Consider the following 128839-nt stretch of genomic DNA (forward strand, 5'->3'; position numbering starts at 1 on the left):
TATTTGAACAGACATCATTTAGGAACCATAAGTCAAATTCGACACACTCTGAAAAAGAAGCTCTTGATGAACTGTGTAGGAATAAAGACATTGTCATCAAACCTGCTGATAAAGGTGGTGGTTTGGTGATTATGCCTCGAGCACTCTACAATAATTAGTCTCTTCGTCAACTCAATACTAATTATTACCGAGTTTTGCCATCTGATCCTACAACTCGGTTTCAAGGTGAGGTCGAGAAATTTGTTCAGGAAGCACATGCTCATCAGTTAATTTCTGATAAAGAGAAGCAATATCTGCTGAATCGTTCTCCGACTAGACCTGTCTTTTACATCTTACCTAAGGTACATAAGAGTTTGGTCAATCCACCGGGACGACCTATAGTAGCAGGAAACAATAGTCTTACTGAACCTCTTTCAAATTTTGTTAATTCTGTTTTGAGACCTTTAGTCACTTCCCTTCCAAAATGTTTGTTGTGATGCTATATTAGCAACCATGGATGTGACCTTGTTGTATACTAACATCCCACACCATGGGGGGGCACTATGGCTCCTGACTATGCCAATTTATATTTGGGTTTTCTAGAGGACCAATGTGTTTTCAACATTAACCCTTTCTTGGACAACATTATTTTGTTTAAGAGATACATTGATGATTGCTTTGTCATTTATAAAGGTTCTGCAAGTGATTTTGAAACATTTGTTTTGTACATGAATTGTCTTAGGCCCTCCATTAAATTTACATATCATGTGGGGTTCACTGATGTCTATTTCCTGGAAACTTCTATATCAATTGTGGATAATAAAATAGTCTCTTCTCTTTATAGAAAAGATACAGCTAAGAACAGTCTCCTTCATGCTAACAGTGCTCATCCAATGCCCCTAAAACGAGGTTTACCTTACAGCCAATTTTTGAGACTTCACCGCATTTGTTCTGGGAGAGAAGACATTGAGTCTAAAGCCCAGAGCTTGTACATGGACTTTAAATCACGAGGCTATCCCAACCAGTGGCTTGATACTGCACTTGAGTAGGTTTCCATCCTACAAAAACAGGAGGAGAAATTTGACTATGAAAAAAGAAATTAATAAGAATTTTTCATGCATTTTTAAATCAATATGAGTAATGATATCAAAACCATTATCAAGAATCATTGGCACATTATTCAAAGTGATCCCCAGTTATTAAATGCATTTAGTGAACAACCACTTTTTGTCTCTTCCAGGAGCTCTAATTTGAGGGACAAGCTTGTCCATGCTGACACCCACATCTCCTCTCCAACTACTCTTGTCGATGCCCAGGGTAATTTTCCATGTCACAATTGCTCTTCTTGTACGAAGTATGTCAAATGTAAATCATTTACACATCCTCGTACACTAAAAACGTATAAGATTAAACCGATTACCTGTAAGAGTACATATGTTGTTTACATTATCATTTGTCCATGTCCACAAAACTACACATGCATTACACACAAGAATGATTGAACACACAAGTGCCATTAGGAGACAGGATGATACATCTTCAATTGTTCGTAATTTAAGTCTGCTAACCACTCTCTGTCTGACATGAAGTTCCTGGGCATCGAGAGGATTCTACCTCACAGAAAAGGTGGAGATAGAGATAGAAAATTATTGCAAAGGGAGTCTTTTTGGATCTTTGAACTTAAATCTTCATTTCCTGAGGGTATGAATGAAGAACTTGAATTTTCTTGTTTTTTGTAAAACATTATTCATTCTTTTTGTGTGTCTGTAATGCTGTATTATCATTGTAAGTTGTTCATTTGAAATGTGTATATTTACTTGTTTGTAATTCTACTTGAGACAATTGAGATTTTGAGATAACTGCATTCAGCTGATTGTCCTTAAATGCTGACTTGCTTAAAAAGGGTGAATGTTGTTTGCTAAATGAGCACTGAAGATAGCAATGCGCTGAAACGTTTGCTGGTGTCCATTCTGTTTTTAACCCACGTGCACTTTGCACCTTTTTGCACGATGCAATTTGAAAATTAAAATAAATTTTGTAGACTTCCAGTCTTGAGTGGATCAGTGTGCGGCTAGCCACTCCTCTTGTTCAAACACTAAAGCTTTGAATCATTTAAGCTTTTAATAATAATAATACAAAAAAAAAAGAATTCTAAATTAAGCTTGACTGTGAAATAACTGTTGAAGGTTAAAAGAGACAAATATTAAAAAATATATATTATTGTACACTTGATGTCTTTGTTTAAGATGCACCAGATAACATTACCGCAAATAATCCAGAGGTTTAAAGTTCCCTACTGATTACAAATTATAGATGAAAATGCAATGACCACAAGGTGCAGTTTATTTTGTGGGAAGTCATGGCTTAGTGGTTAGAGAGATTGACTCCTAACCCTAAGGTTTTGGGTTAAACGCAGAGCATGAATTCTGAGTATAGGTCACCATACTTGGCTCTATGTCACTTTATTTATTTTTTTCCACGTTCATTTTAAAGTGTTGCAGTTAGATTGCAAGTTGAAAGCAGTTGATTTTTTCATGTACTCTGCTCTATATATTCATTTTGCATTTGTAACGGTTGTAAAGGAATGTGAGAAATTTCTAGGGGAAAGGAAGTGATTGAAGTTGTAAGGACTTTGCAAACATTTCCAATCATTGAAGCCATAGTAAAAATTTACAGAAGTACATGTCATATGTTTCATTTATTCTGCAGCCAGAAATATCTGATAACTGGTGTCTATTTTTATATAAGAGCTCACTTCTGCAGACTTTCCTCAAAACAAATATAAATAAAATAATAATATTTTTTGATTGCTTTTATTGACATGCATAGATATAAGACATGTACAGAAAAAGAAAAAATAAAGAAAACCAAGAGCAATAATTCTTCAGCAAATTATACTTTACAAACAAATCAAACAGCTCTTACCAGTGCTTATTAAAATGATTTTAATTAATTTCTAAACAATACAAAAATGTGAAATGAGAATCCTACATTTTCTAATAAAATGTTTTGTTCAAATAATATTTTTTGGAAAGCATATAGTCATATTTTTTTTATCTTAAAACGAGAGTGAGAAAGATCATTCACTTTATCAAATATATCTTCTCAAAATAGGTAATGATTAATAGTTTCTTCAAACTGAGGACAAAAGGACTTTTCATACTTTTGCTGCGCCCACAGCCGGTGCCGGAAGTAAAAATTCAATACAATTTCTGCATTGACAGTTGGGGTATAAGCCATAAAAACGTAACCATACATGGTAGACTTTAAACCAGCTACGGCTGTATTAAGCAATAGTGTATGCTCATATAAACGCCAAAGGTTCATGGGGCACTAACCTTGTTTTGAGATAAATGCCTTTTATTCGCGATGTGTTGGCTAAATACTTCATTACCCACAATCCTAAACAATCCCACAATCCCACAGTGATGCATCTGATTGGTGGAGCTTGTGTAACCATCTGGTTAAACCCATAGACAGTAAAAGAAAAAAAAAGTAAAAGAAAACAAAAACATGTGTTGCGTTTTTTTCATGGTAGATTTATCAGTGCAATCATGATCTCCTTGGCTGCCATGAGAGTTTTGCAGGGAGGTTGGTAACTTTAGTTAGCAGTATCGTCCACTTTAGCTAGGCTACTGTAGCCTTCATATGGTATTAGTCATATCAAGCATTTTATAATGCCACTGTCAAAACAATATTTAGCCTAAGCATACCTTTTTGTGCATTTACTGAACATTTGTGTAATGTCAACGACATGTTTTGACGACTGAGCGGTGATTGCACTCAGGTACAAAGCACTGCACCATGTTGCTGACGTTATCGTTAACCACTTTCACAGACGCACACAATATAAAATACACGATGATAAATATAAGAAATCAATACACAATACCTACATAAAACACTATTTATTTACATGATTAATACTGAAAGAACTGCTATTACTGCACATTCACCATATAAAATAAAATTCACTGGAGGAAAAAGTTAGCGCGATCAGATTTGGAAGTCGATCAAAACTCGTTTGCGGTTGTGGCTTCAGTCGAATTCAGTGAAGCGCGGTGGTTTATGGGATGCGTAGTTCCTGTGCTCGAAATGAAAATATGTACACAGTAGGTGTTTCTCAATGTCAAGGAAGGATCCTCGGGAGCCAGTATTTCGAGGATGCTATGTCATCGACATCCGTCGAAGGACTGTTCCAATGTCGAAGATCCTCGGAATTTCAACCAAGGACAGAGTCCTTCATTCGAAAAATATGCCATACACCAGAAAGGATGCATATGTGTATCCTTCGCGCTCTCAAATCACCCACAATCCTATGCGCGCAGCTTTGCTACAGTATCTTGTTCAAAAATTCTAAAATGTCTAACGTTAGCAGAGTCGGAACGTTAACGGTTTTTATTTACGTTACCAAAAAAAATTTTGGCTCCCTGCAGCAGCACAGAGACCTGGACCATTTACCTCCATGCACACATATGGACATTGGGAATAATATCGCTTTTGGTTTAAGTTACTACACAATGCAGGAGTTTAAAAGCCACAAGTCTTTGGAAAGTTAAGAGGCTTTCTGCTGTGGCTGGGTCCATCTACAGCAGGTGATGAAAACAGTGTTGTACTGACCAAAGTAAGTTTATTCACATGCGTTTTAGTGTATTGTAATTACATTGCATTTAGAATGCACTTATTGACCAAAATTTCAAAGTAATTAACTGCAGCTGTTTCGTAAACACTAGATTGTAATGAGATGTTACGAGCTTCCTGTAAGGTCCCCTTTCTTTCGCCTTATGTTTTTGCATTGCTTTACTTCCTTTTCTTTCGCGTATTCGTAGATCCGTCTCAATCTGTTCTGCCGACAAAATAAAGGCGCAAAAATGTTTAGTCGCGCCTCTGAGAAGTTCTGAAGGCATTGCCCCTGGCAACCGATATTGTATCCTGCCATCAGGACCGACCGGCTCAGACCCCTCCCAAATCAACCCAAATCGGCACGTGACTCCTCACTCTCAATAGCTCTTGAGCATACCGCCACCTCTCCGTGCGCCCAGAACGTGCTTTTAGCGTACCGTACGCTCATTTGGACATCTGTTTTAATAGAGGTTTTAATCGTTTGCCTACGCTGCCGCTTTTCAGTGCGCCCTTCACAATATAAGCTTCCCATTTCGTCCCACCAAAAGCAGAGACTATATTTACCCATACACCTTTGAATTTTACAAGTGAAAAGCGCATGCGTCGCATTTGCCACCATTTGCAATCGGCTCGGTATTACATTCAAGAACAGTGGACAACATTTAATATGCTCTCCTGGCTTTAGACTTTGAGTACTAAAACATCACGGTCAGACTCAGTAGACTCGCTGGCTGACACTTCACCAAGTCTGAATGATATCGCTGCAGGTCAGACGCAAGCTAATGAAGTAATGCGGTAGCTCTTTCAGGTAGGGTGACCAGGGCTGCGTTCAGCCCCGACAAAACGTTGCACAACGTTTTTTAAACCGAAACGGTGATGCGTTGAACACACTGTTCTGAAGACGCAAGAGTTGCAACTATGGCAGCTGAGAAGGCCATTATTTGTGAAGAATGTTCGGAGCCATCTATTTAGCCTCACATACTGACTTTATTTGTAGTTCATACGGTTTTAATATCCTGTATTTTCTTTCTCATTTTTAGGAAAAGCACTTAATTACTATTGTTTATTTCTATACCAAATGTCATACACTTGCAATGAAGCTAAAAATATAAACAACTACATCATTATGTTTATATCCTATATTTTTACAATAAAACTTATAATATCCTCAGTTGTTGCGTATACCGAGCTGCAACGAACACATTTGTACATTATTTTCCTTGAAGCCATTGTGCGAGTTCAATTTAAAGGGGGGTTGAAATGCTATTTCATGCATACTGAGTTTTTTTACACTGTTAAAGAGTTGGATTCCCATGCTAAACATGGGACATACTCCTTCCGGTTTGTCACAAGTTTCGGAAAGTTTTTTTCGAGTATGGGTCTGTGTGACGTTAAATGGAGTGGAATTTCCTCATATGGGTCCTAAGGACACTTCTCCCGGAAGAGCGCGCGCCAGCCCGTAGAGCAGAGCAGAGACATTCACTGACCAGAGCAAGAAAGCTAAATGTCACAAAAGAAGTGTGTTCTTGGTTGCCAGGGCAAGACTACCCTGCACAGATTACCAAAAAAAAAAAAAAAAAAAAAAAAGACGACAAAGTGGAACTTAATCATTTTCCAAAACCGCTAAGCAAATATATACAGTTTCAATACATACCACATAGAGACGTCCTGCTGTAGTCGTTGCTGCTGCTGCTCTTGTTCAATTTCAGCCTCGGGATCTGATTCTGGATCATAAATATACGGCTGAATCTGACTGTTAGCCATGGTTTGTTTTGGATGATGTTTTTTTCCCCTCACGGTAATGTCACAGCTTCCAGACGCTCTCAACGCAAAAGCCTATTTGAGCTCGTGATTCTTTAGCTACGCCCACACAATGCCCTCCAGCCGCTCGTGTTTTTCCGAAAAAAAAAAATGGTACAGACTATCTTTCTCTTATGAATATAATAAAACTAAAGACTTTTTGGAGATATGAAGGATGCAGTACTACTCTATAGGTACTCAAGATTAACAGGAGATTGAGTGAAAATGAGCATTTCACCCCCCCTTTAATACCGCATGCTTTATATACATGTTTCTGCTGATTGGACTGCAGTTCTGACACACCCACCAAACAAGAGAAAACGCATCTCAAACCCTGTTGCACACCGGTGCACGCCGTTTTCAGGAAACATGACGTTCAACCCGGAAACCGTAGCAAAACGTTGCGCACCTTTTTGAACTTGAACATGCCCCAGACGTCCTGAAAAATTCGGGACAGTCCCGAAATCTAAACGGTTTTCCCGAATCTGGCCCTAGTTGTCCCGAAAATTATACTAAAGCAAAACCTCGAGTAGTTATTGTCTGATAAACATTGAAAACATCTCGGTTACGTATGTAACCATGGTTCCCTGAACAGGGAATGAGATGCTGCGGATGACGTTACCACTATGGGAACACCTTCGGTGTGACGAATGTCTGAAGCCATATACCATCCCGCCATTCCTATTGGCCAAATAGCGCATGGCACCACCTCTACGCATGCGCAAGCATCATATACCTGGGTGCCGCGTGCCATTTCGCTCAGATTTCATGACTGAAGAAGAAGAATGCTATCAAGGTATGGCACGGCCAGGACCCCAGCATCTCGTTCCCTATTCAGGGAACCATGGTTACATACGTAACCGAGATGTTCCCTTTCATAGGTCACTTCGATGCTGCGGTGACGTCACCACTATGGGAATGATATACCATAACGCCTGACATACCTGATAACTGGGATCAGAGGAAGCATCTGCTCAAGCGGAGAGAACCCGGGAGCCAGGAGCCATCCTCACATCCAGACTGTAAGACCTGATAAAAGTGTTCGGTGAGGACCATCCTGCCGCAGCACAGATATCATCCATAGAAGATCCACTGAGAAAAGCTTGAGAAGAAGCCACAGCTCTCGTGGAATGAGCTTTAACTCCTAAGGGCGGAGCGAGTCTGCGCGCCTCATAGGCTAAAGATATTGCCTCCACCAGCCAATGGGACATGCGCTGTTTTGTAACCGCATGGCCTTTAATCTTATGTCCAAAACAGACAAACAGCTGGTCAGACTCACGCCATGGGGCTGTACGATCCACATAAGCCTTTAAAGCTCTCACAGGGCAAAGACTTAGATCTCCTGACCATGCCTAAGCAGGGGGTAAAGCCTCCAGGACCACTTGCTGAAAGCGAAAGGGATTAGACGCGACCTTAGGAACATAATTAGGCCTCGGTCGCAACAGCACCTTCACAGAGCCCAGTGCAAATTCCATGCACGAGGGTGAGACAGAGAGAGCCTATAAATCCCCAACTCTCTTGAGGGAGGGTAAAGCCATAAGAAGAAGTGTCTTCAGAGTAACGATTTTATCTGGTACAGTTTCCAAGGGCTCAAATGGATGCCCTGATAAACCCTGCAACACAATGGATAAATCCCATGAAAGGTACTTGCACGGGGCGGAAAGGCCTCCGCCGTCGCGCACCCTGTATGAAACGAGAAAACAGTGGATGACGGCCCACTGAGGCACCGTCAATATATTTGTGGTAAGCTGAAATGGCTGCCACATAAACCTTTAGAGTGGCTGGTGTCACTCCATCAAAAAAAAAGGGTCCTGAAGGAATTCCAGCACTGAAGCCACTGGGCAGTAAACTGGATCCAAATTACGATTTTCACACCAGGTTGTAAACAGTCTCCACTTGAAAGCATATAAGCGTCTCGTAGAAGCTGCTCTAGAATTCAGCATATTCTCAGTGGTTTCAACCAAAAGACCGGGACATACTAACGCACTCCGCTCAGAGGCCACACCCACAGTTTCCATAGATCTGGCCTCGGGTGCCAAATCCGTCCCTGTGCTTGTGATAATAAATCCTGTCTGAGGGTAATCTCCCATGGAGAGCCCGCTAGCAGACTGATCAGGTCCGCAAACCACGGCTGCGAGTGCCGCCGCGGAGTCACCAGCAGCAGCTGTTCCACTCTGTCCAGCCGTATTCTGGATAATACCGCTGGGATCAAACGAATCGGGAGAAAAGCATAAAAGAAAAGATTGAACATCGGGCTCTGCCGCTAACGAAAAAGTGGCGGCTGTGCGAGCAGTCATAAATGGGTCGTCTGTGCAGGACCCTTGAATCGCCCCTCGAATTCTGAAAGCAGGATTGCACAGAGTGTCTGAGGGAACGTTTGGCATTACAGCTCGATCCAATGCTGCTCAAGGTTCTGTTTGCGGCGAGACAGCCAATGTTTGAGCATGGGGACTGCAATGAGAGTGTCGGATGCGCGAAAGTGGTCCAACAGTGCTCTCTAGTGGAGGGCACAGTCCCTGGCAAGCAGCGAGAACATCAGGAGCTGCTATTCAGGAGCTGCTATACTGCTCGAGCAGTATGTTTGGTAGCACATAGCGCCAAATCCGTTGCTCTTTGCAATTCCTTCACTGCCTCAGGTGTGATACCCTCCCCTTCGTCTAGTTCCTTCAATAGCTCCGCTTGGTAGGCCTGAAGGACTGCCATAGAGTGGAGCAAAGCAGCCGCCTGGTCAGCGGCCATGTAGGATTTCCCCACTAGGCTAGACGTGACTCGACACGCCTTAGAAGGAAGAAGGGGGCGAGACCTCCATGGTGCGGGAGGTGTTCGGCGAGAGTCTCTTCCACCAGAGGCGTCGCTGTATAGCCATGGTTCACCATATTGGAAACGGTGGCGAAATCCGCAGCCGCAGCATTCGTAATCCATGCCGAAAATGGCTGTTTCCAGGACCTCGAAACCTCCTGGTGGAGGTCCGGGAAAAAAGGTAAAGGCCTTCAGGGCTGTGCAGGTGTCCGACTGGTTAGAAAACGGTCGTACAGCTTAGAGGAAGGTTGGGCCTCGGCCTTCTCAACCTCCCAGTCCAGCCCCAATTTACCCACCAGGCGAGAAACCACGACCAACAGCTCACTGTAGGAGGGGGAAACAAGCCTCTCCTGTCCACTAGGAGGGAGAGGGCTAATGTCGGCCGCGAAGTCCTCAGACCCCGAGGCCGCGGTGGATAAAACGTCGTCATCATAGCGTCCACAACCGAAGGAAATGGTGCCACATGCCTCCGGTGAGGGCTGTAAATCCTCATTAGAAAAGACGACAGGCTCAATAAAACATTTACTCTGCAACAGGGTAGGGGAGAGCGAGCGATGTGGAGAATATTCCAGCGCTGCGCTGTCCACGAAATCCATGTCGCACGTGTCACCCCAAGCTATCGCCTCGGCAGTCGCAGAGGTGACATGGCGGGGGTTAGACACAGGGGCGACATCGGAAAATACTTCACCCTCGAGCGCAGTACTCTGAGCCGCAGGCCATCACAATGGGGACAGAAAGAAAGGCCGCTAAGCGCCGGATATGCGTGATGTAAACCAAGACATACTACGCACCTGTCATGAGTGTCTCCCTTCGTGATGTACCTGGTTACATGGCTCCTTGCACTTCCGAAAACTCATCGCATCCGCGAAGAGGAGTTAAACACTGCTCGAAGAAAACCTCTGGAGAACGCGAGATGAATCTTAGGGCACAGATGATTAGCTTCCCTGAAGGAATGAAATGTGAGCAATATGATGCGTGTGCATGCGTAGAGGTGGTGCCATGCGCTATTTGGCCAATAGGATTGGCGGGATGGTATAGGGCTTCAAACATTCGTCACACCGAAGGTGTTCCCATAGTGGTGACGTCACCGCAGCATCGAAGTGACCTATGAAAGGGAACTGTCTGCGGAGGTTGAGTCGTCCTGCAACCAGCCCTTGCCGGCTGCTCATTGGCTGCAGCATCTTTTTTTTAAGTTCTGAAAAAATACCGTAGGCGGCTACCCAGATAGCAAATGACATGTGGCCCAGTTCTGGCCCACATCTCCCATATTCTTCTGGCCCACATACCGCGCGGAATGACGGCAATGACTCAACCTGAGTCTGGCTGACATATGTCAGCCACAACTGAACCAGATCTGGGCCACATCTCAGAAATGTTGTGGGTGACATCTGGGCCAGATCTGGCCCAGTTTTGTCTGACAGAAGTCAGCCAAAACTGTACCAGATCCATGCCCCATCTCACAAATGGCATGGGTGACACCTGGCCCAGATGTCAACCACGCCATTTCTGAGATGTGGCCCAGATCCGTTGTGGCTGACTTCTGGGTTAGATATGGACCATATTTACCCTTTCTAGACACAAAAGAATATGTAATTCATCCAGAATAAAGAAAACACTCATGTAGTCTAAACTGCTTTATTAAAATATAAAAATTAGACAAATAAATATACATACATGAATACAACTGCATGTATAGATATAAAACAAATACATTTACATTGTTACAAAATAAAAAATACAGATAAATATTTATAAATATAGTTAAATACACATTAACATTACATTTACATTTAGCAGACACTTTTATCCAAAGCAACTTACAAATGAGGACAATGGAAGCAATCGAAATCAACAAAAGAGCAATGATACAGGTGCTGGTCATATAATTAGAATATCATCAAAAAGTTGATTTATTTCACTAATTCCATTCAAAAAGTGAAACTTGTATATTATATTTATTCATTACACACAGACTGATATATTTCAAATGTTTATTTCTTTTAATTTTTACGTTTTTAACTGACAGCTAAGGAAAATCCCAAATTCAGACGCAGCAGAGAGGAGTGAGTATGAGAAACATTCAGATACACAGGCTGATTCAGTCTTCTGAATTGGGAGTAGCGAACATGCATTATAAACTTTCAAATTAGAATCTGTTGGGGAGATAAAATGTGCAAGATAACGTATATGTACTAATAAAAACATCAAACAAAAAGCATCAAACAAAAAATAAATGTATCTTTTACTCTCCAGTACTGAAAGCAGAACTGATAAGGGAGGCCTTGATACTGTGACACAGCTCTTTCAAATTAACATTACCTTTTTTGCAGTGGCGGTAGTTTGTATGTCCATCTATAGTTGCCATCATCTAAGGTCTTTTGAGTACTGGTATCATCTGAAGTCCTCACAAGTCCTGCAAGTCCTGTGCTGTGCAGTTTCTAATAACCCTGGGATGGACATTTGCAGAAACAGGAAGGCAAAGGGAGAAAGATTAGCATAGCTGCTGTTCATATCATTTCAGGCAATGTGCACTTTTTACTATTTCATCAATGGAGTACATTGAGTACTATTTTTAATCTAGCAGGTTTAATCTGAAATAATTTTTCTAGATCCCTTAATAAACATTATTTGTTGTCTGTTTTTGGGGAACAGACACAGTCTCTATAGAATGGACTGCATATGCCAGAGTAACATTTAATACTTTTTAATAAAATTTAACTGGGAGGAACATCATAACAGTAATTTACACAACCATTCAAGAGTTTGAGGTCTGTAAGATATCTTATGCCTTTATAAAAAATCTCTTATGCTCACCACGGCTCCATTTATTGAATCAAATTACAGTAAAATAGTAACACTGTGACAATTACAATTCAAAACAACTCTTTTCTATGTGAATATTATGTTAAAATGTCATTTATTCCTTTGATCAAAGCTGAATTTTCAGCATCATTACTCCAGTCTTCAGGGTCACATCTTCAGAAATCATTCTAATATGATGATTTACTGCTCAAGAAACATTTCTGATTATGATCAATGTTAAAATACAGACGTGCTGAAATTCGTTGTTACATAGACTCCAAACATTTGAATGTTAGTGTTACATGCATCAAATTGTTCAAAATCATCTGTTTCAAATAAATGCAGGTCTTTTGAACTTTGTATTCATCTGTGAATCCTGAAAATTAATGGTTTCCACAAAAAAATTGAAGCAGCACAACTGTTTCAACGCTGATAATAAGTTTGAGCAGCAAATCAGCATTTCTGAGGGATCCACGTGACACTGAAGACTGTAGGAATGATGCTGAAAATACAGCTGCACATCATAGGAATAAATTAGTTTATAATGTATTCACATAGAAAACAGCTATTTTAAATTATAATAATATTTCACAATATTACTCTTTTTACATATTTTAATCAAATAATTACTACAGAGGTGAGCAGAAGATAATTATTACAAATTGTTAGCTAGCTTTTGAATACTAGTGTACAGTATATTTGAGGTTTGACTTACTGTACTAGTCTTGTGGTCAATAGCATCTAGGAGATGTTGTCTTACAGTAGGTTCACTCCGACTCTGCTGGATGCAGCAGGCCATCAGCACTGAAGAATCTAGGAACAAACAAGCAATTTGACACAGAGCCAACGATATCTAGTCTGCAGTTCCAGGTTTATTAGATGGAAACAAGCTGGAGCAGTTGAAATGCAAAAAATAAATAAATAAAATAACAGATTCATTGCAATATATGTTGTGAAAAAAATGTATAGGTTACTTAACCTTTTCAGCGCTTCCTAGATCTCTGTCAGCAGCTCCCTTCAGAAATATTGAAATCTTGGACACTCCCTTCTGTTGTAGAAGGATTATTTTGTCACTCTTGAAATCGCAGAACAGTTTTATGTTTACCATAAAAGATCAAAACAACTTTAGTTTTCTGCCAATTTTCGCGCTCCTTGATAACGTGACGTCATCGATAAACAGTAAAGTGTAAATGTTAAGGTTAAATAAATTAAGCAATTTCCAATCATCCATTGAAAGATTACCAACAAAACAGTCAAAAGCTATCATCTACAGATGAAGATTTGATTAAAAGCCCAAACTTTCATAATATTTGTGTGATTTTATGGACTTAACTCACCTGAAAACAGTGTAATCAGCGAGAAACGGGGTGTTTCCTCGTGATATTTGCAGTGTTGCGCTCCGTTTCCATGGCATCTCCATCCGGTCCGTGCGCACGCCCATGAAAGCACGTCACGAATTAAAAGTCACACGCTTACGTCACATAAATAAACATATGAATAAACCTATGCCCCTTAATTTTTTTCTGTAAGAGGGGGCGCGCCATTTGTTGATTTAATGTGTCTGGCTTTCGTTGTCATTCCACCTATATTTGCTGTACAAACAGCAAATATACAGGTTTGCGCTTTACTGTTGCAAACTGCTGTGTCTTACCATGTTATTTTTAATGGATTGCCTTAATTATGAACGTACTGGTTTGTAGTGCAAACAGTTTTACCGTTTACTGCACTTTGTTCTTCTTGTTAATTCATTTTGTAGTTCTATAGCCCAGTGCAAAATGCCAGGCCTGCACATAATAGTGGGACAAAGTGGCACTTTTATAGTTGAAGATTTTGTATTGTTGCTTTTACGACCACTCATATATGTAAGTGTGTGAGTATATATATATGTGTGTGTGTGTGTGTGTGTGTGTGTATAAGGTGCATCTTGAAGAGATGTGAATATCATGAAAAAAGTTCATTTTTTGTAACTTTTTTATTAAAAATTAAAAATTTTATATATTCTAAAGATTCATTTTTTTTTGATGATGATGATTAGAGCTTAATTTAATGAATGTAATTATTGCATTTAAAAGTATAAAAAAGGATCAATCTTTTTATATGTCTTAGGCCGCACAGCAACATTATCTGAAAACAAAGCTTCCCCTCCAGCCTCTGCAGCCGATGGTTGAGTGTTGGACTCAGGCACAAATGTTGCAGCGTCGTAGCTTAACTGTGTTCTTTTCCCTCTTTTCAAATAGGAGTTCATCCCGTCTGATTTCACAGAAATGTTAGACGCACAAGATCCTTCTGAAGCCTTGAACACACTTACTTTAGCCATAGATATAGATGCTAGATGCTGCCAGCTCCATGTCCAGGTCCAGCTCCTCCTCCTTTCTCCTCAACAGTTCCTGCTGCTCCTCCAGGGCATTCTTCTGAAGTAGCAGCCTTTGACGAGCCTATTCTACTGCCTTTTCCACTATTTTAGATATACGTGCCTCATCATTGGAAACAGATCCTAAACATGGTGAGACCACGCGTTCCTCTAATATGTCTGGTGCCTCCAGCAACCATTCATTTGTCTCCTCTACAAAGGCAATTTTATGTTCTTCCACACTGCCAAACCAAGCATTTTGTTTTTCTTGTTCTTCAGGTGGGAGCATAGGGACCACAACACCATGAAGATGACTTGCTTCTTTAAACAAGCTCGATATATTTTCAAGACATAACCGTATTTTCTCAGCATTATCAGCACTTTGCTTTAGGTCTTTAATTTCTCTTATTGCACCTTTAGTCTCTCTTATTTTTACTTGGCGTTCTTCTTGGAGCTTTTCCAATTTATATTCAAAGGCCCTAGGTGTAAGTGTTATTTGTCTTTTATCAATTGACCTGGTATCATTCAACTCCATTTTTTCATTTACAAACAATCCAATAATCACAAATATATCCGCTAGTGACACTAAACACAGCGCCCCTTTTATAACTTGTGTTTCCACGTGAACAAAGTACAATGCATTGTCTTTGATTCCCCCTAACTTCCACTGAGGCTAAGCTTAACTCAACCCTAGTCTTCTGTGCATACTAGCTGTGGGTATTTATGTACCTCAATACCAATAGTCTAGAACCAGACAAACCGTCTTAGAACCAGAACTACGGCGGCACTCCCAAGCACAATGCTTCAATACAAAACACTACCAAAAGCCCCAAAACAAACAAACCAGTACAATCACCTTATGCGAAAGTACCGCTGAGCCTAGCAGGGAATACAATCTGTCATTGACAAACAATGCGCCACGTTTATAAACGTGTACTTTTTAATAAAAGCGACTGTGATGACCAAATAAGCATCGTAACAGCAGATTTGTGAATGAATGGGCTTTACGCGAGTACAATGTGAATTCACGTCTATCGTTTACCAGCTACAACTTTGAAAGCGATCTCAAACATCCAATGTTATCCCAACAAAACGTTTCCGCGCTTCAACAGCCATTTCTGTCGACAAATAATGCGGCGTATAAAATTTAAAACTAATCCAAAGCCGCAGCAGGCTAAGACATGTGGGTTTACACTGAAGACGCGTCACGCGAACCATTGCACATGATGGGACGTCTTTATTGTTCCATGTCACAAGCTTAGCAAGAACCAACACTTACTTGAATTGATGCATTTCATAAGCCGTGCAAATATAGCTCAGACAGTGCAGAAACAGAAGATGATAACGGCGACGGTCGACAGAAAGTTTCTCCACACGCTCACCCTGCAGCCATCATCCAAACACCAGCCCCACACAGGTGAGCACACATGCATTAATACAGACACCACACCCCCGGTGACACCCACGGTAACCAATGACGTCACTATGCACGTGCACATACACAACAGTATAGAAAGAAAAGGAGGAAATATCATGAAATACTAATCAAACTCAGATGTATGGCTCCTACACCCCCCTTTAAAGCACTAAATAAATAAAGACTTGACTTGACTTCTGGTCAGGCGGCTGCCACGCTCCATGGTGACAGTTTAGCGCCAGCTTTGGCTCAACCTCACCAGTATTAAAGAAAAAGAATATATATTTTCTTATAGATGCAGCCCGATCTCTTAAAAAAAAACTTGTTCTACAGGCTCCTAACAGAAGTTCCTGATATTTCTGCTGTTGGTCAGGGACTATGCCCTCCAATAGAGAGCGCTGTTGGACTGCTAATGTGCATCCAACCCTCTCACTGCAGACCCCAGGCTCTAACATTGACTGTCTCACCACTAATGTGCTTCAAGCAGCATTGGACCGAGCTACACTTCAGCCTTCAATGTTCGAGGGAAAGCCCAAGGGTCTGAAAAAAATGGCCCATTTGATGACAGCCCACTTAGCTGCCACTTTCTCTTTAGCATCGGGGCTCGATGTGCATCCTGTTTGAATAAATCCTGCTGTAAACAGAATTATATACAACGAAACACGGCGACCTTAACACATGCATGTCGTGTGCTTATGGATGACGCATACTTTCTGTTCTCTGAAATTCTAACGCATGAGAAGACAACACAGTTGCAGGCGAAGGTCTTGAGACCATTAAAGCTTTTTCGGGCCGTGTGGAAAGCTTACTCTACACTGTTAAAAATTTATTGTAATTTTACAGGAAATTCCTGGCAACTAATTGCCGTGAATTTACAGCAAGTAATATACAGGTAATATATTGTTTTTTTTATACAATAGAGTCCTGTATTTTTACAGCAGTGCTACTGTGATTAAAGTAGCATTATTACAGTAAAATGCTGTAATTTATTTAAATTTACTGTATATTTACTGCAACTCAGTTGCCAGGAATTTCCTGTAATTTTACAGGAGACAATTACAATATTGTAATTTCTAAATATAATAAAATACTGCAATTTTCCATCTTCCAAAATTAAAACCAAAACAATGGCAACTTTTTATTATTTTTTATTATTAACACACTATGCAACATCACATATTACAAATGTATTTTATCTTTTTTTTTCATACAAACAAAATTACAGTTTCACTGAAGAATCTAGCTCACTTCCAGACAGTCTATCATCAGGGGGAACATGGTAATAAATAACAAAAGGTCCCAACCAGTCTTGAACTGGGGAAGCTGTGGGGATGTGGGTGGGCATCAATACTAGCCCATCAACTCAAAACCCAGGAGTCTTCTTAATAGGGTGCAGACAGGTGCGTTGATCCTCCGTCTCTTCTCTGCTTTGCTGACATCTTGGAATTGATTCCACAAAAAGCTCTGAAAACAGAGAGAGTAAAAACAAGTTTTCATATCAGGTAATGATAAATACTGTGTAAAAAAAAAAAACATAAAAAGTAAACTTGCTTGTAGAAAAAAAATGACGTTGATGTATTTATTTAACATCAACACATTTAACAACATAACATTTAGAATTACATTGGCTTTTACATTGTTTTTCTTAAATATATAATGTCCACTGTATGCACTGTAAATTGAATGTCGCTTTGGACAAAAGTGTCTGCAAAATGGGTCATATGACGTTGCTAAAAAGAACATTATTTTGTGTATTTGGTGTAATGAAATGTTTAAGCGGTTTAAGGTTAAAAAAACACATTATTGTTTCTCCTCTACAGGTACTCCTCTCCTCGCCTTCTGAAACGTGTTGATTTTTACAAAGTTCATCGTTCTGAAAAGCAAAGTGTGCTCTGATTGACCAGCTATCCAATCTATCTATCATGTGACTGAAATGTTATGCCACTTAACATACTGTGCCCTGTCCGGCCGAAGCAACGAGACAAACATTTAATTATAATGTTTATTTCATTATAATGTCAAACCCATTATAAATGTGATATAAACATGATTTCTAGTCGTGTTCTCTTTTGGAAGGCCAAACAAAGTAGTTTCCCTTTTTAAAGAAACAGCGCTTAAGGAGCTGTCTGTTCTGCTCTCTTTAGCTCTCGATCGACCTGGATGTTTTAGGCAATATTAAAATCCTGGCGGGGACGTGTCCCGTATGAACGGCGCATATGGCCACCCTATACAGATCTTCTTCATTCACCAAGAGCTTGTAACACTCCAAAGAGAAAGGAAAAAGTAAAATCACATCTAATGACTTTAACCCCCAAAATTGACTTAATGAAAATTGTAATGTTAAACTGCTGTCTGTCAGACTTCTCTGTGTTTACATAAATGTCTTGCAGGGCAATACCAACTCTATGTTAGACACTTAATAGCAATAGCTTTGTCTCCATCCAGCTTTTTAATGCACATTTTAACATTTTGAAAACAAACAAAAAAATCCTGAATGGAAACGGTTCAAATTCACAAAATATTCTAATGTGAATAAAACTTTTTATGTGGATTGACTTGCTAATAAATGCAACATAAATGCACATTTGTTGCAACTCTATCGGCTGTTTTAAGTTGCCCCTTAAGTTTTGATCCCACAGCGTTTCATGACTACTCTCCTGTCCATTTCTAATTTACATAACAGAGCTGATGGAAATGCTCTCCAGTTATAGGGTTTCTTTGCCAAATTTCTACGAATGCGCTTAAAAGGTGCAAAGGAATTGGATGGAAACCTGTCTTTTGACATCAATGCATAGAGTATATCATAGAGTCTATTTTCTTTATAAGTGTGCAAACAGTTTAAACATACCTTTAGTGTTTGAGGCCTCTTTAGGATACTGTTAGTTAAACATGTAGACAGTGAAGGTCGCTGCACTCCATTCAGAAGGTTGTTGTGGGGCCCCATCACAGTTGTCCCTTCCAAAGACATCATCCATTTGTCTGCACTTAGTGCCTCTCCTGAAATGCATACACAATATGATAACTAAAAGAGCACTAGAACCCTTCACTACACACGCATGAGTGGCAGTATTGGCAGGATGGGCAAAAGTACCAATTTTATCAGGTGGGAGACAAAGTTATGGTATGGTTTTTCCTAATTTAGACTAGGCATTTTAAGTATTTTTGAATTACAGCCTTTCCTTTCTTCTTTGACATATAACCATATGACAATTATTAACAGGGCTTAAAGCAAGCAAACGTATGTTCCATCTAGCAGCCAGTGTGCAGCTGATCCTGCGGACGGTCTACAGCTGTTCCCGCTCAGTCTTTTCCTTCTGCCTTGACCGTTCATGACCGTGGTACAGTTATGACGCGTTTGCACCGACCCCCCCTCATTTCAATAAGACGTAATATGATATCAAACACCACTGCCTCCTTTCGTTCTCATTTTAATTCGTTAAACATATTAATAGCCGCAGAAATAAAGTTCAGGGAAATGTGTAACGTTAGGCCTTCATTATATAAACCAAAATATTATACCAAACAGTAGCCTATTGTCTCCTATTTTCATTTTAACATATTAAAAGTTTAACTGAATAAAGACCAAAGATTACCTGTTCGGTTCACCCAAAACGAATTATATTTTATGCTTACCACTAAAGAGACATCACAGCCAGCGGCAAATGTCAGATGTCTACCCGAGTTGAGAGTGCTCCCGACGGATTAATGATCCCTGAGCTCCCGCTGATCGCGTGGAGTTGACCGTCTCCGACATCAGCGAAACACATTTTTTAATAGACGCAGTCTTTATAAATAAACCGCATATTTGAGTTTTAAACAACTACATTCTCGCCTGAAATAGTTAAAACACTAACGTTATACCTTTCATGACACGATGTCAGTAATATTTTAAAAATTATCAAAATAAATGGTGGTTGAAACTACAATGCTGCATTGCCACTCCCGAAAGTTCAGTAACGTTACCTTTGAACAAGTACCTCGCGAGCAGGGACTTTCTGAGGGGCATTTTTTTTACCCAGAACTTTATTTAGATCATGGTAGCTGCGGTGGAAGCACACCGAGTTCCAGCTCAAAGTCCATAGTTTCTGGGTAAAGTTCTTGCGATGTAAATCTGGATCGAGTATGAAGACGCGATTTTAACTAACTTCACCCTATTCCACTGAATTATACCAAATGAAACAATCAGCACTCACTCAGATCACCAGTATTAATATATAAAGACTTATAAAACAAATGTTATGTTACATACCCGAGACATGTTCTTTCTTCCAAAAAGTACCGTCCGTTGGCCGCGTAATTTCAAAATTCAAACAGCAGCGATCCCACAATGCTATGCGGTTGCTGTAAAAAAATGCTTCTACAGTGTAGTTACAATAATTTTACAGGACTGTCCGTTAATTTCCCATAATGCACTTGCATTTACAACAAAAACATGAATACAGTGCGTTGTTGTAAAATTTATTGTAAAAATTACATCAATTGCTAACAGTGTACATTCTGCAATGGTTGTTACACACAATTCATTACGCGTAAACCATTCAGTTTCGAAAAGTGATGTGACATGAAAAGGCCTGCCTCAAGTCAAATGCATGGACACAGTTCTGGCCCCATTGGGGCTCCAGGGCATTCGTGTGCTAAATTAATTAGACGATTGGCTGTTATTAGCACAATCACTCAAGCACACTCTCATCGAGATCTCGTGCTGAATCAGCCTGGGCTTACACATTAAGTACACAAGCTAAGCTCTGTGTACTTTTTAAAATCCAAGTGTTAAGTGTGCATGCCAGCACTTTGTGCACTTTACTTCCGCGTTTAGGAAAAAGGTGGATTGGCTCAAGGTTGGCCTGTCCCAATTGCACACTCCAGACTTGTGGACTTCCTCAGAGTCCACACTTTGGTCAGGTCATGTAGTGCAGACCTATAGGGCCCTTGGCACGTCTGGTTGTTTTTTGACAGAAGCTGCAGGTTTGGGGAATATGCTGCCTATTGTTGTTGTTGTTTTTGCCATTGTGTTTGCGAGATGGCTTGTTTACAAATGACTCAGTAAAGCCCTAACAGTCGGTTCTATTTATTTAATGAATCATAATGCGATCGTATTATTCAATGCGCTATTATTATGTTTGAGATATCAACCAATGGTTGATGACCATAATGTTTGTACAGGTCCTTCTCAAAAAATTTGCATATTGTGATAAATATATATATTTTATAGATTCATTGCATAGCTCATGAAAACCGTGAAGTCGTGGCCTAATGGTTAGAGAGTTGGACTCCCAATCGAAAGGTTGTGAGTTCAAGTCCCGGGCCGACAGGAATTGTGGGTGGGGGGAGTGCATCTACAGTTCTCTCTCCACCTTCAATACCACGACTTAGGTGCCCTTGAGCAAGGCATTGAACCCTGAACTGCCCTCCGGGCGCTGCAGCATAAATGACTGCCCACTGATCTGTGTGCGTACGTGTGTGTGTGCGTGCGGGATGGGTTAAATGCAGAGCACAAATTCTGAGTATGGGTCACCATACTTGCCTGAATGTGACGTCACTTTCAACTAATTAACTCCAAACACCTGCAAAAGATTCCTGAGGCTTTTAAAAACTCCTAGCCTGGTTCATTACTCAAAACCGCAATCATTGGTAAGACTGCAGACCTGACTGCTGTTCAGAAGGCCATCATTGACACCCTCAAGCGAGAGGGTAAGACACAGAAAGAAATTTCTGAACGAATAGGCTGTATCAAGGCACCTCTGTGGGAAGGAAAAAGTGTGGCAAAAAACGCTGCACAACGAGAAGAGGTGACCGGACCCTGAGGAAGATTGTGGAGAAGGACCGATTCCAGACCTTGGGGACCTGAGTAGAAACATCCAGAGCCACCGTGTGCAGGATATGGGCTACAGAGAAGCAGCACTGGACTGTTGCTCAGTGGTCCAAAGTACTTTTTTCGGATGAAAGCAAATTTTGCGTGACATTCGGAAATCAAGGTGCCAGAGTCTGGAGGAAGACTGGGGAGAAGGAAATGCCAAAATGCCTGAAGTCCAGTGTCAAGTACCCACAGTCAGTGATGGTCTGGGGTGCCATGTCAGCTGCTGGTGTTGGTCCACTGTGTTTTATCAAGGGCAGGGTCAATGCAGCTAGCTATCAGGAGATTTTGGAGCACTCCATGCTTCCATCTGCTGAAAAGCTTTATGGAGATGAAGATTTTGTTTTTCAGCACGACCTGGCACCTGCTCACAGTGCCGAAACCACTGATAAATGGTTTACTGACCATGGTATTACTGTGCTCAATTGGCCTGTCAACTCTCCTGACCTGAACCCCATAGAGAATCTGTGGGATATTGTGAAAAGAAAGTTGAGAGACGCAAGACCCAACACTCTGGATGAGCTTAAGGCCGCTATCGAAGCATCCTGGGCCTCCATAACACCTCAGCAGTGCCACAGGCTGATTGCCTCCATGCCACACCGCGTTGAAGCAGTTATTTCTGCAAAAGGATTCCCGACCAAGTATTGAGTGCATAACTGAACACAATTATTTGAAGGTTGACTTTTTTTTGTATTAAAAACATTTTTCTTTTATTGGTCGGATGAAATATGCTATTTTTTGAGAGAATTTTGGGTTTTCATGAGCTGTATGCCAAAATCATCAGTATTAAAACAATAAAAGACCTGAAATGTTTCAGTTGGTGTGCAATGAATCTAAAATATATGAAAGTAAGAAATTTCTAGGGGAAAGGAAGTGATTGAAGTTGTAAGGACTTTGCAAACATTTCCAATCATTGAAGCCATTGTAAAAATACCATATTTACAGAAGTACGTGTCATATGTTTCATTTATTCTGCAGCCAGAAATATCTGATAACTGGTGTCTATTTTTATATAAGAGCTCACTTCTGCAGACTTTCCTCAAAAAAATAATAATAAAAAAAATGTTTTTTGATTGTTTTTATTGACATGCATAGATATAAGATGAAAAAACAACAACATAAAACCAATAAAGAAAACCACAAGCAATAATTATTCAGCAAATTGTTCTTTACAAACAAATCAAACAGCTCTTACCAGTGCTTATTAAAATTATTTTCATTAATTTCTAAACAATATAAAAATGTGATATGAGAATCCTACATTTTCTAATAAAATGTTTTGTTGCAATAATATTTTTCAGAAAGCATATAGTCATATTATATTTTATATCTTAAAATGGGAGTGAGAAAGGTCATTCACTTTATCAAATGTATCTTTTCAAAATAGGTAATAAGGCTAAGATTGAGAAAACGTCTTGAGTATGAGACTTGGTACCAAAGGCTATAGTTCTCATAACAATTCTTCTTCTATTTTATTATTATGCAGTAAAAGGATAAAAATTAAAAACTACAAATACAAAGATAGAATAATAAGAAAAGACAACAAGGGTTACATTAATTCAAAGCATTTTATGTTAGCTTACAAGAATCACACCATGAATGTAATAGGTTTATTAGAGTTTGTTAAAGAATTTAAATACATAATAATTCCTGAAGATAAAAAGGAAGGAGTTGTCTTTGAAACTGTACGTTTATCAGTGTAAAATTTGTAACAATTTTAGGGCTTACACAGAAGTTTGAATTTTTTTTTTTTTTTTTTTTTTACTAAATTGGAAAAGTGATCCCAAAATACTTTACAATAGGCACAGTCCCAAAACAAATGATTAATTGTTTCTTCAAACCGAGGACAAAAGGACTTTTCATACTGTTGCTGCGCTCATATTGCATTCATTACAGTTGTGGGCGGGGCCATGACGATGCTTCCGGTAACAGAAGGATACTTTCGGTTTGGGAACTCCTTAAACGTGTTACTTCAAGGATTATTATATTCTAATTCAGCGCGGTTGGAATTGAGAATGCTACGGTGTTTAATTAATGTGATATCTAAACCGAAAAGAAGTACATATAACAGATCTGCTGAAGTTAACTGCCGCATTAAGAGTCGTTATCACTGGTCAGAAGAACGTTCTTTGGTATATAATTAATGCGAATGTAGCTAGGCTGTTTGTGTTTCATTTTTGAACTGCGACATCGTCAAACTATGAGATATAACATACGTTTCCACCTGTATGTCCAGACGCACAAGAGTGACTTATAAAGCAAATATAATAGACCTATCAAAAACAAAAATGGGGCAGTCAGAGAGCAGACACTTTAATGCATCTTTGAGTGACTTTATACCCAGATCAAACTCAGTAAGTTGTTGAGTTCTTTGGTTTCCGTTACAGCCAGTTATTTTAGCATGAAATCAAATGCTAGTTGATATGACTTGCCTTATGACAGGTAGATCATCATCTTGGACCAGCATTAAACCAGATGGTCATGCCATGTTTCAGTTGTCATGGCGGAACATAGCTGATGACCAGCTAAAAACCAGCACCTATGTTCCACATCTGTATTTTACAGCAGGATTAGAACTGAATCTTCCTTCCTCTGTCAGTGCTCAGGTCTGCGTCCAGCTGTTCCTCTAGCTGTGGTTGAGGAGATCCTCCTGAATCTTCCTGCTCATCAGGTGGTGCGAGTCTGTCGTCTGGTGTGTCATGAGTGGAAGGAGCTGGTGGACAGCACTGCACACTGGAGAGAGCGCTGTCGGAGAGAGGGCTTACAGCCACAAGATCCTTCCAGAGCCCTAGACGGTGGGAGCCAGTTTTACTTCATAACTAAGAAACGACATAACTTGCTCAAGAATCCCAGAGCAGAAGGTGAGTCACTGGACTGAAAATATGCAATATTTTTAATAAAGCAGTAGCCTACGCTTCATTTTCTGGACTGCATTTCCCAGAAGCATTGTCAACCTAAGTTGATAATTGAAGCCATTAGTGGCAAAAGGTTTTACAATCTATAGCCTTCGATACTTTTGGGAATCACAGTGGTAGAATTTTGCAGCAGTGTATTGATATTCCTCAAGCATTTTATTGTTCCAGGTTCCTTGTTTTGCAGTTATAGAATATCCAATTTTGGAACTGTGGATTATAATGGAAAAAATGTGGTGGCTTGACAAAAAGAGAAAAAAAAGTATAAGAAAGTGCCATTTAGAAAAAATTCCCCTTAATATAGAGTTGATTATTTCTGGTGGGGGACCAGATAGCAAGCTGACATTTTCACAGATAAATGTCCTTGATAGCATTCTGCTGTAAATTATGAGTATGTGATTCTGCTGGTTACAGAGCTAGTAAAAATCAGGATTCATGTTTCGTTAGATATGAATGTAGTATAAGCATAACAAATAATAAAATGTAACAGTATTTTAGAGTAATTATATTTATGATTGACACACCATAGCTTTTGTTTGTTAATGAGGTCTAAAACAGTGGTAGGAAGCCTTGACAAACATCAAAATGTTTAAAAAAATAGCATTATTTCACACTTTCTCAACCCCATTAAAAAGAAAACCCTGACATGTTATACTTAACTTTGACCTCCTAAAAAGATTTAGGACTGAGACTATTGGTTTTGCAATACCAAAACAAAGAGGTAATGGTCAACCAGAAATGACCCTAAATTCACTTAACATTTAAACAATTCATTTTAATACTTTTGCCACCTTATTCCCTTCTGAAAATGCAATGCCAGTGTCACTTGCTCCATTTATATAATGTTCTCCTCTCTGCTGGTCTGATTAGAGGAGTTCAGTGGATGGGAGATTGTAGAGAATGGTGGTGACCGCTGGGCAGTAGAAGATAATTCTGTAAAAATCCCAAATTTCACAGTCGCAAAATACTTTGTCACCTCTTACAAGTAAGCCTGAAATTACTTATTCTTCAGCTGAAAAGTCAAACCTAAATAATTTTATTCAGTTTAAGTAAAAGGACAATGGCGAGGCCTTCTTTGTCACCAATTAACTTTGTCCTCAGGTTATGTTTGAAGCAACAGCTGATAGATTTGAAGAAGGAAGGCTACAACGCTGCTTTCATGGATCATCTACAACCTCATATCAAAATATCAGACTGGTGAGCATTTGCTCAAACTTTAATTTTACAGTATCAGTGGTTTCTTTACTATATCAGTTAATAAAGTTTATTTTGCGAATGTTTTGTCTGGTGCAGGTACGCACCGCGCCGTGATTGTGGAAGCATGTATCAGATCTGTGTGGAGTTGCTTGATCAGAGGAAGAAACCCATCGATACCTTTGAGCCTGAACAAGTTTTCTTTCCGCAGTGGAACGATCAGCAGTGGCGTGAAGTGAGTAGAATAAAATAAAAATCAGCTGAACCTGATAAAAACTGTCATTCTCAACATATATTTATTTTTACAACAATTTCAGATGACACATGTCTTTAAGGATTATGGACCTGGGGTTCGGTTTATCCGTTTCACTCATGGTGGGCAGGATACAAAGTTCTGGGCTGGCTGGTATGGGATACGGGTCACTAACAGTAGTGTGGAGATCTGTCCATCTGAAGAAAGATAGTGTCTTACTGTATGAATGTGTTCTTTATGAGAAACACCATTATATGTAACTATAAACTTAAAAGGCTGAAAGATAAAAGTGCATCTCTCGTTGTTCATGGATTGAAGTATGTACTTGAAGAATCTGTATTTGTTTTTATTTTTGTACTACATATAAATCAGTTTTAAGATGTTTAATTTCCAGAAGGCCTTAGTTATCAGTGTATTCTTATTATCTCGAAAAAAGAGAGTTTTGCAGTGAGACTGAGTACCCTAAACAGACTCATTCATGTTTTGTGTTAATAAGTAGAGCCAACAGTAAGAACCTGTGTTTCAGACATGTTCCCATAACATGAATTTATCTTTATCTACATTGTCATAATTTTAAAATGCGTATTTCAAAATGTATTTTTTACATAATATGCAGCTGGTACTATTTGAAAGGATTTCTTAAATCTAAAGTAGTGGAGGAGTGAGCTATACCACCAGTTTAAATATTTTTCATCATGCGACTAAATATTTTATCATATACAGCTGTCCATGTTAGAGTGGGTAAACATTTGTCACCACACTGAAATACTATGGAAATACTATGGATCACTAAAAGGCTAAAGAGAGTACAATCTGCACACATATAATAGAATCCTATGACAGGAGTACCAAGGTAAAAAATGTTGATATAAACCTGTACAAAAATACATCAATCTTCTTGTCTTTGATGATGCTGCTGTGTCCAGTTCATAGAACCATGCATTTGGATGTCTTCTGGGATCCTGGGGGCTCTAGATCTGCTAATACTGCCTCATCAAATACATTCAAATACAAATACACTCGTGGACAGGTGTTGAAAATTAGCATTCATTCTATAACACTAAAACCAATGCATATGGTTCGTCCAGTGTTATTGTATGTCCATTATAATAGTCATCTTGTAGGTCAATCTGAGCTCCAACCAACAGAAAAGGGGTTTTCAGGGAGTGACAGGTTATCTCAGGCACCCACTGCATTACAAATGAAGTTATTAGCAACAATCCTGACTCCTGGGTTTTTTCCGCTTGAGCAGATGCTTTCCTAGAACCTGAAGTGACAAATTATTTATTCCAAATGATCCTAAAGCTTGAATTGAATTCAGTCATCACAATCTATAAGTACATGTTCTACTGACTCTGCATGACCACATTTGTCACAATTTCCAGTTTCATGCTTCCCCATTATATACAAACACTGATTTAATGAACAATGTACAACACGCATTCTTGACATTAAAACATCTTCTTTACTGTTGCCAAACTTTCTTCTTTTTTGACATATTTTCTCTTGAATATGATGAAAGTGTCTACGTCCACTTTTTGTGCCATTTCTTTCTAAATTCATTTACAAAACCCTTTTACTTCTGCTTTACTCATTGCCACTTTATTGTCGATTTGTGCATGTTTCAGAGCCTGTTTAGCCAGATGGTCTACTTCCTCATTTACTTTCACACCCATATGTGACATTACCCACAAAATTTACCATGACACCTATGGGTGACGTCACGGACACTACGTCCATGTTTATATACAGTTATAACTAGACTCCGTATAGGTCATTCCATTTCCAACCTTAATTACGCCCTGCATATAATAGGAAAATGTGAGTCAGAATGCTGCAGTTACTGTGGGGAAACAGAAACAGTTGAACATGTTTTATTACACTGTGAAAATACAGAAGAGAAAGAAACCAGCTTGTTTGAAAACTAATCGAGATATGGAAATTAGTGTCTTTTCAGTTAAAAATGTATTTCAGAATGCTCAGAAACAGTCAAATGTGTATGACTTCTAAGATATTTAAATCAACAGGATATAATTTATTAATTTAGTTTTCTTCCGCTTATTGAGGCTTCACACTTCATTCCAGTAGGTGGTGGAAATGGATCTGAAGCTGGTTTGCCAACCGCCAATAAAGCGGGGAGTTGCCACTTGGAAGTGATACAAGTATACTCATACTCGGATTTCATGTTCCGCATTTAACCCATCCAAAGCACACACACACCCGAAGCAGCAGACAGCCATTTATGCTGCGGCACCCGGGGAACAGTTGGGGGTCGGTGACTTGCTCAAGGAGACCAGTCATGGAGATAGCCGTGTACATTCACTGCCCCGCCTACAATTCCTGCCGGCCCGAGACTTGCAACCTATGGATTACGAGTCCAAATCTCTGTTTATTAAGTCATGTTTACTTCCCCCTTGACCACCGCCTGTAGCCTTGCTTGAAGTCGAACACATTTCATTTTCCCGTTGCCACGGAATTCCCAACGTAGATTTTACCATGACTGTCCATCCTGAAAGATTATTTGTTTTTAATTAACCTTAGTTGAATGTATTTGCAATCAACTGTAGCCAGCTGTACTTTGTTCACAAAAGTGTGAACCAAATGGCCCATATAAATAGCAATGAATGGGCTCTCCATGGGAGAGATCCTATCAAGTCACCAAAAGGTTACACTATCGTTGGCTCTCCATGGGGTGTTATTGTATTGTTTGTAGCACATTTGTTAACAGGTATAAAGGTCTGGTCTCACAGACAGTACCTTGGGTTAAGATTGTATGAAGGATGACATGCTAACATCACTGCTGAAGAACTGCTACACTGCTACCTTCAATAAATTCTTCTCCCCACAAGAACTTTGATCAAGCTTACTTATTGTATGTATTAGAGAAATCTAGTACATTGGCGAGCCACCCAAACTACTGCTCAGCCAAATACAGCAAAATCTAACAATTTGGCGGAGCCAGCCAGGAGAGACTGACAAGAAGAGAACTCACCAATTGCAACAAGAAGTGAACAAAAGAGTTTTGGAAATTCTACAGTTTTTGTGTTGAAGATCAACAGACCGCATCTGTGGACATAAGTTATTTGAATCAACTTGATCCTTTCTCAAAGATTCTAATTTGGTGAGTGAAACTATCAGCTCTCTAAAAGAACTTAAAAGAACACTTTTTCATAAGTAAGCAGATCATTTGATGTGTGTAGTGTAACCATAATAACCAGTGTAGCACTGTTTAAGAAATGTTTGGCTTAGGCCTTTCTCTTGAGTCTGTAGGAACCTTTTAAATGATTTAGTTAATTCTCCTGAGACTGTAGGAGCTATAGAAAAAGTGTTTATAGCTTGGTCCAGTCCTCTTGAGTCTATAAGAATCATTCAAGAAAGAGGTTTAGTCCGTTCTCGTGAGACTGTAGGAGCCATAGATGTGTAATTATAGGCTTAATCCTGTTCTCTGGAGTCTGTAGGAATTGTTTAAGAAACAATTTAGTCCGTTCATAAAGAGATTGTAGAAGCAGAGGCTTGGTCCGTTCTCTTTTTGTCTGTAGGAATTGTGTGAAAGAAACAATTTAGACCAGTAATCAAGAGACTGTAGAAGCAAGGGCTTGGTACTTTCTGCTTGTATCTGTAGGAATTGTTTAAGAAACAGTTTAGTCCAGTAATCAAGAGATTGTAGAAGCAGAGGCTTAGTCCGTTCTCTTTTTGTTTGTAGGAATTGTGTAAAAAAACAATTTAGTCCATTTCTCCAGAGACTGTAGGAGTCATAGATAGAATTGGGACTGATGTTGCTGCAAGAATTGGGAATTCTTGACTGGGTGCTAATTCAGTAGCCACTAATGTAGATTTAAATTAATGTTCAAACCGAATTAGAAAATGATGGCATAAAACCAAGAAACTATAAGTTTGTTTGCCTTCCATAAAAATACAGAAAAAAAAATATATAATGTAAATTGTCTAAGGGACAAATTTGAAAAAGGCATTCAGCCTTCTGAGCTAGAACTCAATTCAGACATTAAACAAGGAAAATTAGCCTGAATGTAAATGTTTTGTTTTAAATGGAAGATTGAAAACTAAGCTGAGCTTTTAAACTAATGATTTGTCTGTGTAACTGAAAATGGTCAGTCTAACAGACTGCTGTGAATTTAAATCTGAATAAGTACCTTTAACAGTTCTAACACCTTTTGTTCTGTTTTCACACCTCTGAGGGCACTTTTCCTGTATTCGCCATGGCTGAGTCTGCACAAAACAAAGGCAATAGTCATGCATTGAGGCCAACAACAGAAAGACATGGAACAGAACCTCCAAATGTTACCATTGATCAGATGTTGGAGAATCTGAATGCATATCTGGACAAAAGGCTGGGACTGAGGAAGTGTCATGATGACATCTGCCAGAAGTACAGCATCAAGTACTCAGAGAGTGGACTATGGGCTTTGCCGGACATTAAAAGGGCTTATGGAAAGATGCAGCGCTTAAGGACATACACCAACAGAGATGGCTTGTCTGTAATTTTGCTCAAACAAATTCGACAGCATCTACAGAGATGTGAAACTGACAAATTACAACATGAGAAAAAAGCAGAGAAAGCAAAGGTTCGAGCACTGGCTGAACAATTACAGACTGTAAAGAAGGACAAAGAAAGACTGTTACATCAGAATGACAAGTTGTTAACTTTGCTCTCCAAACGACTGGAATCAAAAGCTTCAAGCAGCTCTGATAACAGTGATGCAGATATCAACACACATACTGAAATTACAAAGGACAATCTGAAGGTTAGACTTGCTCCTGTAATTATTAAGAACAGAAGAACTGAAACTGAAAATGAAGAGGAGTATGAGGAAGATGGTGAACGACGAACTCGCACAGTAAAAAAGGTAATAAAGAAATATGTTCCATACAGAACATACCAGCCAGCTACTCCAGAGCAAGTTGACAAATGGTCAAAAGAATTGCCAGATGTGTACAAGCAACCACGGAAAGTATGGCAATTTCTTCAACGCTTGCAGAAAATCTACAATTTACATCCACTGGACAGTGTGATGATTGTTAATGTGAACTTAAGAGACAATGACCAACAACGACTTACAGAAAGTGTTGAAAGAAGGATTGGTGAATCTCAAGAAAACATTGAAGCTGGATGGGAAGCGGTTCAAACCTTCTTATTTGAACTGAAACCTGCAGAGGTTAATTGGGCTAAAATTACCTCTTGTGTGCAGAAGACAGGAGAAAGTGTTGCAGAGTTTGAAGAACGCTTCAGACAAACTTGGATGGAACATGCTGGTTTGAACAACAACATTGAAGAACTCTGTGAAAACACTAGCATCCCTTTTAAAACCATATTTGTGAATGGACTGAAACCTGAGTTTTCTAAAACTCTTAAAATCAGGTATGATGACTGGGACAGCACTGGAACAACATTTATGCAGATTGTAGAATGGTCAGCAAAGATTGAAAGAACACAGGAAGTCGATCTCAGAGTTTTACAATCCAAAACCTTGTCATACAACAACAGGACAATGGGATACGAAAAAAGTGAATATCAGAGACACTCAAGAGAGAAAACTCAGGAAAGATTTAGACATTGCAACGAGGAAGGACACTGGATTCATGATTGTAAGCTGAGTTTGAGACAAAGTGATGACGACCACCTGTTGAAGAGATTTCAGCAGTTGACAGCCAAACAAAAACAGACTCTGCTAAATGCTGTGGAGCCACAGGGAAACTGAAGAACCTCTCTCTGCAGCACCAGCTAGTGACATCTTATCCAAAAGCTGATGGACTCCATGAAACCTCAACAACTGAAGCCACAGAGGATGTCCTAGTAGACAGTGCTGCTAAACAAGCCGTAAAGGAGAGAGGTAAACATGCAGCGGCATTAAGACAACTTCAGCAAAACTCACAAACTGTTCTACATAGTAAACAGATTCAAATTGAATTGGCCAGGAAACAATCATCATTGTTAATGGAAGATGTAAAAAAACATGATGACAACCGATGCCTTAAGGAAAACCACAAGGAAAATGGACTATGCCCTTTTGAACATGTCACAGGCCGGCCCATGTCCACTGAAAATCTAACATCTGACAGCCTTGTCCAAACTGATGAAAGACTCAGTCTGGCAGTACACAATGCCAAGAATCAAGTTTTGGCACCTCCAAAAGGGAGCCATGGTTTAGTGCCCAACAAATGGGTAAAGATTAAAAAAACTGATGTGTCGCAACAAGAATACAGATGGGAAAGACCAATTGAGGATCTTTTAGTAACTGACACAGCAGTTAAGGCACAGGGAAACAATGAGTGGATTGATGTGAATTTGCCTAGAGATGAGGGATAGATGGCAGTAGTGTTTTTCAGAGTCCAAATATGGTGGGACTAGAGTTTTTAGGCTCTAGCTTGTCGCCTGAGGACGAAGACATGAACATTTCACCACTGATAAACACTGTAGTGTCCTGCCAACATTAAATAGGGACAGTTATATTGGTAATTAGGCATATTTTGTTTAAACTATTTCTTTGGAAAGATTTGTTTCCCTTTTCTCTGGTGTGATTGTAGGTGTCCCAGCGTTTCAGAGGATGAGCAAAGATATCCAACGCTTGGACCAAACTGCACTGGCCACCTAGATAAACATGCCTTAACATCCACAGAACACAACAACATTAGTCACTTCCACAAGATCGCAACATTAAAATAAAAAAGAACTTAGGCATTAAAGATAATGCAAACCTCACCATGAACTCTTATTCTGTCATCTTAAGTAAGGGAGCCTGTATGCAGCATTCTGTATTCATGATTACTGAAAAGTATTGCAAGAAGGAACCTGTATACAGCATGTGTACATGACTACTAAAACTATAACTGTTTTGTATGTTCTTTCTATTATGACCTAGCATCAATTGTCATTAATTATTGTAACTTTTATTGCAAGCTTTTATTGTAACTTTTATTGCTTTTATTGTTTTTTATGTTCTTTCTATTATGTGTGATCAAAAATGATCAAAGGGGGGATTGAAAGATTATTTGTTTTTAATTAACCTTAGTTGAATGTATTTGCAATCAACTGTAGCCAGCTGTACTTTGTTCACAAAAGTGTGAACCAAATGGCCCATATAAATAGCAATGAATGGGCTCTCCATGGGAGAGATCCTATCAAGTCACCAAAAGGTTACACTATCGTTGGCTCTCCATGGGGTGTTATTGTATTGTTTGTAGCACATTTGTTAACAGGTATAAAGGTCTGGTCTCACAGACAGTACCTTGGGTTAAGATTGTATGAAGGATGACATGCTAACATCACTGCTGAAGAACTGCTACACTGCTACCTTCAATAAATTCTTCTCCCCACAAGAACTTTGATCAAGCTTACTTATTGTATGTATTAGAGAAATCTAGTACATTGGCGAGCCACCCAAACTATTGTATGAAGGATGACATGCTAACATCACTGCTGAAGAACTGCTACACTGCTACCTTCAATAAATTCTTCTCCCCACAAGAACTTTGATCAAGCTTACTTATTGTATGTATTAGAGAAATCTAGTACATTGGCGAGCCACCCAAACTACTGCTCAGCCAAATACAGCAAAATCTAACAATCCAAAATAGGGCTTGGGCCCTTCAATCGGACCTATCAAGTCTCTGTGTTGTTGTACTGTTGCTACTCCTTACCCTTCAAGCGAAACAGATGTTTTCAAAGCATCGTTTTGCTTACTTGAAAGCAACCTTAGCATGATTTTGGGCTTTTTAAGATAGTGTGGTTGTTGTGAGAGCACGATTTCACGCCAATCTGTAACTAAAGTCACGTTAGAAACTGCTGAATGGGATGGCTAAGGACTCGTAGACTCATCGAGTATGCGTAATTTAAGTCCACAAGACCGAAAGTCCACATGAAGTGCGCCATTTGGGACAGGGCCATTGAGTAATTCTTTGTCAGGATGAAACAGTTCACGCTGCTATGGAGGGAGGAATTTCAGAGAATGAGAAATTTGAGTCAATGGATTACATGGATGAGAAAACAATTTGTTTACCTAAAAGATTTGTTCAAAAAGAACAATTCGTTCACGATCAAACCATCAGTAGTGCAATTCCCTATAGCCCATGTTAAATATTTGGAATATATATTTTCATATTTTATTAGGTTCTTTGATAAGGTTAATAAGAAGGTCTAACTAGCAACATAACTTCCATGATGTCCCCGATGCGTGGGTCTTCTCAAAACCCAGAGGGTCGGGACATCATTACTACCATGTCCCTAAGGTTGCTTCAAATCCTTTTTGTTTCCAGCAAGTGGTCTTGGACGCTCTTCCCCACGGTGGCAGGGTTAGGAGATCTAAGCCTTTGTCCTGTAGGGCGCTGAAGATCTATGTTGATCATACAAAATAGGACCCTTCAATCGGACCTGTCAAGTCTCTGTGTTGTTGTCCTGTTGCTACTCCTTGCCCTTCTAGCGAAACAGATGTTTTCAAAGCATCGTTTTGCTTACTTGAAAGCAACCTTGGCATGATTTTTGGGCTTTTTAAGATAGCATGGTTGTTGTGAGAGCACGATTTCACGCCAATCTGTAACTAAAGTCACGTGAGACCTAGCTTCACAAATCGCTTGACGTTAGTTAATGCAGCACAAATTTTTGCTGTCAGCAGAGGGATGGCAACAAAAAGATGAATGCTGAAATTTCCCGTATTTTGAATGAGTAACCCGAGAAATTCCCCTTATTTTCAATGTTGACTTAAGCTGTATAAATTAATATTCAGATGTTATGGTCTCCGTGGTCGCACCTCCAAGCAGGAAAGCGGTGTAAAGTTAATCCATTCTCATTTTATTTTCCCCGTGGCGATTATGTGTTGCGCTATTACACCCCACAATACAGCAACGGTGTACCATGGTTGAAATAGATTTTTAATTAAAGGGGGGGTGAAATGCTCGTTTTCACTCAATATCCTGTTAATCTTGAGTACCTATAGAGTAGTGCTGCATCCTTCATGACTCCAAAAAGTCTTTATTTTTATTATATTCATAAGAGAAAGATAGTCTGTACCGATTTTTCCCGGAAAAACACGACCGGCTGGAGGCGTGACGTGTGGACGGAGCTAAAGAATCACGAACGCCAGTAGGCTTTTGCGTTGAGAGCGTTTAATCCAGGTGAAAAATTACTAGTGCTCAGGATATAAGAGCTACCAAAAGGCAAAATGCTTCAGATAATTAAAATGCGGGAGCAAAGATGCCATTTGGTGAATTACTTTGAGACATTTGAAAATTGTCTTTACTTCAGACACAGTAGTAATTTGGTACTTCACAAAGCACTGCACATTTATTCTGCTCATCATGTTTATTAACTTTGCTAAATCCAACATCAAATTTTTTACTACATTTGTAGTTAAACATGACTGCAAATTAAGAAAATTACTTTTTTTTAAAGTGACATGATTTGATGCAACATTCAATAAAATGGATTCAACCTTCTTCAGTTTCCCAGCATACATTATTCCAAACAAGTTAGTCATATTTAGTTTAAAAATACGGGTAAAACGATTAAAAGCAACAAATTCTCATGAGTCTATTCACACTGACAGAAAAAGATTGTGTCTTTTCATTTCAAGGGGACCTCGTCACAAGCAAAGTAATCCTTCAGTGGTGCTAGAAGATGTCTTATGACTGGGACGCTCCAGGACTTCCCCAGCACTCTCTGCCTCTGCAAACGCCCCAAGTTTTTCACATCCGTGTAATGCTTTGGAAATCCAAATATTCTGTGAAAGTGTGAGAATCATCATAAATAAAATATTTACATTTGTATTTACAGCTAAGAGCAGGAGTAAAACTTACTTCTCCATTTCTGTGATCCATATGTTGTCATCTTTTCCATTCATGGTGATGGGGAAATGTGCGTCTTTGGTGCCCTGCTTCAGTGAGTTTGGTTTTGTGGTGATGGTGCGAACTTTTTCATACTACAAAACAGTAAAAATTTAAGTTTGTACGAAACCATAACCCAGTTTCAGAACTCATCACTAGTGATATCATGATATTTATGTACTGCATATCTTTGGTTAGAAGCTCATGACAGACCTTTGCAGAGCGGCCAGGCTCCAGACATTCCTGAAGACTCAGTTTATCTTTCTGAGATGCTATGATTGGTCTGGTCAAAACAGAATTAAATGGATGATGTATATCATATTTATATACTTTAGTTTACACTGTTGAATGCATTTTCCAGGTAAAAAAAAAAAAAAAAAGGTGTGTTATTCATATGAATATAACTGACACACCTGTTCATGCCAGGTATGTTCCCCCAGAAGTATCTTGCTCTGTGAGCTGGACTCACTTTCACAGCATCAACAAGCACAGGGTTACACTAAAAACAAACCACACAGACTTACTACATTGTAAGACTAAAACATTCTTTAAAAATTATATATATATAAATATTAGGGCCGGGACTCGATTAAAAAAATTAATCTAATTAATTAGAGGCTTTGTAATTAATTAATCGAAATTAATCGCATTTTAATCGCATATAAATATTTGACCTGAGAACAGTGAGAAGTAATTTTTTTCACATGGATTTATAGTATACCATTGAATAATGACTGAATACATAAGCTTAACCAACAAAATATTGTTTATTTTTGTTCAACCAAGTCTAGCAGACCAGTGCAATTTTTGCCATGAAGTGTATCAATAGCATATTTAGAAACAATGTAGAAATATTACATTTCAGAAATTCAGGAAGCTTATAGGTGCTGGAACCTTCTGTAAAGTGTTTTTTTAAGTAAAACACAATACTGTCAATTACATAAAGAACATTGGAAACCCTGACTATTAGAAAACATCTCTCTGTTGCTTCAGAGGCCATAACATACTAAGTCCAACTCTCAATAACCTTGGCCAAAACAATAAAGAGTTCAACATAAACTGTTGCACCAACAAAATAATACATAGTTCAACAAAGTGTAAAGTCCACGCTAGCTGCTATATGCTTTGCGTTGAGGTGATACTTGAGGTTCGATGTGCTGCTGCGGTGATATGCGAACGCTAGTTGGTGCTTCAGTATAATCGGTCCCGCCGAAACTCATCCAGTGAGAAACGTTCCGCGGTGCAAAAATAAGTTATTAAAAACGCGGGAATTTTTTTTTCTGTAATTAATTCATCTTAGTTAACGCGTTATTTTTTGTGTAATTAATTAATCTCAATTAACGCGTTAAAGTCCCGGCCCTAATATATATATATAAAGTGGTGGGCCGTTATTGGTGTTAACGTGCTGCGTAAACGTGAGACTCTTATTGGGCATTTAAAAAAAATATTGCCATTAATCTATTCTCAAAGTTGGGTTGGGAGCTGGGTCTATACTACGCAAGCTATGATGACTTTCACCTTGATATTTTAGCGCAGATGTATACCTAGCCGAATCTGTAGGGGGCGAGAACGGGTCTTAAAGGGGGGGTGAAATGATATTTCATGCATACTGAGTTTTTTTACACTGTTAAAGAATTGGATTCCCATGCTAAACATGGACAAAGTTACAAAAATTAAGTTGTACGTTTGAAGGAGTATTTCTGTTCCAAAAATACTCCTTCCGGTTTGTCACAAGTTTCGGAAAGTTTTTTTTTGAGTATTTTTGTTAGATGGAGCGGAATTTCCTTATATGGGTCCTAAGGGCACTTCTGCCGGAAGAGCGCGTGCTCCTGTAGAGCAGAGCACTGAGAGCACAGACATTCACTGATCCAGTGTTAATTTCGTTGACTAAATATTTTCGTCATTATTTTCGTCACGAATATATTTTTGCGGACAAAAACGAAACGAAAACTAAAAAAAAAGGCACTGATGGAGACTAAAACTATGACTAAATTGACTGACATTATCGTCAACGAATAAAGGACGAGACGAAAATAGACTGTGGCGAAAATCAAATCAGCAGACGGGAGAGATGCTTGGAATGAGCAAAAGAACCGGAAAAACGGAACAGGCGAGACTGCATGAGAGAAGAGAACCAATCCGAGCCTGACTTGAGACGTGAAGGGAAGGTTTTCAGTTTTTAAATGAGCTCCCGGGAAGACGGCATTCGAAGAGGTGATGTCTAAAAGAGCGACAAAATGTCCACAGCTCACTTCGCGTTTGACGACGAACAAAACAAAACAAAGTGTAAAGCACGCGGAGCGCTCATTCGTGGCAAGAACACAACCAATTTGAAAAGACATTTACTGACGAGCCACCGGGACATTTTCTCAAATGTAATTTCACAACGATGTTCATTTGTTTATTGAGCTAAGCAAAATTGGAATAGAGCAGTGCGTAGATGTTGTAGCATTAAATATTACGAACTGAAAAGTACTGTAAAATAGCCCCTTCTTCAAGTTAGATGAGAGCACAATACTAATACGTAATATTATGATACATACATTTGATTAATACTAATGTTTAGTATATTTTATAATGTTCTACTTGTTGACAATATCACAAATATTTCTATATTAGTCATAACAGTGTTTGTTGCTGCATAAAAGCTTTTGAATCAAAATAAAGACACAGTTGTGTTGAAATAAAGTTGAATTTGTGTTTTATATATTTTGGTTAAGTTTGTTTCCTATACCAGCTGTAAAAAATTGTCTAGTAAATCTGTTATTGATTTTAGTCTTATTTTAGTCGACTAAAATACCAAGCGATTTTAGTCGACTAAAATAAGACTAAAATTAAAACAAATCAGATGAATAAAACTTGACTAAAACTAAAAAGAATTATTGACAAAAGACTAAGACTAAAACTAAATTAAAATTTCGTGTCAAAATTAACACTGCACTGATCAGAGCGAGAGCGTCGTGAAATGTCACAAAAGAAGTGTGTTTTTGGTTGCCAGGGCAAGACAAGCCTGCACAGATTACCAAAAAAAAAACAGCATTAAGGGACCAGTGGATGTAGTTTATTTTTACAGAGCATCGACAGAGTTGTGCAAGTGTTTTTGTTTGTTCCCTGCATTTCGAAGATGCTTGTTTTACAAACAAGGCCCAGTTTGACGACGGATTTGCACATCGTTTATTTCTTAAGGATAATGCAGTCCCAACGAAAAAGGGTCATGATCGTGTGTTGGAACCGCATGCGGTGAGTAAAACTGCTTAAAATATCTCTGTGTTGTTAACTTAGCTATCGGCGTGTAAGCACATCAAGTAAACAACATGCGATGTTGTCATCAAACTGCACTTTCCACATGTACAGCTTTAAAAAAAAAAAAAAAACGACAAAGTGGAACTTAGTCATTTTCCAAAACCGCTAAGCAAATATATACAGTTTCAGTACATACCACACAGAGACGTCGTTGCTGATGCTGCTCTTGTTAAATTTCAGCCTCTGGATCTGATTCTGGATCATAAATATACGGCTGAATCTGACTGTTAGCCATGGTTTGTTTTGAATGGTTTTTTCTTCACGGTAATGTGATTCGTGATTCTTTAGCTCCGCCCACACGTCATGCCTCCAGCCGGTCGTGTTTTTCCGGGAAAAATCGGTACAGACTATCTTTCTCTTATGAATATAATAAAACTAAAGACTTTTTGGAGTTATGAAGGATGCAGTACTACTCTATAGGTACTCAAGATTAACAGGATATTGAGTGAAAACGAGCATTTCACCCCCCTTTAAACCTGTGTGTATGCCTACAGTGAAATTACCACATCAAACGTGACGTGCTAACATGGATGCAGCTAAGATGCCGCCGGGTTTGCATCAGGGAAATGTTTTTTTTTTGTTTTTGTTTTTTAAGCTTCCCAATGGAAATTTCGACAAGACGCACGCTAGAGTCCTGCACTGGTTCGGGTACCTGTGGGTGAAAAATAGGCCTACGTTCCACTTAAAAAAAAAAAAAAAAAAAATCACAACCGCGCTAACGGCTGCATGAGTCATATATATATATATATATATATATATATATATATATATATATATATATATATATATATATATATATATATGTATGTAGGCTATACAGAATCTGAATTAAAATGTGTTTGATTTAAGCCCATTTCAAAATTTGTGTCATAAAATTATATCGCGCATACAGCTCAACTAACGCGATCGTTATAAAAGGCGTTTAAACAACAATACACTTCCACTTGCATGTATTTGACAATGGGAATATCACTAACACATTTGTGAATATGGGCCTAATCTAGGCTATCCAGGTTTTTTTTGTATTTTTTTTTAATTCCATCTGAAAATGACTTTGTGCAGCTCATTCACATGTGCACTCTGGCACAGATCCGGCTCTCGCAATACTGAACGATTTAAAAATGGGTGCGTTCGACTTGAAACACAATCTCAGATGGTGGTATGGTTTGCTCTTTTGCTGTTCTGTTTTCTTTCAAGATCAAAAATACAACAAATGAAAGCGTTTATCTGTATTTCCGACTGATGAGAACTATGCATATACATTCATATACATTTGTATTTTATTATGAGATATTTTATTCTAATGTAATGTAATCACTGATGGATCAAAGAGCACCTATTTCGAAATTTGCAGTAAAAAAATTTAATTACAAATTCTCAGAAAATGCATTTAATACCAATATATTAAAACGTCTGTTTATATAGTCCATTAATAAAGGAGTCCAGACATTGGAAAAATATCAGTCCACATGCATTTTATATTTAATATGAGGGAAATAGACATGCATGCATGCGTGACACAAAAAATATTTAACTTTTAGGTAGCAAAATATTTCTTAGTAATTCTGTCAATTACACTATGGTTATTAGCTACATTGTCTGCTATATATTTCCTTCTTATTTATTAAATACGGGCACTGATTGATAAAATATTGATCAAAATTGAGTTAAATTGTATAAAAAAACGAATATCTTTTAAAAGAGTTTTAGAAATAACTTCTGTATGACCTGGCAATAGAATTCGAAAAAAGTGTGTCTAATGTGATTGGCTTAACTGATTTGATTTCGGGTGCGGGTCGGGTGTTGGTTCTATTTTAAGCGGGTCGGGTGCGGATTTCAATTAGTGCTACTGTCGGAAAACGGGTTTTTAAATCTAGATTAATTCCAAGATTACAGTGAGATTAATCTAGATTTTTAAAAAAAAATTATCTATGCCCACCACTAAAATATAAATATATATAAGAGCTTTTTAAAAATTACAATAAACTGCTGAGAGTATTTAGCAAAACTTCTATCCAACAAGAAGAACACTCACTTCCAGAAAGCGGCAAATGTCAGCTTTAACCTGGGTTTCCATGAACACCACGTTCTCAAACAGCCAGAAGAACGGCTGTGGGTCATCCTCCTTTGGCTTCATAACATTCAGAAGCCGATAAAATTCAAAAAAGAGCCGTCCTGTGCCCTCTGCAGAAAATAAAAGAGGATCTCAAATGCAGTGAGTGATGCTAAATATTAGCTGTTTTGACAAATGTTCAACAAAACTTTAAATCTGTTGTGTGAATCATGCACTAGATTTCAGTATCCAGACTTGTGACTTACCAAACAAGCCTTTCCGGGCAGGATTGACTATGGACAAGTCGTTACAAGGACTTCCACCAATGAGAAGATCAAACGGACCCCATTTGTCAATCTGAACAAAGAAAAAGAATAAATTCAATCAGCAGACAGCAGAGGAGTCTTCTTCAGGTGTATAAATAAATCTCAGTACATGTGCAGAGAGGTTTTACCATTTAAAGGGTTACATCAACCCAGAATTAAGATATTAGTAAAAATATCTCTGAGATTTCTGTCTCTCCATTGAAAGTTTATTTACTCAAAACTCTGATGCATCAATACGTTTAACAAAAACAAATACATATGAATTAAGCGGTTTAATCAAGATTTTTGTTCAATGAAAAATGTTTACAACATTTATATCAAATAACCAAAGCAAAAAAAAGGTGCATTGATGCGTGAGAACAAATGGGTTCATTTGGTCACACCTACATATTTGAGCTTCCACAAGAACCAATGAGGTTTGGTTGCGCTTGTCCAGCAGGAATTGTTGAGCTTCTGTTTATGCTCACTGATCAATGAATACATGTGAATAAAAGCCTAAATTAAATCTGTTCATCATTTAAAATAATTGTGACTCTTCAGAAGACTTGGATTAAACCTCTTCATTCACATGGATTCATTTTTGATCTCTTTGCAAACATTTTTAAGTCATCAGAATTTTAAATGAAGAGACTGTCTATGGAGGAACAGAAATCTCTCAGATTTCCATAAAAATATTTTCAGTTGTGTTACGAACATGACCACAAGTCTTGTGGTTTTAGAATGACATGAGGGTCAGTAAATGATGACAATTTTCATAAAAACAAAAAAAAAAACAAGATGATGAAAAACGATTTTGCAACCATACATGCTTTTTCGTAATGTTTTTAACATCATCCACATGAGTGATTTTTCCATCATGGTTGACCATGGAAACGGTAATGGACTCTTCATCAACTTCTGAGGCCACATATTTTTCCACTTTAAAGCCAAGATCCCTTAAGACAAGATATCCTGAAACATAAAAATGTATTTAAATGTGTCATATAACCAGAACAAGAACACTAGAATAAGTGTATTAAACTAAAGTGGTGGAAGAATACGGGCAATTTTTACCTGTGGCTATACCATCAAATAAAGAAAGCACTCTGATTGGACGTCGCTGGTTAGCAGGGATCGATGGATAAACACGATGGGGCTCCTAAGGAGAACAAATGTCATTGGTCGAACCAATTCAAATACAAATAAGGAAGATCATACGATATTTTTGCAAGATGATGAACATTATGAAACCACTAACAAACTCCATAGCGCTGTTGTTGGCAAAGAATTCCTGAACTTGGATGCTCCAGTCATTCCTGGGCTTCAAAGCTCGAGAGCTGCTCTCAGGTGCACACAGGTAACACGTCCACGGGTCCACATTTTTCAGCCGGTCAAATGTGCCCTCACCCACCAGGATATCCAGACAGTCCACACAGTAGGAGCTAGGGAAATGTAAAAAAAAGACCAAGTTCAACTCATCTATGAACACTAGGGGAAATACAACATACATACATGCTTTCAAGCTACTCATTTTATCAGATTTTTGCTTTCCCTGGGAATCAAACCCATGTCCTGGTATCAACATTACCGTAAACACTCACCGACAACAGTTGTCATGGCCACACAGAATGACCTCCATGCCAGAACAGCAGACGGTGCAGTACGACTGATAACCATCTTCATCATATCTGTACAGCGTCTCCGCGAAATTATACTATATGTGACAAACGTACACACAAAGACACATCACTGAAAGATTGTATTTCATAATATGACTGTATACTTGAATTTATGCAACATTTATTAACAGCTGTAGCTGGTAAAGCCAAAACCCCTGTGTGGAGAGAACTACAGCTGTGTAACTGTATTTACTACCTTGCAGTTCGAGCACAGCTTTCCTTCGAAAAGTGGGTGGTTGATTTCGTCAGGCGTACTTCCACATGATAAGCAGAACTCTGAGAAGGAGGAGAAATGAAGTTAGGATGACCTTCACTCATTAATAACAGTTACTGCAATTTTTATGAAAGGGTTTCTGACCTTCAATGTTTCTCTTGTTTTCCAGAAATTCATGCACCATTTGATCTGTCAAAACATTTCAATAAACACCAGGTTACTTAAGTTTTTTTTTTCTTTGCCATTACAATTTTAAAAGCAACAATAAATGTTAATGATATACTTACGTCTTTTTTGGCTGTTCTGTCTGGACTCGATATGTACGCTTGGGGTAATATTTTGATGCTTATTCCTCTGTGCAGGTTTGTGTTTTCTACGCATCTTCACAGTCTGCCAAGATCTCTGATTCCATTTTGAATGCATGTGTTTTCTATAAACATCGGTTGTCCCAAGGTCTATTGAGCCACTGGTTAGCTCCAGGGATTCAGGGAGTTTACTGAGAGACACAGTTAATTCAAATAACTTTCCTGTAGAGTCCTTGTGCTTTCTCATGTTCCTATTCACTGATCAAGAAAGAACGACAGATATAAATACATAGTAAATGAATACAGCATTTGATACTACATGCTACACTTTAAAATAAAGCAGTGAGGTTAAAGAGCGCCCTCCTGTGCTTATTGCATACCATTGCATTCTGATCGAGTTTGAAGTCCTTCTGGACCCAATGGTTCAAAGCCTCCAAAGGCCCAGTCCAACATGATTCTAAACAGTTCATCCTTAGACTCGGTCTCGGGAGAAAAAAACATTCGACTTCGTCTAGAGGCCACCTACAGATACATGAACAATCACACAAAGAGATGCAAATATGTTTTTGTACTAACAATTGGAAGTTTTTTAAAGGCTTCAAAGATTATGTAATTACTGTGCCAGTAGCATAACCAATTGGAATTGCAGCAAACTGAAGAAATTGCAAACTGCATGCTAATGCATGAATTACAGATCACTAATAACAAAACTTGTCTTACCTGCAGAGAACTAAAAATGGCATCTTTGTACGCCATTACTGTAGCGAATGAATTAGAACAGAAGCACTTGGCAAATGAAAAAAAGGGCAGGAGATTGTCTGCTTGGACCTGCAACAGACAATTTGTAACATACTCATATTTAAGTAAAAGATTACCCAGAAGCTTGCACATAAGACTTTGCAAAGCCATTTTTCTACCTCTGATATCATCCTGTTCCCAAAGAAAATCACTTTACGCATGGAGCCACAAGGGCTCTTGCTGTCCCAGCTTTGAACCAGTCCAGGCCAAAGACCAAAGCCCTCAATCGGCCCCCAAACCATCTCACCCACTGTGTAACCATCCTAAACAGAAAACACAGCACTCGTTGGATGGAGAGTCTAAAGTCGAACTCTAATTTTACTGATGTTAAAACACTTTATACTGTTCCATCTTAAAGAAATGGTTAAAAGCACTTCTCACTTTAGTTTCAGTTTAATTGCACAGAATTAATAATAATAATAAAAAAAGGATTTGTATTATAATATTAAAATAAGTTACCTGGATTTCGTTTTTCTCGTTGTTTTCTGTAGATGTATTTTCTTTTCTTTTCTGGCAGAGAAAGCAAAATGTTTATTAAAGATATCCAGAACTAAACATAAAACAAAAACAAATGAGCAGACATTTACCGTATAATTACATGTAACAGCATCACAGTTGTAATCGTCATCATCATCAGTGATTTCATCATCATCATCATCGTCGTCTAAGATCACAGACACATATGGATAATCCCCTAGCAAAAAGAAGGGCAAAGTAAGTTTTTCTCAATGTTGCAGGACTGTAAAAGAAAATACCACTAGCTTTTATAACACCTTCTGTGTTATTTTGGCTTTCTGTGTCTGATTCAGAAGAGATTTGCACAATATCATCCACTTCCATTGGTTCAATGTCCTCCACGACTATTGGTGCCATGTCATCCATTTCCGTTAAGTCGATGATATCTGAAATTCAAATGCAAAGTAAGTACAGATCAGCTCCTCAATATATCTTGAACCTTACAAAGTATATGTGCATGTACATGTCATTACCGGACATGGCGCTCCCTTGAGTCTCTGGGCTGAGATGTGATGGAGCACTTTTATATGAACTGCTGTCTGTAACATCATCCTCAGCCATGTCCTTCTCCACCAACTCCTCTATTTTCCTCTCCTTGAGATAGTCATTTTGTTGAAACATCTGTGATACAGACAACCACACACAGACACAAACCAAACTTTCAGACGTTTGTTTGGATGCTCTAGATGGTTGACGGTGCATTGCTATGGACCAAAGATGCTCTGAATGTTCTCGACCTTTTAAACATCATCAGAGGTCCCTTAATCCAAACTAAATTAATTTTCATAACCACCGTCACATTTAAAGGGAGAAATTATATCTTATTACACAGATATCTGATCAATTATATTTTGTTTTCTCAAGCTCTTCATAAACCAGCAACTCACCTGTTCAAAAATGATCTCTTTTTTCAACGTTCTGGGCAAAGCCAACAAGCTAACGATTAATTTCCCAAAACTAGATGTCCTTCCCATAATCCTCAGTTCTGTCATCCAGTACTTCTCCATTGACTGGTTGGCTAGATGTACATCACCTCCATCAATGAACTGGTACTCCAAAAACTCATCTGTGAGTAAGCTGACATTCTCAGGGCTCGAGCAAACTCCAAAACAGACACCTAAATCTTGGACTATTTTGCCAGTCACCTCAAGCTTTTTTCCTGGACTCAACACCAATGACAAGTTTCTCAGAATGGAATCTGAGAAGGGTAAACGTTGAATAATATTAACAGTTACAGTCGTGTAGAAGGAGATGATGGAACTGTGGAACGTCTCCAAGTAGTCTGTCAACTCTTCAGAGCATTGCAGGATAAAGTCAGCAGCCTGTTTGCCGACTTCAACATCTCCTCTTGGTAAATGTCCCACTGTTTCCTGTATAAGCGAGGTCTTGCCTCTTCTAAGAAAATACTCGGCTGCTTTGGGTCTGAGAAAACTTGCTGTGTAGAATCTCACTAATTGAGAAGCATCTTGAAGCAGCTGTGTCACGCTGACACCTCGGTCAATATTCTGCTGAAAATCGTAAAGCGGTTGCAAAGCGTGGCTAAGAAAGAGTACGCCGAGTCTTATTTTGGGGTCACTAAGAAGACGACAGATTGCATTTTCATCTGCATCCAGAGATCCAAAGTATTTCTCAAGGTCTGACCAAGCTAAAGTCATTTTCTGGATGATTCTCCAGAATAGAGAGCATTGGGACGTCAGGGCATTTCTGAAGTTCGAACAATCAACATCTTCAAGCAAAGTTTGTAGAGCAGCTGGAAAAGCTGGAAAGTGCTTGTAGATCTCGGTGATGAGATTTAGAATCAGGCCAGAAATCTCCATTTTCTCAACACCGCTGTGACACACTTCTCCTGCCATATCTGTAAGTCCACATAAAGACACAATCTCAGGTTTCAGCAACTTTAGACCTGAGAGAAGACCTTCATGATCTGGGAAATTTGAATAAAATATTGCCATGTTTATTAGAGGTATCCTGAACTTCTTCAGCATCTCCACTATGCAGGTGCAGATGGCATCAGCAGTCTCCTTTTCTGGATGAAGAACATCAAGCAGTCGGAATTTGTTTTCCCCAGTAACTTTGTCAAAAAATCCCAATAGCGGTACACTGGCCTTGTTCTCATCCTCAAGCTCCACTCCATGGAATAAATAAAGGCAGTATGGAGTCTTACTGCAGAAGTCTGAATTTTCTTCAGGACATTTCAGGCCTAATAGTACACTGTCCTTGCTATTGGCACAGTTTGATCCAGCATCAGGTAAGCCATACTTTCTGATGAAACACATTGTGGCCGGAGTCCGGAAAAAAGACTCATGTGATCCCCTCTTAACATTTAGCATTTTCTGGTTTAGACAGTTTGTTTGCACAGGACTGTAGAGTCTTGAAGATGGTTCTTCCTTTTTAGCTATCAATAAAAAGAAAGAAAGAAGTCACAAAAAGGGGGGGGGGGGGGGGGGGAATGACATGCAGGTTACAATATCTATAAAATTTAAAAAGGTAAACACCTACAGATGTTAAATTCTCTGCTTGATTTCAATGACACAACTTCCTGTACAACAAAACCCTCCTGAGGGTTATACTTCTCCTTTGCAACATTCTGATCATAAAGATCTTTGAACCATGTAAGCAAATCTAATGTTTTCAGGATGTCTCCATTCTTTAACGATTTCACCTCTAGTTCCTATAAACAAAGAGAGAAAATGCATTGTTGACAATAATGCATGTTGATCATTGCATAGCCAAACAATTAAAAATATTTTATATGATGCATTTTTTTTTGATAGCATAAATCAGAGTTTTTAGATTAGATTAGATTCAACTTTATTGTCACAGCACATGTAGGTACATGGCAACGAAATGCAGTTAGCATCTAACCAGAAGTGCAATAAGCAGAAAGTACAGAATAAAGGTCTATAATATGTACAATAACTATACAGGTAAGTATTATGGACATAATTTACAGATATTAAATACTATAAGCACGATATACAGATAGGTGTACTATGAACATACTATACAGATGGGCTATGTAAAAGTGTATGTACACTATAGGCAGAACTATGAACATAATTTACAGTATTGCAATGGACAGTAAAGTGCATAGAAAAAATATTTCAGTGTGCAAATGGATTATACAGTGTTCCTGGATGAACAGGCAGTAGTGCAAGTAATAACAAGTTACTTTTTGCTTGTGAATAAATAAATAAATCAGAGTGTTGAAGAGGGGGAGGAGTCTATGTGTGGTGTGGGGGGGTTGAGGGGTGTCAGAGTTTTAATTCAGTTGCTCACTTTCTTGATCTGTGCCTTGCTGAAAGCTTCCTGTAGAAGACGGTAATTATCCAAGATGTCTGCATTCTCTTTTGCTGTGAACTTCACTTTATTTATGTCGATAGATCCAGGCCGAATGATGTCCATCAACTGACAAAAAGCGGCACCTGGAAAAAAAACACCATAAAAGTGTCACTGAAAAATATTTAACATTCAGCACTTTCCTATTAAAATGCTTAATTTAACCTGGAAACAAAAATACCTGAACATGTGTGCTCCACCTGGCTGAAAGTGGAATGCAGTATTTCATTGAGCCAGTCCAGCAGCTCACTGAGATTGTGCTTCTCATCTCCAGTCTTCACATTCACCACCATTTTTCCATAACCTGTGGAGACATTATTGTTATATTAGTCTGCGTTGATAAAGTACGTAATAACTCATTAATTTGTAAAATATTTGTCCACTATATGCGTCAAACGTAAGTTTCTTCAATAAAAAAAAAAACAAAACAAAAAATCACAGACCAAACAGATATTTTGTTCTTGACAAAAATGCTACCGCCTAAAGTTGAATGACGTTTTGGAAAATAAGAACACAATATCCGCGCATGTGCAGCCCTCTATTTCCCGCGAAAACTTAAAGGGAGGAAACAGCTGTAGTGGCCAATGAAGCGCGAGCAGCCTCCCAAGTATCCAATAGCCATTCCTCCGACATTGCATTGTGGGACACAGACTGCACGGAAAACAATAGGATGAAAAAGTAATGTCTTAACAAACATGTTACCGTTAGTTGATAAATGTATTCAACATTTATACGTCACACAATGAGTTAAGGCAATTTAGATTACTTTTTACGTCTAATCTTAATATACATGTCCTAGACTAACCGTGTATATAGTGTTTTCCTTGTGTAATTTGTTAACATTTTTTGTTTAGATGCACTTCAGCAAAACTAAATAATATCGTCAACGATATAATCACGTATTAATATCGAATGTTGCATGCAGTCTTTTAACCAGGTTGATAAATACAAACGACTTAAAAACCTACAAATATTCATAACTATCTTTAGCAACACAGAGATGTCCAGATCGCGCACGCGCACCAGCTGTACAACTTTTCCAGAGAGTAAATTCCATTACATGTATTACTCCTTAAACCACCCTGTCCCGCTCGGTGTTCCGTTAGTAGGACCTCCCACTGGCGATGCCTTGAGTTCAATGGATCATCAGATCGGTCGGTCTGACGCAGGGCAGTCGATCGCGTTAGAATCCAGAAACGTTCCGTTGCACGCGTCCTGCTGCTTTGCAACGTGGAAACACCGTGTGGTCACTGATGGGAATTTTGATTCATCCTAGTGACTCGAATCTTTCGAATCAGTTAAAAGATTTGTTCGCTTATTTTTGTAAATAGCATCATTACTCCAGTAGGTGGCGATCATTCACTGCGTGTCTTTTTCTGTGTTCTAAGCGAGTCTTCAATTTACTCAACCGATTCGAAAAAAAAAAAAAGAAAAAAAACCGAGTCATTGCAACCGAAACATATCATCACTATCTGTTATGTTTGGATATAAACTAAGAAATCTTGAAAAAGTTGAATCGTATGCATTTCCCAAATAGTTAAATTCTTCTTCTTCCTTTGTGTTGTGAACCATACATACTCAATAAAATCACACGACGAACGACGTGCCTCTCTCAGCGAATCTTTGTGTAGATGTAAAGAAATGATTCGTTTAGTGATGGGGGCGTGTTCGCCAAATCGCTCAAACCAATAACATGCCTTTTACGACCCGCGTAGGAAACATAGACAGTACGTACGGTTGGAAAGCGGTTTTGGACGTGCAAATCACTCTTAAAAACAGAAAAGCGGTTCAGAAAAAGGAGAAACTGAACGAAAAATAGCCGAAAACAGAGTAACATGCTACCACACCACGCTAAGGCCTATTATTTCTTTAAATGACAGTAGAGTCTTTTCCGAATTCAGCATATGAGTACATGGAAGTGAATGAAGATGTTGTATTACGATGTCATATAGTAATTGATATTTATGTATCTATACATAAATGTTTAAAACATGAGACAAAGCAGGCAGATTAAGATAATAGGTTGGAATTGCATATTACGATACAGTTGTTGAGAATACAATATAACGCTAAGATGACCTACTGTTTTTGCAAACACGTACAACACGTTGATTACGGTTTCCAGCAATATCTTCAACTCAAATCGGGGTTTGTTTTTGTAATGGCGGCTAGTGATGCTTGAACCGGAAGTGACAAAATAACGAGCGCGGCCATTTGTACTTGAACGTGCAAGGCAGTTAAGTTATTTAAACTGTTCAAAACAGCTCCCTATGTTGATTGCAAACTGATATTTCTTATATTATTTGAATAATAAATGCACTTAGTTTGTAGCGCAAATCACTTTACAGCTCACTGCATTTTGATATTCTTCTAGTTATCTACCTATCCATATATTGTCAAAGCCCCATGATGCTTTGCGCGAAACTGTAAACAGTCAGTAAGTGCCTATAAAGGTTTGCTTATTAATTTTCATAAACTGTACAGTGAGGTGACGTCCTCCACTCTTCAATCGAACATCAAAACCAAATTGTGTAAATGTATTAAGAAATTAATATCAGAATTATCCCAAATTCAAATGATTTAGTTGATTTAGGGCATGTTAAATAATACTGTATAGCTATGGTGGTCTAATATGTAACAAAACTGTGTGCCGCTTTAATCAAAACCTTTTCCTCATAAACTGGAACACTGATGGACATTTCAGACAGCTTTCCTAATTTTTACAGATAAATGTTTTACTTCCTAGCTTGAGAAATATTACAGTGCTGTACTGCTGATAGGATTATTTGTAGAGCAGCCTTTCTGATTAGGCTATTTTCAATTACTTTGTTTTTATTCATTTTGAATGTTCCTTAAACAGGAAGTGCTACCCAAATTAAAAATGTAAATTTTAACTTAAGTTTTAAATAAATTAGAAATTCAGTAAATTCTTTTGGGAAAAGGTGAATAGCAGTCAATTAAGTCTAGCAGGTTCACAGAAAATAGCTTTCCGTGTTGCAAAATAAGGTGGATATGTCACGTAAAATCTTTAATTAACCTACACAATCCCCACTGAAGCAGTGTGATGTATTGTATCCATCATTCTAGAGCTTTGCAGGAGATCAAATGTTCTATAGCAAATTATTTTACATTTAACTACAGAAAAATAGACATAGACTACGTTTTTTATGATTATATAAATACTTTTTTTTTTTGTTATTGCTCTTGTGAATAAAGCACGGATGTGCGTCCACAACACAGTAAGCACTGACTGCAGATTTAGTTGATTTTAAACTGTACGTTCATTCCTGGTATTTTGTATTGTATTGTAGTTAAAATGTTGAACAATAATGCTATCTTAAAGGTTTAGTTCACCCAAAAATGAAAATGATGTCATTAATGACTTACCCTCATGTCGTTCCAAACCTATGAGACTTCCATTCATCTTCGGAACACAGTTTAAGATATTTTAGATTTAGTCCGAGAGCTTTCTGTCTCTCCATTGAAAATATATGTATGGTATACCATGTCCAGAAAGGTAACAAAAACATAATCGAAGTAGTCCATGAAACATCAGAGGGTCAGTTAGAATTTGTTGAAGCATCGAAAATAGATTTTGGTCCAAAAATAACAAAAATGATGACTTTATTCAGCATTGTCTTCTCTTCCGGGTCACGTCAGAGTGGACAGTATACTGTACATTTTCAATGGAGGGTCAAAAAGTTCTCGGACTAAATCTAAAATATCCTAAACTGTGTTCTGAAGATGAACGGAGGTCTCCCGGGTTTGGAACGACATGAGGGTCATTAATGACATAATTTGGGTGAACTAACCCTTTAATCATAAATAACACCATTTGAATCACATGAACAAGCAGATTGAAATTGGAGAATTTTTTTAAAACATTAAGCTACCAAATGCCATAAATTTCCTATGTCCATCCCATTGTCATGATAATACAGTATTCACAATGAGTTATCTCTGATGTAGCCTTTAGGTTTTTCAATTATACAATTTTATTTAATAGGTATAATATAGGATTTCAGTGTGTCCGTCAAGTTATTTTATACTCTGTTATTTTGACTAACACCACTTCCTTGGAGCGAAAACAGCTTGGGAATGTCAGTGAGATATTTCAATACATTCAATACATCCACCCTGTTGAGGAAAATATGAAAAAAGTCAGTGGTAAATAATTTCTGTGAAAAATAAAAAAGCATGCTATTTATATATCCTAGGTACTACTAAAAATGTTGTATTTTGTGACCTTAAAGAGCATGATGGTTTTTAGGGCATAAGAAGATCAGTTAAATATACAGGAACTAAACCATTTAATGCCTTATAGATCAGTAGCAATATTTTGAAATCAGTATGGAACTTAATAGCTAACCAGGGTAGAGATTATACATTTTTTGACCAGGTAAGACCCCTAGCAGCTGCATTTTGGACTAACTGTAGCTTGTTTATTGAAGATGCAGGGCAACCAGCTAGAAGTGCATTACAGTAATCCAGTCAAGAGGTCATGAATGCGTGAACTAGCTTTTCTGCATCAGAATCAGATAACATGTTCAGTAGCTTAGCAATGATTCTGAGGTGGAAGAAGGCTGTTTTTGTAACATGAAATTAGATTTTTGAAAGAGAAGTACACCCAGGTACTTAACTGCAGATGATGATGTAATAGTACATCGTTCTGTTTAAAAATTGTATTCTAAGAAATTCTGTGTGCAGATTTTAGGTCCAATAAGTAATACCTCAGTCTTGTTTGAATTTAATAATAACTGAATAACTGGTCATCCAATGTTTTATATATTTAACAAATTCTGTCATTTTGGTTAGATTAGAAATTTCATCTTATTGTGATGATATAACTGAATATCATCAGCATAGCAGTGGAAACTAATTCCATGTTTTCTAATAATGTTGCCAAATGGCAGCATGTATGATGAAAATAACAGAGGGCCTAACACGGACCCTTGCAGCACCCCATAATGTACTGATGTTATTTACTGATTAGCCAATTTAATGATTTTTCACCATTGAAGTACACAAATTGGTAATGGTCTGCTAAGTACAATCTAAATGCCTGACCCTGAATATCATTAATTTTGTAAGAGTATGTCATAGTTTATAGTATCGAAATGAAACACTACGATCAAGTAAAACTATTATTGGGACACATCCTTGATCAGAAGCTAGAAGAAGGGAAGTCATTTGTCATTTTAATGAGCACCGTTTCGGTGCTTTGATGAGGTCTTGAGTCATTTATTTTCTGGACATTTTACGATTTAAAGACATTTAGAGGCATCAAATACAAGTGAATTTAGTCAGTGTTTCAAAGTCTCCTTATTATAAATTTCCTTTATAAAAACACAAGGTTTATGATTATATGTATATATATATATATAAACATGAGCTTTATGATTATATTCATTTAAAAAAGGTAGATATGAACCCCAGTCATAACCACATGATTATGAGCAGACACAAAACACGAAAACAAGCTCAAACAGCTTTGGAGTCTTTATTGGTTTTGCTCTGGATACTAACATTTTTTTTTTTTTTTTTTTGGTTTCTGTCTCGATGTTTATACCACAGGTCCCAAAAGGAAAATATATTGTATACAAAAAACTATAAGAAAAAAAGTAAATATCAACTGACTGTATAAAAGCACTGTTAATGTTCAACGATATAGATTAACATGTACATTGTTACCAAATAAACAAGTAAAAAGACAGCTTTATATATCAAATTGAAAGATCTACTAAGCAAAATATTAATGCTATGATATCAAAATAGTTTACACTACAGTAAAAAACCGTTAAGAAAATAAAATGACAGTAGGCACATTTTTTGCACTGTTTTACATACATTTTTGCATGTCAAGATTTGTACAGGACAAATGTAATTTACATGCATCCAACAAAATTCTGTTCCGTGTCTTATATGAAGTATTACAGTTACTTTAGTCTTCAAGCTTTGAGTTTGGACAGTAGTTTACATTAGGCATACAATTAGACGTATAAAACAGTTTGTGATACAGCATTAGGTCTATCAAACAAAAGCAGAAATTTCTTCACAACCCCCAGAATGGCAGGCTGTATCTGTTCTCTTCAAAAGGCACCACACATTAAGTGTTTTAGACAGTTGAGGCATCAGTTTTAAGCTACAATGATACAATGCGTGATATAATACGTTTGTTACAACAGAAGGTATAAAAACAACAGTTTCAAAAGACAAATGAAAGCCTCCATTTGAGAGAAACCCATATAGAGCTAACATGTTACATCTACACCAGTGCCGCCTCATAAAGGTAAAAAAAAAAAAATGAAGGTATAATAAGAAAGCTTAAAAACTTGCTGAAATGTGTTATTAAAGTTTGTAAACATTAATTTCAAGGTAAAATACAGTACACTGATCTCTATCTTGAGTAATTATTTGAAACAAATTACTTATGAAGAAAACAATCGTGTAATGTTTAGCAGGCTAATGCCCTCGAGTTCTGCTAAAAAAACACCTTCTGGTTATTCTGTTATTGTGCAATGTTACAGAGGGAATGTAAGCTGTATGAAACCGGAACGGGGCTTCGTGTTTGTACGTTTGCATTGATAAATTTCAAGTATTTTTCTCACAGCAACAATACCATGTAAATGTGTCACATGCAAGTATACTGATTCTTTGACATAATAAGAAATCGCACATTTGTACATTCTTTAGCCAGATAAGCTGTAAAATGTTTAACTTTCTTTTTTTAATTATTTGAGATTGTAAGGCAACGTGGACAATGTTTTGATTTTTTCCCTCATGATAATAAAGGATAACATCTAACTGCATGTGTTGAGATGAACCCTGAAAGTTTTAAAGACCTCGCGGGGCACATCAATTAACAAAAGGTCTAGTACAAAAGCTATCTGTGTTTTTACTAACTGATGCTCTAAGCATCACAACACAGTGTCTACCTTGAGATTGGTATGGTCAAGACTACCCTTGTCCTTAAGTCAGCTCAATGTCTCAGCTGGTCTTTGCAAAGCGAGAGATTAACTAGTCTCCAAGAGCTCCTTATTGAGGACATTAGGTTTTGTACATTGTTTTTATGCTTGTTGTGTAACTTTAAACAACCTGATCATGGACTACATGTGTTATTCACAGGCAAAGTAGTCCTTTAGTGGGGCGAACAGGTGCCGGATTACAGGAACACTCCAAGACCGTCCCAGTAGCTTCTGCCTGGCGCCACGGCCCATGTTAGACATATCAGTGTAGTGGACAGGAAAGCCAAAAATCCTGACAAGAGAAGGAGAGAATAAATGATTTTTGGGTCAATTAAGTGACATTATTTATTATCTATTATTATAAATTATTATTATTATATAATTATTTATTAATCTATTATTTAATTAACAATACTTAAAAAAGGCAATTTCTGAATATGATTGGACTTCAACACACAATGGCTTGAATGCATTATTTATTCATTTATTTAAATGAAATTTTGAATGACTTTGAATTGTATTTAACACTTTTATAAGGCGTGAAGTCAAAAATATCAGGGTGATAAAAAAACTTTACTGGAAATGACTTGTTTAAACAAATAAATCCTCGAAAAGAAACTTTATTAAATAGGCTAATAATAAATAACATTTGTTTAAAAAAATGTTACATTGAAAAAAATATTTTGATGCATACACACGTCGACACGTGTAATGAAAATATGTTTTTAACTTGACATTTTGAGTCATTAAATTAAATGGTTGTTAAAACGGTTTAAAGATTTTTCAGAATTATCGGAAATCGGCATTAGTATACAAAGCACTCGTTATTTGATATCTGTGACCCCGGACCACAAAACCCCTGTTAAGTGTCAATTTTCCGAAATTGAGATTTATACATAATCTGAAAGCTGAATAAATAAGCTGTCCATTGATGTATGGTTTGTTAGGATAGGACAACATTTGGTCAAGATACAACTATTTGAAAATCTGGAATCTGAGGGTGCAAAAAAAAAATCTAAATACTGAGAAAATGGCCTTTAAAGTTGTCCAAATGAATTCTTAGCAATGCATATTACTAATCAAAAATTAAGTTTTGATATATTTACGGTAGGAAAGTTACTAAATATCTTCATGGAACATGATCTTTACTTCATACCCTAATGATTTTTGGCATAAAAGTAAAATCGATCATTTTGACCCACACAATGTTTTTTTGGCCATTGTTACATATATTCCCCAGTGACTTAAGACTGGTTTTGTGGTCCAGGGTCGCATATTTGATCAAATCAATCCATCAGATTGTTGTTGCGAACACACCTCTCGAGCTCTGTGCACCACAGGATGTCCTCTTTGCCGTTCATCATGACAGGGAAGTGCTGGTCTTTGCCCTGTTTGATGGAGTTGGAGCGTGTTGTGATGGTGCGTACCTTACCAAACTGAACACACAGAGTTAGACTTCACATATTTCTCCTGGTACGGTCTGCTCAAGGTCATGAAGTGGATAAATAGAGTTAATCAATAAAAGCCTGATGGCTTTAAAACTAAGTTACCTTAGCAACACGGCCATGCTCCAAACAGTCCTGAAGCTCTAATTTATCCATCCCAGATGAACATAGAGGCCTGGAAGAGAGCAGATTTATTACAAACTTTATTGTGATGCTGGTTAAAATGTTTTCGAGATGTCTGGAGATAATTTAAGAGGAAATGGGGAAGCTGTGATGGCAAATACCTCTTCATTCCTGGCAGGTTTCCCCAGAAATAACGTGCCCTGTGTGCAGCGGATACCTCAATGGCATCAATCATCACTGGATTACACTGCAGATACACAGACAAATAGAAATCAGAACTGACCAGATCAGTCCGTCTGAAATAACAGTAACCAGTCGAGAAACTCAAACCTCCAGGAATCGTGAGATGTCTCTCTTATCATTGACACTCATGGCCACCACATTCTCAAACATCCAGAAGAACGGTCGGTCTTCCCCTTCCTTCGGTTTGGCTTCACTCAAGAGGCGGTAGAACTCAAAAAACAGGCGTCCAGTCCCCTCTAAACACAATATATTGGATATTTTTAGATTTTGTTGTAGTCTGAGCGGTTGCTAAAAGACTTCGACTGGTTGTTGCTATGTGGTTGCTTGTGGGTGATTATGGTCCTTATATATGGTTTACATTCCTCCTTTAATTAAAGTTGAATTCAATATAAGTAATAGAAATTAATAAAGAAGAGACGTGGAGTATATTATAAGAAAATATTCATGGAAAATAGATAAATGGACAAATATTTATGAACATTTGAAAATGTATAAGTGAAAACTCTTCCCTTAGTTTTACTCAATTATCTTATGTTTTTATTATTATTATTATTGTTTATATTTTTCTAAGACTTTTATATTTTTTTTCTGTAAAGCAGTGGTTCTCAACCTTTTTGACTCAAAGGCCCCCAATATAAGATTGGATATTTCATGTTATTTCTGATGTATTTTTGGAAAATGTATTAGCTTTTTTTATCAACGGAAAGTAGGAGTGTTGATATATTAACTAGCCACAATACATTTTGCAATTCCAGCAATTTCAATATGCAGCATATTACAATTTTGTTTTATAAAATAAATTATTGAAGTGAGATAAAAACTTTAGTTTACATTTAGACTTTATATTTCTTGGCAATTCAATTATGTTTTAATATTTTATATATTAAATACAATATAATTCATTTTATTAATAATAATATATTACTTTAAATTATTTTAAGTCATCCTGTGGCCCATTTAAAGTTTGCAAAGACCCCCTCTCGGTACTCAACCTCCTGGCTGAGAACCACTAAAGCACTTAGTAAACTATGTTTTAGTCAATGATTTATGAGTAAAGCCTTGCTTACGGTCTTAGTAATTACAATTAAAATTGTAATTTATGTGTGGTGACTTAGAAAAGTAATAAAAAAATCCACTGCTAAATTTGAGCTATTATTCATATCCTTCATGCAAACCTACGGAGGAAAAGTGATTTTGGAAAATGGATGGATAAATAGATTAACTTTAAATAAAAAACACCCTGCCATAGAGCTGATTGTAAACACATCACCATAATAATTCATGTGTTATGAAATGGCATTTAATCATAACAAAATATATAGTGTACAAGGGGTTTGTGTGGCACAATGAAAGATTCTCTTAATAAGATTCATAAGAGCAGTAATGTCTTACCGTACAGGCCTTTCCTGGCAGGGTTGACAATCGAAAGGTCATTACAGGGACTTCCACCAATCACCAAGTCAAACGGCCCCCATTCAGCAATCTGAGCAGCAGAACAGCATCATCTAGTGTTAGCACAGCTGCACCACACATTCACCAAAATCCAATAGTTTGTATCCCAATGTTTCATTACAGAGTGGAAACAGTGGCCATCCACCTTTTCAGCCGCCTGGTATTCATTTTCCCTTTAGGATTTAATTTTTCCCAAAAGTATTTCTCGAAATGTATTCATTAAAAAGATAAAGCCATGAACCAAATGTTGAACCGTTGAACACAATCATAAAAAAAAAAAAAAAATACCATCCATGTAGCTCAACAATCCTGTAGCTTTCTTTAAAGGTTTATAATTTATTAACAAGCATTCCCTCATATGGAGAAATAGAATGGCATTTTATCTGCCTGAATTTGACTATTGCACTCTATTTTGAATTCCTACTTTTCTGAACACATTTAAGACTCCAACATGAAGTTCAGCTTTTTCTGACTGATACTGTTTCTTGTGTTGATAAGGAAACTTCCTGACCAGATCTAAGTAATTGGATGTAATTACCAGTCACTGAGGTCATAGATAGCATTTAATTAGACTTTCCAGATGTTCTGCTGAAAGAATCCCTCGCTTCAGAGACCTGTGGGAATGGCCTGTGTACATCTTTACCCTCGGCACAACATCTGCGTGTGCCAGTGCGAGAGCATGTCTGCAGCTGGACTCTTTCCAGGCCTTCTCATTTTTTCAGTGTTTCATAAATAACCCAACCAAGGGCCCCCAAACCCCCTCCAATATATCCCTTCTCTCTTTTCTTCAACGACAAGAGACCTTTCATGCATCCCTCTCTGCGCTCCGGCACAAACCAGTTCAGCAACAACAATGGGTGAGTGAATGAGTGATTGAATGGGAGAGTGAGGCAGTGAATGGATGAATTGAGGAGAGGGGATTTAGGAAGGGAGAAAGCACTTTTGTGTTCCGTCACTAAGGCTTAAGACAACTTGCTGCTCCCTGTGTGTGTCTGAGTGTTTGAGTGTGAGCTGGAGAGATAATGGAAGCCAAACAGAAACTTGAAGGTGTGACGAAAAAGACCAGACTCAGGTGAGGCCATTAGCCTTATCAAGCGCTGCTGGGACAAGCAACGCACTACTAAACAAATAACATTGGGCCAGGTGTGTGTGGCCTGTGAGGTGATGGCGCCAATCAGTCTCTATCCAGTCTTTTATCGAATGAAACAGATGAGGGAACAGAGAACTGAGGTCTGGGTCTTACTCGGTTAATATAAAACCTGATTATGTAAAACCACAGTAAAACCGGTCTCACAGACATGAACAATCATTAAATAGTCCTCAGTGAATATATTAAATAGAGGGGCACCGAAAAAGGATTTTGTTGAGTTTTAATACAAAACAATAAAGAGCCTAATCTGCTAAAATATAAAATAAGACTCTAAATAAAGAGTTGCACAACACTACTTTACATCTAAATATTTATATCCGAGATGAACTGGAGGAGCAGAAAAAAATGACTGTTAACTCACGTTTTTTCTGGTGATATTGCGAACGTCGTGCACATACTGGATTTTTCCTTCATGCCGGACACCTCCCACTGAAATCGAGTCCTCACATACTTCTGATGCGATGTACACCTCAACCTTGAAGCCCAAGTCTCGAAGCACTAGGTAACCTAAATTAAGATAAAAATGTTCATAAAAAGGGATTAGCATTCATTTCCACTAGTTCTCTCTCTCTCTCTCTCTCTCTCTCTCTCTCTCTCTTAGTTACGACAGTGAAAGATGACAACAGGCCTGAGTTTTATTTTGTGTCTTGGTTTGTTTGTGTGCAGTAGTCATCAGCGAGGGGCTGTCACGCTGTTTTGTGTTTATTTTATTATTAAAGTTTGATTTGAATGTTCGCCAGTTCCTTTTTCCCGTACTACAAAAGGGTATATTGTTATGCTGCGTTCACACTAAACGTGAATAGAGCGTCAAATTCGCCTCTACCAAGTCTAGTTTGCCGCTTGAACATTTAGGCTAGGCGGTTGTCTGTTTGCAAGATGGCTGATGTTGATCGAGCATTCAAGGCTTTTGCACTTTTTCCTGCACACGTTCTCTGAATAAACACATTATCTTGTTAGCAAAAAGTAGCTGTATATTAGGGGGAAAATAGTTGTAAAAAACAACGGGAAGGCTGAGGGTCGAGAAACCTGTACGTGACTCAAAAGTGAAATGTGTATTTACAACACACTCTTCCAAGCGAGGTCCTTTTTATTCGGGTCTCTATAGAAATAAGAACCGGTTTCAAATAGCTCCTTGTGTCTGGTCACTGACAATATCAGTTGTTCCTCTATGTTGAATGAGTGACTACGGGCGGGCCTGCCGCACAGCAGCAAGTGGACTCCTGATTGGTTAACGCGGTGCGAATTGAAGCCAAAGTAAAAAAAATTCAACTCGGGCATCAGACGCGAATTCGCGTCAAACGCGTAAATGCATAAAAAGCACCACTTGCGCGTAATGCGCCTGACGCTCAATTCGCCTCATTCGCGTGAACTAGACGTGCGAATGAGGTGAATTCGCGAATACCGCGCCACACTAAATGCCTCATTCGCGCCGCGCGACCTCCAGACGCATGTAACTGTGTCTTTACATTGACTTAACACTGAAATCATTTGCGCCAGACACTCTATTCGCGTTTGGTGTGAATGCACAGTTACACTTTCATTTCCGATTACCATGGCAATCGCCCCCGCCCCACTCGCCACACACACAGTACCTACATAAATATATAAATAAACTTAATTTTATTTAATTTCATATTATTATATAATATATTGTTTGTTTCATAATTGTGTATGTCACTAGGAAAAATACCAATTGTGCAAATGGTTCTCCGCTGGGGGTCTGGGGCCCACAAGGAGGCCTCAGCAAACTTTCAAGGGGCCATCAAGATGACTTAAGTTAAAATAAGTCAAATATTTAAATGTATACCGTATTTTTAGCACTATAAGGCGCACCGGATTATAAGGCGCATACTGCAGACAAACATTTGACTGGGTTTGCGTTATGCATCCACTAGATGGAGATGTGCTAAAGGGAATGTCAACATTTTGACAGAGCGCCTTGATCCATATATAAGTTGCACTGTCGTTTTTTGAGAAAATTAAAGGCTTTTAAGTGCGCCTTATAGTGTGGAAAATATGTTAAGTCAGATATTTATTATTTTAATTCGGACCCTTTTTCTTTGAAGAAAAACTAGTCCATTGAAACCTGGATATATAGGGAAGCCTAACAGAAGTGTTATAGTCCTGGAAAAGTACAGTAGTTTGAAACTTATAACTATGGCCGTTTTTATAAATTTTATGAATATGCATCATATGATATGAAATCAATATTGAATACATATTATTGGCATCTGTGAAACATTCATGCTAAGCAGAAAAGGTGAATACAGAATCAAAAGAGATATCACAGAAACCTGTTGCTATGCCATCAAACAGTGAAAGGACTCTGATTGGACGTCTCTGCTCTGCTGGGACTGCAGGGTAAATCTTCTGACTTTCCTGAAAGAAAATTAAAGTAAATAAATTGTATAATTAAAAATAACCAGTTTTGCAAACAGAGTATTACAATCGGTGGAAATGTTAATGCGAGACTCACAAACTCCTGTCCACTGTCATTGACGAAGAACTCTTGTAGTTTCAGGCTCCAGTCGTGGCGTTTCTTTAACACGCCGTACAGCTGCAGAGGCTGACACATGTAGCAGCGCCATGGGTCCAGATCACGGGCGCTGTTGGCCGCTCCTGCTCCCACTAATATATCCAGACAGTCCACACAGAAACACCTGTGGACAGAGACACTGATCAAAGGCAGCCTTTAAAAAGACAGACAGTGTTAAAGGTGAAGTGTACTTTTTTCAAATAGTTTCTAATATTTGAGTTTAATATGAAAGCCATGTGTAGGTTGACCCTATGGCACTTTTAAAACAATGCTTTTTGTTTGAGCAGCCTGACTTGAGCCTGACTAACATTAAAAAAAATTGTGCAACAGTCAATTAAACTCATTAATTTAACATTAATTATAAAAATACTGTGATAATTTTTTTCATTAATAAATCAATTAAAAGTAATACAGTTAATTTCACAATATTGCTGTATTTTTCATCAAATAAATGCAGCCTTTTTGAGCATTAGAAACTTAAATTAGAAACGCTGCAAAATCTTACTGACCTCAAACGATACGTCTGAATGATAGTGTATGAATATTTGCAAATAATCAGCATACCATAAAATTAATATGATTAAAATTTTTTATTGATTGATAGCCCAAATGAAGACTACTGTAAATATATCACAGTATCTGCAACTGAGTAGTTCGGAAAATGCAGTTAGAATAAACTACTACTTTAACTACTTTAAAGGTTTTTACTTAGGTTATTATTTAACTGATTTATAAAAAACTGGCAACAGTCCACTGAAATAAATGAAATATTATGAAATATTCTAAATAGTCAGAAAATTGGCAGACTGGCAGCAGTTTGTGGCTAATGGTAAATAAATAACACACTTTGCCTTTAAAGAAAGCCAATATGTCAATGCTGAGGAAGAGAAGACGACAAATATCTGAGCAGCTCAGAGATTGTGTGTGTGGGGGGGGATGATTGGGGCGGTTATGGAAGTGATGTGTGAAGAAATGTCAAGACGCTAGTGAAATGAAATGTGAGATTGAATAATAGATTGTGGAACAAGAACAAGTTTGTGAGAAGCATGAGACAATGTGTTGGGTTTCATACCTGCAGCAGTTGGCATTTCCACAGAGCAGCACCTCTCTGCCGCCACAGCACACAGTGCAGTACGACTGGTAGCCATCGTCATCGTACATGTAGGAGATTTCCAAATAAACATCCTGACACATACACAAATAAAAACATGTGTAAATAACTTAAATAGCTAAGTGTCCTACAAACCAGAACACCTGTTTGAAGCAATGTGTAGTGTGGGTACAAAAAGAGTGTAACAGGAAATGGAAATGATCTACAGTGAAATCCATACATCCATGGCACCTACTTCGTCCCCTTAAGGTAATCGATAAATACAATACTGGTGTCCATGTGTAAGGTACGAGTGCTGTTGTTCGATACTTTTATGAGCAATCATGTCAGCACGTGTTGGAGAACCATTTGTTCCCAGACTCTCCAGTTGTGTCGTTTTGTGTTTTGAGAATTTAGGTCAAACTCTTACCTTGCATGTTTGGCAAAGGCCTCCTTCAAACAGCGGGTGGAAGGTCGCCACTCTCGTCTTCCCACAAGAGAGACAGAACTCTGAAACGGGAGAATATCAAGCAAACATTGTATTAACAGGATGCCTGGGTCAAAACACAAAAGTAACTCATTCCTGAAAGCATTCTCAAGAATAGTCCTAAAGAAATGTCTTCTCTTGCTTCCTAATCTAGTTTTCTCATAAGCCTTATAATTGCAAATATTGTTGGTTCTTTAACAAACTGCTCTTATTCATGTTTTGTAAGTTGTTTTTGATAAAGATTTCTACATAATGCCTAAAGGTTTTATTGTGTGCCATATTTTACCACCGAGTTCCAGCAAAAGTATGTCTTTGAATATAGCTATGATAGAGTTACATATAGCTGTATATTTTCCAGATATTACTGCTAATTAAAACCCTAGCACTTATTTGTAAAGAAATATATATTTGTCCAGACCTCCGCTGGGAAAAGAATATAGAGAGTGGACCTCTAGGAACTTGTAATCGCCCTAGATAGCAAATAGAACAGCTAATTCAATAGCCTTGTACTACATCACTGCCTGTTTAGCCCCGCCCACTGATACGTGCTTGTAGTAGGAGGAGATCAGGGGTAGATCAGCAGGTGATGAGTGTTCGACCATCTCTATGTGTGAACTACTCGGCGATGAATCAAAGAGGCTCGCTGATGCTTCGCTGAGGCCTTGCCAACGCCAAACAATTATCTAGCATGCTAAATATCTGGAACTGTCAGCCGACCCGACTCGTGGTGTCAGGTGTCGCGACAAGCTTAAGCAAGTAAGAGAGCAAGGCATGGGTTGAGGTTAGCGGAAGAAAAACAGCACCAGCAACATGGCTTTGAGATAAGTTAGGACACAAGAAATGGAGCAAAAATGTTCAGAACAGATCATCACGTAAACAGCTTGCAGCACTAATTTCTTCCCGATGTACATTTAAAAATAAACAGTTGACAGATTTGTTGTCGGCTCGTGTAGTGTATGACCCCCCTGTTGAGGATCATTTACATAGTGTCACGTCGTGTGAACAACACAAAGACTTCAAGACGGACAGCAAGTCATGTAGTCGGAACAGAACAGATTCAAGTCTTGAATTTGCCCCGTCTATAAAAACAGATTGTTCTGCAGAGGCTCAGAAACAGGATAGAAAATAGCCTATTATTTCTAAATTATGATGTTTTTTTATTATTTAAAATCACACAAACACTATAAGTAACCTTAATAAGTAAAGATAATCTAAATGTAAAAAATAGAGGAATTGAGTATGAAAAATTAAATATCCAATATTAACAGATATTGATACTGATATTAGGGGTCCAACGGTTCTCAGTAAAAAAATCGTACCGTACCATTCTCCACCCACAGTGCAACTGTAATGCGGTTTGTTAAAAATAACAACACATAAAACAAATGTTGGGTAATGTATGTTTCTGTTGTTGGATACGCACACCATCAACAAACTTGTGGACAAACCTTTCATTCTTTGTTCAAAGCGAGTGCCGTGTGCTGGAATATGAGCAGTCATTTATGCCGTCATCACCCGGGTGCTGAGCAGCACGTTTAAGCTAATCTCATTTAAGCCTTGCCAGTTTAAACATTAAAGATCCAGAATACATGAATGAGAACTCGTGCACGCTGTGAGAAGTTCTTGGTGTGACTGTTAGACCTACCTAAAAAACCTGAAAAGCACTGTTTATTTTAATTACTGTTGTATTGTATTTGTTCTGTTGCTTGTATTTAGATTATTTGTTCTCATTTCCTTTATTTTTATTTGACAATATAGCCTTTTTCCCTAGACATAGCAAATAACGAACCATAAGGAAACTCTAAAACCTGTATATGTAAGGAATTTTATTTTTTTTTTGGGAAAAAACAAACCTGCATCCAACACAAGTTTCAGGAGTCAGATTTGACAGATCATGGGTCAAGTGAAAGAAGAGATGACTTACAATGGTGGACGATTAACTGCTCATTGACAAATCTATTATATTATAAGATGTGCTTCCTTTACACAGTGTGCGCGTGATTGTGAAATTGAGCAATAATTCAAAAGCGATTTCAATACCATGTATACTGATAGCGGCTCCCTGATGTGCGAAAATTATATACAATATTAGAATGTTTTTGGGAGCGGACACTTAACTCACTACAGCAGGACACACACTTTGCATGAGAGGGTGATAACGGTAAGAAATTCAACAGCAGCAGATCGGAGCGGGATTAAGAAAACAGTCCCGGGCAGGGCTCTAGATTGAGGTTTGTTGAGTGATGTTATGAGGAGGAAATGTATATTTTGGCAATATATTGCCTTTATTTGACCAAAAATTTGGAGAAATGCAGGAAATAACAGGAGAAGACAGAGCAGAACAGGAAAGAAAAGGGAACTTGGGTCACCCGAAGGGCTTTTGGGAGCCATGTTTTTGCATTTAACTGCACTACTTTTCCATTGGTTTTCTTTGTAAACATGCTAAATGGACACGTTTGAACACCGTGTTTGCATCTTTTGGAGCACCTTGCACATGATGCGGCACTCAAATTAAATGTAGTTGCATTCTGTGTGAATGGCCCCTTGTGTGGGTGAAAGCAGTACCTGTAGCATGTAGCAACATTACACACCTTCTATACTTCTGTGATTCTTCAAAACTTCATTGACCATTTGTTCTGAAAAGCAGATGAAATGCCAGTCGGAGGAACACATTGAGAGAGTTAAATCTCATTGAAGTCCAATGCAACAAAATGTATATTTAATATCGACTATAAAGGTTTGTATGCCTGAATTAATTGTTCAGAATTGCAGAATAAAAATTCCATTCAAGACATCAATTAATCATTTGCATTCACACGTGTGTCATTTAAAGGGCCAGTTCACCAAAAATTTTTTAATTCTGTCATAATTTACTCACCCTCATGTCATTCCAAACCCAAATCATTTTATTACGTTATATTTGTGTTCTGAAGTGCGAGCAAATGATGACAGAATTTTCTTTTTTGGGTGAACTTATCCTTTTTTGGTGTGCAGCAGTCAGTTGTCAATCATGAACAGGAATAATCCCTAACCTCTGCTGTAGACTTCCTCAGTGCCAGGTTTGGCCTTACAGAGGCTGAGTCGAGGTCTCTTGGCAGAGGGGGGGGACTCCGGAGGGATGGAGTCCAGCAGCACTGATCTCTCTGACGCCAGAGGAAAAACACAGTACTCCGCTGGAAGAGACACAAGTAGACTCACATTACTGTTACATTAAACCATGCTCACACATGAACTGTGATTAATAACATTTATATTTTATAGACCAAGCACTTAGATAATGAAGCTTGTGTGTTGTGAGAACTACTTCAGCAGTTAGCTAAAGTAAGTATCAAGAATGATCTAATCCCTACAATATTACTACATAAAATAAATGAGAAAACATTTAAAATGGTACTTGACTGGTCACATGACTCTTATGTATTTTGCATGAAGAAGACAAAGCTCAAATGAAGACCGTTATGATTAATTGCATTGTGACATTATTTTTATGATTAAATGTGCCCAAATAAATTTCTGTTGTGTAAAAATCATTCATGTCTATATAAAAAAACATTTTTTCTGAGCGCCGCATTCACCAGAAGCGTGTGCGCCAAAATCTGTCAAACGGCTCCTGATTGTTGAGATGTTTTCTTTTGTGCTAATACTGTCAAAACACACAATGTTTACATGTAGACTCAAATTAGTTGTCTTAAATGAAAGTAAACATTTGAGAGAAAAACGTATATGTGCCAGTGTGTTAGATGCGTGAAGGTCTTAAAGGGACAGTAGGCCTATTAAACATGCAGCCTACTGTCATTACTGTCAAGGGATACATCACCATAAAACATCATTTCTGTCATTATTTACTCACTGTCACATTGTCCCAAACATGTATTAATTTCTCTCTTGTGTTGAACACAAAAGAAGATATTTTGAAGAATGTGGGTTGCTGGTCCACATTGAATTTGATTGTAGCAAAAAATACTGTGGAAGTCACTGTGGACCAGCAACTGTTTTCACCGTTCCTCAAAATAGCATTTATGTTCAGAAGAAAGAAACTCATTTAGGTTTATAACTACTTTTGAGTGAGTTAATGCTGGTAAAATAAAACACTATGACAGAATTGACAGACAGCTGATAGAATACTATTCCTTTAACGTTAATAAAACAACAAAACAAAGAGAAAAATCACTCTTTAATAAAGTTGCTTTAGGAATCAGTTCATATAGTGTTTTATTTTTATATTTGTTCATTCCATTTCTCGAATGCTTCTGCTAAATACACCTATTGTACCTGAAAATAAAGCAATGCTTGTTTTATTTGTATATTATGTGAAGAGTATTGTAATGTGTATCTTTTTCATTCTTTTATCTTTGTTATTAAAATAAGAATGAGGATAAAAATCTTTGCCCTCTTTGGCCTATCTGCCATATCTGCCATGCTTGTTTTGTTACCCTGAAAGGCGTTTATTTTTATATTAGGGAAATTAGTTTGGCTGTAATGCTCAGACTACTTGCAAAATAGTAAAACCAACATGACAAAGAATTGTGATATTTCGAAAAAAAATATATATTGATTTTTTTTCCCCCATATCACACACCCCTAGTAAAACCTGTATTTTAAAAATGTATATATATATATATATATATATATATATATATATATATATATATATATATATATATATATATATATATATATATATATATATATATATATATATATATAAAAAAATTTGTGTGGCAAATTATGACACAGAAATTGAAAAACTGACCAAGACAAATACAGTCATGAGAAAAAGCAGACAGACAGCTGTTCTCTTACAAAGAACATCTGTAATCACTGTGGGAAAGACAAGGCGTAAACTCATTAGTTGAGCTATTTCCTCTTTCTGATTCCAGCATAAGTCCACAGTCAAGCAGTGCTTACTTTCAGTGTCTAGATACTAAACTGAAACGCCTCTAAATACCCCTAGGTTTTGTAAGTATCGACAATTATGTAAACACTTACTCTTGGCACGATTTTCAAAAACAAAATAGTTGTTAACCTGGCCAACAAATGTCTGCAGCAGCTCAGCTTGTGAACATAAGTTAATCTCATGCCAGTGAGTAGGAAAATAAGTACGAGGTTTCCCCTAATTAAGTTTCTTTATAATAAAGTACTCCTTCTAAATAACACAGGTTTTACTGCAATAAAAAATTATATAAAAAAAAATAAATAACGACTGCATTTATAAATGCGTCTGGCAGGGTTTATGCATGTAAAGGAGTCATTGAACTGATCTATCACTCACTGTTTTTTTCCCACAACAAAGGAAAATAAATAGTGTTTTTCCTAATTCTAAGAAGCTGACAGTTAAATTAAAGACATGCTTGGAAATGCTCTGATATCTTTCAGAAACATTCAGGAAATCCTCATAAATGCATATGTGAGTCTTTGGTTTGAATGATAAGAGGCTTCAGTTTAATAACACTGAAACCCTTTGAAGCCGCTGTGCAGTCCATCCTGAAGGGCTCTCCTGAAAACTCAAGGTCTTGACATTTAAATAGAACAGACCAGCTCGAATGAATCCCAGCAGAGGTTTATGATCAGACACACTGAGCCTGTGAGTGTGACAGTGTAAGCTGCCAATACCTGACTGAGCCCTGATGCCTGAGGCAATACCACAAACACTTGACAGCCATTTCCACAGAATTTAAACATCCTGTTTTCACAAGGTTCACACATTCTGTGTAATTTCCTGTTTATTATTTTGCTTTTTATATATATATATATATATATATATATATATACACATATATAATAAATACAACAGCAAAATATTAAACAGGAAATTACATATATTATATATATACTATATAGACTATATATAGATATATAGACTATTTTTCAGGACTCCCGCGGGTCACGGAGTTGTAATAACACTTTGATCCCCAACTTTAAACACAAATATAGCCTACCCTGTAAAGAAATAGACTGTAAACTGTAGGCTTATATTTGAAGTTTGAACTCAATTCTACTTGCTGTCTCTTTATGCTCTCCTCCTGTCTTCTTTGGTGTGGCTGGTTAAGTGAATGACCTGCGTGTGACGGACGGACCATTAACGGCTGGTCTATGTGGTAGTACAGCCTACATCAGGCAGGACATCCAAAAGCCCACTTATCATTCATAGACCTCAAATATAGCTTTTCATCTAAAAGATGTTATGTTGTAACAAGAAATTTACATGGCCGCTCAATCTAATGTTAACCTACACAAATGTGCGCTATTGAAGTGTGTGTGCAAACTGAACAGCAGCTCACTCACAGCAGGACAAATGGAGGCACGGTGTAGAGGTCTTCACGGGTCCAAACATTTATGCCTGAACCCGAAAGAGACCCGTAATGTACTACACAGAACCGACCTGGACCTGTCTGTTATTTCAAAAGCTGGACCCGGACCCGTGTAGATCCGAGAAATGCCTACTCGGACCCGACCCGGACCCATCTATTATTTCAAAAGCTGGACCCAGACCCGTGTAGATCCGAGAAATGCCTACCCGGGAAGACACAGACCCGACTGGACCCGATTATCACATATTCCACCTAAAATTGCTATTACAAGTCAATAAACCTGTTGCAAAAATACAGCTTTTTGTCTTACCTAATTTAAAGAGCCGTAGTCTCTCTTTCTTGTACCTGACTGCCTGTGATGCATTACAATCCTCGGACAAGAAAAGTTATCCATATTATTCCTCTCGTTATTCCAAGTCCAAGCTGAATCCACTCATTATTTCAGCTTCAAAAGTCCACGTGATGTCACGGTGACGGATGACAAATGCAACTGTGCACATGTACATTCTGACTCGAGTTAACTCGCATAATAAGTTTGACTGTTTGCCCTTTTGAACTATAATAACGATCGCTCGTGCAATGCCATGGCCCCAACGTTATTTATTTGCTATCATCTCTGTGCTCTCTGCTCTGCGTCGAGTCTGAATCTGACCAATAAAACTTTAAGATAAAACGGTTCATTTATATTATTATAAAAATGGGAGAAAATGTAAAGTGCGGTTTGGCAGTCGAAGTGTCCCTCACTGGTTGCCATAGAAACATGAAACTCGCTTGAGACTGCACATGTGTGCCAGCTGTATCAACCTAAAAGATGTTTAACGCAATTTGAGCGTCATAGAAAACAGTCATGTGACAGTTCACCTCAGATTGTGTTGCTGATTTGAAATATATTAAATATAAGTGTGTCAAGCCTGCAAGCATTAATACCGTGCGGGCACTTGCATTAACTCTGAGTCTGCATGCTCTGCTTCTAACGGCGGAGAGAGAGAGAGAGAGATCGCTTTTTTGGCTCACACTTTCCTTTTCCTAATTTTACAAGTTGTGAGTTACAAAAAACACAAGCAGTGTCTGATCACGGCCAGGTGTTCTCCGAGTCCGATGACTCCGATCGCACAGGTATTACACTCAATGCTAAACAGACCCAGGCCCGAGGTAATAGATTCGGACCTGACCCGGACGATCATTTAAAATATAGATCCGAACCCGTCAGGGTCCCGGGTCAACGGGTCTCGGGTGCACTGTGAAGACCTCTAGCACGGTGCTCTCGCTTGCTCTTAAAATACTGTATCATTTTTTATGTAGTTTAGTTCTAATGTAGATAAAAGCAATAAATCTTTCTCCGAACTCAGAATAATAATGAAATGTTGTGCTTCTGTAAAATAATTAAAGCAAACAAAATGCAGTTTCTGCCGTCTGGGTGATGTGGACTTGAGCGAGAAAATTCGAATTTCAAAATTCAATTTTTTTTTGTATGAAAAATAAATCTATAGAGAGTGAAATGTCTATGTTCAAATGAAAACATGAAATAATAAATTTAAAATAGAAAATGTGTGTGTTAGCATGGATGATTTACATGAAATTTTATATGTGTGCAATGCACAATGATGGCTTTCAGTTCAATAAAATAACAAAAAAATTTGTATTTAACTTAACTGGGCATGCTGTGATCTGTATTGTATTTTTTATTTTTTTACTGTAACTGACAGATTCTGGCCAAAAGAAATACAACACGGAAGTGGGAAAGAACGGGAGTCATTCTTCCGGGATTGAAAGGGGAAGGGATTTTCCCCCAGTTTTTTCGTGGAATTGGGATGGGGCGGGATTTGAAAATCCACTCTCGTGGCACCCTCTAATGTATATAAATTACGTTTTGTGATTGTTCTTGATACCCCTTTTTTCTGTTGATATTGAATAAAAAAAACATTCATATATTAATAACACTGTTAATGTAAGCTTAAAAACTGCCTGTTCGATAAGCCGCAGTCTTTGAGCTCAACTACAGCGAGACTACAAATGAATTCATAACATTCCCACTTTGATAATTGGAGAAAAACTTGACCAACAAGTTACATCATAACTTTCCTGTTGCTAATACTTTCTATGACTTAACAAGTTGGCAATGCTTGGAATTCTGCCAGCAGAAACCACTCTAACGGTTTGAGCACGTTTTTATGGGGGTTTATTTTTAGGTGTCATGTTGGTGCACGTTACCCTTTTATTTTGATTTTTTTACTTTTATTTTGATAGTTTGTGTATTCAGTGGCCATACAAAGAGTATCTGTCTAAATGTCATTGCTTTTATAACAAAATATCAAACCAAGTGCCATCTAGAAGCAAACGATGCTAGAGATTTTCTCAAAGCTAACTTGACTTTTCTAAGTCATTTTTGCTTTTAATCTCAATGCACAATATACGTTTATGATTACTTTTGCCTTCATCTAATGTTCACCCATAGTTTATCTTTAAAAAGACAACAAAAAACTGTTAAATGTTATCTTTAGTAAATCTCAAAATGAATATACATTATTCATACTGTACATTATATTGCTGTGATGCCTAAATTTATATCTGGTTTTAGGCTTTAGTGTTTTATTATAATCTGAATAAAGAAAATAGTACAGAATTTTATTATTGTCCATCCAAACTATTTATTGACTGAATTGTTGCCTTACTTGTGAATCAAAACTGTAGCGTCGGATCTTGGGCTATATTTTGTTAAAATAAATTCTACTTGGATTTATATTTTCTACCTCAATACAATGATATTCAAGCATTTTTATTTTTGGTCACTATAAACATCCTATTGTCATAAGCCTTTTTCTGTGTTATATTTGACTCAAGAAGTAATCTCAGGTGTGAGAAAGGTCATATTACGTATGCTCACCTGCGTTCTCTCTAGGTTTCAGGCCCTCCTGACCTTTGGGCAGAAAGCCGTTATGAGCCCAGTCGAGCATGGGCTTTATCTGTTCTTCAAGACTCTCTGTCTCACTTGGAGGAAAAGTCTTCTCTGCTCGTACACTAGCCACCTGAGGGCACACCAGTAGTAGAAGAACAGTATGTCAGTGTAAGTGTAAGAAAACAAACTATCCAGGTAGTGTCTCAAGTGCATATATAATCAACTACTGTGTCTAAAATAACATATATTCAGTAAGACTGCTTTCGTGGAAATGGAGACAAATTGCAGATATTAATCATGCTGGATAGACTGCAAAGGAGGGGGTACAAAAACAGAGAGAAAGAGAGAGAGAGAGTAAAGTACAGACAGTCCTGTTGTTCTGGTGCATGTCTGGACTTGGATGCTTTTGTTAAGTTTGTTAGGAGGTACGATTCACAGAGAGATAATTAAGGAACCTCTGGGAATTCCAGATTTTCTAGATGAGTGTTTGCCTAGTTTCCCGTTTATCACACAGAAAAACACTCGCACACATCAAAAGGTGCAAATACAGCCCATGCTCCAAGATTTTGGAATAGCAGGTGTAAATTTGTATTATTATCCTCTATTAAATGTACTAAAGATGTTGTAAGTTGCTGTGTCTAACTGCCCCATATGCATCAATTGTCTCGAAGTATAAAACAATTGTCTCTAATAAAACAATGATCATAGACTGATCTCCGCTCTCACCTCCAGGGCCTGGAATATTGCTCTGCGGTAGGACGCCAGCTTAGTGTAGGATGACTGGTTGAAAAACTTTGGGAAGGCTGTGATGGAGTCGAGTTTGTCAGCAGACACCTGCAATATACACACAACACCAGGGTCAGAAAGTAACCAGGGTTCAGAGCAAGAACGATTGAAATTCAAAACATGACCTTTTAATTAATACGTTTGTGGCATTATATATATATATGAATTAGAATTAGAATGCAGATGTACATTTATGTTCATTAACAAAAATAGTAACATGTAAAAATTGCAAGAACCTTTTTATGGTAAAATATAAATATTCTGACTGTTTGAGTTCTATTACAATTAACCATTGGTTTTTTATAGCAACATACACTTAGATAATGATAACCACAATTAAACCTGCATTTAGTGTAAATGCATAAATGCTATAGCTTAATCACAAAAATATTCTGTAATTATATGCCATTAGGCTATTCCTTTAATACAATGTATATAATCTAAATCTATCTAAATTAATAATATAATACAATTCTGCATGAATATCCCACATTTCTGCCACAATACCATGGTGCAGTAAGTGTTACTACAGTAAATCCATGGTAAATTATGGCGATTAAAATGTAACGATAAAAGAAAAAGGAAGCCTTTATTGTTTTTGGTTTTTACACTGCTACTGAAATTGATGTTAAAATTTTACTGCTATTAGTATCAAGTACTGCGGTATTCTGGTATTCTGACAACACTTCATTCTTTTGTTACCTCGGAGAATTTCCCATCGCCAAACCACTGTAGCCAGCGCATCCCGTGGGAGGCCTGCCTCTTCCCTGTAGCTCTCCAGGTCACCACCATCCCTGGCCACCAAGAAAAGCCCTTTATTTTGCCCCAGACTAACTCTCCAATACCAAAGCCTTTATTGTCCTGAGGAGCAGAAATGTAAATAAGACACAGTTCACAATGAGTTCACATTTCTCCTCACTGATACCTGTATCAAGTTTCAACAGGAAGACGTCACAAATTTCAGTTAATAATAGTCTATAAGATTTCTGTTCCTTAAACATAGCTATCTGAAAATATGGCTTCTTCATTACTAGTTTTATGGTGCTATTCGGTTCTTTTTGTTCCTTTTCAGACTGGACATACTGCTACATAATATATTTTGTGTTCCACAGAAAAAGAAAAATCATACAGGTTTGAACTCGTAGATTTTAATTTATGAGTGAACTATTCCTTTAAATACGATGGACAATTAACATTTTCACTGCACAGATTTCTTTGATTCTGTCACACACAAAAAAGAAAATCACATGCTCAGTAGCACTCAGACAGCTGGATTGAGACACAAGTGAAACCTCTGACACTGAGCTTGTCTGAGCATGAATCTCAATCAATCAGGACCATTTCAGCAGCGCTGTTGTTTCCTCACCTGTGCGAGTGTCTGTGAGCTTTTATAAATCTGTGGTCAACAGTGACTTACCCAGATGCTACAACCCACAAAACCCCCATTCAAGAACTCTTTGTCTTGGTCATAAGTGCTCTCTAAATGCACAGCTGTCTGTCTTAATGATTTGCAAAGGAGAGGATACACCATGAGAACAAAGGCTGTTATCTTCACATTCAAACAGAGTCATTCTAAGAGGTTACTGTTACATGTCAAAGGCAGGTGGACAAATATAGGTACTCCTGTGTTGTTTGTGCATGAACATAAAGAGGAACGGGACATGATAGGATAGGTGAATAGGTGTCTGTGTGGGTGTGTGTGTGTGTGAGAGAGAGAAAGAGAGAGAGAGAGAGAGAGAGAGAGAGAGAGAGAGACAAAGAGAGAGAGAGATGTCCTGTTACCTTGTATTCAGGTTGGCTGACTGTGTCAGTTGTCGAGGTGGATGTGGTGCTGCTCTGTGCAGAGTCTTTAGAGTCCTGTTCCATGAGTTCTAGTGCAGGACCCTCAGGAACAGTAGATACCTACAAACACACGCAATTACAAGTCACAGTAAAGCTATGCAAATAAATCACAAAAAAAAAAAAAAAAAAAAAAAAAAAAAAAATATATATATATATATTTTTCTAAATAGTTACAATGTAGAGGTCTTCACGGGTCCAAAAATTCGTGCCCGAACCCGACAGAGACCCGTAATGTACTACACCGAACCGACCCGGACCCGTCTATTATTTCAAAAGCTGGACCCGGACCCGTGTAGATCCGAGAAATGCCTACCCGGACCCGACCCGGACCCGTATATTATTTGAAATCTGGACCCGAACCCGCCGGGAAGACACAGACCCGACTGGACCCGATTATCACATATTCCACCTTAAATTGCTATTACAAGTCAATAAACCTGTTGCAAAAATACAGCTTTTTGTCTTACCTAATTTAAAGAGTCATGGTCTCTCTTCCTTGTACCTGACTGCCTGTGATGCATTACACTCCTCCGACAAGAAAGTTATTCATGTTATTCCTCTCCTTATTCCAAGTCCAAGCTGAATCCATTCATTATTTTTTCAGCTTCAAATGTCCACTTGATGTCACGGTGACGGATGACAAATGCTACTGTGCACATGTACATTCTGACTCGAGTTAATTCGCATAATAACTTACACTGTTTGCCTTTTGAACAATAATAACGATCGCTCGTGCAATGCCATGGCCCCGACGTTATTTATTTACTATCATCTGATCTCTGTCTGTGCTCTCTGCTTTGCATCGAGTCTGAACCTGAACCACTAAAACTTTAAGATTAAACGGTTCATTTATAATAATATAAAAATGGGAGAAAATGTAAAACGCGGTTTGGCGGTCGAAGTGTCCCTCACTGCTTGCCATAGAAACATGAAATGCGCTCGAGACTACACATGCGTGCTAGCTGTATCAACCTAAAATGCTTTAATGCAATTTGAGCGTAATAGAAAACATTCATGTGACAGTTCACCTCAGATTGTGTTGCTGATTTGAAATATATTAAACATGAGTGTGTCAAGTCTGCAAGCATTAATACCGTGCGTGCACTTGTATTAACTCTGAGTCTGCGAGCGAGAGAGAGAGAGATCACTTTTTTCGGCTCACTCAGTTACAAAAAACACAAGCAGTCTTTGATCACGGCCGGATGTTCTCCGAGTCCGATGACTCCGATCGCACGGGTATTACACAAAATGTTAAACAGACCCGGGACCCGAGGTAATAGATTCGGACCCGACCCGGACCCGGCTGATGATTTAAAATAAAGACCCGAACCCGTACGGGTCCAAGGTCAGGTCCGGGGTCGACGGGTCTCGGGTGCACTGTGAAGACCTCTATTACAATGTCAAAATGTTATCAATTAAAGCCTATGGGGCAAACGTACAAAACGAACCCCAAAACAAAACACGAAAAAAAAATTTAAAAACACAACAAATAACAAACACCCACAAACACACACAAACACACACATAAAACATAAACAACTCAAACAGTTTAATAAACATTTTTTATAAATAATTAAAAAAACATACAAATTAAAAAGTTTCAATTATAGTTACAATGAAAGTTTAGGGGTCAAATGTAAACAAAATGAACCCCAAAATAAAACACACAAAAAAGAAAAAGAACTTTACTGCATGTTAGCTTGCTTATTTTGCATAAGCACATGATATTTTAAGTCCACGTGCCATACTAACGAGACACTATGCTTCTTAACGTAGGACGAGAGAATTTGTGAAGCTGTTTCTGAATGTTTGTTGATAATGACAGAACTCGTGATCATAGTCGGCTAACAATGGTTCTGGAAAACACACTCCGGCTCAGTCAGGTCCAACTACCAACTAGACCATCCCTAAGGCATAAACTAACTAACTAACTAACTAACTAACTAACATTTATATATTTGATATTGATATTGAAAATTTCTTTCCAAACCATAATGCAGTACACACTTTGTCTGTCTTTTCTCATTTTGCACAACACAGACAAAACTATAGAAAAATTTATCGAAAAAGGGGAAGGGGTCATTTCCCCTACCACTGTTTTTATTGGCTGTGGTACAGGCAACTTTAGACGGTCTGACAACATAAAGACACAGTGATAGACAGCTCGACTTAAAGGTGTTGAGTTATGTGTGAGGAGCTGACAGTGGCATGACAGCTTTAATCTGCCGCGAGGGAGATCTCTATACATCAGTCTTGATTTCACTGCGCCTGACGGACAGAAATTTGCTTAAGGAATAAAGAGGCTTAGTGTGTGCGAATGTTAGCATTACCAGGTTGTTTTGATCCTGTTTGCTATGTACCCTCTCTCTGTTGCAGGGTTTACTGTGAGCTGTCAGTCCTGCCTGGAAGATTGTCCTTGGACGAGGCCTTTGCCGCAGACCTGTCTCACAACCGGACCCAACGTCAGCCTTTTCCTGAAACCATAATGCCATGACAGTAAGCTTATGCATATGTAGAGCAAATAATCCCAGTTAACAAAAAAAAATGGCGAAGACAACCTCCAGACATTCAAGGGAACACATTCACAGGATATCCAGCCACCATTCGGGACATTTAGGGGACTTTCGCTTTCAGTCCTCTGAATATCATTTTCTTTTTCTTTTAGGCTAACCAAAGACAACAGACACGTTGTAAGGAGAAAAATAAGATTATTTTATTTAAACAATTGAAAGGTGTGGCGCTCTTTCGGTGTGTGTATTTGGGGTTATCAGCTGTGGGGTTTGACCGTTGGCAATTCTTCCCGTTGGCTTCTGACCTAAAACAACAAAATAAACATTCAGGAGTGTTATGATGATAAATGTCTTAAAGTATTGTTTGTACATTGAAAAAAGATTTTAAAAGACTGTTGACAATTTGGATTTAGACAAAGTTTCGAAATCTAGCGCAGATATGCCTCTCCGTGTGTATTTACCATATGTACATTCAATATTTAAGTTCAATATTTGTTGATATTAGATACATTAATTATTTTAGCTTTACATGCTAGCTTCAAAAAGTGTTTACATACAGTAACAGTCAGCAGCCGTACACAACGGACAACAGCTTCAGCAAATGTAGAAAACTCAAGGCCATGTCCGAGGAAATCACCGGGAGGGCCATTAACCGTCTCTACGAAGCTGAGCATGGCCATGGATACATGCTGCGTGCTTTAAAGAATGACGTCACTCGATCAGGTGCATTTAATCATCACTTGCTCGTATCTTCCAACATGGCTATATTATATTATACTTTTGTTGTTGTTATTCGGCTTAAGGTGCTTAAAGGGAGAATTGAAGCAGTCAGGAAAGGTTACTTTTAGTAAAGTGACTTCCACTTTAATTAAAAATATACAACAAACACAATTAATGTAACCGTTTTAGAAAAAAGAAAAGAAAAAAAAAAATGTTTTGGTATCGCTTTTGGAGCAAGGGGCCGGCATCTTAGTAGCAGTACCACAGCATGCGATGTCACGGGGGTTGGTTCTCTCCGTTGGCCACAGAAGTAATACAAGTATTTCTTTACTTTTTGAATACACAAATGTGCTTGGCTTAATTTCACCATAATTGCATGAATACCGAACGCAAAGCTGTCTAAATCCCTAAGTTATGATCATGGTATCCCAAAAATTGTTTTCATAACGCAAGGTGCAACGTGATGTAAACTAAAAATACTTTATATAGCATTTATGTGGCATCTTTATTGATACGGCAGCCCTTTCAAACTCAGTAGTTTTTGTAGCTCAGGCAACATTTGCGAGGACCTATTTGAGTTCTCTTTCTTGTCTTCTAAACAAATTTACACAAAATAATGTCAGAATGGCTGACGTATTGTTTCCGATCAGCTCTTCACACCAAACCAGCGGGTTCACGTCTTCTTCCACCCATTAACTCTTTCCCCACCAATGATGAGTTATCTCGTCATTTAGAAGACAATGCTTAACAGCCATTGACGAGTTTTTAAGGCTTTCCGTGTTTTCACTGTTAAACACTCACAGGCGCTATTACACATCTTCTGAAGGATTACAAAACCTCCTAAACAAAAAGAACAGAAAGACTAGTGATCTCTTATGAAAACACATGCATATGATAAATAATGCAATCCTCAGATATAGACAACATATATATGAAAACTGCATAATGTTATTGAGTATAATGATGATCCAGGAAGTGGTACATGTTGATGGAAGTGATTTACTGGATTCATGCTTTGATAATGGTACGGAATATTATCCAGATATTTTTTTAGTAGTTTTTGATAAACATTTGATTTTCTCACCTTTTTGCACAAAATCATACATTTTTATGAAACCTACCTATATTAAAGTGTTGATTAAAAAATGAATGCTTTAAGCTAGAATAATTTTTTTTTTTTTTTTTTTTTTTTTTTAAGTAGAGGCTGTGATCTTTATTTTGGTGTTTTGGATATTCAAATATTTATGCAGCGAAATATACTGTAGGCCATCAAAATTTTCGTGAAATCATAAAAATCGCTGCCGGTGGATGGCAACTTTGGAAAAAGAGGTAATGGTTCTACAACTCAGTCCCTTCGGTGTTTTGGCTCAAATGCATAATTATTATGGGCTCCACAGTCTTTTTAAGTTTGTCTTCCTCAATTCCAAAAAAGTGTGTTCGAAAAGTAAAGAAATGCTTATATTTCTTCACTGGTCAACGGCACCAAACATGACATCACACGCTGTGGTATTGCAAGATGGCGGCGCCTTGCTCTAAAAGCGATAACAAAACATCTTTTTTTATTTAAAATATCTAGATGAAACATGTTTGTTAATATAATCTTCTTTAAAGAGTAAATCAGTTTACTAAAGGTTGTAAACTTGACTGACTGCTTCACAAGTTTAATAACTAAATCAAAGTCCTAAAGTAACATTTATTTTCGCCTGACCATCATTATGACATGTTAATGGGTAAGATTCATTTATTTGTCTTACCTGTGTTATTTTCCGCTTTCTTGTCCAGCGATGTATTTTTCCATTCTTCATGTTTTCCTTGGGTGCGTTAAATCAGTCGACTCTAACATTCTTTTAGAGCCCTGGGATTCAACCTTATTTTCTTCATGTATGGGGAATACATAGAGCATAATAAATTGGAGCCTATATTCAATTATATTATTGTAGGGTATTATATTGTTGATGGTCAAATGATAGCTTACCTGCTGAAAACGCTCCTTATTTGATGACATCTTTATTTACAGAAGTTAATCCTTTATTTTTTCCAGAAATTAAAGTTATTAATTTTAATATGAACTTCAATTTACAATTAATTCAAATATATAATTTTTTACTGTCATTTATCATTATTTTTTTTACATTTAATTTAGTCGCAATGTCAGCACAGGCAGTACAAACAAACAAGTTCGACAGCACCGCAACAAACAGTGTGTAACAGTGTTCATTAATGCCTGATCTGTGATCTGTGATCAGTGACTTCTGATGTGTAGCTAATTAAGTTCACACAGACTTTCTAAATCGTTTAATACTGTTTATGCATCAGTGAATCAAGCCAGTGACTAAATGTTCAACTTCACATTGTTTCTCTTAGTAGCATGAAACAAATCTGTTATTTAAATTGTGATTAAACTACAGAGAGCGATCAAAGAAAGCTCCCTTTTTATAGTTCGGAGCTGTCAATCACACATCGCGAGTTTATCTGCACACTTGCCCAAACTGCCATTTTAATGAATGACACTGTTATGCTGCACAACAAAGCAGTTACTGTATTCATGTCGATATTGTGTTTGCTGTTAGTTGTGGTGAAAGCATTTTGTGAGAGAAAACGCATTGCAATGACGAGATCACTGCATTAACGTGGTTAACAGACTCTGGGCCCTATCTTGCACCCAGCGCAATTGACTTTGTACACCGACGCATGTGTCATTCCTATTTTGCACCCGCGCAAAGCGCGCTTTTCCCTCCACAGAAGCACGTCGCTAAACTAGTGAATGAACTTGCGCTCCCTGGGCGGTTCAGCGCAAAAAAGGAGGCGTGTTCCGGCGCAAACAATCCCTGGTGCTATTTTGCTGTTCCATTAAACAATTGCGCCACTGACCAGAAAAAACCTAGTCTAAAGTCAGTGGCGCGTTGCGCGTTGTTCATTATGCTATTTTAAGGGCGCATGCTTGACCATAATGTATAGCGTGCACAACGCGCATACACTTTGCTCATGTAATCTACACAGATGCAACAGTTATTTTTGCAAATCATAAACTGTTACACTAAAAAAATTATTAACACATGAGATGACGGAAATCATTGTGGTGTGCCACGAAGATGTGAAAAAATAGGCATATATCTAGCTTACAAATTATTCAGGCTAATTGTAGTAATTAAGGATCAGACCTGTTTGCCCAATAGTGGCAAGACATAAAGGCTATGTAAGGACATCTGACAAATATGTTTGTCCGTCAAGAACCAGGAAAAAAATCGATGAAACAATTGTGGCTATTTCCTCCCACGCCTGTTTAACCGACGCAATTTTGGGTGGGTTTCTCCCATCCCCATACAACACAACTTCTCTATCTTTCACTGCTCTTACAAGAACATCAGTCTCCTCGGCTGTGAACCGCTCCTGGCGTGCGCCTGGTAAATACGCCATAATAATAGCAATCCATAATGGAACTTGCGCACCTGCTTTTAAAGGGAATGTTGGATGACGCTCTGATTGGTTTATTTCACGTTACGCCCAAACCACACCTATGAATAATGAAGCTGCTTCAGACCAGCCCACTTTAGATTTGCGCCGGGCGCAAGAGCCATTTATCCCGCCGGGAAAATAGCAACAGCGCCGAGACCCGCCCACAAAGTTACTTGCGCTTCGCGCTTTGACACTTGCGTTTCAGATCGTTAAAATAGGGCCCTCTGTTTCATCAATGCAGAGATTCATGTGATGGGAAAAGATCGAAAAAAATAATGCTATAATCAACATTTCCCCGATTCGTTAATCTAGACACCTGTAATAGTAAAAAAAAAAAACTAGTAGAAGTATTTGAGTGGGGTTCCACATGTAATACGCATTTCAAATGAAAAGATGTTGTCAGCCAATCACAACAGTTGTCATTTACTCTGAGTCTCACAGCAGACACGCCCCTTCAAACAGAGCATTCAAGCCAGAGGGGGAAATTAGGATATAAAAATGCCTTTTATTTCTACATTTTAAATGTAAAAATCATAGTAACAATACAAATACACCTCAGGAAACATAAAAAAAAATAATTCACATCATTTAAGGAATAATCACATCCTCTTTAAAATCCATGGGTTTATATTTTAGATGTAATATATATATATATATATATATATATATATATATATATATATATATATATATATATATATATATATATATATATATATATATAAATTATAAATACAAACACTTTACATTAAGGTCTCATTTTTAACATCAGCTAATGTATTAACTAAAATGAACTAACTAAAGTTACTTTATTAATGTTGCTGAATAAATGTTCATATTCATGTCAGTTCATAGAGCAAAAAGAAATGTTAAAAAATGTAAAAAAAAATAATTGTTAGTTCATGTTAACTAATGTTAACAACTGTAAAGTGTATATGACACATGATATGATATTATCAAATTGCTGAAATTAATTGAATAATGATTATTTATTATGATAAATTACTTTCTAAATTTTGATGTTATCTGCTGCATAGTTACAATTTTATAGAAATAAATAATCAAGTAATGAGCTCAATTCAACTTACTCAATATTTCACAAACTAACTCCATATATTATATAATTTTACCTAAAAACTTTTAAAAGCACACAGTACAGCACCTTTCCGGTCTGTAAACTGTATAAATGCCCATAATCTGACTCAGATCTTCTACATTTAGCTTTTTTTCTCTTTTCACGAGATGCACAAGTTTCATCAATACAGAGTAAAACCACAGACAAGCATAAACACTACAGAACAGATATAAAATAGTCAGTTCTGCTTATCATGATTTATCTGATTGTAAGTAGTCTTTGCAGTAGAGAATGAATAGCCCTTATCACCTTGAACGGTGAAATGTGTTGATGGAAAGATAACAAACACATAGACATGCATACACATGCACACAGTTTGCAGTTAGCACGTATGTGAGTGTTTGTTTAAAGGGGGGACAGGAATGCTGCACAATGTGATCTTCTGCATGTCTTATTTCATTACGCTGATAATGCACAGAGGACCACAAAAGTGATACCAAACTCAGGTTTCTGTGTTTTCCTGCATCTGTTCAGACAGGTTTCGGGTTTGTTTATGACACGAGTGAATGGACGGATATATGATTACACCACTAATTTTGTTGTGTTATTTTTACAACACTGCCATTGGTTAAAAAAAAAAAAAACACATTTCCTGTAGTACAGCAACTATGTTTTATCCTGTTTCAGCTATGTGTCTGGAAACAGCAGCAAAATGAGCTTCAGAATGTGAATGGTTCTGTCAGTGTGCGATAAGATCAGATGTGTAGTACGTCAATTCTTACCTCACTGTAGGAGGAATCCCAGGCGCTGTCTTCCTCTGTGTCAGAGCGCTTACGAGATCTCTTTCTTCTGATGCTGTTTTCACTCTCATCTGAAAGAATAAGAGAGCTCATGACAAGGTATAAGCAATTTCAGACACTTAGATATACTGCATAATACTATGAATACCTGGTTATGAAATGTAAACACCAGTGATCATTTCATTTTATTTTATTTATTCAATTGTATTGAATGTATATGTAGTAGTATTTGTAATAGTAATATAACACAGTATGTGACATAAATTGAAAATAAATTCCAGACAGCTCCTTAATAATCAAACTAATTTATGACATTGTAACATTTTTGATTTCCATTAAAAATACAAAAAGGCATTGCACCGAGATAAATATTATAACACAGTGCTCCAAACGTATGACCATATTTGTGTTAAAATAAGACTAGTGTGATAGAATTGGTAAAGTTATATTCAATATTTAAATTCCTGTCATAATCGTCAGACTATCTAGCATTTCCATGTAAAAACACATTTAAATTTTACAGGAATTAGGTTGGTAACAGTAGTACCAGTGATAAAGTGTGTACCTGCGGGTGAGGCTGCGCCTCCGTTCTGTTTGGGGCAGAAGGGTGAAGGTGGCTCTGCCGCAGTGAGCGGGCTGTTCTCATTGGTCATCTCCAGACCACTGTCGCTCTCTAACAATCCCTCTCCCACCGACATGTCACCATTCACAGCAGCCTGAAAAAAAGATACATTCTGTTTACAACATTTGGACAACTCAAAATCTTCAATATCAAACAAGCAATACAACAACAGAACAAAACGGTACAGGACTTTGGTTAATCTTCAAAGCACAATCTAAGATATTTTAATGAAACCTATGAGGTTTCTATCCCTCTGCTGAAAGTCCAGGTAACCAAAACCTAGAAGATCCTTAAAATTTCATACAGTAAAAGTGATCCATAAGTGCTATATGTGATGCGCTACATGTGTGTGTTTACAAGTGACTAAAAGCCTAAATTAATTCAGTATATCATATAAAGCCATCGGATCTCTCCACAAGACTTGGATTAAATCAGGTTAAAAGATTTATGGGATTTATTTGGAACAAGATGAGGTTGAGAAAATGACAGCTTTTTCATTTTTTGGTGAACTATGATCACTTCAAGTATGTGTTTAATAATAACACAATGACTGGAACATCTGAGGTTCTGTCCCTCATGTAGGAATGACAATCCTGCAACATGCATTATTGCTAATGTCAACAGCATGATGCATAGGATCACCTCAAAACCAAGTAAATCTCTCTGTAGATCAAAGCACAAGCTGCTCAATAACCTTAGCATGAAAGCATAAGAGTAAGCTTCCATAAAACTAAACCATGTATTCCGCTTAAGGAAGCAAGTAGAGGCTGGACAGCTGAAAGGGTTTGTGGGCTCCTACATTGATTCAGTTTATCTTTCTACTGGCTCATAATGACACCCCCTCGGCCTGCACTGGTTTTGCCTTAATGGGCCCCTAGCCCCGGGCTCATGCTTTTGAAAGGCAGAAGAAAGTCAATGGATCAAACCAGGAGGATCCCCTTTATACCACATAATGCCACACACACACACACCAAGGAATAGCAATGCGTGGAAACTCACTGTAATTTCTTAAGAGTTCGGTGTATGTCTGCTGCCATGCTTGCCAAACATGTGAACAGACACTCTCACAGTAGCTAAAGGCATTTTTTGAACACATTGATGAGCAGACAGGCTCATCAGATAACAGTTATGTTAAAGCAGACATAAATAATTCCAGACAAGATGCAACATGAGCAAAATGTGGAAGCACGTGTCATGTCGTCAAACCTGTAAACAGGGTTCCCACTCTTTCATGAACACCAGATTCAAGGACTTTTCAAAGAACCATTTTATTAAATCAAGCACCTTTGAAATTCACACCCCCAGCACATAACATCATGAAAGTCCTAACTCTACTTACCATTTCACTTACACTTAATATTTACATAAAGACATGTCAGAGTTATAATGATGTTTTGAATGTGTAGGTTTTATAAATTTAAACCGTTTTAGACAGTCGTGTTTATAGGACTTGAAATCCATTAAATTCAATACTGGTAATATTCAAATGCAGTTTCTGAAATATTGATTAAAAAAAAATGCATTACACTGGTTTTTAAACAGTTTTTAAATTCAGAATATCTCCATTTTTTTATTTGTCTTTTTTACATAAAATGCTGTTAAATGTTGTAATAACATCGTAAAACCTGTTAACAGTAAACCTTTGCACATTCACTTAATATAACCAAAGTGATGATAAAGACATCATTTTACAGAAGATTTCTATTTCAGATAAATGCTGTTCTTCTGTATTTTCTATTCATCAAAGAAACCTGAAAAAATTATACTCCGCTGTCTTTTTTAGCAGCAAATCAGAATATCAGAATTATTTCTGAAGGACTGTGTGACTGGAATAATAGTGCAAAAAAATTCAGCTTTAAAATCGCAATAAATTCATTTTGAAATATATTCAAATAGAAAACAGTTATTTTAAATAGGGTAGTAAAAAAAATTCAAAATCGTACTGTTTTACTGTACTTTAAATCAAATAAATGCAGGCTTGGTTAACATAAGAGACTTCTTTAAAAAAAAAAGTTTACTGTTCAAAAACGTATTTTCTCTAATGTCTAGCTTTTAATTGGTGAATAAATATTTAACTGCTGGACAACAACAAATAATAATGATTTGTTTATATACTACAAACACTTTTTTCATCATAATACTAAGGCAGAATAGATTTTATGATGTAATAAATGCAATTAGCACTGCATTGTTCATATACTTTATTTATAACCTGCTGGAGATGACTTAAAAAAAACATTTATTGTCACAATCGTTATGTTTAATGTGTTCGTGTTTCCAAAAAGTGTCTGTTTTTCTGTGTAAACAACTGTTTTCATATAGCAATAGCTGGACGATTTTGCCCATATTAGGAGTTTCCCGGTATGATTTTCTGCATGAGAGCACCCACCGGCTTCGAGGATGAATGAAACATACACTTCATGAATGTGTATAGCGCTCCTTGATGTTCATCTTGCCTTCTGGGTCCGAATTAAATATCATGTCATGCGCATCCTTTCTCGTTGAGTTTAAATCTATATTTACTCAACCAGCTCGTGAAAACCTCTATTCGAGCACACTTGACCGAAAAAGTGCGTGATCAATTTCCGTGATATTAAAAGTTGGGCGACGTGTCAATATATACAGGATCAGGACATGCATTGCAGGAACACAGGGGGTAGGGTACAACAGGGATAAGGGAACCCACCCATAAGAAAAACTGTGCTATTCACTGCGCCTAAAATATATTATATTACAAAATAATACATATAAAATACTAAATAAAAAATATAATACAAAAATATGTTTGTATTGACTATTACAGGGTTAGTTTATCGGAAAATCTAAATGATGTCATTAATAACTCACCCTCATGTTGTTCCAAACCCGTGAGACCTCCGTTTATCTTCGGAACACAGTTTTGTTCATTATCTGGCTCGTGTTCATCTTCAGTTCTCTCTTCACAGCAGTTCAGCAGTTCACAGTAATGTGTCAGCCACATTAAAAAAGTTAACAGCTTAAGTCATTTGTGGATTAATGCGTATTGGGGACGCGAACCGTTTAAAACGATTCAGTTCGATTCGGTGAACTGGTTCAAAAAGATCCAGTTGCATCGAATGATTCGTTCGCGAACCGATATAACAAACTGCTTTGTTTTTAACTCTCTCTCACAACAGACACGGAAGAGAATACAATGCTGAATAAAGTCGTAGTTTTTGCCATTTTTGGACCAAAATGTATTTTCGATTCAAAAATTCTAACTGACCCTCTGATGCCACATGGACTACTTTGATGATGTTTTTCTTACCTTTCTGGACATGGACAGTAGACCATACACACAGCTTCAATGGAGGGACTAAGAGCTCTCAGACTAAATCTAAAATATCTTAAACTGTGTTCCAAAGATGAACGGAGGTCTCAAGAGTTTCCAGTTGAGAAATGCAATAAAATACAATGTTTTGTTTGTTTATATTCCAATATTCCAGAGAATATTATTAAGTGAATTAACATTATCCAGTGAATTATTCTTGACTCTGTAGCTATTAAACAGCTTATAAACATACTAATACGGTAGTTTAAAATGAAGTTGATTAAATTTACATGAAAGACTAATATTCAACACTTAAAAAAAAGATGACTGAAAAGAGGAAAAACCAATGTAAAGTATATTCTTACTTCACTCAGCGATTTATTTACTTTATAACAGTTAATAGCTGATGACTTTGCCACTTTTTTCACTAATAAAATTAAAAACATCAGTGCACAATTTTCCAGACCACAATCAGTCAAGGTCATATCACCAACAAAAATACACTCATTTACATCCTTCTCTACACTCTCTGAGGCAGAAGTCTCCAAACTCATCCTTTCTAATCATCCTACTACTTCCCCGCTTGATCCTATTCCATCTCATCTCCTTCAAGCCATTTCTCCTGCAGTTGTACCTTCACTCACTCACATCATTAACACATTCCTCCAAACTGGTGTTTTTACCGTGTTCAACTAAGTCTCTGCATTTCTCACACAGAACAACCTCCTTGACAGCAACCAATCTGGCTTCAGAAGTGGACATTCAACTGGGACTGCCTTGCTCCCAGTTGTTAAAGCCCTAAGACTGGCAAGAGCAGAATCCAAATCTTCAGTACTTTTCCTGCTTGATCTGTCCGCTGCTTTTGACATGGTTAACCACCAGATCATCCTATCAACCCTGCTGGAAAAAGGGCATCTCAGGAACCACACTTCAGTGCTTTGAGTCTTACCTATCAGATAGGTCCTTCAAAGTATCTTGGATATGTGAGGTGTCCAAGTCACAACATCTAACTACTGCGGTGCCTCAGGGCTCAGTTCTTGGACCACTTCTCTTCTGTCTACATGGCATCATTAGGTTCTGTCATTCAGAAACATGGCTTTTCATATCACTGCTATGTTGATGACACTCAACTCTACCTCTCATTGCATCCTGATGATCCGACGGTAGCTACTCGCCTCTCAGCTTGTCTAACAGACATTTCTTGCTGGATGATGGACCATCACCTTCAACTCAACCTTGCCAAGACAGAACTGCTTGTGGTTCAAGCAAACCCATCGTTTCATCACAATTTCACCATTAAGTTAGGCACATCATAACTCCTTCATAAACAGCCAGAAGCCTTTATGATGGATGATCAGCTGATTTTCCCAGACCACATTGCTAAAACTGTCCGATCCTGCAGATTTGCTTTATTCAACATCAAAAAGACCAGACCAAAATCAGAAAGATATAAACACTCTTTTGTGCCTGCAGCCATTCTGCTTCTTAATTCTATAAAGAACCACAGATAAGTGATGTGACATTACATTCAGCCAAGTATGGTGACCCATACTCAGAATTCGTGCTCTGCATTTAACCCATCCGAAGTGCACACAGAGCAGTGAACACACACACACACACACACTGTGAACACACACCCGGAGCAGTGGGCAGCCATTTATGCTGCAGCACCTGGGAGCAGTGGGGGTTCAGTGCCTTGCTCAAGGGCACCTAAGTCGTGGTATTGAAGGTGGAGAGAGAACTGTTCATGCACTCCCCCCACCCACAATTCCTGCCAGCCCGAGACTCGAACTCACAACCTATCAATTGCAAGTCCAACTCTCTAACCATTAGGCCACGACTTCCCTGAACTTAGTGAATTACTATTTATTGATTGTTTTTATTATTTTAACCATGCCTGCATGGTAGGCAATTTTTGTATTTGTATTGTGTGTGTAATTTGTAATACTATCTGTTGCACAATGAATTGTAGTGTGATTCTACAATTTTCATAGTCATGAAAATAAAGAAAACTCTTTCAATGAGAAGGTGTGTCCAAACTTTTGGTCTGTACTGTATATATATATTATAAGACCTCCAACACTAGCTTGCTTTATTCTTTTTCTATTCTATCTGTTTTCTTTCTATTTATTATATTATTTAAAAACCCTTGCTACATGTGCTGTGTTAAGCTAACTGAGACTTATAAGCACTTATATATCATTGCTCTTTGTTGTTTTTGATTGCTTCCACTGTCCTCATTTGCAAGTCGCTTTGGTTTAAAAGCGTCTGCTAAATGAATAAATGTAATGTAAATAAATATCGGTTCCGCAAATCGGGCACATAAATATGCAAAAATAAAATCCAACATGCTACATAAGCCATGGACTTCCTATTTCTTGTGTGCGAGTATTGTTTGTGCAGGTCACTGTGCCTTTCCGTGTTTCTAGTTTAGTCCAGTCTAGTATCTTAAACTGTTTATCTCATCAGTCTGCCGCTCATCTTAGAATCGTTGATCGACTCCAACTGTTTACTGGACTGCTCTTGAGTCTTGCCCTCAATATACCGGTTTTCCAGTGTTTGACCCTGCCTATGTATGACCATTTACAGATGCAGCTCAATAAATTAGAAATGTTGTGAACTCAAATTGTGACACTTGTGTATAAAATAAATTCAGTGCACAATGACTGAAGTAGTTTAAGGGTTTGGTTCTTTTAATTGTGATGATTTTGGCTAACATTAAACAAAAACCCACCAATTCTCAACAAAAATACTTCATAAGATCAATATAAAAAAAACCTTTTTAGTTAATTGTAAGCCTTTTGGAAAGCATGTTCATTTACTGTACATGTACTCAATACTTGGTAGGAGCTCCTTTTGCTTTAAAAACTACAGACTACTTTAACTACTTACTGCCTCAATTTGCCGAGGCATGGAGGTGATCAGTTTGTGGCGCTGCAGAGGTGGTTTGGAAGCCCAGGCTTCTTTGACAGTGGCCTTCAGCTCATCTGCATCGTTTGGTCTTTTGTTTCTCATTTCCCTCTTGACAATACCCATTAGATTCTCTCTGGGGTTCAGGTCTGGTGAGTTTGCTGGCCAGTCAAGTACACCAACACGATGGTCATTTAACCAACTTTTGGCGCTTTTGGTAGTTTGGGCATGTGCCAAATCCTGCTGGAAAATAAAATCAGCATCTTCAAAAAGCTGAATAGCAGAAGGAAACATGAAGTGCTCAAATTTCTTGGTAAATGGGTGCAGTGACTTTGGTTTTCAAAAAACACAGTGGACAAACACCAGCAGAGGACATTGCACCCCAAATCATCACAGACCGTGGAAACTTAACACTGGACTTCAAGCAACTTGGGCTTTGAGCTGCTCCACCCTTCCTCCAGACTCTAGGACCCTGGTTTCCAAATAAAATACAAAACTTGCTCTCATCTGAAAAGAGGCCATTGGACCAATGGGCAACAGTCCAGCTCTTCTCTTTAGCCCAGGAAAGACGCCCATGACGTTGTCTGTGGTTCAGATAATTCCTTGACACGTCTGTGTGTGGTGGCTCTTGATGCCTTGACCCCAGCCTCAGTGCATTCCTTGAAATTCACTCAAATTCTTGAATTGAGTTTGCTTGACAATCCTCATAAGGCTGCGGTTCTCTCGGTTGTTTGTTTTTGCATCCACTCAACTTTCTATAAACATTTTTGGATGAATGTTTGTGGTTGACCCTCCTTGTGAAGGGTGTCAATGATTGTCTCCTGGACAAATGTCCAATCAGCAGTCTTCCTCATGATTGTGTAGCCTAGTGAACTAAACTGATGGACCATTTTGAAGGCTCAGGAAACCTTTGCAGGTGTTTTGAGTTGATTAGCTGATTGGCATGTCACCATATTCTAATTTGTTGAGATGAATTGGTGGGTTTTTGTTAAATGTGAGCCAAAATCATCACAGTTAAAAGAACTAACGATTTAAATGACTTCAGTCTGTGTGCAATGAATTTATTTAATACTTTTTTCTTAAAACTTGCACTGTAAATGGAAAGTGGGGAAGGATTACTTTTTTACATTCGGGTCATGAATATGAAAAAAAAAAATACTGGTATCGTGACAGCCTTACACCACAGACTTCTATTTCTGTCAGCACATTTTTGCTTGCAAACTAAGAGCCAAGTTAAAATTACTCTCTGTGGTAACTGACAGCACATGAAAAATTTTGTCGGTAGCTTAACCCGTATTTAACCCAAACATTCCTTTAAGTATAAAGAAATAATTACGTTAGAACACAGACATGCTGCAACAGAGTAAAAGGAAGTAAGAACCATTTAAGACATCTCATAATACAGATTTGTTAGTATAGACTAGGTTCAGTTGAGTTCAAGATGACATGGCACATGTTCTTGGGCATCTGAATGGCCAGTGTGCTTCTCACTCCTCCCCAGCCAAGCAGCTGGTCTCTGGGATCCAGAGCACTTCCTCAGCCAGGTGCAGCATTCAAAGAGCTTGCTCTCTCTCTTTCCCCCTCTCTCTCTCTTTGCACTCTATGGAGTGCAGAATCAGAAGAAAGTAATGTCTTGCCTCATTTATAGTTACAATGCATGTGGAGAAAAATCTGTTAGAATGTAAAAAATATCAGAAAAAAGTTGAGTCGAGCTACCAGTCGACTCAAAAAAAAAAAAAAAAAACAGTTAGAGCAGCTCTTCCTCCAAGAGAACCAGACAGTACCACTTCCCTCTCTCTCGCCTCTCTCTAATCCCATAAATTCCTCTGCACCTTTGACCTCATTTTTAACTCAAATCACCAGAGACGAGTGAGATACCCACACCACTCCACACCTCCACACAGTGTGTGCATGTACGAGAAAAAAATGGTTTCTGAAGTGAAAGTAAGGCTGATATCATTCAAGTGATGTAGATATTGGAACAGTGTGTCAGGGTGGATTTTGTATTTTCAGTGAATAGAGGTCAAAGCTTTCGCATTACGTTGGAATACAGTCCATAAGCCTGCTCAATATGGAGAGAAAAAATGCAATAAACTTCCGATATGTCATGAAACCACTGTTAGTTCATTGTATTTGCGTAAAGAGCAACCAGAAAGATTTTCAAAATGTCCCATTCTGTGTTCCAGAAAAAAGAAAGTAAATAGAGGGTTGGTAAATCATGACAGAAATTACTGCTATCACAACTCTTTCTTTATCTTACCGTGGCAGTCATCTTGTCACTTTCCGCCATGATAGCGGAGGAGTATTTGTTGGATGGCATCACTATTTCAGTCGTTTTTTTTTTTATTTCTTCTTCTCTATCCTGTCAAAAAAGAAATATTAGACTTGGATGAATGACAAAAAGAGGCAAAATATATCAAATCTAGAGATATGAACCCAATGACTTAAAAAACGTAAGGACGTCTGAGAAAAAAATAAATGGATAGTAGTGTTGGGCGATTATGATCAATTTTTCAAATCGTCATATCGTCAGCCTGTGAGATCGACGATGCACGATATTATCATGCATGGGTGGAGCAAGAGAGAGACTCTTTGTTCCTTGTCATAGCATAACTATTTGGTGTTTTAAACCACGCAGGTCCACGCGAGAGAGCCTATGGAATCACCAATAATCGAAAAAATATACTTTCAAACATACTGATAAACTAAAGTTAACTATAAAAATACTGCATTTAAAAAAGCTAGCTCATATATAGTCGGACGCAACTGTCATATCACACATCCTGTGAAAAATCTGCCGCATCTGTGCACGGAAGTTATCAGTCGAAATCAGTCAATGGTGAAAATCAATAGTAGATTTCATTTAAAGTCTAACACTAATATTAGACATAAACGAACACGCTAAATATAAAGTACTGAAAACAGGTAAGTTCATATATTTGGAGTAAAGTTGAACTGAACTGATGCATCAGTCAAACAGCGCTCCGGACCACATGCCTCATGACGAGCTGGACGCACCGCCACAAAAACAAGAATGAGATTTGTTCTAACATAACTGTGACATTAAACTCAGTCAGTGAGGGCTCTCCCTATTGCACTAGGGCTGAAACGATTCCTCGAGTAACTCGATTACAAAAAATGATCGAGGCAAATTCCTCTGCCTCGAAGCCTCTTTTAATTTATTTAAAAAATCTCACGCCAGCTTCTTTCTCAATTATTTTTTTTAATGTGACAACCCGTTTACGTGACCCACAAAGTGGAAATGGACACAGGCGCTGCGTCTGAAATCTCATACTGCAAGGAGTCAGCAGTTTTTTGATTTGATGGAAAACGTAAAGAGAACATCGTGGCGTGTGTCCATTGCAAGATAGATCTGGCATACCACAACTAGGGCCCTATGTTTTCTGCGATGCAGAAACGCGGAGGGAATCGCGGAATCCAGTCATAAAAATGGAATTTACAGTTTAACGAGGAATGGCAAGGAATTTGCAAAATTTTTAATGAATTAATCAAAAATAGGTCATTGCACTTACATCAAATCATGATATGGACTAATATCTGTAAATATTAAGCCAGAACAGTCTATTTAAATATGAATCCTGCATGTTCTGTGTGTCTGTGTTAATGAATGCAGCATAAGCGTCTTCCTCTATCACACACTGAAGCGCGAGTGACGCTCGCTGTGATTTCAGCGTCTGCTGTCTCACTAAATAAGACGTGAACACATGAACAACAAAATTAATTTGACATGAACCAAGAGAAATTAACTAAGAGAAAACATTACCGTCTACAGCCGCGAGAAGGCGTTCTATGCTGCTCAGTGCTCCTGTAGTCTACACTGAGCAGCATGGAGCGCCCTCTCGCGGCTGTAGACGGTAATGTTTTCTTTTGGTTCTTGGTTCTAAATAAATGTGACTTATAGTCCAGTGCGACTTATATATGTTTTTTTCCTCGTCATGCAAGAGGGTCTGGCTGCAGACTTGCACTTGCACTCTCAGACTTGCATTCTCAGACACTTGCACTCTCAGACACTTGCACTTCCGAAAAATACAGTAATTCATCTGTCAACTTTATTGTCATTGTTCACAGTACAAGTACAGACAGAGAAACAATGGGTAATAATTAAATGATTATTTTTGATGTATGCATTGCATTCTATGCATTTAAAAAATAAAAAATATTTTTTTCTAAAAAAGGAAACTTAGTTGTTTAATTTAAAAGACCCAGGAGTCTTATTTTCTCTTGCATAATTAATATTGCACTTTAATTAAGCAAAAACACATTTTAACTGATTACTTGATTAATCGATGGAATTTTGGTAGAATACTCGATTACTAAAATATTCGATAGCTACAGCCCTATATTTGCACATATATAGGCTGTTCGAATTGCTTGTTTAAGTGCAATGAAATAACTTCTATCTGCAGCAGTGTACGTCTGTTTGTGGATGGAGACTTTGTAACGGCCGAAACTATGTATTTTGCATGCATCAAATTACAGCGCGGTGTGCATGAAAATACCAAGAAGGTGGCAGAGCGAACTTATCATCCATAGTGGTTCTTACAAAAGAAAACTGGTTTTACTTCCAGTTTCTGACATTCAATGTCTGTTTCAGGTAACGATTGTCTAGGTAAAGCCATTATAAGACCACAGCAACCTAGACAAAATTGTCTTATGTAATATTATGCCTTAGTAATAAAATAAAGACCACTATATTATTAAACAAAAATTTTGTCGTCAACCTTTTATTGTATACAGGGCCAGATTAACACTTTGTTGTACCCTGGGCAACAGTATTCAAGGGCCCCATCATCACGACCCCAGGAACACCATAATATGGTCATATACAGAATATATTACTGTAATATACAGTAAATATACTCAATACTTCAAATTCTAACTGTCATCAGGTGTATTTTGATTTACAAATATTTAAATGCTCATAGAACTACAAATGCACTACTATGTCCCCTATCAAAGACATTAACTCACATATGATGCTATGAAAACAAAAGACATCAGCATCTGTATAATCTGGTAAAATTGACCACTACATTGAGAGGGAGGGAAATATCCTCCATTTTCACAAAAATGAATAAATAAGCAACCACTTTCAAACCATTGTTTATTTAACAACATTTATTTATTAAATGTATTGAACTGATAGAGCTATAACAGAAGACCACAGACAACACATCAAGAAACATTTTGGTCCTCAGCTCATTTTAAGCTGAAATCACCCTGACAGGGTGACCCTGTTTCCTCAGAATTTAACAAAGCAATCAAGTTATTAGTCCAACACAAACAATTTGAAATCTGCCAGTTATCCCTCCACAACAATTTCCAGCATTTTAATGAAGCTGGCACCTCAAGGAAAAAGCTCATTGTGGCGAGTGGGGCGGGGCCGAGAGGCGTGGGAACGAGGAGTGAGGCCAGGTGTAGTGATTGAAGATGAGCTACACCTGTGCCCCACCACCGGTATCGAGTCCCACGTAGGAGATGGAAGGATATAAAACTGGAGCGACGGCCGTGAAGGACGAGAGAGGACCAGGCCTGGGACGTTATTTTATGTTTGCTTTTTATTTATGCGCACCAGTCGTCCGTGAGGGGCTGGTGCGCCATTTTGTGTTTATTTTGAATATTAAAATGTTTTGATTGTGCGCCGGTTCCCGCCTCCTTCTTCCCGATGATTACAAAGGTCTTATCGTTACACTCATTTTAACTTGTTTTAAAATAGAACAATATATCACAGCACAATTAACCTGTTAAACATTTTAGTGCTACATAAACATTTAGAAATCTGTCTATTTCTCTGAAGAAGACAAGACAGAAATAAATGCTACACAATCTGGCAAAACACACAATTTAAGTTGTAGCAACGCCTGACGTAACCCGCTCGGCGTAACATTTGACCCACCTCATGCAGACTGACCAATGAGAGCGGCTAACTTGAGGCACTCTCTTCATTGGTCAGTCTGCATGAGACTGACTCTCAACTCACGTTCAAAGTCATAGGCAGCGCAACGTCTCTTCTGGGCAGCGCACAAAAGCCCGTGTTGACAGTTTGTTTAATATAAAGCGGGAGATTACCAGATACAGTATTTTGCTCGTGCCCTTGCTGCCCTGGGCCCTTTAGAGGTCTTGGGCCCCTGGGCAATTGCCCAGTTGCCCGTATGGTTAATCCGGCCCTGATTGTATAGAACAGAGTAGCGTGAACATTCTCTAGAGTTTTTCTCAATTGCTTTGGCTCAGACTTAACATTAAACTGTAACAGTTTTGCAACAGTCTTAACATTAAGATTAAACTGTAAGTGAACTTCTTCTATGGAGCATCACAATTCCATTACTTGTCTGTAAAATGTAGTAACTCAACCAAAACATTTAATTCATGCTTCAAGCCCTAGTAATTGTGTCAGTAACTAACAGATTTTGAAACCTGAGTGGTGGCTCACACAAAAATAGAGCGTTTGAAGTTGTGAAGAGTGTGACAATTTACTGATTTGCAAACATGGGACAAAACACATGCAATTTGCTTAAAAGAATAAGAAATTAAAATCTGCTGTAAACAAGAAACTAATTGTTCACATAAAAAAAGTCCCTTTAATCATAAAAGCAACACAACACAATGCAATGTGCAATTCAAAATATGCGTAAAACCAACTGTGAAAATTCTTTCATGGTACATGGTATTTCTTAAAGGTCAGAAATCTGAACTTATTGTTATAAGAAAAAATATATTTCATTTGTGAATTAAGCCAAAGCGATTGAGAAAAACTTAATTCTTTTTTTCAGATCACAGCTGTTGTTCACATTACATTACATAGGGTGGCGAATGTGTTTCTGTGTCATTATAAATCATAATGAACTTTTCCCAATCACAGTTTTTTGTATAGTCTACATAACAGTCTATATCCGACAAACACACTAGTTTTGGGGAAATAGGAAAACTGGAGAAAGTGACAAACCACATTAAGCAAACAGGACACAGGCAAGGCCTCCAGGTGCATCCTACAAGAAATGGCTAAATGACATTGTGCTTAAGTCTGCAGACAAGAACGTGCAAGTACACACACAAAGGCATTTGCCTTTTTAAATTCTATGGATCTCATTTCAAGTCCATTATCTGAGTGACAATGTGCAAGTTTTCCAAATGGGTCCTATAAACACTCATGATCTCTTCAAAGCCCAGGGGGAGAACTGAGAAGTGAATAAGAGAGAATACAATAAGAGGCCAAATCAAAGGTCTGTATGCATGACGGAGATTGTGGACTGAACCTAATGTGAGGAAGGATTTTGTGTGTTTGTAGCTGCCACAATGATCACAAAACCTATATTAAATTTCACATAAAAAGAGATTAAGATCTTTATCAAATTCTGTTATGAATGATAAAAATAAACAAGTTTCCTCAAGTACTGTAAGTGTAGAAAAGTAGGGTAGTTTCAAATGGTGCATTTAAGACATTATTCTCGTTCATATTTATGATTTGGAATACTCATGCAAATACAGAATTGATGAATAAATTATGACACAAAATCAAGAATAGAGAATGTGCATCAAGTCTGTAATCTCTGTTATGTTTTTACTCCGTTTCAGAATGTGTTGTGAAATGAATTGTTATTCTATCGAAATTATACAATGACATTAATAAGTGTAACAGTAACATTATCGAAAGAGAAAAGATGGCAAGCAGGGACTTGGTTCTATTCATTGATTGTTGATTAGATTTTATAATGTGGGCACTGCACTCAAAAGTAGGGACAAATGAACCAAAGACTTTAAATATACCACTGACATTATATATGAATGTGAAAAAGCACAACACACAATATGGTGGAGTAAGTCATGTCTTTTAAATAAAAGAGCAAATCGCCAGTTGGTGAAGTCATTGTGTCAGTGCCACTGCCGTTAGAAGCCATAGGCCCTATCCCAAATCGCCCAAGCGGGCACCTTGATATCAATTTGATGTCAAATTTTAGTCAACACTTGATCAAGATGCTGTAACATCATTTTAAATTCAGTTTGGATGGCAATTTCTTCCAGTGGTAATTGGGTGAAAATAGGAAGATAATCCCACACTGAAATTAGTTTAATGTATATGTAGGCCAAAACGTCTGATGTTCAGTTTATAATAAAAAATTTCAACGTCATGTCAAGTTTTTGATGTCAGTTTGATGTCTTTTCAACATCAATTGCCCATTGTACCTCAGCAAAATGGGCGCAGGTGAGCATCCTTGTGAAAGCTAACATGAGAAATCGGACAGCCTTTGGTCTTGTGGACTTAATGGACATGTATACACAGCATTAATTGCAAGACCGCAAGATGACAAGTACCCATAAAGTGTGCCATTTGGGGGTCAGACCACATGACTAACGATGGGAAGTCCAGTTCTTTTCCACGAACCAGTTCTTTAATGCCTTAACATAAAGACATTGTCAATGACGTAATATATATCAAGTCTATCGTCCCAGGATGGGATGAAAATACACATTCAAATATATAAAATCAGTAATCATAATTTCACTTAGTTAAAACATCATATTCATGATCTGAAAAGTTTACAATTAAGTTACTAAGCAACTAAGCACCCAAATACAGTAACAGGCAGTGATGTGCGTACGAGGATTTAATTCTTGAAGATTTAAAGTAAATAAATTAGTTGTCGTCAGCGCACAAATAATCCACTTAATATACATAATCCATTGTGATTTGTTTTAAAAAAAACTTCGCCAGATTGCCCTTCATTCAAGTCCTCGTTTTTTGAGGCAAATCGCAACGAATCAGTTGTCCAGAAGAACCAGTTCTAGGGCCCTATGAAATCCGTTTTATTTTTTTCCCAAAAAAAATTTCCATTAGAATTTTTCTGGATTCTTTTTTTTTTTCATTTTCTCTACTCCTTTTTAATAGTTACATTAAATTGTATATTAATCAAAAAGCATAGTTATATAGTTAATTAAAATAATTAAACATATACACTTTCACATGAATTTATTAAAAGTTTAACAAAAATTATGTTTAGGGCCCTATGAAATGTTTTATTTTTTCTCACCACATTTTTTTATTTTAACTATTGTTAATACTTTTATTTTGTATTGTTATTGTGACTTGCAGAACAGACTGATCTCCATTCAGCGGCTGTGCCCGACTCCCTGATGCCACCAAAACTCAAAATAAAGTAAGATTGTGTGTATTATGTAATTCCTTGACACATACCTGTTTAACGGGTCTGTGTATCATTGTGCAATTTAACAAAATAACATGCACATTTCTTTTTTAACTGCAAAAAAAAAGCATTTAGCTGAATAGTATATTCACATAAACATAACACCCTCACTTTATCAAATTTAGTAATCATTAAATGTCTTGCCATCTCTAAAAATGAAACAAGCGCCTACTGGATGAATGAGACACTGATGAGGAGGCCACCACACCCCTAAAAGGAAACTGCCACAAGCATCTCAAATACAACCACGATCTGAAAGGATTTGTTCAGCTTCTAACCAAGTCCTCCAGAACAAAGACAAAACCAGCCACTGCAGGCACCACGGCGTCATGAAACACCCAGAGCCCAGAGAGAAATCCTCTCAAGCTGTGACTCATTCATAAGATGTAAGCTGTCTCTTTGTTTTCTATCATATATTCACTGTTGGTGTAAGGCTCATTCAGAGCATGGGTGGTATGGTAAACCATCTAATTCCTGTGTTTAATGTTTCTTCTCCATGACACAACTAAACAAAAAATTCTTATGAGCAGCAGAGCATTATAACAAGAACATTGTAAGGATGGTCCAAGATCTCAAATCAAACAACGTTCATGACATCAAAGAATCTTACCATTTAAGTCCAAAATGGTTGCCAGTTAAAGACTTAAGGTAATTAAAGGAAAACGCAACCTTTTTTCCATCTTCCACTAAGTTTATAAGCTGATAAGTGCTGCGAAGTGCTCTTCCGCCAAACATTATATTCATAAATTTTATCTTAGGAAATCGCCACGTTTTATTTTGTGTCACCATACTTACTCGTGTAACTACTATATTTAACCATCTTTAAATATTGATATACGAGTTAGGGGTGTCCATGGTTAACCGATTAACCGATTAACCGTTAAAAATTGCATAACCGAGTGAAACATTTTGCTCGGTTAAGTGACGTCAATGGCGTGCATTGAATTTAGTTGTAATACATTGTTGCACCTCTAGAGACTTCCAGAGCGCTCCCAGACATTTGTAATGTCCACAAGAAGAAGTCATTTTTCTAATATGAAGCGGGCAAAGAAAAGTACAGCGTTGGAGCACTTTAAAATTGAGAGTGACGGGGCAAAATGCAAGTATTGCAATACAGTGCTTAGATATACTTCAAGTACAACCTCGTTGTTGTAATCTCATTCTCAACAGCCAACACCCGGGCATCATTAGGCCGGCGACACACTGGATCTGTGGCGAAAGCGTCTCAGCTGCGTGGCGTGTCTGTTTTTAATTCGGCTCCCATGTTAACAGGTTAGAGCTTGCCGACTGCCTGCGTGAGTCGCGTGGCTCATGCGCGGCTCGACGCTTGCATGCTAGAAATAGAACCGACGCCTTGTTGGAAGCATTTCCAGGCAAAATATAATAGGAAAATATGTTTATATGTCATGTTTATATGTCATGTCAAACATATGAATTCATGACATTTTGATATTTGAAAGTCTATAGGTTGACATAAATTCAGATATAAATGTAATAAAAAATAATAATAATTATAGATTTTCAAATATTGTTCCTGTCAAACATAGTCATAGTCATAGCCTTAGCGAGGCGGCCGCGGAGCCTGCTTGTTACCTTCGCCTAAACACGGAAAGTTACATAACTATTACTAGAGCCTGTTCCTTTATAACATAGCCAAAGGTCGGTGTATATTTGCTTTATACATTTTAGGCTTATTCTCAAATTCAGATTGTGTTAGGGGGCGGGATTATTAGGCAGTTTTAATAGGACAATTTGACCGGAGAGATTAAATTTTTGTTGGATATTTAATTTTTTTTTCGGCCAATGTCCGGCAATTACCGGACAACGGAAACCTATGGCACACTATGGTTAACCGAGTATTAACCGCTAAGGGCCTCGGTTAACTGTTAATGAAAAACTTGAAAACGTGCAGCCCTAATACGAGTATATACAGGTGCATTTCAATAAATTAGAATGTTGTGGAAAAGTTCATTTATTTCAGTAATAACTAAAATTCACAACTAAAATTGTGAAACTCATAAATTCAATGCACACAGACTGAAGTAGTTTAAGTCTTTGGTTCTTTTAATTGTGATGATTTTAGCTCACATTTAACAAAAACCCCTACATTCAATCATTCAATCCTGAGATATAGAGACTTAGAGATGACAGAGAGTGACCCTAAAGAGGGTTTCTTCAGGATTTTTAAGCTAAAATGTATGACCTTTTTAAGACCTGCACAAATAAAATTAATACCATATGAGCAGAGTTGGGCAATGTCTATTGTACCATATTAAACTGTAAAAAAATATTAATTTACAGTTCAGATACAAGTTTTCACAACAAAAAAAATGTTTTATACAACGCTAAACTTTACATTTCAGCCTTTAACCCTCTGGGGACGGATTAGGCGGTACCGCCCAAAATGGCATACTTTTACAAATGTGTAGTTATCTCAAAAACTATTAATGCTAGAGAGATGCGGGTTTTTTTGCCGTCTTCCTCAGATTCCGCTGAAAACAGCGGTGTCCAGTTTGTATATTAAACACTTCCCTTATTGCGCAATACCACTGCGTAAACAGGCCAATGAAAAAGATTGTGCTAGGCAGATTCAACACGCAACAGCCAATGGAAAAATTGCCGCTGGGGGAGTCTTTTTCTAACCCAATCAGAGGAAGGTTATGTCTTCTAGCGATTCAGAGGACTCTGTAGCTCTGCTGTAGCCTTGTAAAAGCTGGCTGGACTAAAGTAAAAGACATGTAATCAATAAGCGTTCAGAGAATCAGCATCAGGGTGGAGAAAGCAGAATGCGATCGGAGTGTTACACAGAGCGATCGGAGTGTTAGCGAGCACAAAGAGCTAAATTCGAGCGATCGGAGAATCAGCATCACGTGGAGAAAGCAGAAAGTGATCGGAGTGTTAGCGAGCACAAAGAGATAAATTCGAGAGAGATACAGCATTATTACAGAATTGTTTTATCAAAATGGCAAGCAGTAAAAGATTTACGGCAGAACAAGCTCTGGAACAATTAGTGGAAAGCCTGGAGAGGCCTTGCTTTGCTCACTGGCATGCCTAGGACTGTTTTTAAAAAAAGTTAATTATTTAATTGTTCTTTACACATTTGATTAAACAATAACACATTTCTGTCAAGCAAAGAGTTTGAAAAAATATATTTTCTTTGTTCAAAAACTGTTCTATATTGTGTGTTTTTCAGTAATAAATGACAAAAATCTAATTTTCGTTTTTGAAATTCTCTAGTTTATTGTAAAATTTTTCACTCATACTTCCTTTATATAAACATATTGCATGCATGCTTATGGTAGCTTAGGGTCTTCTGAATCCATAGATACCAAACACAGGGTGTTTCATCTCCTTTACATATGATTTATAAGCCCAAATATAAAAATAGAGAAAACAGACCAAAAAGGGCTTAGTCCCAAAAATAAAAAAAACGCCTAGGATTGTTTGTAAATAAAGTTAATTATTTAATTGATCTTTACACATTTGATTGAACATTAACCCATTTCTGTCAAGCAAAGAGTTTGAAAAATATATTTTTGGGTCAAAAACTTTTAACTACTGTTGTGTGAGGTAGGATTTTCAGTAATAAATGACAAAAATCTCTTTTTCGTCTTTGAAATTCTCTAGTTTATTGTACAATTTTTCACTCATACTTCCTTTATAGACATATTGCATGCATGCTTATGGTAGCTTAGGGTCTTCTGAATCCATTGATACCAAATACATAGTGGTCCATCCTCATTACATATGGTTTATAAGCCGAAATGTAAAAATAGATAAAACGGACCAAAAAGGGCTTAGTCCCCTAAGGGTTAAACCATTTATAAGAAATTGGATGAGTCAAAAGTATTAATTGTTATATTAATTTTAACAATTATTATCGATAAAATATTTTATCAATTAAATTATATAAATTAGGGGTATGCAATATCGACAATTTTTTTTAAATATAATTTTCTGGGATTTTATCGATAATGGTAATTAGATAATATTGTGCTATAAAGTGTGTTATATCTTATTAATTGTGCTAACAGCTGGCTCCTGAATTTTTTCTTTTTATCTTCTGTGGTAAGTTCACAGCAATAATATAAATTAATTTCCAACTAGTTTTATCTGCATTTTTACATTTAAGCCATTCTTTCTAAAAGTGTGCACCATCTTTTGAGTCAAGTTCTTGCATTTGGGCTTTTACCAAGCAAATGAAATCAGTATCAACAAAATTGATCTTAGCAATGCAGAGGAAACACAGAAGCGACATTAGAAGTGTCATTTAGATGCATTTACACACTGTTTAATGCAGCTCTGAGGGACATGGAATACTTTTGAATAAATCGGTTGAATAAATGATTCAGTGATTCACTCATTAACACAGTCAAATGTTTTGTTTCTGAATGAATCAGCCGTTGGAATGAATTGGTTGAATCTCAATGACTCACTCATTAAAATTCACTTGCTGTCACCTACTGGCGGTTTTATACTGAGCCCCGCACATGACATGCAAGAAAAAATAAATAAATTGTGCGCACGATTTACTAATTCGTTCCCTCACTGTACTAAAATGTGCGCATGATTACTATGATTACTAATTTACTTTTGCGTTACCTCGATTTGCTAAATTGTGGGCACGATTTAGCAAATCGAGGGAACGAATTAGCAAACCGTGTGCACACTTTATAAATCGAGTGAACTAAATAGTAAATCGAGGGAAATCAATAGTAATCGTGTGCATGTTTTAGTACAGTGAAAGAACGAATTAGTAAATACGATTGCGATTTTCATGCGCATCTCACCAGTAAAGACGCTCCTGTAATTAGAAGTGCTGTATATCTCCAGTACGTGTGTTCAGATCAGGGTTGCCAGGTTTTCAAAACAAATCCTGCCCAGTTGCTTCTCAAAACTAGTCCAAAACTAGCCCAAACGCGTTTCCAGGAGGCTACCGATAAAAATTGCTTCCCAGGGTTAAAATATACATTTTTTGGAAGTGGATGCCTTGGTAAATTTGCACTTTAGGCGCTAAATATCAAATTGTAGGTATTGGGGTTGCTTCAAATCATGGCCATGAAAAACAACCGCAGACTTGGTAACACTGATTTAGGTGGAGCGGCAATTACTACACAGAACCATAGTCTAAAAGCAGGGATAGGCAACTCCGGTCCTGGAGGGCCACTATCATGCAGAGTTTTGCTTCACCCCTCATAAAAACTCACCTGCCTGCCTGTCACCTGCCTCCAGGACCAGAGTTGCCTATCCCTGTACTACAGAAAACTAGCAAAAAATCGCTTTCAAAATCGACAAAGAATCGCATGCGATTTTAAAATTTATTTTGTGTAGATTGTCAGTGAATTACGCTCTGTGTAGTAAATGCCAACCAGTGTTGCCAAGTCTGTGGTTGTTTGTCATGTCCGTGGGTCAAACCGGCAATACCAATTACATGATATTTAGCCCCTAAAATGCTAATTTTACCAAGGAAACCCTGCCAAAAAATGTATATTTTAAAACCGGGAAGCAATTTTTATCGGGGAACCTCCTGGAAACACGATTGGACTAGTTTTGAGAAGCAACTGGGCAGGATTTGTTGTGAAAACCTGGCAACCCTGATCTGAACACTCATACTGGAGATATACTTTTAATTACAGGAGCGTCTTTACTGATGAGATGCGCATGAAAATCGCATTTGATTTTTTGCACACGATTTAGCCTACAATTTTTTCTTGTATGTCATGTGCGGGGCTCCGTAGTTTTAATTTCACATTTAGACTTTTTCTTTCTTTAGGTTTTAAATTATTTCACGTCAGTATTTAACGTTTTATGTTAAAAACACAACATTAGGCCTATACATAAACTGTGTAAATACATGCTATTTCAGATGCAGATTCCAAAAATGTTTTCTTATGTTGGAATGAAAGACACTAAATACTGGATGAAGTGCTTTTTATTCCTGCGAGTATGACTTTCAGGTACTTTATACACCACTGTTGAAAACATACATAACATAACATGCATTTAGAGAGATTATAGTGTGAATTTTGATTCCATGTCTAAGTTAAAGTTTTAAACAAGATTTAAAGACTGAATTCAAATAAAAGAAAGTACAGTAGTACACGAATGGGACATCACTAGATTCGCGTTCACCGAGAATGCAGATGTGACCTGACAGAGAAAATAAAATTATTGAATGAACGACCTAAGTTTTAGTTAAACTATCAGCCACCAATAAAAAGCCAAAAGAAGCTAACTTCTCAATTCAGTGTGCAGGCTCATTCTTACTAAAGGTTTGATTTAAGTCTAGTAATTTCTATGCAGCAGCGCAAAACCAAAGTGACGGCGCGGCATTCATTCGAGAGGCCCCGGGGCACGGAGCGCGCGCTCCGCCGGACAGTCTACCAACGCCAATTACCTCGTTACCCTCGCTCGACTCAACTCACATTCACCCCGCTGCGGATTTCACCTGCACTCGGCGCCCACTTATATATCACACGCGCTAACACTTCTATTGTTTTAAAGGGATAGCTCACCCCAAAATTAAAGTTCAGTCATCGTTTATGCAACCTTGGACCATACCAAAAATGAGCAGTTAGGCAGAATGTCAGCCTCGTTAGTTATTCAATTTCCTTATTCAAAAATGCAAGGAAAGTGAACGACGACCGAGGGTGTCAGTTCCTCACATTCTGACTGACATCTATCTCATTGTGTGTTCCACATAAGAAAGTAAACACAATGGCAGAACTTTCATTTTCGGTGAACTATAAATACATGGCAATACGCCTAAGTGAAAAGGACAGAAATATAAATCAACTGTTTCCATTACTATGTTGCAAAACATTAATCCGCATAAGGCGCGTTATAACACTCCTATGACGTCAACGAAGTAAACCGGTTTTATTCTAACAAAAATTATTTGAGAGCATTTACTTCATTTACTTTATGCATATTCAGAAAGTTTGCTTCTTTTTGAAAAACTTAAACCACACAATTAAAAATACTGGTTTCAGTTATTTTTACCGACTATTATTATTTAAATATGTGAGGAAAGCACTCTTTTTGTACGTTGCATCTATAACAAACATATGGTTTTTCACGAGAACGCGGAAATCTTGGAATTAATCGATCGTTTAAGTGATAAGAAAATGTGCACAACACACTAAAGAACTCAGACCGGTGATGCATGAAAACGAGGAATAAATCTCACATACTTCCTCACGCTTACATAATGAGCTATAAGACAAGCTCTCAGCATGCCTCAGCCATGCACGCTGCATAGGCACACACCATTCCATGCTTTAACAACACGAAGTTAAATGCATTGTAGTTACATATAGAATCTAAAGGTTAAAGTAGCCTAACTAAAATAAAAGTTGGAATAAAAGTCTTTATCATCAGACGCGCGGTCATGTAGCACTTGAACTCTCCCCGAGAACGCGCACTAGAGCTCCATGCAGAAGAGGTATGAAACTTACCTGTCTCTGGAGAAGTAGTGCTATTGCAAAGAGACTGAAGGTGCCTTTAGAGTAGTCCACTGCCAAGGTGCTGGGGTGTCACACTAATCTCTGCTGGTACACACGCCTTTAAACCCTAAGGGTGAATATGTAAATGGAGTCTCGTTTACAAGGACCGCTCGGTCTTTCGCCTCTACACTCAGGCGTGACTTTTCCCGGGTCTCGAATCGCGCTCCCACTGAATAAAAGCTACTTTTACCTCCTACTGTTTAACCCTTTGTCGGTTATGAGATGGCATTCACACGTTCTGTGAGATTCTGTTTCGTGCAAATAAAATATGACTGTTTTCACTTTTCCTTACAGAACTACTTTTTTATGTTTCTCTGGTTTCCCTGCTACACATTTTTTTTATATGCAGGTTATCTATAATATTGGGAATTATTAAATATCTACTTAGTATGTTGTACAATCTTTAACATAATATTGTAGGCTATATAATGCTATATATATATATGTATGTATGTATGTATGTCTGTATGTATTTATGTGTGTGTATATATATATATATATATATATATATATATATATATATATATATATATATATATATATATACAGCATGAGAGAGCGACCGACAATAATTGTGCCCAATTTATGATAAATTTTTTTTTAATTTAATATATTTTTAATCAAAGTAATGTTTTTATCTTTTATATGTTGTTTACATATAAGTGGTAGATTCAAATTGTACAAATATAAGCAAAGTTTTGAGGAAAAACATTCAGTATTTGACTCGTGATGTTTTGGGACTTAACATTAATTTTCAAGGCATTTTTATAGTTCTGCCTATTTAAGGGTTAATTTCACGGAAGTTTTTCGGTGCATATTTGATGTAACTAGCATGAATAAAACGGAATTACTCAACTACTTTTTGCAAAGAAAATAATGTTTAAGTATCTTATCTTCTATGCTAGTTTAAATAAAGCATACCAAAATCCAGATTATCACTGCACTACAAAATCTCGTGATCACATGTGTGCAGGGCTCTGACTGACGAAAGTGCGGATAGTGAAATCGTTGGGCTCTCTGGCAGCGGAAGTGTGGAAACAGATGTGACAGTTTAGTAGCTACAGCAGTGCTGCGAAGAAACAATGTTGCAGTTGCATTTCACGAATGATACATTACCCGACCATGTCTGCACTGACTTTCAGAATCTGAATAAGTTCAGTGAACAGGTATGAATTTAGTATGCTGCGAACGGAAAGTGGGAATTAGGATACTATTGAATGAGTTTAGTGTTTTTGTGATCAACAGTTTTAGTGTATAAGTGAATTGATGTTAATAAACGGGTCTGATGATCGTCTCGGCTTCAGAACAAAGTCGCCTGATGTGTCGCTTTAGTTAGTGTAAGGTTTAGTCACGTGAGATTACCACAACACTTAGCATTAGCACACTGAGCTAGTCTCCTGTTGTAATGTAAAGGATTTCAGGCGTAAAACGTATATTTAGTGTATTTTGATATGTCAAACAATTGTATCATGCATTTTTATCCTTTGTATCAAAGTTTTCTTGTTTCAGCCTTGCATCTCCAGCAGGAAATTGATTTAAAACATACTGGTTTGCAGTGAATGTTTAAGGAAGCAGCTTTTTAAATACATATAATACATTTAATGAATCTTATCATAGACACGTTTGTACTTTTATTTTTCAAAAAAAAAAAGTAAACAGTTTAATGTATTAAATTGTATGTCTTTATGTTTTGCAAAACTAATATTTTTAAAATTTTAATGGATGAAAAACTCAGGACATCTCTGGAAACTTATTCAATACTGTTTAAATGCATCACGAGTTGCACTTCAAATTTGTTCGGTGGAAATTTGTAGAACCTACAATTTATAAGGGAGCTTTTTTAATTATTTATTTTTCTGTACTTCCATTTGTTTAATTCATAATTTTGTGGGCTGTTATTATAAAATATGTAAATAGTAATAATAAAGAATGAGTAGTTGTATGCAAACTTTATAATGGTGGTGTCTGCATGTTTCTTCGCTAGATTTATTCAATGCCAGTCATTCAGATTTACTTTTTACCTCCCATTGCAGCAGTTTGTGAGACTGACAGAGATCTTATACCAGTTCCTTCTAGAACCCAAAGAGGTGAGTCTGCGCTCCCAGATTACTTTTCTGGAAAGCCATTTCAGTGTTTTGAATCATTCCCAGGAAATGCAAGAAAAGATAAAAAATTTTTACCTTGAATGCAGTACAAGTCTCTTTGGATAAAAGTGTCCACAAATACATGAAGCAAAAGAAAAATAAAAAGTTGAAGGCATGGTTCATAAAAAACTTAAAATGTACTCATTCTCTGGCCATTTAAGATGTAGGTGAGTTTGTTTCTTCATCAGAATAGATTTGGATAAATTTAGCATTACATCACTTGCTAAGTGATGCTAATTTAGCATTACATCCACGTGACCCCAGTCTATCAATTAATGTCTTGTGAAGGGAAAAGCTGTGTGTTTGTAAGAAACAAATCCATCCTTTAGACATTTTTAACTTCAAACCAATGCTTCCGGCTAAAATATGAATCCTATATCTATAATATTGTGTTCTTCTGGGTAAGCTGTCTTGTCTGAATTAGGACAGGTAAAGAAAGATATATTATGTGAATGTTCATTGTGATAACTTATATTGTGAAAATATGTATTCAACAGAATTTACACACAAGTAAATGTTACATATTGTGCTTCTCCCTCATCAGTCAGAGCGGTTCCTGCGTCAGTTGACAGAGTTTGCTGGAGAGAATGGGATGAGTGCAGGACCACTGAGGGCTCTGATGAAGAGTGTCCTCATCCTACCTCACGGTAAAACCTTCAGGACCCCCATCTTGAACAAATCGAGCACCTTTATCTGAAATTCCACAAATGAATAATGCAGTCCCCTTCCCCTGGTGATAACATCAAATGTAGACGTTTAGCCTGACCCCAGCACTGATCTAAACACGCTATGATCCTAATCTCAGTGAGTGATTGTTCAGTTTATTTTACACTAAATTGCTGCATTATGCGTCTAGAGGATCCTAACATATGCAAATAGCCCTTGTAGCAAATAGCCCTGGGGAATCTGGACCTAATGTCACATGTAGACTGACCGACCCTACCAATCAGTATTTATGGTATGCTGCTACATTTGCATGCAATGACTATCCCGCTGCCTGTGCTTTTAGACATTAAAATGAAGAGGAACAAATTACTAATCATACTGATGGGACAAAGTGGTAAGGAAATAAGTGGTGGTGTAATAATATATATCAGAGAAATCAGACAGAGATGTAAAAAAACGTATAGTCTACTGTATTTCAAAACCTAGTGAGGTGCCTACGTAGGCAGCATAAGTGCACTCTCAATGTAAAGACTCTTTCAAAAGATAGCAAACTTAAATTCAAAATCTAATTTTAGCCAAATTCTCTAAGGCGTTATTAATATATTGTTACAACCCTATTTAGTGTTACCAATTGGTACATTATGAAGGTACCATATCAGTTAGAATGCTGCTTACTTAGTTCATTAGGCTTTGGGATAGAAGTATAATGAGCATATTGAAGCAATGTAAATGTCTTTCTCCCTTTTCAGGTGCTTTAAAAAGAAACCTAACTGCTGAACAGGTGAAGGCAGACTTGCTCTCATTAGGTATCATCTTTCTTCACTCAGATCATCTCTACCCATTAAAATATATTGGTCTTGAGTCTGTTTTTAACATTGTGATCTGTTGCTTAATTACAGGATTAAATGAGGACAAGGCCACTCATTTCTCTGACCAGGTTTGTCTTAATATAGACATTTTAGTGTTTTAGTTGCTTCCATGTTTTTACATTTACATTTAGCCATTTAGTAGACGCTTTTATCCAAAGCGACTTACAAATGAGGACAGTGCAAGCAATCAAAATCAACAAGAGAACAATGATATATAAGTGCTATAACAAGTTTTAGTTAGTTAAACACCATACACGCAGTGGCGGCTCCAGACAATTTTGATTGGGGGGGCAATGGGGGGTCCTGGTCTTTTCAAGGGGGGTCTCATGAAAACCAACAAAAAATACAGTGGACATGGCTAATAACTGCATATTTCTGCTACTAAACAACAAAAACACCTTTGCAATGTAAACAAATGACAGGCTACATTTGTTATTCATATCCTTCACACTGCACTTTCATGTCAGGTATATTATGCATTTTTTTTTACACTGATATTTTTACATTTATTTCCAGATAGATATTATTGAGTTTACAGGCTAAAGTGGTCTTTCTGTTGTAAACACTGTTGCTATTGTAGAAAAAAATATTTGCATCACATTTAAAATATAATTATATTTTAATTCATTTCTGAATTGTTTTTATTTTTATAATGATAATTCAGAGAATGAGAAAATCTGAATAAGCCTTACCAGTGTTGTGATAATTATTTTTACGTGTTAAAAATAAATAAGTACTGTAATATAATAAAAGTTTATTCAAATAACATAAAAAAGACCAGACCCCTCCATGCCTGTGAAACTTTTCTCCCTCAAACAGCAGCACGCTAGCGTTACTTCTACACTACAGGCTACACACAGCAATATAAACAACGTATCTGCATGTTCTCACAAGTAAATAAACATCAAAATCACTTCGCTGAGAATGAAACACCACTTACCAGCTGCCACGATGTTGAAAATATCCTCTAGCAATTAAAAAATGCGCGTGCAGCATGAGGAATCTTCCCGGTTGGATGAGGTCGTAGTCGGGTGAACGGTCATCATGTTGGTCATTTTATTTACGGCTAAATTATTATTAATAAATTGTACTAATATTATGATTGGGCGTGGGCAGGCATTCACAAAAGTTTGTTATTACAAAAAAGATTTGAGGAAATTTTGCTTTGACAAAAGGGCACTTAAGGGGCAAAGGAGCAGGTGCTCAAGTGAACCGGTTCTTTCGGACAATTCGATCAAATAAACCAGTTGAAAAAAAAATGGTTCACCGGTTCTTTTGCGCTTGATAATGCCGTCATTGGCGATGATTGGCCTTCATTCAAGCCTTTGGTTTACCCGCACTTATAACATTAGCACAGAATCAGTTCAGAATCAATCACCAAAAGAATCAGTTCGGTTCAGATGCGCTCTGTGTCAGTCTGCTTCGCGCTGAATCACGCATGCGCAGTTATCATCAGCTCATCGGTTCTCGAATTGGACGCGTCCGACAGAAACGGTTCTCGGTTCAGTGTATGAATAAATGTCAAAATAATTATTATTTATTATTGTTCTGCGTAGTTTGAAGAGAAACATCTTTGGATCTTTATCCCGAATATATTTATTTTTTAATCAGGAAGAGGCTGGGGGGTCAAATGGGGGGTCAAGGCATTTTTTGGCAGGGTCTTGAGACCCCCCAAGACCCCCCCTGGCGCCGCCGGTGCATACACGTAGCAAGATTTTTTTTGTTGTTGTTTTTTTATTATATAATAAATAAAAGGAAAACAAATGGAATAGAAAAAGAATAGTGTAAGCTAGTGTTAGAGGCCTTTTTTGCCTTTGTTAATTGTATAATTAAAAATTAATTATTAATTATTAGAGAATCTAGTGGGGTTTTTTTTAAGAAAACAAACAGTAAATTAATAGTGTGCAAGTCTAAAAGGAGCAAGTTTTGCATTTATTATTTGTATTTTTTTAAGAATAGAATTAGAATACAGAGTGCAAGAGTTAGAGAGTCAAATAAAGATGGAGGAGATTTTAGCTCATTCTTGAAGATGGCTAAAGACTGAGTTGGTAAAAGTGATTTTTTGGCTTCTCTGGGATACACGATAAAGCAATGTTCACTTGCAGAATGCAAGCTTCTAAAGTGCACATAAGTCTAAAGTAATGAATTTAGGTAAAGGGGTGCAGAGCCAGTGCTGGTTTTGTAGGAAAACATTATTCCTTACATTTAATGTGAGCAGCTATTGGAAGCCAGTGCAAATTGATAAACAGAGGTGTGACGTGCATTATTTTTTGGCTCATTAAAAATTTATCTTGCTGCTGCGTTCTGGATTAATTGTAAAGGTTTGATAGAACTGGCTGGAAGACCTGCCGAGAGAGCATTGCAATAGTCTAGCCTAGACAGAACAAGAGCTTGAACAAGGAGTTTTGCAGCATGTTCCGAAAGAAAGAGTCTAGTCTTCTTGATGGTGAATAAAGCAAATCTGCAGGAGCAGACATTTTAACTATGTAATTTGAAAAAGTCAGCTGATCATCAATAATAACTCCAATGTTTCTGGCTGTTTTTTATGATTGATGTGCCTAACTGGATGGTGAAATTGTGATGAAACAATGGGTCTGATGGAACCATAAGCAGTTCTATTTTGGCAAGGTTGTGTTGAAGGTGATGGACTTTCCTCCAGCAAAAAAATGTCTGTTATACAAGCTGATATGTGAGCAGCTATCGTCAGATCATTAGGATGGAATGAGAGGTAGAGCTGAGTGTGATCAGCATAGCAATGGTATGAAAAGCCATGTTTCTGAATGACGGAACCGAATGATGCCATGTAGACAGATAAGAGAAGTGGTCCAAGAACTGAGCCCTGAGGCACCCCAGTAGTTAGATGTTGCGAATTGGACTCCTCACTCCTCCAAGATCCCTTGAAGGACCCATCTGAGAGGTAAGACTCAAACCACAGGGTTAATAGAAGAATCTGGTGGTTAACAGTGTCAAAAGCAGTGTACAGACCAGCAAGTACTGAAGATTTGAAATCCGCCAGTCTTAGGGCTTCAACAACTGAGAGCAAGGCAGTCTCGGTTGAATGTCCACTTCTGAAACTAGACTGGTTTCTGTCGAGGTTGCTCTGTGTGAAAAAGGCAGAGAATTGGTTGAACACAGCTGGTTCAAGTGTTTTTGGAATAAAAAGGAAGAAGGGAAACCGGTCTGTAGTTCTCTAAAAGAGATGGGTTGAGGGTGGGTTTCTTAAGTAGTGGGATTATACAAGCCTGTCTAAATGCTGAGGGAAAAACGCCAGTCTGAAGGGACGTGTTAATCATGCGAGCGAGTGCAGGTACAACTGCAGAAGAGAGGCTTGAAGGAGATGAGATAGATAATGATCAAGTGGACAAGTAGTAGGATGATTAGAAAGGATGAGTTTTGAGACTTCTGCCTCAGAGAGTGAAGAGAAGAATTGTGAACAAGTGTATGTTTGCTGGTAAGATGCGCTTGACAGTGTGGTGTGGGAAATTGTGCACTGATAGTTTTTATTTTATTAATGAAGAATGTGGCAAAGTCGTTGATGGGGAGGAGGAGGACAACGAAGTGAGGAAAATGTTTTAAAGAGCATGCGAGAGTTAGATGAATTGTCAATTTTGTTATGATAGTATGTCATTGAAGCAGTGGAGACATTAGTATAGAAGGAAGAGAGGAGTGACTGATACACATTAATGCATGTTTTTTTGGATGGGCATGACTGCAAGACTGCATATCTACATCTTCTTTTATTTCAGTGGAGAATCCACTACCCTGTTTTGTCCAGACTGGCTGTGGGACAGACACTAATGGTCAACCAACTTGTTGACATGGAGTGGAAATTTGGTGGTAAGCAATGTATTAACATATGTGTATGTAAATATATATTACCTACAGTGCAAATAAGAATATAAATATGTGATTAATTATGTGTGTAATTTAAATGCATAATTCTTTGCAGTTACCGTTGGTACAAGTGAGCTGCAAAAGACCGGAAACATTTTTCTACAGGTAACCTGTATTTATTTATTTTTTAAAGTCAGTGCAAACATTCATCAAGAGACTGAATTTAAAATAGATTTACCCCTTAAATGATTCTGAATTAAATTTTAAGGTTGGTTTGCACTACACAACTTTTGCAGAAAAAAAGTCGTCTTTCAGTTTTTCTCTGTACCATTTATGTATGATGCCAGGAGACACAATTGAGACACTTTTGGAAGAGAACTGGACTGAGCTGAACGATGACATAACTGAATCAACAATAAACTGACTTTAACTGATAAACTGGCTGTTTTCTATTGTCCTCTTGCATTATCATCAAAAGTTTTTTCCTGTTTCCAACTGTAAAGCTGCTTTGTATCTAAGTACATTTAGACTCATAACACAGAGCCAGAAGTCTTATTTATATGAGAGATGAGGCAGGAAATTATAGAGAGGGAGATTCTTGCCAACTTAATGAGAACCTTAGCACATGCACTAACCGCACCAGAATCATGAGAGAAGCATACTTTGTTGCATCTGAATCAGTGCATTCTAACAAAACACTCAAGTCTAAGGGATTGATTGTGTCTTTGGTGTGCTGTTAGTCGTCTTAAAAGAAAATGCATTTTCTTGATGGCAGGTAAGTGTCAAAGTAAATAATTATGTCATCGTATGCCTCCTTTATATTTTAAAAGTCCCTACCATCTCCCTTTATCCCAGCTAAAATATAAATATTGTCAGTTTCCAATTAGGAATCCAATTGACTGCGATCTGACTTGAAGAAAATGCATTTTCATGGCTCCTCTGGCATATAATGCTAGTCATATACCCATGGTGGGGAATATTTGACTAATGTTTGATAGTATGTTGATATATGTTAATCTTCAATAGTTGTATTTGCAGAAGCAGTTCTTGGTGGTCAAACTCTTGATCTATAACATCTGTCTGCTTCAGGCAGTGTTGGAGTTATAAGACAGATGCACAGGCTCATTATTCATTCAACTTTTTCATTCTTTCCCAGCTGAAATTGGTGATCAGAAAAGGAAACAAGACAGAAAATGTGTACATGGGTAAGTTTATTTCAAATGCGTTGTCTTAAGTTGTAACATACTCTACTTGACTGAGCGTTTGCATTACATTTAGTGCAATTTTGTTTGTATCTTTGTATCTCTCCACATTAGAGCTGACTTTACCCCAGTTCTATAACTTCCTTCATGAGATGGAGCGCGCCAAAGCCAGTATGGATTGTTTCAGTTAACTGAGGTCCTTGTAATCAGAGTTCTCCTCTTTGCCTGTAATGAATCAGTAAATAAATGTAATGTTCACAAACTCATATAATGTTTCAACTTTAAGAATTATAATTCACTAATCTTATTCAGTTGTGTGATTGTTTGTGTGTTTTTGTTTGGGACAAAGACGACATTCCACATTGATGCTCTTTATTGACCTTCTGTTTATTAAACCTTTGATCAATTTCTTTTGCAATGGTTTTTATTAATCCCAGCATACGGTATGTGTTTTTTGTACTTTGTTCACTAATAGATGAATATATATATATATAAAAAAAAGCCACTAAAGACATTTTTAATCAAACCATTTGCTTACTGTATAAATAATTAATACAGTACAGACACTAATAAAATTCATATATTTGTGGTAGAATACAGAACATAATTAACAGCCAGATTTGTAGCAATAAATTGAGGAATTTTGACTACTACTGCTAGTAGGTCCACAGAAACATATTAATTCTTCTGTCAGCCCACATCTGAAACGTGTTTGGCTTTATTAAAGGCAGTCATGCTTTACACCGGTTCAGACTGATGTAATAAATTAAATCCGTGTCAAATATGAGTTCTCTGTTAGATGGTATTTGTGTCCTGGAGCAGCATAATATCAAGACTGACAATATCAAAGAACACACCCAGAGGCTGTGCAGATAAATCCTCCAATTGATTTGTTCTTACACCTGTCATTGTTTCCCTCCTTTTGAGCAGTGATACTGCTCTTCTCTTAATTCTGAAAAATCGGTTTTATTTTGTCTCAATTCCATGCCTTAATGTTCTCAGTTCTTGACTGACACTCTTCTGTCTGCATGTCAGAACGTGCAGGTTATAAGTAATTAGCACCAGGTTCTCCACAGCTTGTGACGCTCGTTTGGCCGCTTCCCAAATGATTAACAACCATGACAATTCGTAACTGTGTTATATTTTTCGCAATTTGGTGGCGAACTCCTATAATTTCATTTGATCTCCTTACACCCCACTAACAGTTAGGTTTGGAGGTGGACTTTCATTCTTAGTTCAATTTTAATTAAGATTTTTATACAAATCAAATCAAATTAGTTAATTTAAAAACTGTTGATGAGATAGTTGTAGCAGTTGTAGGAGTTTTCACAGATATTAAATATTCTCCATGAAACCATAGATGCCAATAAAGATCTATTATTTTTGTGTGTAGGGTAAAACTAACCCATCTAATCCAAGTTTACCTTCCCTACTAGTAGGTGAACAATTCAGTGCTTGGTGAACTCTGCAACACAATGACAGGAAGAGCCGAGATCAATGAATCAAAAAGCTACATTCCTTGGTTGTCACAAGCCAGTTATACCTTGGTAACCTTCTGGACACCTCCTTTTTAAAAACCCAGAAGCACTGTGCGGCTCTGCCTTCGTCATCAATTTTCACCTACTCTTCTTTTCATTCTGTAAAAACAACCTTTATTTTCATAAAATAGTCCCAATATGAAAATCTGGTGAATTTTGAGACTTAAAAAAAAACACGTTCTAGCTGTTGCTATCACATATGTGCTCTTTATGACCAGTTTATTAGATGACTGGCATATTTACAGGAGGAAGCTTAAAACCATTGTTAATCTGTATAGGAGCTACTGTCTTACTATGATCAGGACAATGATCCTAAGTAGTCTTTCACAAGTTCACACGTACGTGTAATCAGATATGGTAACATGCATATTTGGCATGCTGAGGAGGGGAGAGCTCCGAGTTTGGAATTTGGTCCGAACCCATAATACTCCCCCCATATCCCAGGCTGGGATATGAACCAGCCAAGAGTGAGTTGTTGGGGTGGCAGAGGGATACTGCAAGACTATCAAGGGACCATGTGAGGGACGGCTATAAACACAGGCAAGTAAATTGTATCTCAGTGGTTAAAACAGAAAAAAAAATCCCTGTTTTACAAGGACCATAGGACCTGAGGCATTCAAACCCATTATCTCAACCAGTTAGAATACAGTCACCTTTAGCCCAGCTAAAAGTAAGCAACTGACATAAGACAGCACAAAAACGTCTTCACTATGAAGCCTAAATAGCTAAAAGCAGGTTTATTACGCCCATCATTACTACTAAATGTTACCAAGACTCAAGTTTTATTCAAGAAAGACTTCAATAATCTATTGTGTGTGTTGTGTTAAAATGTTCACAGTCCATTAGTCCTCATATTAATGGTTGTATTAGTCAAATGAGACGAATGCATAAAATTAGAGATAATTGTCAATGAGAGCATACAAAAAAAAGCAAAGAAATATAAAAGGAAAGGGATAAACCAATTTAAACCTTTATGGATGTCTTCGCCTGATTTAACACCTTTGTAAAACATGTTTCAACAAGCACTACTGAAGATGGGAGAGCTGGAGGAGAAAATAGACATCATTTAACAATGAAGATAAATGACTCTAAAAGCGGGCAGATATCAAGGTTACACAGCTTCTTGTGTTAACTAGACATCGGAACATTTCATTTCAAAATGCAAGACCTCATAGTTAGACCGCTTGCCAAATAAATACACAGATTGCTTGCTTGCATGATTGTTGTTCAGTCGGTACACCAAAAACTGAAAGGAAAAGCAATCATCACTGAACTCACTGTGGCCCTGAACTTTGAAATGTAGCCAAATGATGTTGTGACACAACGTGAAAAAGAAAAGCAAATTGTTATGACATAAATATGCTCTGGAAGAAAAGGGCAAATCGGTTCAAAAGCAGTTCTCAAGTTGTGTCAGTTCAAATCAAATGAGACTCTCTGTAAGGGTGTGTTGATGTATAAAAAACAGTAGCCTACGTTCATCGCAACATAAGAGCATCTGTCTGCTGTACAAAGATATTGCAAAATTCTTGCTCTTTGTGTGCAATAGGCTAGACAATAGTTGTTCGAAATGATCAAACACATAAAACACCATCTGATATTTCATGAAGAGTACTAATATAATACACTGATCAGTCGAATTGATTTAGTAGAACTGTTTAAAGTTAAATCTAAAGTTAAACATCTTTGGAATCAGCAGTGACATATACATATATGGTTCAATAACTGTGCTCTTTGTACTGCAATAATTCTCTTTACAAACAGATTGAAAATATTGTGAAATACTATTAGCTTTAGTCTGCCTCTGACTTAAGAAGTGAAAAGCTTCAGGCAGTGATCAGTTGCCATGAATCCATCAGTAATAAATATGAGTGAAGACAGCGAGAATACGTGTATGATGTTAAATAGACTCTGTAAGAATAAGTCCCAATCCTGAAGCTCTTTGATTTTTACATTTCTACCTCTCCAGGCCGGTCATGCTTGTTCACACCTGCCGTGCACTAAGCACCTGGTGTGTGTGTGTGTATGTGTGTATGTGTGTGTGTGTGTGCATAACTGAAAGTAGAGAAAGGTATAGGGCAAAGTTACTGTTACTCTAGACAGCAGAAAGAGGAAGTTAAATTCCCACGAGAATTTACTAGACACTCTAAAGCAATTCTCTAGACATCTGCTATGCACTTCTGGCAAGTTATGAGATAAAAAGAAATGGCATTGTCCACTGTGTATGTATAGGGGCACGTACTGAGAGAGAGAGAGAAATATGGACAGTTTTCTGTGGAAGTGTTTATGGACAGTTAATATGTAAATCATTAAAAGTGCACAAAGAGGTTGAAGTTTTGCTGGTTAACATTGCCAATGTTTGCCCCTGAAAAATGAGTGAATGTCATTGATACAGCTTTTGAAACTAATAATATAGGGTGGATTTTCAATTCACTGACTTTAATTTCTCTAAAAAGTTTCCATATATTCCCAGGAAGGTCTTATCATTGAAATGGATCTTGTGAAAATGATCTTCTGAAACTTTAGCCACTATTGCCTTTTTGTACTTTTTGGGCCAAATAACAGATATCCAATAGTGAGGAGGTCATTGAAGAATGTGGGATTTTTTTAAAGGATTTTTTGTGCCAATTGTGTTCTTCTTTTAATCTGTACTAGCACTTTGTCCTTTCACTAATGTCTGAGGCAGAGAAAATGGGCAGAGGACATCATGAATGTTAAAAACAATCCAATTAAACACAATAAACGTTCAATAATAAATCAATAAAGTCAAGTCAAGATGGAATCAGAACTGACCCTATTTACTTTCTTAATGCATGTTAGTCTTATTACCTTTGACCCAGTTGTGTAGCAATAATAAATCATCAATTGTCTGTAATTTATTAAAATGTAATAACCTGCTCTTCCTCTAAAACAACAAACGATAATACATACTATTTATAATTAAATTCGATTTTATATAGAGTATTGATTTTGAATTAGATTTTCTTTTTATAGTTTCAGTTTATTCATTCTTGTGCTTTTAATATTTCTATTTTAGCTTTCATTTCTATTTATTTCGTTAGCAATAGCAACACTGGAAACATGTCACATTACAGAGGAAAAATGTTTTGTGAAGTGTTTTCTTACACGGGCGTCAACACATTTTACTAAATTTAAATCCATTCGGCAGTTTCTTCTCGCAAAAATCACCACAAAAAAAGGCCAAGAACAAAAAAAAAGACCATACCACAAAGACCATAAATAAGCATAGTGAGAAACGGAGCTGAAACAGTTGCTCAGAAAGGAAGAAGAGGGTTTAGCACTTCATCAGCCCCACACAGGGGCTCAGTGGGCTGAACACCAGGATACTGATACTCATCCCACACACACACACACACACACACACACATTTCCCGCTCTGAACCTCTCAGAGGCACAGTTTCAAACAGGAACCAAGGCCGGTATGGTTCCTACAGTCTTCCTCTTTCATATACGGCCCTGTTAACCCCATCTGTGTTTCTCACAGACCTGAGCACACTTTCATTCAGACTGTTCCTTTCACTCGGTCCTGTTCTCATGAACGCGTACACACACACTCCTCAGCCTTTTGTCAACCGGAGAATAATTGATGGTTTCTTTTTCAAGCTCCTCTGGGGTGCCGACCACAGACATCACTGTGTCGTGTAGATTGGGCTGTGGTGCACAGGGGCATTTCCTGCAGTATTTCACCCCAGGCGCTGCGGCCCTAATCTGGGCAGGACAGGCGGTCTGCGCAGGCTGCTTTGAAGGAAGAAGGGCCTCAATTTGTATGCATGGAGAAAGTGTGATCTGCATCCTCAATATTAACACGGGCAAGTAGAGATATGCAGGTGCACAGGGTTTATTTGCTTTTGTGTATTCTTTAAACTCACACAATCATGTGATTTGATATAAAAGAGAGAGAGAAATGATTGTATGTGTATTTCTGCATTATTCTAACTCTTACTATTGTTTGCACTTGTTACTTAGTTACCACTCACCTAGGTTCCAGCCTCTCTCATCTCCCTGGCAACCAAGCCATCCCATTGCTTCCCCTCTACTAGCACCCGGGCCTGTCCCAAGGCAGACCCCTCCCCCTCCCCACAGCCTCATGCAGCAGTCGTACTGCCATTGCCAACACACACACACACACACTTTCTAAAACACCTTTCTTTTGTTTCCATCTATTCTGAAAGAATTGTTCCCCCAGAGTGAGACTTCATTCACTCAACAGCAATGTATGCTGTGAGAAACTGAGAACTGATTAAAACTACAAACATTTAGCCATTCGAAGACTTTGCTCCTTCACTATGGAGGAGCTACTTGGAGCTTATATTATGCATAAACAAAAGTAATAATATACAATATATTGTATATTTTGGTATAGTATAGTCAAGTGTATAATATATTTTAATAATAATGATAAAAGCAAAACCAACACCTCGTAATATAATATATAATAATGTATTATCCACACTTTTTATATTTTACTATATGGAAAGGTTTCATAGTGTTCCCACCATGTTCAATTTCAATCCTAGAAATGGCATTTAATTATATTATAATAATATATGATAAATCATACAATGTAAATTTACACTTATAAATGGAAAAATTATTTATGCTGTTGGGAACTAAGAAATGAAAGGTGAATCATATATATAATTACACCTTAAATTTTGTGTGCTATATATATATATATATATATATATATATATATATGTTTATACACACACACACTTTTTTATCATATAATAATATATTTGTATTGTATTTAATATGTTATATGAAAAGTATGCACATATTATAATATGGTGAATGCAAGCATGTATAATTCACACCAGTGCCTTTGCTAAACAGAGGGGTTTTGTTCCTGATCATGATCGATTTGAATTCCACATCTGATTAATTGCAGTTTGATGCATTAGACACTAGAGGTCAGCATTGGCTGTAATGTTCATTTAAAAATATGAGTCTCGTTAGTAAAGTGTCTTGCTGAATTAAGACCCTAGAAAAGAAAGAAAGGGCAAATCAGGGTGAAGAAAATGAAGGGTAGATTACAAAAGATGGAGCTGGAGTAAAGGATGTGCACATAGAAGAGAATGGAGAGAGAGGCTAATTGAAGGTGAGACCAAGGGCATGTAGCACTGAGAAGAAGGATAGCAGAGAAGAAGGATAACAGGGACAAAAAAGGGAGGGGACAAACAAAAGGACTGGCTTTGAGAGAGTCCCTGAATGGCTGATTCCTTGATGCAGGCAGTTGTGAGAGCAGGACATAGCTTCACCTCAGGGCACATACTGAACACAGGTTAGGGGCAAATATCAGCCAGATAAAGAAAGGACCGATAAACTAACCAAGTGTGAAAGGGAAAGTGGAAGTCTTTAATTGTGGGTGGTGATCCAAGAAGAGGGATGTGTTTATTAGTGGATATTTACAGATGTTTCTGAATGGGTGTTTTGGGTGTATTGAGAAAATTGAGAGGACACTTAATGTGTTCAAAATCATACAATGCTGGTCACATGGTTTTGTGGTAAACCATTTTTTTGAGTGGCTCAGTTAGTAGCTTTTGCGCGCATGACATAATATCTGGCACAAAATAAAATATTTTGATTAGATTTAGAAATGTCTGAGTGAGTGGAAAAGTATAAATATTATCAAAGGACATTACATGTACCTTAAATTTTAAAATGTCTTTTACATAGAAATGAATGCATCTGTTCCCTGTTGCTGAACAAAATTGCTGTTTGTGGTTTAAGTCAGCTGACTCTGAGGCCATTTATATTCTAGCACACACCTGAAAGTAAAAAAAAAAAAGTTTAGTAGTAATACAATGTAACAACCAAAAACAATGCTGAAATTGATCAAATATTGCCACGGACTAGCAATTGCAAATATAAATAGTAAATCATGGTTCTCTGCTGTTATACACACTAAAGGTTATTATCTAATAAAAAAAAGGACAAGCCCTTTGAAATCGCAACACCAACTTCATGTTTTAATAGGAAATACATCAAAACAGGAATAAAAACTGCATTCGTTGAGTGATTTTTTTGGTTGATTCTTGGTTGCCCTTTAGGCTAGCCTGTCACCGTTTTCTCACATACATCTTCTTGCACAAGGCTGGAACTGTGTAAAACTGAGCTAATGACCCAGCAGGCCAGGGTGTTGAAGGTCAAAGCACTTCTGGTTCGTCATATGCTCTAAATCTGAGAACAGATATTCAAAATCAAACTCAGTCATGAGTTTACAGTTTATCGAGCACATTGCTAGCGTAGATGCTAAAACTGCAGTAAACACTGTGGTTTATAGGTCACTGAGGGTCTCGCACTACTGCTGTAAGGGGCCTTTTCACACCGGATGGGATCTAGTCAGCACTATTTTTTAATTGTTGGTCTATGTAGAAATGTGTCAGATGGATGTTTTTAGCACTGTGCTGTGTCTGTTTGTTTCTTTAGTGTTGCTTTTTTTATTATTTGTTTCCATATAAATAAAGCTTTTAGGTTTAATTTAACGTTAAAGATTTTTTAAGTACTTGTTGATTTTGAACATTTTCTATATTAAGGCTGTTTCTAAGAGACATAAATGCTACATTTATAGTCACTGGAAAGAAACTAAAGTACTGAAGAGAGTTTAGGAGTCAGGAAGGCTTAGCTAATGCTAAGAGGTGGCCGTGCCTAGCGTCTTGATTGTTTGTTTTTTATTCTCCTAGACCATGAGGAGCAACATGACATACATTTGAAGTGCATTCCAGGTCTTTGGTGTCTCCAGGCACCATTTGGATTATGGAAGATGGATAGAGGATCGTTAAACAGCTATTATGGTCGTGTACAGTCTTAGGACAGCCCGGTAATGAGGTGCAGGGCATGGGATTGATGGGTGTTTGGCTCCACAGTGTTTCAAGAGAGCAGTGCTGCCATAGTTTCAACCACTGGGACACCGCAATACAGACAAACAATGAATCGGCAATGAGAACGGATCATCCGTTAGCCTGTATTTGTGATAGCATTCGTGCAGGACACATGTCAGGGTATAAACAATGTGACAGCCTCACTGAATATTGAAGCGAAAAATGGTTTGATGTCAGATGTCTCGCCCAAGAAAGTTGTCTCATTTGTGAAAAGATGGATTTCTTTGCAATAATATTGTCTTGTTACCTCGATCTCATTCCACACCTGTCGTTCTCAACATCACATCTTTCCAAATCAATTTCAGTACTTTTATTTTCAACTTTTGGTGCTGACACACACAACCATTTCTCAGCCACACTAAACCCATGTGATGACACATGAGATATTCAAGACAAACATGTGTAGAGTTCCCCCGTTCAGCTTCCTGTGAAAGATGAGGCTAGTGATCTTCGTGTGCGTGACACAGCTGCTGGCACGCAACCGAACGGATGCAGGAACATTTGCGGTGGATGGTCCCTTCTCAGTCTTTATAGATAGTTAAGTGGGGTGACAATTATGCAAAATGTACTATAAGCTAAGAGATATTTATGTCATAGGATGATTCCATACTGCTTTTAGTTACATGCAAGGTGTCCAGGGGAGCATATGTAATTGCAAATCTCCCTACTATATAGTAAAACAGTATGTGAACAAAATAGCACGTCAAAATTCACAGCATTCATAAAGCAGTAGGCAAAAAGTCCCCTGATGACCTACTTTTTCCGGCGAGATTCTGAAGTGCATATCTAGTGGACACTTAACTAACCCATGAGGCCACGGGAAAGGATTTGTGAGTAAAGTGATGCAAGTGATGCTGGTATAGGTCACATGACGAACGGAGTACATCCAGATTACTTTCGTACTACACACTCGTTTTACATTTTACATAAAACATACATTTAACGGTCCCATAAGAAAAATACTAATTTAGAGAAAATGCAATAGCGGAAAATTATGTAACCACTATCTAAAATAGTTCTCAATTTCTCCAATATACTGAGAACTATATGAAACATATTTAATTCCCATTATTTAATTCCTGTACTACTTTGTTCCTGCTTTTTAATTTAGTTCAAATTAAAGCGAGAAATCATCTCAAGAGTTGTCCTGCATGAATGAACTAATCATGGGGTTATTAAGAATTTGTATCAATGATCAATGAATTTTTAGTCAAAATATATTTTTTTTCTTCTGCATGTCATGTGCATTTTGCAATTGATAGTAATATTAAGGCACTATGTAGGAATTAGCTTACAGACAACAAAAGTTAATCACTCACCTTTCATGGTTTGCTTTATGCTAAATATTGCAATGGATACATTTCAATAAGAAAAATCCACAAAAAATATTTTATAATAAAAAAAATGTAACAGAAATTAAGATGGCAAGTTTTTTTATAATAATGTTCTGCTTATGAACTGACTGGTCAAATGAAATGTCAAATTTGAAATCTCAATTTTCAGGATTGATATGATCAGCGTAAAACATTTCACGGTTGCAATAACGGATGCAGTCTGAATTGCAGAAACCCATGCCCACAAGTAAGTCAGCAGGGACAAGCAGCACACTGTACCCCACACCCACTCACAGCCTCTGCTGATGACTGCAGTCATAGCAACAGATAGACATAACTACCCACCCTTACACACCGTCCTGTACAGAGCAGAGCCTTACACACATACACATATGTCCAGTCCCATGAGATGCTTGACACATACTGAAAAGCAGGATAATCGGAAGCTAACACACTATATAATTCCATATCAGAAGGCATTTCAGTGAAGGTTGAGTTTGAAGCATGCCTGCTCAATACTAACCATTCAAACAGTGCCAGAGGACAGCGTAAGTGGCCTACCGGAACACAGTGCGGCCCAAACCAGCAGTTGTGATTTCAACAGACAGAGTGACAAACATTTCAGGGAAGAGACTTCAGTGGGCTAACCACAGACGACTGACCACTTTTCTCTGGAAGCAGATGCTCGCTTCTCTCTTGGGCCATAGCTGAAAAGGGGAAAAAGAGGCAGGGAGGGAGTCAGTTTTGAAACCCACTTTCACTTCCCAAAGCAAAAGGCTATTTCAATACAGCTGGCTCTACCCAGGGCTTTGTTTCCCTGTGCCTGTTGCTAACTTTTGCTGAGAGGGATCTTTTAGGCTCAGGGTGTGTACAAGAGTCAGACCCATCAGTAAAAAAAAATAAAGTTACTCATCTCTTGAATCCATGTAACTCTGTGACAGAGTGCAGTTTTGTGACATGGCAGTTTGTCCCAAAGCTTGCCTGTTCTCCTGCTACACTCACAAAAGTGAAAAGAGCACATACTTTTAAGCAGCATATGATTCGGTAGTTGCTAGTTAGCAGGGGAGGGGCATGTTCATTCTAGGACTATGTTGGGGCATTTGATTGGATGAAAATATGTGTAGTGCTGAATGAATGACCAAAATATTTTGTTTGTTTTCCTGGAAAACTTATTTTTAAACCATACACATTTTTGTACTTTTTATAAAACACTACAGTATAGATGGCTTTAAAGCTAATAGAAAAAAGCAACAACAACAACAACAAAATAAAACTTTATTAAATCAGAACTTAGAATTTTTGTAGGATTTTTGTAAAAGATTATGAAAGCTCTTTTCAACTATGACACAATTGCTTGTACTTTCAGCACACAGCACGTGTATCTGTATGTTGTGTCTGACTCAGACACACAGCACTTACAGTTACACAAACACACTCAGCCCTGCACAGAGCGTCCACGCTCACTGTTCACTCAAGGTCTCCTGGATCGCCCACATTATTTCATGATCTGCATTAGTATTTCTCTCTCTAGTCACTGAGATGATTACTCTAGGAATGTGTTTCTGGAACTTCCCTGAGCTGAGAATTCAGATTTAAAGGTTAATATTAATCTATTTGAAATATTCTTTAAGCCTATTTGATCAGACTGTTCTAGCAGACGTGTGTGTGTGTGTGTATGTGTGTGTGAAAAATCATTAAGGAGATTTCTCAGTTGTTCTGAGCCCAAATGGAGACTTTTGATCTTTGGAGACTATTTTGAAGCCACCAGTTGTCGGATTTTTCTTTTGGGAAAAAGTTGTCTGGTTTTATTTCTCTATTTCTTTTACATTTCAAGCCATTTTAGGAGAGACACCTGAGACTATGTTGGTACTTAAAGAGCTCCACTGAGTCTCCGATATGAAAAAGCAACCTCTCATTATCAAAACAATTGTCCTCAGGGCACATGTATGTATATGCAAATTAATTACAAAATAGCTGCATCACAACATCTGGTCATCAAGGTTCTACATTTTTTATTAATGATTAACATGTTTACTTGTTTTAATCATTTTTTCCCTATGACTTTTCCAGTCAGTCATTTATTATTATTGGATGAGCTCCAGGCCTTTAACAGTGGCATTTCATTTACATTCATACATTTGGCTTATATCTTGATCAAAAGCAACTTATATTGTATTTAAAGTAGGCTATTCCATGAACAGTTCATGCGGTGGAGGGGAGAACGATTGCGGTAGTGACTGTCAAGTTTATTCATTTTTTCGCAACATCTAAATGTCAAATAGCACTTGAAGGCAGCATTAAATACATTAAAGAAAACACTGATCTCTTAGCACATTCACCTTCATGACCTTCATGGAACTGTTCAGTTTTTAGAAAAAGTAGCTGACATCTAGGGGTGACTTTAAGCATGCTTTGAACAGGTTTGCGTCGCCTCCAAATTCTGTGTAAAGACAAAAGAGTGCATTTAAGTCTATAATGCACATGCACTGACCCCCTTCAGCCCCTAGTATCACATGTAGCTCTGATGCTGCTTTTGTTTCAGCATAAAGCCCTGTTCACACTGACAACAATTAAACTGATGAAGGTC

The 128839-nt window shown here is 37.6% G+C and overlaps 4 protein-coding genes across 10 annotated transcripts; 2 read left to right on the plus strand and 2 right to left on the minus strand.

Moving 5' to 3' along the window:
• Window positions 1-23510: 23510 nt before the first annotated feature.
• LOC113094745 (F-box only protein 44-like) lies at window positions 23511-26891 on the plus strand. The gene is made up of 6 exons (XM_026260396.1): window positions 23511-23978; window positions 24224-24485; window positions 25407-25521; window positions 25638-25733; window positions 25830-25965; window positions 26048-26891. The coding sequence occupies exons 1-6, from the start codon at window positions 23853-23855 to the stop codon at window positions 26192-26194; spliced, it is 882 nt and encodes a 293-aa protein (XP_026116181.1). The 5' UTR covers window positions 23511-23852; the 3' UTR covers window positions 26195-26891.
• Window positions 26892-35281: 8390 nt separating this feature from the next.
• LOC113094744 (uncharacterized) lies at window positions 35282-50507 on the minus strand. Of its 7 annotated transcripts, none has more exons than XM_026260393.1 (25): window positions 50413-50507; window positions 48511-48633; window positions 48270-48415; window positions 47490-47661; window positions 45878-47385; window positions 45464-45611; window positions 45248-45376; window positions 45062-45168; window positions 44934-44984; window positions 44594-44737; window positions 44397-44504; window positions 44057-44198; window positions 43659-43934; window positions 43516-43560; window positions 43354-43433; window positions 43080-43192; window positions 42737-42920; window positions 42553-42637; window positions 42305-42450; window positions 41440-41530; window positions 41156-41304; window positions 36231-36316; window positions 36031-36100; window positions 35791-35912; window positions 35282-35714 (listed from the first exon to the last, which is right to left on the minus strand). In XM_026260393.1, exons 2-25 carry the CDS (start codon window positions 48620-48622, stop codon window positions 35558-35560), a joined length of 4371 nt encoding a protein of 1456 aa, XP_026116178.1. In that variant the 5' UTR covers window positions 48623-48633; window positions 50413-50507; the 3' UTR covers window positions 35282-35557. The 7 variants fall into 7 exon arrangements, with proteins under 7 accessions (XP_026116178.1, XP_026116179.1, XP_026116174.1 ...); XM_026260394.1 differs by lacking the exon at window positions 50413-50507 and adding an exon at window positions 49913-50042 and having other exon boundaries at window positions 48511-48635; XM_026260389.1 differs by lacking the exon at window positions 50413-50507 and adding an exon at window positions 49353-49744.
• A 3304-nt stretch (window positions 50508-53811) lies between these two features.
• LOC113094695 (DNA (cytosine-5)-methyltransferase 3B-like) lies at window positions 53812-107912 on the minus strand. The gene is made up of 22 exons (XM_026260311.1): window positions 107716-107912; window positions 93298-93399; window positions 84782-84932; window positions 84199-84287; window positions 77986-78129; window positions 75596-75715; window positions 74516-74674; window positions 73754-73861; window positions 73016-73157; window positions 66853-66993; window positions 66412-66456; window positions 63764-63843; window positions 63316-63428; window positions 62184-62367; window positions 62002-62086; window positions 60069-60214; window positions 58498-58588; window positions 57193-57341; window positions 57024-57109; window positions 56845-56914; window positions 56612-56730; window positions 53812-55586 (listed from the first exon to the last, which is right to left on the minus strand). Exons 2-22 carry the CDS (start codon window positions 93355-93357, stop codon window positions 55445-55447), a joined length of 2424 nt encoding a protein of 807 aa, XP_026116096.1. The 5' UTR covers window positions 93358-93399; window positions 107716-107912; the 3' UTR covers window positions 53812-55444.
• An 853-nt stretch (window positions 107913-108765) lies between these two features.
• commd7 (COMM domain containing 7) lies at window positions 108766-116889 on the plus strand. The gene is made up of 9 exons (XM_026260345.1): window positions 108766-108929; window positions 109797-109850; window positions 110452-110554; window positions 111323-111379; window positions 111473-111510; window positions 115189-115279; window positions 115392-115441; window positions 116433-116481; window positions 116593-116889. The coding sequence occupies exons 1-9, from the start codon at window positions 108846-108848 to the stop codon at window positions 116667-116669; spliced, it is 603 nt and encodes a 200-aa protein (XP_026116130.1). The 5' UTR covers window positions 108766-108845; the 3' UTR covers window positions 116670-116889.
• Window positions 116890-128839: the final 11950 nt, after the last annotated feature.

This window comes from Carassius auratus, unplaced genomic scaffold (genome assembly GCF_003368295.1).
Source record: "Carassius auratus strain Wakin unplaced genomic scaffold, ASM336829v1 scaf_tig00215416, whole genome shotgun sequence".
NCBI classification, from domain to species: Eukaryota; Metazoa; Chordata; class Actinopteri; order Cypriniformes; family Cyprinidae; genus Carassius; species Carassius auratus.

Excerpts from the sequence above, each read along its gene's own strand:
- commd7 (XM_026260345.1), top strand. The coding sequence starts at position 108,846 with ATGTTGCAGTTGCATTTCACGAATGATACATTACCCGACCATGTCTGC. Across the intron at positions 111,380-111,472 it reads GGCAGACTTGCTCTCATTAG|GATTAAATGAGGACAAGGCC; the intron begins GTATCATCTTTC and ends GCTTAATTACAG. Across the intron at positions 115,280-115,391 it reads CATGGAGTGGAAATTTGGTG|TTACCGTTGGTACAAGTGAG; the intron begins GTAAGCAATGTA and ends AATTCTTTGCAG.
- LOC113094744 (XM_026260389.1), bottom strand. The coding sequence starts at position 49,386 with ATGGAATTTACTCTCTGGAAAAGTTGTACAGCTG. Across the intron at positions 44,738-44,933 it reads ACGAGAAAAACGAAATCCAG|GATGGTTACACAGTGGGTGA; the intron begins GTAACTTATTTT and ends TTTTCTGTTTAG. Across the intron at positions 42,451-42,552 it reads ATTTGATGGTATAGCCACAG|GATATCTTGTCTTAAGGGAT; the intron begins GTAAAAATTGCC and ends TTTATGTTTCAG.
- LOC113094745 (XM_026260396.1), top strand. The coding sequence starts at position 23,853 with ATGTCCAGACGCACAAGAGTGACTTATAAAGCAAATATAATAGACCTA. Across the intron at positions 23,979-24,223 it reads TTATACCCAGATCAAACTCA|TGCTCAGGTCTGCGTCCAGC; the intron begins GTAAGTTGTTGA and ends TTCCTCTGTCAG. Across the intron at positions 25,522-25,637 it reads TACTTTGTCACCTCTTACAA|GTTATGTTTGAAGCAACAGC; the intron begins GTAAGCCTGAAA and ends CTTTGTCCTCAG.
- LOC113094695 (XM_026260311.1), bottom strand. The coding sequence starts at position 93,357 with ATGCCATCCAACAAATACTCCTCCGCTATCATGGCGGAAAGTGACAAG. Across the intron at positions 74,675-75,595 it reads TCAGCCAACCTGAATACAAG|GACAATAAAGGCTTTGGTAT; the intron begins GTAACAGGACAT and ends TCTGCTCCTCAG. Across the intron at positions 73,862-74,515 it reads GCGATGGGAAATTCTCCGAG|GTGTCTGCTGACAAACTCGA; the intron begins GTAACAAAAGAA and ends TGTATATTGCAG.